Source organism: Drosophila novamexicana, unplaced genomic scaffold (assembly GCF_003285875.2).
Source record: "Drosophila novamexicana strain 15010-1031.04,08,12 unplaced genomic scaffold, DnovRS2.1 tig00000974-arrow-arrow-pilon, whole genome shotgun sequence".
Classification (NCBI taxonomy): domain Eukaryota; kingdom Metazoa; phylum Arthropoda; class Insecta; order Diptera; family Drosophilidae; genus Drosophila; species Drosophila novamexicana.
This window is the reverse complement of record NW_020824834.1, coordinates 1,328,594-1,450,489: the sequence shown is the minus strand read 5'-3', so window position 1 is coordinate 1,450,489 and position 121,896 is coordinate 1,328,594. Positions and strand designations below refer to the sequence as shown.

General features: G+C 41.3%; 9 protein-coding genes across 11 annotated transcripts; 4 read left to right on the top strand and 5 right to left on the bottom strand.

Moving 5' to 3' along the window:
• The first annotated feature begins 1,665 nt into the window (after positions 1 to 1,665).
• LOC115765536 (putative uncharacterized protein DDB_G0287265) lies at positions 1,666 to 21,095 on the top strand. Of its 2 annotated transcripts, XM_030709155.1 has the most exons (4): positions 1,826 to 2,381; positions 15,191 to 15,314; positions 19,995 to 20,460; positions 20,528 to 21,095. In XM_030709155.1, the coding sequence occupies exons 1-4, from the start codon at positions 1,893 to 1,895 to the stop codon at positions 20,622 to 20,624; spliced, it is 1,176 nt and encodes a 391-aa protein (XP_030565015.1). In that variant the 5' UTR covers positions 1,826 to 1,892; the 3' UTR covers positions 20,625 to 21,095. The 2 variants fall into 2 exon arrangements, with proteins under 2 accessions (XP_030565016.1, XP_030565015.1); XM_030709156.1 differs by lacking the exons at positions 19,995 to 20,460; positions 20,528 to 21,095 and adding an exon at positions 15,365 to 15,697 and having other exon boundaries at positions 1,666 to 2,381.
• A 676-nt stretch (positions 21,096 to 21,771) lies between these two features.
• Positions 21,772 to 23,658, bottom strand: LOC115765459 (UDP-glucuronosyltransferase 1-6). Its single transcript, XM_030709023.1, has 2 exons — positions 23,018 to 23,658; positions 21,772 to 22,630 (listed from the first exon to the last, which is right to left on the bottom strand). The coding sequence occupies exons 1-2, from the start codon at positions 23,656 to 23,658 to the stop codon at positions 21,772 to 21,774; spliced, it is 1,500 nt and encodes a 499-aa protein (XP_030564883.1).
• Positions 23,659 to 24,756: 1,098 nt separating this feature from the next.
• Positions 24,757 to 31,594, bottom strand: LOC115765558 (dynein heavy chain 2, axonemal). Its single transcript, XM_030709195.1, has 5 exons — positions 31,531 to 31,594; positions 30,768 to 31,475; positions 26,591 to 28,452; positions 25,850 to 26,531; positions 24,757 to 25,136 (listed from the first exon to the last, which is right to left on the bottom strand). Exons 1-5 carry the CDS (start codon positions 31,592 to 31,594, stop codon positions 24,757 to 24,759), a joined length of 3,696 nt encoding a protein of 1,231 aa, XP_030565055.1.
• Positions 31,595 to 31,780: 186 nt separating this feature from the next.
• LOC115765470 (chromosome partition protein Smc) lies at positions 31,781 to 33,185 on the top strand. The gene is made up of 3 exons (XM_030709050.1): positions 31,781 to 32,139; positions 32,201 to 32,594; positions 32,665 to 33,185. The coding sequence occupies exons 1-3, from the start codon at positions 31,836 to 31,838 to the stop codon at positions 33,164 to 33,166; spliced, it is 1,200 nt and encodes a 399-aa protein (XP_030564910.1). The 5' UTR covers positions 31,781 to 31,835; the 3' UTR covers positions 33,167 to 33,185.
• On the bottom strand, positions 33,164 to 33,631 carry LOC115765475 (probable 26S proteasome complex subunit sem1). The gene is made up of 2 exons (XM_030709055.1): positions 33,434 to 33,631; positions 33,164 to 33,373 (listed from the first exon to the last, which is right to left on the bottom strand). Exons 1-2 carry the CDS (start codon positions 33,543 to 33,545, stop codon positions 33,246 to 33,248), a joined length of 240 nt encoding a protein of 79 aa, XP_030564915.1. The 5' UTR covers positions 33,546 to 33,631; the 3' UTR covers positions 33,164 to 33,245.
• Positions 33,632 to 34,065: 434 nt separating this feature from the next.
• Positions 34,066 to 42,068, bottom strand: LOC115765468 (menin). Its single transcript, XM_030709047.1, has 3 exons — positions 40,680 to 42,068; positions 37,118 to 38,412; positions 34,066 to 36,589 (listed from the first exon to the last, which is right to left on the bottom strand). Exons 1-3 carry the CDS (start codon positions 40,915 to 40,917, stop codon positions 35,870 to 35,872), a joined length of 2,253 nt encoding a protein of 750 aa, XP_030564907.1. The 5' UTR covers positions 40,918 to 42,068; the 3' UTR covers positions 34,066 to 35,869.
• A 144-nt stretch (positions 42,069 to 42,212) lies between these two features.
• On the top strand, positions 42,213 to 43,651 carry LOC115765471 (WD repeat domain-containing protein 83). The gene is made up of 4 exons (XM_030709051.1): positions 42,213 to 42,487; positions 42,547 to 42,738; positions 42,800 to 43,330; positions 43,398 to 43,651. The coding sequence occupies exons 1-4, from the start codon at positions 42,280 to 42,282 to the stop codon at positions 43,520 to 43,522; spliced, it is 1,056 nt and encodes a 351-aa protein (XP_030564911.1). The 5' UTR covers positions 42,213 to 42,279; the 3' UTR covers positions 43,523 to 43,651.
• A 2,901-nt stretch (positions 43,652 to 46,552) lies between these two features.
• On the bottom strand, positions 46,553 to 66,913 carry LOC115765476 (longitudinals lacking protein, isoforms F/I/K/T). The gene is made up of 4 exons (XM_030709056.1): positions 66,538 to 66,913; positions 60,379 to 60,697; positions 47,329 to 48,493; positions 46,553 to 47,214 (listed from the first exon to the last, which is right to left on the bottom strand). The coding sequence occupies exons 1-4, from the start codon at positions 66,627 to 66,629 to the stop codon at positions 46,898 to 46,900; spliced, it is 1,893 nt and encodes a 630-aa protein (XP_030564916.1). The 5' UTR covers positions 66,630 to 66,913; the 3' UTR covers positions 46,553 to 46,897.
• A 1,245-nt stretch (positions 66,914 to 68,158) lies between these two features.
• Positions 68,159 to 75,519, top strand: LOC115765469 (transmembrane protein 214). 2 transcript variants are annotated; one of them, XM_030709048.1, is made up of 8 exons: positions 68,159 to 68,338; positions 68,405 to 68,724; positions 69,654 to 70,265; positions 70,907 to 71,108; positions 71,171 to 71,316; positions 73,229 to 73,642; positions 73,777 to 73,895; positions 74,667 to 75,519. In XM_030709048.1, exons 1-8 carry the CDS (start codon positions 68,209 to 68,211, stop codon positions 74,779 to 74,781), a joined length of 2,058 nt encoding a protein of 685 aa, XP_030564908.1. In that variant the 5' UTR covers positions 68,159 to 68,208; the 3' UTR covers positions 74,782 to 75,519. The 2 variants fall into 2 exon arrangements, with proteins under 2 accessions (XP_030564908.1, XP_030564909.1); XM_030709049.1 differs by lacking the exons at positions 68,159 to 68,338; positions 68,405 to 68,724; positions 69,654 to 70,265; positions 70,907 to 71,108; positions 71,171 to 71,316 and adding an exon at positions 72,705 to 73,102.
• Positions 75,520 to 121,896: the final 46,377 nt, after the last annotated feature.

The following is a 121,896-nucleotide window of genomic DNA, read 5'->3' as shown; positions in this document are numbered from 1 at the left end:
TTTTTAGACATAAAACAGTTTTATATAAATCATATTTTACTAGAAATTAGCCCAGGAAGTGCCAAGCAACTTTTTCATTTAAAGTTTTCATCCAATAATTTTTGATATCTTTGAAATTCCTTTAAATTGCCTGTATTTTGGGAAGTTTATCTCTTAGCACAGAGTACGCGGGTAATAAATAAGTCGCATAAATATAATTAACAAGTTGGTGACACGCATCTAGTTTATATTAATGCAAAAAGAAAAAAAAGCGTTCTCAATTGAATAGTTGAGTGTGGCAATAATGGATTCTCGTGTGCGCAAAGCATTCAAATGGCGTCTAAAGAGAGTGAGAGGAAGCGAGGGAAGAGAGGGAGAGTGCGCGTGTGTGTGTGTGTGTGTGTGTGTGGGACAGAGAGATAGCCGCAAGCACATGTCAAACAACGAAGGCTGCGCACAGAGCTTGCAGCGCAGATTTGTGACTTTTCTAGTTGTTGTTGTTGTTGCTGCCGCCTACCCCACATGCTAATCAGATTGCACAAATAAAAAGCAGCAGTGTTGCATGCGTATGCATGTGTGTGTCACGCATGTCGCCGGCGTTGCATATTTGCATAGCAAAATACTTGGAAGTCGTCGAAATAAATCACTTTAATTGTCGCCTTTAGATAAAGACAGCGGCTGCGCCAGTGCGTGCGCTTTTATTAGGTGAAATGTCAGCGAGAGTGAGGGAGAGAGAGAGGGAGAGCGGGAGAGATGAGATCAGCGTATCAATCACTATAAATAAATATGATGCACTGCACAATTCGGGCGCACGTGAGTCATGCGCATTTGAGCGCCTGTTCTGCATTTGCATACATTTACAAAAACAAGGCAAAGACCGAAAAAATGATTCAAGCACACACACACACACACACAGACACACTGGAAGACAGACTGGAAGAAAACGCAGCGCATGTCCTAAGCTGCACATTTGAGCGCCAGCTCTGCATTTGCATACAGTTAAAGAAGAAGACGAAACAGCACAAAGTAAAGCCGCAGTAGCCATAATTAACAATGATTCACGCACACAAAGACAGACCGACAGACAGACAGACAGACGGGAAGAGAGCGCGAGTCCTCCCACTCTCAGCTGGAGCGCACACCTACTGTCTACAAGCACAAGCGCACAAGCATGCTTGTGCTTAAACACACCGGCCCCCCACGCAACGCAGCGATCGTGTGTAGCGCCAGCGAGAGAGAGCCACAGCTCAAGAGCGCAAGAGAGCTTTTGCTGCCGACTGCCAACTGCCGACTTCGAATGCTGCCTGCGTCCGGCTGCGGCTGCTGCTGTCGTTTGGGTGCCCTCAGATAGAAGAGAACTGCCGGCGCGTTCACATCGTTCACATTGCGGCGCGCTTGTCCCCGACTAACAAGTCAATTCAATGAAATATTAATAAAAATCTCTATTAAATTCACATTATTCGAAAGTGAAGTCAAGTGTGCGAAACTCGAGTGAAAATCGCAGAAGCTGTGAAAAAGTGATTAAGAAAATGTGAAAAGATGCGATCGAGAAAATGAACGCATGGATCATAAAATATTTTTAGCATTTAGTTAAGTTTAACAAATGCCAAAAATTTGACAGCTGGTATAAATATAAATTAAAAGCAGACAGCAAATAAATTGCTTGTTTCAAAAATCATAATAAAAAAAACCACTTGGGAATTGCAAGATCTGACAAAAAGCGAGGCGTGCGCCAAAAAAATAATATATATACACAAATTACATCCCAAAATAAATAAAGCAACAAAATAAATGTGTTAAAAATTGGATAATTGAGATATTTGAAAAATGTTTTAGCCGAGCAACAGACACAAATAAAACATTGCCAGACTCCAGTCTAGAATTCCAGTTTAAAGATATACAAATATAAATTTATGAAAATGGCGAAAATGTGGCAACTCGTGCTGATCCTGCCCCAACTGCTGCTGCTGATGCTCCTGAGCAGCGAACTTTACGCGGCGGATCCAGAACTGGAGCACAGGCAATCTCTGGCCAACAGGCTGAGCCTGGGCATGGCCAAGCAGCTGTATGCGGACCGCGATAACAGAAACGTTAACAGAAACGATAACAGAAACGTTAACAGAAACGATAACGATAACGAGGACGATGACGATTACTACACCGATATCGATAACGATAACGATAACGCACACAATCGCGACTATTTCCGCAGCGATATCAATTTGATCGATTATGAAACGCCCAGGCCCAGCAACTGGCCGAGATTCCCATCATCGCGCTCAGCTTCCACGACAGCCACGCCCACGCACAGAGTGCGCGTGCCGCGCCATCCCCATGCCCATGCCCATTCCCGCTGCTTGGACTGCGATAATCACTTGGATGCCGGCGCCGCCTCTGATGAGGTGAGTTCCCATTTTGTCGCCGACAGCCGGCAGAGCGAGGTCGGCGAATTCTTTGTAGAACCCATAAAAAATCATCATGCTTATCTTTGGGTGCTCCCCTGTGTGTGTGTGTGTGTGTGTGTGTGTGTGTGCGTGTGTGTGTTTGGCTTTGTGTGTGGCTAAATATTTGCCAGAGTGCAGCATACGGTGCGTGGGTCGCTATTAAAATCTTTTGATTGCACTCAACACACGCATAGTTCCGACTCACGATAATTAATTCGATAACTGTGCCGCAGCGATTCCGCGGAACTAGTTCATGAGTAAACATGCATTTGGGGGAATTTTTTGTAAATAACAATCGGAAAAGATACAGCGCACAGATACACATAAAAACTGGAACATTTGATCCAGAAAATGTTTACTTCATATTATATCTGTAGTTGCTTTTCGCATCTCAAAGATACATTTGTATCTCATAAATATGCATCACAAAAATACATTTTTATCTCTAAGATACATTTATATCTTAATGATATCATTGCACCTCAAAGATACAAATGAGATACAAAGATACATTTGTTACTTAAGGATACTTTTTAAAACAAACGCAACTATTTCAAATATCTATAAACATATTTCACACTAAATGCAAAAATTGTTTGGTTGCGCTGTATATCTTAAAGATACATTTGTATCTCTTTTGAAACAAACGCAACAACTTCAAATATCTATAAACATATTTCACGCTAGATACAAAAATAGTTTAGTAAGCATTGTATCTCAAGTTGAAGTTTGTATCTCAAAGATACATTTGTATCTCAAAGATACTTTTTGAAACTTTACATATTTTTGAACACCGATAAATTCAGAAATTGTTTAGTCAGTATTGTGTCTCAAAAGATAAATTTGTATCTCAAAGATACTTCTTTCTTAAAATCACAAAAGTCTGAATTGAATATACATGCAGCATATATTTGATATAAATATCTCGTTGTCGCTCCATTAATTAATTGAGCAACCCACTTGAGGTAAGGACAGACGGGGGCGGGGGCGGGGACGGGGACAGGTTCCTCTCAGTTTCTGTGCGTTAGAAGTGAATGCCTCACCTTGAACCTCGGCAACTGGCATGAATGGGCGAATGAGCGAATGTGCGAATGAACGCTACGTTTGAGTGTTGTGAGTGCTGTGACTAACCCTGAGCCTGAAACGTGTTGATCTTAAGCAGAGATTCCACTCGAACGTGGCCCACCCAGCAGCAGCAGCAGCTGGAGCATCTGGAGAAGAGTCAGTTATTCAATGCTGGAACGCCTGGCAATTATGAAACGTGTTGCGGCAGCAGCCAATTTGGTTAACAAGCCAATTTGGCCCATAAATTGCCGCTCGATCGCCGCGCTCTGATCCTGCCTTAAAGATCGCCACTCGATCGGTTTCACTTTCTGGCCTGTAATTGGGCCAAGCGGCCCGACACAAAGCGAGAGAACACAAAAACGAACCTGAAACTGAAACTGACTTTGAACCTGTCTGAGCTCTGCTCTGCTCTGCTCCCGCTGCATAACTGACAAGCGTCGATCAGTGACCATTTAGGGCGACGCTCTTCACTTTCCGTTATGGTGGCCCTTTAATTGACTCCCCATTGACTTGGCCTGGGATCAATTGCCTGGCCATGTTGTCTCGCTTGTCGCCTCGATATGCAAATCAGCTTCAATCAAAACGAATTTGCAACTGAAGCTTTGTCTAATGATATGACTTCAATTTGTTATTAATCATTAGGCAAATGCTCAGATACATTTGTTGGATTAAGAATAACTCAAGCCTGAATAGTTCAAAGGACTTGAAGTTGAGGGAGCGCAGCTTGAATTTGAATTGGAAAATGTAGTACTTCCTTTAGTTACAAATAAACTTCTTCTTTTTAAATAATTTATATTTAACACAGTATTAATTTAACCTCTGCTGATCGATTCATTGATTTCAGGGTCCGCAAATATGACTCATTATGAGGAATACGTTAAGAGTTCTCTTTAAATTCCCGTTAATTCAGTTCACATCTATATATAGCAAATTAATAAAAAAGCCTACCTAATTATAATGCACTTCTTTATGGGGAAACTTTTTGCAACGCTTAAGCCTTTGAGTATGAGTCACATCTTGAAAAACAGTTTAAATATTAAATAATATATATTACTGGCCTGAATGAAGAGCCGAGTTTATGTGGCATACAAAGTATCTCAAGAATGAGACGAGCTGTAGACGCCGACTTATAAATGTAACAATTATAATATTATATAATCAAAACTGTAGAATTGTTTATAATCATATTTTATAATAATGACTAGAATTGCATAATAATTAATGATGAAACCTGAAGCTTAAAGGTTTCTATGCAAATTAGCTTGTGCCTTAGCAAGATTTTCTAATGCAATGGCAGAAGTTAGGTTCATATCCATAGGTTAATCTAATTGCCTTATTAATAATTTTGATTAAATCAAGCTGTTTCTGTTTTTGACAACGATAGGTAATAGAACTAATATTGGCCTAGTCTAGTGGAGAGCTATGTAAGCAAGCAGACATTGCCCAAACTAGCAAATGGCCGGACTGCAGGCCAATCTGGACGAGGTGAAGCCCAAGGTCGCGTGTCGGATCCTGGCCATATTTGAGTATATTTTATTTGCAAACCTAAAACAAGCAGAGATCACTAAGAGATCAGCTAGGCTTCTCTATCTGTCAAGAAATGAAAGCTTCAAGTTCTCAATACGCGCAGTTTGACGCGGGGATTTCCCTGAGAAATCGATTATTAACGCTGTCAGAGGATGAATGGGGGCCAAGTATCTGCTTATCACTTGAGGCAAGCCTCACAGATCCCAACCACCCCCCCCCCCCCCTCCTCCCCCACCACATAATATATATGCTGCCAAGGCCAGCTGCTTAAGTCAAGAACTTATGAATTCACCTGTCAGCCAAGTGAGTTATGCCTGCCCCCCCCCCCACAACCCCCCTCCGCATCCTTTGCTGACCCTTGGCAGGAATTTAATATGCGAGTCGTTGTCCTTGTTGTTGTCCTCGTTGGCATTCAATCAGAGCACTTGTTTCGTTCCGCCAGCTTTATTATTGCTGTTTACTTTGCACGCATTCCGTTTGCATAACTGCCACAGCGCCAGAGTGCAATAAGGCGCCAGGTCGAGACTGCACGACTAGCAGCTACCCTGTTGTAGGGTAAACATAAGCAAACACAATTTGATTTGCCTTGATAGAAACCAAGATAGATCCAATCAAGGATAAGCTAACATAAACTAACCCAACCCAATTTGACTTTAGCTAACATAACCTCCCTTAGCCTTACCTAAGCTAACCTAACTCTGCCGAACCTAACCTCATTTCTTTGAACAATATTTTTTCAAATATAATCCTGTTTTAAATTTTTAAGCATAGATCAAAAATAAGAAATAGTTTTTGAATAAAAGATAGGTCAGAACGGGAAGTTAAGTCAAATCTCATGAAAATGGCAAATGTGGCATACAAAAACCCCATCAAGAATATCCTACCTCTAGCTCCAAGAGTTGCTTAAATCAGAGATGCAGCTGGGCGCAATCTGTTGATCGGGTCTTCGACTGGCTGTCACATAGAAAGGCAACTCGTAAGCCTCTCCAAATTCAACCAATTGTAGGGTATACAATTGAGAGAAATGCGCGGCATGTAAAATGAAATATTTTTGCATTTCTCATAAAATATTATTTTGCTCGGAAATAATTGCACAATTCCTGGGATAATGCAAATATTGCCCCAATGAGCTATTAGTCAGAGGCTTTTATATCTTGGCCGCTGTTGTGATCCCTCCGTAGGGTCACGCGGGCTATCTGTGGACTTTATCACCTTTTTTTTTCAATGCCAAAGCGTCCGAGCTAATCGGCAGCTAGTCACAGTTAGTCGGGGCTTGTCTGGTGCCTCACGTAGAGCTCGTAGCTGGAAGCTTTTCGACTCGACGTAGATCTTATAATCTAATTCCGATTCCGCCAGTGGGTCAATAAAGAGATACACACAGATTCTCAGATGCCGCATAACTCATTTATAGTCAAGCACGCTTAATTAAACCAAATGGAAGCTGCTCTCCGAACGGGCTCATAAAATTAAAATGTTAATTACCTCGTTTAACATATTTATCATTTAAATTGACATAGCGACTGGCTCGTTTCTCTCTGTCTGCAGCCACATTTAATTGAAATCTATTGAAAATCTATTGATTTCCGATTTGCAATCCGATCTCTTTTGAGAAGATTATCTTTTATTAACTACGTTAAGAATTCTATTATATTAAATATTTGTATTATAGGGGCAATTAGTTTATTAGAGGGCATTAACATTGCTAAGCTCTGTCTAATAACCTAATTCCACTGTCAACATTTCTAACATTTTCTGCTAATGTGAAATACGTTGCCTCAAGTCAATAGAGCCAGCTTTAAATTGAGTCTAAGAAATATAAAACATAAACCAAATATAAATGTATTGCACGAGAAAGGTTTAAGTAGAACCACATCAAGAGAACTGGGCACATAAAAAGAATAAAATGCAGTTCAATTTAAACGAGAACTGCAAATAAATATTAATTGCATATGAGATATATTTATGAGGCCCTTAATGGAACAGTTAATCCCAGAAGAGAAGCTTGAACTGGAAAGAGAAGAATTACGGCCATGATATTGCATAACTTATTATGGGCTCAATTCTCAAGCGAGTCGCATTTGGCAAGCAAATGGCATCGATTGCGGCATCGATTTTTGTGATCTGTCTGCCCAATTCTTGGCAACCGACGAATGCCAGCGGACACTAATTGTAAGCTCTTAAGCTGAAGACACATTAAAGTTGGGCCACCGGCTGCTCCTCCTCCGGAGGCCAAAAATCTTTCAAAAAATATTACCTTGATTTATTGGCATTATTTATTTACTATTGCGCTAGGCCAGTGCCAGCCAGCTAGGCTAATGACAGCCAAATCGGCTTATGACATAATGGCACACACACACACACACACACAAATATATACACGTATATGTGTCTATATTTGGGCTATATGCAATCCGGGCGTGATTTATAGGCCAGCCGAAGAAAATGCGGAAGCCTTTAATTTATATGGCAAATCTATAAAGTTTTATATTATTAATAAATGCACGCCTTGTTTCGCGGCTAATGAACGAGGAAAACCCCGAAAAAAAAAAAACTAAATAATAAATATTAAAAAACAAAAACCAAATGAAGGGGAACTGAGGAAACGGCAACTGTCAAGCCAAAAAAAAAGTGTCTCTGGCACAATATAAATTAAGTGTTTGCCGTCGAAAGTTGTTGGCATTTTGGGAAAATCTTTTTCGACTGCTGCCGCTCCTAATTTACTGGCCCGGACTGTTTGCTGGCCGCAATTTGATTGATAGTCGCCTGGCTGGCCATTAAAACTGGTGCGCCAAGAGTCGCGCAATTAAAAAGCGCCCAGAAGCAAATGAGTTCAACAAATTAGACGATGACTGCATACACTACATTTACAGGGTATATATGTGTATAGAGTAAAATATCTGTTGAACTTTATGGAGAATTTCATCGATTTAGAGACTTTTCAGCCTCGCTTATTTCTTGATTGTATTGCTAATAATAATAATAAAAAAAATATTAATAATAATAATAATAATAATAATAATAATAATAATAATAATATTAATAATAATAATAACATTTTTTTTATTATTGTTATTATTGCTATTTTTATTCTAATTATTATTATTATTGCTATTAATATAATTATTATAATTATCAATATATTATTATTATAATTTATTCTATTGATATTATTTCTATTTTTATTATTTATATTAATTTCATTCTTATTATTACGATTGCCTTAATTGAGGTATCAATGATTGGGATACACAATTATAATAAAAATAAAGCATATTTTTCTACAAGCGTTACAAGCTGCTTTATATTGCTGTGCCACCCATTTTTCTACTCTCAAACAGAACAAATTCGAACAAATTGCAAAAGTCAATTTGCGCAAAGACCGTTTCCCAACACACACACACACACACAGAGACGCACATACAGTCAATCTCTTATGCAATCTCGATCGCGATCTCAGCGTGTTGCTGCGTGTTGTGTGGGCGTTGCAATTAGAAGAGCTGCGTCATGTTCTTCCACAGCATGGTTCGACGTTTCGACGGGGCAATCACTCAATTCGATCGCAATGTAACTGCATCAGAGTGTGTGCAAGTGTGTGTGTGTGTGTGTGTGCGTGTGTGTGTGTGTGTGCGTGTGTGCGTGTGTGTGTGTATCAGTTCATCAGCTGCGTGTGCTTTGGGGCCACATTTCCGGCATCTTTATAATGTTGCCCGGTGCAGCCCATCTACTCTAGCAACATGTTGCGGCAACATGTTCGTTTTGGCCTAATTGGATGCGCCTCAAGCGGTTCTCAGGCAGCCTGGCAACATGGGAACAGTTGTCATTATCGTCGTCATTCGCTGTCATTGACATTGGCCGCTGTTGCCATTTATGGCCCACAGGCGGCGCTTTTGTGCCAACGCTCGCTTTCTTCGACGCAACCCCCCCCCCCCCCCCCCCTCCACCGCCCCTCCTACATCCATCACCGCTTTCCGCTTTCGTTTTCGCCAAGGCAAAACAAATAAAATTGTCATAATAAACAGAGCAAAAGGAGCAGATGCACAGGGAGGGGGGGATGGACGGCATCCATTTCCATTCGCTCGTTAAAATTAAAAATGCATTTTTACGCACTCGCCCAAAGGCCGCGCTCGCAAAATTTTCCACAATTTTCCACGCACAGAGAGCAAAACTGTGTTCAAATTGTAATTTCTTGCAATTAAGTTATAAAAAAAAGTGTCCATATACATATGTAGATGAAAATGCAAAAATTGTTAAATTTTTACTTTTCTTTAATTACTTAAGTTTTATGGCGAGTGCCACAAAAGCAACAACAACAACAACAACAACAACAACAACAACTGCAACTGCAACAACAACTTTTTTCTGCTGCCAACCAGTCCACAGTCTAATTGGCACTTTTATGTCAAAAATGAAACAAGTTGCAAAAAAACAAAACAGAAACTGAAACAATTTATAAGCATTTCACATTACGCATTCGCCATGTGGCACGAACAGTCTCCCCCACCCCCTCTACCACTCTCCCACTCTCTCTCTCTCGTCTGGGCCATGTTTACAATTTCTAAATGAATATATTGAAGGCGAAATGTTTTCCAAAACGTTGCGCTTTTCTATGCCCAGCTTTTAGCCAGATTGCAAAATTTTTCCGTTTGGCACAAAGAAGTCGAAAACACAATTGAGGAACTCACGCAAAGAGCAAGAAGAAGACGAAGGAAGAAGAACGTAATCAACTGCGCCGCACTCTAAATGCTCTAGGAAAAAAAAAGTGCTCTAGAGTGGAGCCAAGCTGCGGCGACAAAAACATTCTAGCTAGCCTTTATACATGCACAGAAATATACATATATATATATACACATACACACACACACTTCTTCCCTTTGCCACACAGTATCTATAAGAAATGCATTCTTAATGAACTTCGTTGTTTGTCGTCCGATCTTGATGAAATTTTCAGCTCTCCAAATGTGGCATATAAATGGATGCATATACCTAAGCGCAACGTTAATGGAAAGGAAACTGCTTTTCATATATGTTTACTATCTCTCATATCTCTCATAATCCCCGAGCTATGCTCGATATTGAAAGACATTTTGAAATGATGAGGAGGTATCGAAGGAAGAGGTAGTGGAGAATATATATTGCAAGTTTTAAGACCCTCGCGTGAGCTTTTCGTGTCTCAAAGATTTTCAATATTTACAGGGTATCAAAAGCTTTCATATGCCTTGCGTACGGCTGCTCATAATTAGGAAAGTCTTTCGGGCTCGAAATATGCTCTGAATATATGTACAAAAAAAAACATGAATGTACCTAAGCACACACACACTCGCACACACACACACACATGCTGTTGGCCCGTTTGTTGTGCTCGCTTTCGTCTAAACAAATATTGGGCCGACTTTTGTGTTTATTTGCACAGTTGGCGGCGAATTTGCCGCTTTACTGACTCGCCCCTTGGCAGGAGGACGCAGGGGGCAGCTGCGAGGGGAGGCAGCTACTGTTTTTAGTCTGCAAGCCACGCCCCCCGCGCCCACAGCTTGACCAGAGGGCGCAGGCGAACTCCTGGCCGGAGCCGAGCAGGCTCATAAAAATGAGAACAATTCGAGGCTCGAGCTATTTGCATTTGGCTCATAACTCTTTTGATTGCAAATAAACCCAGGGACGGGCTTTTATTCAGGCCTGTTGTTGTTGTTGTTGTTGTTGTTATTGTTGTTTGTTACCTTCTGGCCGTGGCTCGTAAAAAGGCCAGACGCGAGTCACACCCACGCCAGGAATCCAGCTGAGGGCATCCTTCAAAGCGCGGGGGCACACACAGAATGATAGAGAGGCACAGGGTGGGCAGCGGGGGGCAGGGGGACTAGAGGGGAACCTTTGGCATATGCAAATGAAGTTTGTTTTTATTGTTTGGCAGCGAAGAATAAGAACTGCCTTTTTCGAACAGTGTCAACCGGCAGACACTTAATGGGTTTTTTCATCTGCCAGACGCGCTCGGACAAGCCGAGGGGGGGCAAAGGGGGCAAGCCGGGGGTTTCGGAATGGGCCTGTCATGGCTGAGCATGCGTAATGAAGCTTAAGTAGAACTGGTTATAAAAACAGCCGAAGCGCATAAAACAACATGAAAAGGTGTTGCACGATGAGCTCTGCTGCCAGAAGCTTAACGAACCGAAGGAGCTGCGACCACAAGAAATGAGCTGCAGCTGTAGCTGAAGCTGAAGCTGAAGCTGGAGATGAGCTAAGTACTCCAGTGTGCTCCACAATAGGTGTCCGGAATACAAAAGGTGTCCAAAACAGCCGCACAATGCGCGGCAAGTGTATGCTGAGCCAGCACGCCCTAGCCAGCCCGCCATGAGAATCGCAGAGAAAGGCTGTCAGAGCTAACAATTGCCAGAGAATGTTAGGTCAGCAACTGAGTGGGCATCATTTGTTGAGGCATCAATTGATGCACAGATAGGTTATGAATGTGAAGGTTTAAAAATACTTTTTTTAACTGGGACAAAATTGCCAGAACCTAGTTGTTGAGGTCTTTCAGATCAAAGGTTGAGCAGAGTTTTGTAATTCAATGAACTGAGCTGCTAATATAAATACGAAATATATTATAATATATATTAATAAATAGTTGAATTGTGTCAAAAAATGTTAAATGCATTGCTGAAAATATTTCCCACCCCACATTATATATATTCATTATATATATATGATATATGTCTGCTAAAGTTTTAAATCTTAGTCTTCTTATTTAAGTTCCTTACTGAATTCGTTTACCAAGAAGAGCATTTCGTCTCGCGAAATATCTTAAGTTCGAGAATTTTACAATTTTGTTTGCATGTCGAAGGTAAAAGCAAATGTTTGCGCCTCTGATAAAAATGGGTTTTCTTTCTTTCTTTCTTTACAAAAGTAAAATTCAGCATGTGAAAAGAGCTCAAAGAAAAACCGCGAACGGGCGTCTTCCGCGCAGGGTAAACTACCTATCCCCCCACACACACACACACATACTCGCACAATTGGGCACCTGTACACACACACACACACACTATACAGCCCTAGCATTACCATTTCCCAGGACGCTGACCATTTCAGTTAACGCCTTGCTGTGTGGCTTATGCTATACATGTCCTTGCCTCGAGCTCCATTTTTCTTACATGCACACTTCATTTATTACCCCAACTGGCACCCCTCTACGCCTCCCTCCCCCCTTTACAGACCCCTTTATTGCTTGGCATTATGTGTCAGTTATATGCATGTCGTTAGTTTTCATGAGACTCGGGTCCAGCTTGCAAGCAGCGTGTCCTTTGCTGAAAATCAATATCTGAGTGCAAAAATTGTTCCAGTTTCTGTTTCCTTTTTTTTTTTTGTTGTCGCCCATTTTTTATATATTTTGCTGCTCTTTGAGCTGTAAGTGATAGCATTTCGCCTGCTTACAGGTGTTGCATTTAAATGTTTACCTCTGACAAATACCCTGTAAGCCATTCTAAAACAAAAAGTGTCAAGTAAATAGAAGGAGCTTGTATTGTATTGCATATTAGCTAGTACTGTTTCACACTGTTGTACGCTGTCAAATACCCTGTAAGCCAATTCAAAATAGATAAGTGTCAAGTAGCTAGAGGAAACTTGTATCTGCGTGTTTGCATATCAGCTAGTATATACCCTGTAAAATGTACAACAAACGGTTGGTCATCACCAAAGTCCTCGCACTTCACAGCTGTTGTACGCTGTCAAATACCCTGTAAACCAATTCACACTAAATAGGGTCAAGTAAACGGAGGCAGACTTGTACCTGCTCGTATATAGAGTCTAGGGTATATACATGTTGGTATATTTTACATGTGGTATATACATATTGCATATAAGCTAGCATATACGCTGTAAATTGTAGAGCAATTGTTTGGTAAGCACCAAACGTACCGCTCTTCATAGCCGTTTACAGGGTAGCGCCACGTCGAGCAGCGGCAACAATCGATATGGTATTGTTTTCTGCGGCCTACCAATGCAATTTCGTACACCTTTGTGGCGCGTGTTAAAAATCTGTTAAATCACAAATTGTTGCGTAAAACATGCCGCACACTCTCACGCACACGCACACACACACACACACACACGCACACACACGCACACAGGCACACACATACGTACAAAATACACAGCATAAATCATATGCATAAATTCAATTAAATTTTTCTTCTCAACACATACACACACACTCTTACACACAGACGCACACACAGCGTGACGTTGTATATAATTTTTTGGGGCGTGTCAATCGCAGGATAAACGCTTTAAAAAAAAGGGAGGGGGGCGCACATATTGTAAATTATCTTTAAATTGCTTAAATTGTTAAAGTTGAAAATCGAACTGTTTCATCTTTAATAATATATTCCCAGCGGCTCGTAGCTGCATAAATAAATTTCGCATATCAAAACTTCAATGCAATTAGCCGAAAATATTGCAAAATTGAATATAAACAATTGAACAACAGCCTCAAAACATTTGAAACGGGCTGCAAAAGAGTGTGAACGGGCTTTCGATTATATTATATGTGCTCAAATTCAAATTTTTATACGAAAATTCAATTATGGAACGATTATTACAATGGGAAGCATTAAAAAGCAGAAATTGCCCGGCGTTGTCCGGTTTAAATGCTTAATATTGACATTGCAAGGGATTAAATGCAAAATGTAGAAATTCCCCGGCGTTGTCCTGTTTAAATGCTTAATATTCACATTGCAAAAGATGCCTACTTTATCTGTGCTTACACTCTCTTTATCACAGCTTACACTCTCTTTAGAAAATTTTACCTTTTCTTAATTAAAATGTGCACCATGAAAGAGTAGAAATTACCCGGCGTTGACCGGTTTAAATGCTTAAAGCTGGCATTGCAGTAGATGCTAAGATTGTCTACTTCAGGCAGATTCACAAGGTTCTCTCTCTTATCTTGCCCTTTACAAAATTATAGCTTTTATATTCAAGAGGGTTCGAACCCTAAATTTAGTGTGTCGAAATGTTACTGATTGTTCCTGGCCGAAGAAGAGCCGAAGAGCTTGCAGATAGGCATAATTATATGGACTCAGCGGTTAACTATGAAATTCTTTATATATCTATATAGATATCTTTAAGATCACTCTCCTGTTGATATCGTTTAAAATCTTTATATATAATCAATGGGGTCGCTCTACAAAAAATAACTAATAATTTAGATTAAAATTCCCAACTTAAATGTCTACCCACAACCCGCTCAACCTAACCTAGCCCAACTGAATAGCTATAAACAGTTGCACACTTTATAAATCTGCGTCTTTAGATGGCATTTTAAATGAGTTGTTTGCTTGGCTACAAATGAAATGAATAATACTTTTTGGCCAATATATCAACTCTTTGTGGGGCTGTGAATCCATTTGGAAATTACAGCACAAAGCAGTTTGATTTATTTCCCCGAATATATATATATATATATTTTGGTCTCTTGAGTGGCAAAGCATCATCGTCTGATCTATTGAATAACAAAATACTCTGGCATGTATTTCTGTTGCGGTTGCATTCAGTTTTTGCTCTATTCTTTTTATTGTGCCTCTTTGTTTTTTCTTTTCAATAAATATCCGCAAAATAGTAAATGTTTCATGTTGATTTCATGTTCCCAAACATATGGAAATAGTGAAATAATAATGAAAGCCGCGACCAGAAATCCAGTAAATCGAAAGAAAAAAATCGATTCAATGAGCAAAGTCGACTGCCAGATGCCCTGTAAAGCTGGCAGGGCTTGGGTTGAGAGGCAAGAAAGCTGACACCATTTTGTGTAAACTGAGGGTGATTGATTGATTGATTGACTGACTGATTGATTGACTGACTGACTATCTTTAGTTACCATGAGATGCGCTCTAAAATACTTTTCACATAAAGGCCCACCTTTATTTTCCCACTACAATGAATTGTATGAAAAGGGTAAAAGTGCACAAACCAATATAGCCCACCACAACACACTGTGTGTAGGGTATGACTTATATGAATGTACATGCTGTATAACTTTACGCGGTCAGACCATGGAAATTGCAAGAGGGAAACAAAACCAAGTGGGCTGGGAGGCAGCTGGATGGCAACCCTAAGTGGCATATGCAACATATTTCGATTCCAACTACTGTCAGAATCGCATTTCAATTTGAATTTTCATATTCTCACATATTCACACATTGCAGGCGAACTATCAATCGGATCAGGTGCCGGGCGTGCTGACCGCCCAGAAACAGAAGGAAGTGGGCAGCCCAGAAAGTGTGCACAACAGTCAGCTGCAATACATGCAGAAGAACGAAGAGAGGCTGAGTAAGTACACGATATATTCCTAGACGCCAGCCAACCAACTAACCATATAGACTCCATATATACATATCTATCGGAGAGTTGTAATTGTTCCGGAAATAGAGCAGGCGCCGCGGGCGCAAGATCATCACGTTCTGGCCATAAAAAATGTGCTTAACAGCATGCAAAAACTTTTCTGGCATTCCATTTGAGCTAAACACAATGTCGGAATCAGCATCTTCTTCTATTTTATGGCCAAGTCTGGGGCCTTCTGCTGGACTCTGTCTGGGTCTTGGCACGTGACTGGAGGAAGCTGTAGCTGATGAAAGACTGCCAGGCATTGCCTGGCATTGTAGGGCTGGCTGTCAAATCCAGTTAAGGCAGCAAAATAAATAAATAAATACAAAACGAGACACTTTCTAAATGGCCATTGGAACGCACCGAAAGAAGTCGAGCCGAGAAACTGGCTTCCTCTTTCTTACTTTGTTCATGCCTCAATCCCAAAAACCTAACCAAATGCCAGACATTTTCTCTGCCATCTCTCCCTCTCTCTCTCTCTCACACTCTATGCCCATCTCTTGCTCTGCACTTTCGTTGCAATTAAAGCGAGTTAACTTGTTAACGTTGTTTAGTTGTCTTTTTTTTTCTGCTACTCTACGCGATGCTCTTACTCTAACTATTTCCCAATAGAGTACATATTAATGGGTATCTCTTGCCCACAAAAATGTTCTTTTAACTTTTTTAAAGAGCTTTCATTTTGACATAAGTATTTGATAAACTATTTGCAGAAGTATTTGTAGAATAATTAACTTTTGGTCTTTACCTATTTGTCGCTTGATATATTGAGCATGACATTTTGGGAACGAGCTCCCGTAAAGATAAAATATGTTTTTAAGTCTTAGAATTGGTTTGAGGAGAATTTGTTTTAAACACAGACTTATTATACTTCCAACAGAACATGTTGCAGTTCCTTAATTCAACTAAATCTTATGCTTGTTTCGAGTTAGAATTTCAGACTTAAAAGGGCGAAGTAGAATAATTATATAATAATTATATAAATTTATAGAATAATATATTATAGATATAACATCCATAAACTAAGTTGGAAACCCTGAACTTCAATATTTATTTGTCAAGCTAGTTAATGTTGTAGAAATCTTTTAAAATGCAAAAAGTGTATTTAATATTCGTACTTCACTTGTTGCTGCTGTTGCGGCTGTGGTATTTTAGACTTGTGCTGATCTTACCAATTACTTCATTAAAAGCCCGTGACTATCGGGCATGCAAGCGCTGCTACAACAACAACAACAACAACAACAACTACTACAACAACAGCAACAACTTCTACAACAACAACATTTGCTCATTGACAATGAAATGTGAGCTCATCGCGTGTATCTTTTACGTTGCCACTTCCATTCGGCCGGAAAATTGCCGTTTAAAGCGCGTGAAAATTGTTTTTTGTTTTTTTTTGGTTTCTTGGTAAGACCTTATGCCCATTAAAAGTGTTTAAAAGCGAGTATATTAGGTTTGAGCGGGCAGTATAAATATAAGTCTAATATAAGAGAGGCTGTACTTACCCCATCCTACATATTCATAATGAATGAAACTTCCGCAGTTCTGAAAAGTCTAGTTCCAAGTCCATTTCTTTGTCTAAAACTGTTTGATTTTTGATACACGCTCTTCTTTGACTGCAATTTTTGTCATCTGAAAATTAACAACAATTGAGTGTTAAATAGAAAAGTCATTAAGAAATTCGATACTAGGTTGGGGTGGCAAGAATGGGAAAAGTCTAATTTACAGGGCATCTGCTAGTCGAGCATACCTGATTGATTTCTTTGCTGTTAACCGTTAAGCGCGTGTGGACAGCAGCAAATGAAAGTGTGTCACTAAGCCTGGGAAATTGTTAACTGATATGCCTCGATGTTGTTGTTGTTGCTGTTGCTGCTGTTGTTGCTGTTGTTGCTGTTGTTGCTGTTGTTGCTGTTGCTGTTGTTGCTGGGGCTGTGGCTGTGGCTGGACTTGCCGGCAACTCTTGTAAATGCGTAATGATGCAACAATTTTCTTATCACATTTTTGTTGTCATTGACAGCGAATAAGTTGAAAGTCAACTCCCGGCTTCGACGTTGGCCTCGACTCCGTCTCTGGGTCCCTCTCCGGCTACACCTCTTGCCCCGTCTCCGGCTCCGACTTTGGCTTTTGGCTGCCTCCGTTCGATTCCTATAAATTGACTCCTGTTTATTGGCATTTGCCAAGCGACATGTGTTTGTTTATAAACCGTTATCACAAATGTTTGCTCAATGTTGTTGTTGTTGTTGTTGTTGTTGGTTATTCAATTATTGTGCATGCAATTTTCATATGCTACTCCTTGGCATTGGCATGCCTTGGAATGCCAAGCCAAACTATCTATCCGGCCGGCTATCTATGTATCTATTCAGCTATCCATCTGCTTCTTTGATTTATGCTGTGTGACTTGTGGCAGATGCTTCATGGAATTAATACCAATTAAAAGTAATATAGGCAAAATATGTAGTCGTCGAACGGATTCCTCTCGCACTCCTCTTCTCTGAAAATGCAAAAAAAAGGTCTTCCTTTATAAAAAAGAATATTAATAATAATATTCTACACACAGCACCTCACAAATGCACATCTATTTGTACATATTTCACAGTAGGCAACAATTTATTGAATGTCACAGCCTTCAATAATCATATATTTTTTATTTACATTCAATTCAAAGTAGTTTTTAATTGACTTATCGCGCGCGTTTTTCGCGCGTTTTTTCCAGCAGTTCAGTCAACTTAATTAAAGCTCGCCGTTGCACTTCTCAATGCCATTTTGCGTATGTTTTTGTGTAAGTATGTATGTGTGTGTGTGTGTCAGGTAATCTATTTAATGAATCAGCGCGAATTCACAATGCTGGCGTTTTGCTGGCGTTTTCAATCGCACGCGTTTTTGCTCGCTGTCTTTAATTTTGTATACACTTGTCGCGAGCTTCTTAATTATGTCAGGCCATGTGTGACGCAATGATATGCACAGTGAAATTCCACTTAATTTAATCATTCTTTTTGCAGGCAATTTTTTAAAGTAAATAACAAATAAGTCAATCGGTGCAAACATTTTGTTTGTTCCGATGGAGTACAACATCCTGCTCGAAAGGCTCGAATTGAGCACATATTATTAAAGTTGTTTATATTCCCCTTAAAAAAAAATATCTCCGGACCCATAACATATATATTCTAGATCAGCATCAACAGCCGAGTTAATATAGCCTGTCCGTCTCAGTTTCAAATCTCTCAATTTTAAAGATATTACAAAATCGTATCTATCCATATTATACAGGTCTATGGCAAGAATCAGTCGAAATATTTGTTTGGCAAAATATATTCAAAAACTATTGAAAAACAGAATATCTGCCAGATATGTGGCAAAGCTGAGAAAACAATGCATTATTAGACTCACCTGGGATTCGAGCCGGAATCCTTTAGTCGTCTGTTCTGCTTCCTTGCCTTGATTTGTTACAGTGTCAGGGTATTTACTATTCGGTGCACGCAACTCCTTTCTTTTTTGTTTGTTGTAACTTTTTTATTGATCAGCAGCAGTTTTGCACCTTTATTGCCCGAACGTTGTTTACATTAAATGTTGCTGTTGTTGTCCCTTTGGTTGCTGTTGCTGCTGTCGCCAAAAACAATAAAAAAGAAAAAAAGAAAACGCAAAAATTTTAGCGTACGCAGTTTTTATGCCGCAGTCGTTATCAGAGTTGTCCCCGTTGTTGTTGTTGCTGCTGCTGCTGCTGTCTGTTGCAGATGCCGACAAAACTGCACCCAATAAAGTCATAAAGTTGCAAAAGCAAACAAATCAACCAGATGTAAACACAAAGTGAACCGCCCCCTGCGCCCACCCACGGAGCACAGAGGCAGAAGCCACTCTCTGAAATCCGGAATCACAATCAGAACGAGAATCAGATCGAGCAACTGCCATTTGGACACTCACTGGAATAAATGTGCATGTGTGTGCATATGTGTACGCATGCACACATGCAGACATGCACACATATAGACGTGCAGACAAGCAGACATGCACATATATGCATACATGCACACATGTTGACTTGCACTCATGCACACATGCAAGCATTCACACATGCAAGCATGCACACATGCAGACATGCACGCTTGCAGACATCCACATATACAGACATGCAGACATGCACACATGCGTATGTCATAAACGCCGCGCGATTGAATCATCAACTTGGCAGACAACATGGCAACAGTCTCAGTCTCAGCCCTGCCCCATCAAATGCCACTATGCCACCAAGCTCCATGAATTATTCAATGTGCCCAATTTGTTATTGCCCCACAGCTCCTCAGCAGCTGCTGCCTTTGAACTTACCTCCCTCCATTTGTTGTAGGTGAAGTCCCTCGCAAATTGTGGCAGTTAGCCGTGACCGTGGCATGTTGCATGCAACGCCCACATAAAGTCATTAGCCGGCCATAAAATGCGACTGCAACTGAATTCCGTATGCCTCCAAGTAGATATAGATACATACGCTGTGTATCAATCAGGATGTGGGGATATCAAATAATGGCGGCAACTGGACTTAATTAAATTAAGCCGCGAACAGGAGCTCAGATCGAGAGTCCTTTTAAATCCCTTCTCTTCCATTAATTAAGCACCGTTCCCATTTGGTCCTATTTGCAGGACGCTTGGCTTCGAAGAATTTGGAAAGCATCGCGAACGAACCGCTCTGCAAATTGCCGCAGCCGCGCATCATCAGGATGGACATCGAGACGTCGAAGACATATCGGCCGCATGTCGCGGTGCTGCATCGTTGCGATGAGAACAGCAGCTGCTGCCCCACCAAGACGGTGTGGACGGCCAAGAACACAACGATCGTCGAGAAGGTCTTCTGGGTGCGCTCCGTGGGCATTCCGAACTCGCATCCGAGGATAATATCGCTGACTAACCACACCGAATGCCATTGCATCAGTCAGGCCGCACAGCGGCGCAAGCGCAGTTCCCAGTGCCAGTGTCCCAAGCACTTCATCAACTTTGGCGTCCAACAGGGCGGCGCCCCAAGCAGCTGCCGCTGCGACTGCCACCTGAGCCACACGACCTGCCAACGCATGAAGAACGGCGACGAGGGATTCGCCGTCTCCGAGCTCAGGTCAGTGCCAGCGAATTACTTTTCAGCCAAGCAAAGTAACCAAAGCCTAATCCTGCCTCCACTTTAGATGCATCCGCAGCAACGCGTGCAGTCCGCCCGTCTGCAACTACGGCCTCTTCAACACAACAATTGGACGCTGTCCGCGCCAGCTGGGCTTCGGCTAAGCCACGCCCCGTTGGCAGCTGCTGTCCTTCAGTCCAGCAAACCAGAACTGTGTATACATTTAACTATTACCACGTACATACATATACTACATATACTTACCTAAATGCACAACAAACACAAGCATCATCCATAGTCGGCAGTTCATGCAACCAGAAGTAATACAAATCTCATAAAATGCATGGCACAAGGTGCTCCGATTCCGGTTTCCACATTCAATATCTTTCCAAAACTTTTGAAAACCTGCGACAAGATAAGAAAAAGTTAAACAAAATTAAATTGCTTGCGAACAAGTGAGAAAAGTTTTAAGCTTAAGTAAAATATTTTTCGAAATAGAGAAACTTTTTTTAAGGAGAATATTTTTTAAAAAAGAGAAATGTTTATTGGGAATGTACCTTTCATCTAAAGTCAAGTTAACTCCGGTTCACGGTTCAATTTAGTTATTATTTTCCAAAACTTTTGAAAATCTGCCAAAAGATAAAAAATTTACACAAAATTAGTTTGTTTTCGAAAAATGAAATATTTAAGAAGACGCATTTTTAAGATGAATATTTTGTTAAAAAAAGAAAAAACCTAACTTTCATCTGAAGTTGAGTTATAAAAATTAGTTTGCTTTTTAAAAATTGAATATTTAAGAAAAGTTTATATTTAAGTTGAATATTTTTTGAAAGAGGAGAAATGTATTTTGGGAACGTTCCTTTTATCTGAAGTCAAGTTAAAATATTAAAGACAAGTTTATATTTAAGGACAATATTTTTTGAAAAAGTGAAATATTTTTTGAGTATACACAAAATAGTTGTTCTATAAGATAAAAACATTTCTCTTTTTCTAAAAATATTGTGCTTAAATTTAAACTTTTCCTTTCTTTCAGCATACACTGTAAATTAAATTTTTAAAGCATTTTCTTAGGAGTTAAGCCCCTTTACAGTAGATGCTTCTGGGGGCATGAACTGCCATGGTAACGATATTTGAAAACATTTAAAAAAAGTTTCGGATTTGGAAATGCCGAGCAAAAAGTATTGAAACCAACTAACATTCAATTGTACTTAAGTTTCGCGTTTAAGCTTCAGCTCTAAACTTATATATTATAAATAATCTATATATTAATTACGATTAAACGATACAGCTAGTCAGCGATCGCAGATGTGTCTACTCTATGGCCCGATCCAGGCGTCTGTTCAGCCAAAGGGCCGCCGCGCCCAGCAAACCCAGGCTGCCATAGACGACGATCCGAACGTCGAGCAGTTGGCGTTGCCAGAAGTTCAGCTGGCGGGCGTTGCCAGCCAGGTGCTGAGCTCCTTTATGCCTGATCACATACTCCAGCCAGTAGGCAGTCAGCGCGCTGGCATTCAGAGGACGATCCCTATAGAGCTGGGACTTTCTGCGTATGCTCTGCCTGAAGCTGTCCTCAAAGAGCAGCCTTTTGATGGCGCCCAGCAGCTCCGCTTGGGTGACATTGGCCAGCTGCAGGGTCAGGCCCCAGCCCTTGGCCTGCATTTTTTGCAGATTCGGACGCTGATCTCCGAGCAGAGGCAGGCCCAGCAGAGGAACGCCATGGTAGAGCGCCTCGCTGAGGCTGCCCTTGCCGCCGTGCGTAATGAAGAGCCGGGCGTGTGGTTGAGCCAGCAGCTGCGCCTGTGGCCACCACCTGGCAAGCTTGATGTGCGGATGTGCCGAGCTAATCTCGCTGGCATGTGCTCCATCGTATGTCCAGTAGATATCATAGTCCGGCAGCTGAGCAAACGACTCCACAATGCTGTGCTCCACGTGCGCAGGCGAGGTGCGCCAGCTGAAACGCGTGCCCAGGCTAAAGAGAATGAAGGGCCTGTCAGCTTCCAGGTCCATTGCTCTGGTCGTCTGTTCCACCACAATACCGCCAATGTCCAGCATGCCGGGCAGCAGCGGCCCAATGGGACCCTCGCTGATCATATGATGGTTGTTCAGAGCGAGAACCACGCGACGACGCATTGCCTCAAAGGTGGGATAGCGGGGCGGGGGAAAGTGGGCGCTGGAAGGGCATTGATCGGTGAGTTAGTCAAATAAACAAGGAGATTATTTGAATTTAAGGCAGCAGCGCGACTGGAAACTACCCTGTAGGCAGTTTCTTTCTGAAATAACTTATTTGTTCCTTATCCGAACTGTATAAAATCCTGTTATATAAGTCCAGGAATTATGCATATCAAATAAGAGTGAGGTAACCGAGTAACCGTAATGAATTAAGTCTGAATCGATAATTATCGATATTTATCGATTTCATTGACAACTTGAAATAAACTGGTTCTGCATGGCTTATATCAGTTGATTTTTCTATTTCTTGGTAGAAACATTCTATCTATGCATAGCAAATCTCTTGAATATATTTTCAGAGCTCAGAACCTGAGTCAGTCGAGCTCACCTGTAAATCCTTTGCATGACGCGCCTGGCGAGCAGCTCCGATAACTTCTCCCATAGGCCAAAAATGCAGCCGGCGAGTCCAGTTCTTTGCTGACTGTCATAAGGTTGGGGCACATACGAACGTTCCTCGGGATTGCCCAGCAGGCTGTGGACAAAGCCAATAGGCTGCTGTGTACTTATTATGGCCACGGGACAGCCGAAATGTGCTGCCACGCCCAGCAGATGATCATTGAAATGGTAGCCGAGCAGCAGCAGTTCATAAGGCGTTGTGGGCGTGGCATGCATAAACTGCAACCAAGCAGGCTGTTCCAGCAGCTGACCGGAGAGCTCCAGGCGGGCGAGCGTCCATTGCAGGCGACTCACAAAATTGGGCTCGAGCAGCAGCTGCTGCTCCTTCGGCAACTCCCACGGCACCAGAAAGTGTGTAATGTTCGCAGCCAGCCAGTCATACTCATCCTCCAGTGGCAATGTGGTGACCAGGGTCAGCTGGTGACCACGCTGAAGGAGCACACGGGCCACCGCCAAATGGACGAGCAGCTGCGACCGATGTACGCCCACAAACACGCCCAGTATGTGGCTGCCGCCGACCCCAAGAGTCCAGCAGGCGAGCAGTGCGAGTGAATAGCCGACAGCCCAGTTCATAACTGACGGGGCCCACATCATTAAGCGCCCATTAGCCTAGGCCAGAGCCAATCCATCAAGCTGATAACATGCCAGCAATTTTCTTGCACAAACAAATCAGGGCAAAAGTCACAACAAAATGCCATATTAGAAGTCCATGAGTGAGTTTTATCAGACCAAAAAATAACATAACAAATAATGAGTAACAACATTTGGCTTCGATTCTCATTATTTGGGTAATCAAAATGCATTTACGTTCATTTCGCTGGGAAACATTAACAGCCGGCTGCTCATGTGCCTCTCAAGGTAGCAATTCAAATCAACATTAGTTTGTCAAGTTCTGTTAATTCAACAGCCTGGCAAAATTTAACAGCCAGTTTATTCAACTGCTTTATATTTTACCAGGCAACTTTAACATCCAGTTTGTCATGCGCCAATTAAAGTTTAAAAGCCAGTTTATCTACCTGCTTTATATTCTATCAGGGAGCTTTGACAGTCGCTTGTTCATTTTTGTCAACTTAACCGCCTGGCAAAATTTACCAGCCAGTTTATTCAATCCTTTTTTATATGTTATCAGGCAACTTTAACATCCGGTTTGTCAGGCGCCAATTAAAGTTTAAAAGCCAGTTTATCTACCTGCTTTATATTTTATCAGGGAACTTTGACAGCCGGTTGCTCATGCTCCAATATAAGTTTAAAAGTTTTATTACTTGAACCGCCTGGCACAAGTTAGCATCCAGTTTATCCATCTGCTTTAAATTTTACTGTAAATTTTAACAGTCGGTTTCTCATGCTCCAACTAAAGTTTAAATGTGTATAATTTAAGCCCCCTGGCATAATTTACCATCCAGTTTATCAACGTGCTTTATAGGCAGGCAACTTTAACAGCCGTTTTAAGCTTAAGTTTACAACTAAACTCAACTTCCGTTTTATCAACTTAACCTCCTAGCAAAATTTACCAGCCAGTTTATCCACCTCCTTTATAATTCGCATGGCACAATTTAACGATTTTAGAAATTCGTTTTTATCTGATTTTACTTTATGCTTAATTACTCATTTTAATCTCCTCCCTCCTTCTGTCTCTTTTATGTGTGTGAAGTATTCTGGGTGTTTGTAATATTATTTTTTGGGCATTTTTGAGAAAAAATCCTCATGAAATTCCCGCAAGATCAACTTGAACTTGTCCGCTTGCTGTGTTAGCATTATCTTATACTCATCCCCCTCGTTGTCAAGCATTTCGTCAGCATCTCTAAGGGTTTGGATATAGCGCAGCCAGTTTGGCTCCAGTTCGACGATCTGTTGACGCGTTTCTTCCGCCAGTGTAACCCGATACTTGTGCAACAGGACGAACAGCTCCAGCATGGGCGTGAACGTCGACTGTTTCAGGGGCAAGGCCTTCACCAGGCGCTCGAACAGCTGGTTGGCCAGAATCGTTTCACTGTGCGTGCGTGGCACCCGCATCACTTTGCGCTCATTGCGTTCCATATAGCGATAGACGGCTGTACGAGAGAGCACATAAAAATGTACAATAGCTTAACCTTGCATTCCAAAAAAAGTGTGTCGATTTTCCAAAGAACTTAAAACACGACTCCAATAAGAGATTTTCGTTAAAGAACCAAAAAGATTCCTTAAATAAAAAAATTGCAAATAGTTGCTGGATTTGAGCCGGCGATTTTGTATTGTTAGTTCGACGCTGCGTTACCTAAGCAGCTCAGGCGCACGACTTGACATTTACAGAGCACACAACAATGTATGACTCTCGTTTTCCACCAATTTTTCACCCATGCAGGTGGAGTTTTCCAAATCCTTGCTCTGGTGTTCACCTACATCACAAAGGATAACGACTTCCTAGCTTACACAATTTAAACTGCGCGCTGTTCATTAATCAGTCAATCAGTCAACATAAGTAATCAATCAGTCAGTTTGTCAAAACACTGAATCAATCAACATAATTAATCAATCAGTCAACGCAATAAATTAAACATATATATAGGTACACATATGCACATCAGTCAACATAATTAATCAATCAGTCAATCAGTCATTCAGTCAATCAGTCAACGCAATCACTTGAATATATATGTATGGTAAACATGTGCATTTACATACTCTGAATAAAGTCAATCAGTCAGTCAGTCAACAAATGTAATCAATCATTCAGTCAATCAGTCAATACAATAAAATAAAGGTATATATAGGTATACATACGTACATTGAATTAGTGCCGTTGCATGATCCAGCAGAATCTTAATGTTCAGTGCCTGCCACTTCTCGATCCAGTCCAGGAGGGTGCTCTTGATGGGATTCTGATTGATGAGCACAAAGTGCACATGGGCAATGGCATCCACGAAAGTAATGTCATCGGCCAGCGAGCTGTAGTGCTCGATGCCGCCCTCGAAGACACCCGCAGTCTTCGCGCTGGCCAGCACTCGCTGGGTAAATGCCTCCTCCGTCAGCTCCCAGAGCGCATAATGCTGCTGCCAATGGCTCACATACAAGTCCATCTGCTCCAGCTGCCGGGCAATCTCTGCCTCAATGCGGCGCACCAGCTCCGAGCATTCGGCATCCTCACGAAACTCTCTTGCAAAATTCGGACGTCGCTGCGCCTTCGGCAACTTCAACTTGTAGCCCAGCCGTGGAAACTGATCCACCAGGCTCTGGACGCGATCGACTGTGCCGCGCAGCACGGCGCCAATTGTCGGCATGTCGGGCGTGAGCACAATCCGAGAGTCCTTGACGTCGGATTCCATAACTAAAATGGGCGCAGGCGCCATGTCCTCATCGCAGTGCAGCGCAGCCAGCAGCAATTCCAGGGAGCTGCGCGCGCAGCTGACAAAAGAGCTGGCCAGCATATCGTCCAGGACATTCACATATCGATGCCAGTCGCTCGCCAGCTGCAAGCATTAAATGGGATGGATTATTGATCATCTTGGGTAACAAGAGACCTACCCACCTCGTCTTTAACCTCGTCGAACTCTAGGGACACGGCCAGCAAAAGCTCGACAATGGTGTTGTAGTACTTGCGCAACGCACTGTTGCCGCAACTCAGGCAGCTGCTGAGCTGCTGCTCGAAGGCGGAGATCTCCACGGCGCCAACAAAGTTCAGGCGCAACATGGACGTGTCGCAGATGCGCTCGCAAATTCTGACAATCTGTTGATTGGCGCGCTTGTAGATCTGGATAATCTGACGCAGCTGCTCCAGCTGCTGCACACAATCCTCCAGCCACTGGGCGTAACCGTCGCCCGGCTCCACAATGGCACCATAGGTTAGCTTGTAGATGCCCGGCGCCAGCTGGCGATCGAGGGCCTGGATCAGTGGGCGAAACAGCTTGCGCTCCCGCGCCGTCAACGAGTTCAGCAGGCGATTGTAGTCCAGGCACAAGTGCAGCACGCTGTACCACACCAGGCGCAGCGTCTCATGGCGCTCGTATAGCCTGCGCATGGCCAGAGGAACCGCAAAGGCCAGGCGCTCAAAGTGCTCGGCCTCCAGGCAGACGTGCAACGCGCTCGCGTCCATGTTGCATTGGAGCAAGGCCTGCGGCTGCCTGCTGCGCATCAGCAGATAACGCTCCAGTTTCTGGCAAAGATTGGGCCCGCAGTCGGCATACAGCTGCTGCCAGTTCTCGTAGGAAAGACGCATCTGCCGCTCGAACTCCGTGCGCAGCAGCTCGAACTTGGCGAGCACGGCGCTCGCCTCCGGCACAGGCGGCAGCCACGCGGCGCTGCTTGCGGCCAGGCGACTGTGCAGCCAGGTCAAGCGCTCCAGATTGATGCGATAGGCCAGGGCGTGGGAGACGTGGCGCGGCAGCCAGGACTCGTGCTGCTGGCGACGCAGCTGCAGCAGCTGGCGCGTTGTCTCGTCCATGTCCTCACCGAACAGCTGCCACACGTGGCCCACCTGGCGGAGATAGCATTTGCGTAGCGTGGCATGGTACGAGAAGTAGAGCAGTACGTTTAGCGCCTCCAGTGCCTCCTCCACGTTGCACACGCGCTGAAACACGTTCGCAATGAGACGCTGCTGCGTCTCCTCCAGGCGCTGCACCCCCCGCCGATAGCTGGCCATCTGGTCGTACCATTCGCCGCGATGCACATTTAACATGAGCTGCTGCGTCTTGCAGCTGCGCAATTGTTGCAGCGTCTCGAGAAATTGTTGCTGCACGCTGACCGCAATCTTCTCCAGCTCCTCGCCGCTGGTGCCGCCGAATTGGGTCTGCGTTTGGGTCTCCTGCTCGTCGAGGCGTCCAAATACAATCATCGCCTCGCATATGTCCTTCAGATCGCCGAGACGCTCCATAAAAGCATGCACATGATTGAATATGATGCCCAGGTCCAGTTGCCAGCCGCAGTTCTCCTGCAGCCGGCACGTGTGCTCCTTGTAGGCCAGGCAACAGTCCAGCGACAGATCGCACAGCTTGATGCCCAAGCGAGGCTGACCGGCCAATATATTATTGAGATCTATCTGCGCCGTGCAGTACTTTATGATCTGATTACTTAGATTCCGAAAGAGTATGGTGATGCGATCTGGGCTCCGGTAGTGTTCCGAGTTCAGCCAAATGAAGCGCAGCAGGTGAATGATATGCGGCAACAATTGCGACACGGTCGCCGGCGACGCGGACTCATCAATTTTGGCGCAAGGCTCCACAAGCAAATGCAGATATTTTATATTCGACATGGCCAAGTCCTGCTCCAGCTTGGCGGCCTCCAGCAGCTCCTCGATTTGGGGCATGTGCACAGATTGCCACTGGCGCAACACCTTAAGGATGCGCTGCACATCGAACTGTTCCAGCTGCGAATTCAAGCCCTGCAGCACCTCCACTGCAAGGGAAAACAAGTTAGACGGATTTCATCAGCAGCAGCAGCATACATTATGCATGTATGTATGCATGTTTGTTTATTTGAGCATATAAATATACATGCATACACACATGCATGCATCAATATACATAAATGCATATATACATACACAGACATAGATCAAAATTTCCCACCCCCATAACTCGATCAAAACTAAACCGAATTACATCAGGGTTGACTTTTTGTTTATGGTTTAACCTATAGATCAATTTTGCATCTAAATCTGGAAACATATTTTTTGATCCAAATTCATTTTAACATGGTATCAATTATCGTATATAGACAAAGATCAAAATTTCCCACACCTATAACTCGGTCAAATCGCATCCGATTTTCACGTGGTTTGTCTTTTTGTTCATGATTTGGCCTCTAGAGTAATTCTGCATCAAAATCTGGTAACACTATTTTTGGCCAAAATTCATGTAAAAATGATACCCTCAAATATCCTATATAGACATAGGTTGAAATTTCCCACCCCCATAACTCGGTCAAATCTCATCCGATTTACAAAAGGTTTGGCTCTTTGATCATGGATTGGCCTCATTATCAATTCTGCATCAAAATCTGGTAACACTATTTTTGGCCAAAATTCATGTAAAAATGATACCCTCAAATATCCTATATAGACATAGGTTGAAATTTCCCACCCCCATAACTCGGTCAAATCGCATCCGATTTTCAAAAGGTTTGACTTTTTGTTCATGGATTGGCCTCTAGAGTAATTCTGCATCAAAATCTGGTAACACTATTTTTGGTAAAAATTCATGTAAAAATGATACCCTCAAATATCCTATATAGACATAGGTTGAAATTTCCCACCCCCATAACTCGGTCAAATCTCATCCGATTTTCAAAAGGTTTGGCTTTTTGTTCATGGATTGGCCTCTAGAGTCTGGTAACACTATTTTTGGTCAAAATTCATGTGAAAATGGTACCCTCAAATATCCTATATAGATATAGGTTGAAATTTGCCACCCCCATAACTCGGTCAAATCTCATCCGATTTTCAAAAGGTTTGACTTTTTGTTTATGGATTGGCCTCTAGAGTAATTCTGCATCAAAATCTGGTAACACTATTTTTGGCCAAAATTCATGTGAAAATGGTACCCTCAAATATCCTATATAGACATAGGTTGAAATTTCCCACCCCCATAACTCGCTCAAAAATCATCCGATTTTCAAAAGGTTTGGCTTTTTGTTCATGGATTGGCCTCTAGAGTAATTCTGCATCAAAATCTAGTGACACTATTTTTGGCCAAAATTCATGTAAAAATGATACCCTCAAATATCCTATATAGACATAGGTTGAAATTTCCCACCCCCATAACTCGGTCAAATCGCATCCGATTTTCAAAAGGTTTGACTTTTTGTTCATGGATTGGCCTCTAGAGTAATTCTGCATCAAAATCTGGTAACACTATTTTTGGTCAAAATTCATGTGAAAATGGTACCCTCAAATATCCTATATAGACATAGGTTAAAATTTCCCACCCCTGTAACTCGCTCAAAAATCATCCGATTTACACGGGGCTTAGCTCTTTGATCATGGATTGACCTCATTATCAATTCTGCATCAAAATCTGGTAACACTATTTTTGGCCAAAATTCATGTAAAAATGATACCCTCAAATATCCTATATAGACATAGGTTGAAATTTCCCACCCCCATAACTCGCTCAAAAATCATCCGATTTTCAAAAGGTTTGGCTTTTTGTTCATGGATTGGCCTCTAGAGTAATTCTGCATCAAAATCTGGTAACACTATTTTTGGCCAAAATTCATGTAAAAATGGTACCCTCAAATATCCTATATAGACATAGGTTGAAATTTGCCACCCCCATAACTCGGTCAAATCTCATCCGATTTTCAAAAGGTTTGGCTTTTTGTTCATGGATTGGCCTCATTATCAATTCTGCATCAAAATCTGGTAACACTATTTTTGGCCAAAATTCATGTAAAATGATACCCTCAAATATCCTATATAGACATAGGTTGAAATTTCCCACCCCCATAACTCGGTCAAATCGCATCCGATTTTCAAAAGGTTTGACTTTTTGTTTATGGATTGGCCTCTAGAGTAATTCTGCATCAAAATCTGGTAACACTATTTTTGGCCAAAATTCATGTGAAAATGGTACCCTCAAATATCCTATATAGACATAGGTGGCATATAAATTTGTGAATTTTATTTTATACGTACCACGGGCAAGGCCCGGGGTATACCCGCCAATAGAATATACGTATATATATAAAAACGAAATAAATATTGTACTCACAGCGGTACAGCCAGAACTCGTACTCATCATTCATTGTGGCCAACTCGTTGGCTGCCATCAAAGTGCGATCGCCTATCACGGTGCGTATCTGGGTTGTCCAGTAGACGGCAATGCTTTCCAGGCTATTGAAGAGCGGCCTGTCGCAGACGATTTGCTCGCCGCCAATCTGATGCAGCACAAATGGCACATAGAGGGCCGTTATGCCGCCAATCTTGGAGTTCATGGCGAACAGAAAGGCCAACAGCTTGTCGAGGCTGGCGCAGAAGCGGGCGCGCACCGTCTGGTTCCAATCTTTGTAGTTGCGAAAGATGGGCGCATAGAAGCGCTCGAGCAGACGCATCCAACAGCCATCGACATCGCTGTGTATGGTGCCAAAGTGAATCTCGTCGTGGAAGCCATCAACGGTGAATATCTCGTTGGGCTCGCCGCGAAAAAAGTAGCTTATGTCATCCACCGGCTGGGTAGGAAAGCCCAGACAAGCGGTGAGTGTATTCTCGGCATAGAAAATGGTCAGCAGGGGTTCATTGACCTCGAGCAGCCAGCGGCGTATATTGTCCAGCGATTCTTCATGCCAATCCTGTTGATTTAGCGAGTACAGCGTGGTCATGCGCTGTATAGCCTCAAGCAATTGATTGAGATCCTCATCTGTATATGTTGGCCGCGGCGTTGGCGGACGAATCTCCTCCTGCTGTACCTCCACCTTGTGCTCTGTGCGGGATAATCGAAGTGAATACTAGCGTAAAGTGTTAATGTTAATAAATACCTTCATCATCGGATAAATCCGAGTCGGTTAGCCGTTCGTCTTCCACAGCGCTGGAGGATGTCATTTCGCACTTTTCACTTTAATATAAAACAACGCGTGGTTCACATGGTAACTGCACTTTTAAAAGCCGTTAGTTCAGCAGCTGACGCTCACGCGTGTTTTACAACACTTAAAAGTATTGCGGGAAATGCCTATCGATATATCGAGTAAATATTGTTTGCTTATCGAAGCCAGAGTCAATTCAAAGCGGCAAACTGACGCGTTTGCAGAAAATTTTGTAGCAATAAATAAAATTCAAACAAATTATGAATAATAATAACGAAGCCTTGGAGCTGATCTGCGCGACAGCCAATTCGTTATTTCCCGAGTTGAATGTGCGCCTCAATGAGGTATCGCACCCCACCGAAGCATTTCTCACCAAGGTCCTGATACACTATTTACGTTCGTTTGGATTTCGAATGGAGCCGCCGTATAATATCGAGAACGAGGCCAAGGATACGTCCAGAGAGAAGCGCCAGTTCCTGAGCAAGCTGTGCCGGCAAGTGGAGCGCATTGTGCAAATCTCGTTTCCCGGCAAAATGTTCACCTACATGGACATAATCGAGCCAAGTATGCATAAAGCTTGAATAGTAATTAAAACAATAATTAAATGCACCTTTAACAAATGCAGCTGCCAAGAAGACATCGAGTACCCTGGACGTGCTCTTCAATTACAGATGCTTCTACAAAATGCACAAAAAGGAGGTCCTCTCCCCCATTGTCGAGCAGCACAAGGAGCGGCAGTTCCTAATCGCCGCAATCACGTCCAAGCGCAACGAACTGGAGCAGAGCAAACAGAGAGCTGCCCAGATCAAGGTGGACATAGGCAAGGCGCAGGCCAACATAGCCAGGCTGCACGATCAGCTGCCCAAGGCGGAGGCGGAGCTGCACGAGCAGTCTAGAATCCTAAGACAGAAGCAAGCCGAATTTGCTCTGCAGGAGGAGCAGCTGGCGGAAATAACCAACCAAGTGCAGCATTTCAAGCAGCTGCTGGTCCAGGACAGCGATGTGGCCGATGTGGAAGCGTAAATCGACTTATAAGCAACAGGAACCAGGTGTCATTTGCCATTCTGATCCTCTTTTTCCATTCAACAGGCAGAACGCACAGATAGTTGCCCGTATCAAGAGCTGCAAGGAGGAAATGGCCAAGCAGGAGGAGCTCTACAAGGAGCGACGCGTTGAGATTGAAACAAATCAGCTGCTGAACGACGAAATCGAGAAGACCATGCAGATACTTCCGCCCGAGGTGCTCGACGAGTACAAGGAACAGCTCAAGCTGAAGGAACGCATGGAAAAGAAGCATGCTGCAGTGTTGTCCAAGCATCAGGGCTTCCTGGCCGTCAGGGAGAAACAGAAACAACAAATCGAGCTGTGTGAGAAGGAGCTGAAAGCGCTCAAGCTGCAATACGAGCAGGATGCACTCGCGCCAAAGCAGAAGCTCGCCGAACAGGAAGCGGAAATTAACCAGCAAACGGAGAGCGTGGAGGAGCTGGAGCAGGGCAAGATCAGGTTGCAGAATCAAATCGATGAGGAGCAGCGTACGGCCGAGCACATCAAACTGGTTTTCACCAAAATTGTTGACGAACGCACGTTGTAGACTTAATATATCCATTGTTTATTGCTAAAGTTTTAACTGTTTACGCTCATTGTGTGGTTAGGTACGAACGCGGGCCAAATCATGTATCCATTTTCTTGCTCTCCAAATGGGCCTTCAGCTGCTGGCTGAAGTCGTCCTCGACGTTGTCGTCGTCCCAGTTGTCCTCCCATACGTTGGGCTCCTCCACATCGTCGGCAACGCGAAAATCTGCAACGCAAAATGCCTGTAAAATGCCATTTTGAGCGAACAAATAAAACAAATTGTCACCTTCCGCGGGAAACTCTTCGAACTCGTCATCCTCCTCGAGCAGACCCAGGTCTTCGCTTTTCTGATTTGACTCCTCCTTATCTTTATCCTTCTCTTTGTCGGGCGCAGACATTTTTCGAATGTTTGTGTGTGACTTAAAGCTGAATTTTAATTGTTAAACAATTTTTTTTCTCTCTGACAATTTGACGCTCTGCCGAAATGATGCCGAGTCATTTGTCTAGAGATTTCTGTACAATACGATATATCGATTACATTAGTGTTGAGCAACGTTGGCAATCGTTCTGCTTACCGGCACTACATGCACAGCGCTGCCAGATTGTCAGATCGAATTGCGCGCGCTCTTTGGCTGCTATTTGAATTATGCATTTATTTATATATTTTTTTTATTTAACATTTTGACTTGTGGCTATTTGTATTTCAAGCTAATAGGGTTATTGAGCAGTTGAAATGTACGTAACGTTAACATTTATAATAAATAGTTTGCGGTATGCTTTTGATTTATTGCATTTTGTTTTTTTGCATAGGCTATTTTTTCATTTAGTTGGATTTTCGCTTGCCAAAACTGTTGTTTTTCTTTAAATGTTTTTGTTGTTGTTTGTTTTTTTTTTTTTTCCTTTTTTTGGTTTTCAGCTTATTTTATAAATTTTGTATGCCAAAATATATCTACATATGTATTATTATAGATTTATTTCTGTTTAAATATGCTACTTTTTATAAAGGAATAAAACACCATACATTTGAATATTGTTTATACCATTTTGAACTTATTGTTCGATTTGTGTTTGTTTTGTTTTTTGCTTTGTATTGGATTTAATTTTTTTTTTAAATGGGCTTCAACGCTCTTCTTCTACCGCTTCATTCTGTTTCTGCTCATATACATTATTCATCACAGACGCACAACGCACAAATAAAAATGCAATTATTATCATCATTTAACAATTTGTTTTTTTAAGCTCCATTTTGCTTGAAAACTTCTCACGCTGACCTCTTTAGAATGTCATGTCCTACGACCGCGCATAACTGATTATTACAGGATATTTCAAATAACATATTTTTGTTTTGTTTTTTAATACTAATAAGTGCTGCTTTTCGAAAGTTTTCAAAAAATAATATAGTATATAAGTTTTGCTTGCATCGCTGGTGCTGCTAATTTGATCAAGTATTTAAAAAGTGCATGCCGCGTCCCACGTCCCTTAAGTTGCACGGCCCTCGTGTGTGTGTGTGTGTATGTGTGTGTGTTAGTTAGTGTTTAAGTTGATAAATATATATATATATGTGTGTGTTTGTATGACTAAATACGTATCTAGTACATATAGTAGTTGAAAGCTTTCTAGAAAAAACAGTTTATCACATATAGAGAGGAAGTGTTAAATATGTTTTCTGTTGCGTTCAAAAATGTTCTATGTTGCGGTCGTGTTTTGATTTTAGATTTGTTTGTTTTTTTTTTTTTGGGCTTGAATAAAACTATTACGAACATGCATGTATACAATCTGTAAATTAAATTAATCAGCTTAGCCTCATAAAATGCATCATACATTCATACGTTATTTCCATTACATATACATATTTCAATTGTTTTTTTGTTTTTTGTTTTTTTCAAGAAGAGCACCAATAAAATTACGATTGAGCTTAAGCAAAAACAAGGTTTTTCTCGGGAATACGGCAAACAAGTTGCATTAATAAATAGACGCAAAAAAAAGTCAATTATTTTAACAGGTTTTACAATACGTTAAACGTTCTAGCACAAATGGCGAGTGGAGGACTCGCTGCATTCGTTTGCTCTCACCTTCAATCGCTACTTTCTGGAGCTTGACTCGCCAGGTGCGAACCTTTATAAATAGTTGAGAGCTATGTGTGTTTGTGTGTGTGTGTGTGTGGGTGTGTCTCTTTTTAAAACGCTAAGCGTTCTCTAACGGTTTTGTTTCGCGCTTACAAACTACATAAATACACATCGAACATCGAAAATATTGATAGTGCATATATATATGCATAATAATAAAGGATTAATATTATCGCATGTGTCAATCGAATGCCAACACACACACAGTTACAAGTCGCTGACAAGCCACAACGAGTAAACAATTCGCAACAATTACAGCGAGTGTTTTACTCGTTGCTGGTTTAAAGCACATTTGACACTGTATGCTTTGAGCCACAGCTAGTAAACAACTCGCTGTTAAGGTAAGCACTCGCTAACTTCAAGTGTAGCGAGTGTTTGACTCGTTGCTGGCTTAAAGCAAACTTTACAATATATGCCTTAGACCACAACGAGCAAACAACTCGCAGTAAGGACGAGCACTCGCCGGCAACAATTACAGCGAGTGTTTTACTCGCTGCCGGTTTGAAGCAAACTTTACAATATACGATATACATACACATAAATATATAATAATTACAAACAACAAATTACTACAGGTTCCTTCAATAGGTTATTTTTTACTCGCGTCTGGTACGCTTCGGCCGCGACGGTGCAATCGAATCCGTCGACGTGGCACTCGTCGCATTGCCAGCACCAGCCCCGCCACCAACAGCGCCGCCCTCTGTCGAGGCAATCGCTGTGATGGTAGCCGATATGGTCGCCGGCTGTCGACTGTCGGCGCCGCCGCCGCCGCGCACCTTGCGCGATGCCACCGACTGGGCGGTCACCTGCAGCGAGATGGCGTGCGTGTTGAGCTTCTCGGCGAGCAGCAGATCCTTCAGGCCCTTCATTTTCTGACTGTACAGCGTGATCACCGGACGTTTTAGCATTATTTCAAAGGGATCGTAATCATCGACAGCGGCCGGCTTGCTGCTCGCCAGCTCCAGCTGGCTGCTCTCCTCCAATTTAGCTTCTTTGTGCTGCGACTGCGACGGCGACTGCATCTGCGCCTCGGTGGACGGCGACTGCGCCATGTTGCTGCTGCCGCCGCCGCCGTTGCTTGTTGTTGTAGCCTCCTTGTCAGCCTCCTTGCTGCTGCTTGTGTTAATGTTGTTGTTGTTGATGTTGTTGTTGTTGTGCGACAGATCGCTGGACGTTGTCTGCTCTGCAGCCGCTTGTTGCTTTTGATCAGCGAACGGCTGTCCGCCGCCCTGCAGCAAAAAATCTGGATTCAGTATCTTCTCGCCACAGGCGGCTGTCAAATCCGCCAGAGTTGTCGGCAGCTCCGATTTGGGTTTCTGTGAATATGAATCAATGTTTGAGTGAGCTGTTCAGACTTATTTATATATTTATACTCTTGCAGAGGGTATGATAATTTTGTCTCGAAATGTTTAACGCATAGAAGGAGACATATTCGATCGACTTATATATACTTTATGTAATGTATTTTTCGTTCCGTCCGTCTGTCTGTTTCTATGCGAACTAGTCTCAAAATGAATGCCTGATATAAGGGAGAGAATATACATATATCTTACAATCCAAGTAGACTGACATGGCTGGATCAGCTCAGCTCGACCTCCCGGGAGCAAGGGTATATATAATTTATGGCATCGGAGATGCTTCCTTCTGCTGCCTGTTACATACGTTGCCACAAAAACATAACACCCTCTTTACCTATATACAAAGGGTATCAACATCCATTGAATATTTACAATACATGCAGCTTAAAGGCCAGCTTCCTTTATGATATGATGGTACATTAATCTCAAAGGCTAGCTTCCTTCATCACATTCAATTAATAATAGATCCGAGCAACTGCGTCTTACCTCATCCTTTTTGGCCAGCGTATTGTTGTTGTTGTTGTTATTGTTGCCCTCCAAATGCAGCGTCGCCTCCGCAGCTGCAGCTGCTGCAGTTGTTGCTGCTGCTGCTGCTGCAGCTGCCTTTTTAGCCTCCAAAGCGGCGGCCTGTTCGGCCTCCAGATCCTCGGGCAGTTTGATGACCACCTGGGAGCGTATATCATAGTCGAACTTGGTAATGTTGGTAACGAGCGGCTTGGCCCAGCCGATGTGGAGAATGGGCGTCAGGCTGTCCTCCTCCCACTGACAGATGCCGTCGTAGAAGCGCAACAGATTGGCAAAGACCTCCGCGTCGCGGAGAATGCTGCGCGCCGAGTGGCCGGAGCTTTCCGTTTTCATGACATAGGGTATCAGCTCGTTGGCAATGTCCAGCAGCTCCTTGTAGATCTCCTCGTCGTCGCGGCACTGATACGTGTACAGCCTGATGACATCGGCCGCATTGGCCCAGGCGGCGAACGCCTCGCGATACTTGAGCAGGCGATTGTAGTAGTTGCCCTGAAAGATGTGCGGATAGACATGATGGTTGTGGTAATAGTTGCGCGCAGAATCGATGGCCTCGCGGAACAGCTGCTCACAGCTGATGCTGCGATGCGTGCGATGGATCTCCTCCAGTTCGCCGAGCAGGCCCAGCGCCATTGGATAGCGCTTCAGATGGCCCAGATCGTACAGAAGCCAGAGCAGCTGCTGCTGCAGCTCGGCGACCTCGACACAATCGCTGTTCGCGCTCAGGGAGATGTTGAGGGCGACACAGATGGCGGCCACCTCCATGCCGCGCTCACAGACAACGGCCAGGCCGCCCAGATAGAGCCAGGAGCCGGATTCGATGCCGGCGCCAATGTCCTGGCCGCGCTTATCCTCGCTGCCCTTGCCGTGCCAGGTCACCTCGATGCTCTCCACATGCTTCTGCCCGAACACCACCCAGGCGTGATCCTCGGATATGGCCAGCCGGACATCGCGATAGCCGAGCAGCTGACAGCCGGCGGTGGTGGCCAGCGCAACGCCAAAGCAGTCCAGCTTGTTGCCCGACAAATAGCTGTAGAGGTTCTGCAGATGCGCTCGATCCTTGTAGCTGCTCCTTATCAGCGAGTTCCATATCACATCGGACACCTTCTTGATGATCTCGCGCGTCGCCTGGCGATGCGGCTTCGGTTTCTCCACCACCGACAAGATCGTCTGGAATTTCTTGTACAGCCCGGCGATCAGCTCGTGCGTGACCACCGGAAAGGGCACGCTGTTGCCCATGATGACGTCACTGCCGCCACCTAATTTCGCAATTTGAATCGAAACAAAAAAAAGCGATTAAATTCAACAATCCAAATATTTAGAGAGAAGCGCGTGTTCCGCATTTCAGATTTGCCCATTTTTAGCTTAAGCGCAAATCGAATTGAAATACATTTTAATGTGCACTCTAAAAAGTATGCTAAAACATTTTCGAATAATTTTTCAATCTTCTGAATACAGTGAAAACTCCTTAGGCTGCACAACTTTATTATTGCCCATCTTTAACCTGCACCTTGACCTTTTCAGTTACACAAAAACAGAGCGTAAATTATGAAATAATGTTCAAACATATTTTTCAAAAGAAACTACCTGTCCAGGTAGAATATAGGAACTGGAGCCGTTCAAACGAGCTTTCACTGTATCTATATGCTGTGACTGCTTATAGAAATATTCCTAATTTCTCAAATCAAGAAACTGTTAATGCTAACTAAATAAAAAAAATAGAAAAGCATTCGAAAACAGACGGAAATTAAATTTCAAATTTTTTTACATTTACCAACACTGAATAAAACACAGTTTCTGAGCACTTTTCTTTAGAGCATTAGAGGTTGATTCAATTTGGAAGGAATGTAGAATAACATTTTGATTATGTTTTAAACGGGTTCACGTTACTTCTGGTGTTCCTCAAGGTAGTCATCTTGGACCTTTACTCTTTACCCTTTTTATAAATGATCTCCCCTCTGTCATATCACATGCCCGTGTACTCATGTATGCGGACGATGTCAAACTTTTTCTATCATACACTAATCCCCTACATCATTCTCGTCTACAAGACGATTTGAACGCTATGCAACTATGGTGTTCGGCCAATCAATTGCATCTAAACTGTTCAAAGTGTATGTTTATGACTTTTAATCGTACTACACCTTATCTTGTCAGTTATACAATCGACAATATCCCTTTGCAACGTATACTAACAGTTAAGGATCTAGGCGTAATTTTTGATTCTAAACTCTGTTTCAATCTTCACATAGATACCATCGTTAATGAGGCAAAAGGTGTACTTGGATTCATTAAACGATGGTCTAAAGAGTTTAACGATCCTTTTATAACAAAACTTCTGTACATCTCTCTTGTTCGCCCTATCCTTGAATACTGCTCTTGCATTTGGTCTCCACAGTATAACAACAGCCAGGATCGTATTGAATCTGTTCAGAAGCAATTTCTGCTTTTTGCCTTACGAGGTTTAAATTGGGACCCTAATCTTCGGTTGCCATCCTACTCCAGCAGACTGCTTCTTCTCAACCTTCCGTCGTTAACCAACCGTAGGACAATTCTCGGTGTTGTCCTTCTACATAAGTTGATTATTGGCGACATAGATTCTCCTTTTCTGCTAGGGCGTCTTCAATTCAATCCGGACAGGCTGAAAAATTTTCCCCCACCGGGTCGGTGATTTCCCATTACTTTTCTCTCTGTCCTATCTACTTAACACTCTTTATCTAACTTACATTGCTTTACTTTATTAACAATTCTTCTTACTTTCATTTTTCCTATTTATTGTATTTTCTTTATTAATATAGCAAATTAAGATTATTTTAATGCTACTTGAAAACACTTTTTTCCTACTTACAACCTTCTGCTTAGATGTAGGCTCTAATAGCGTCACTGACAAAATTAGCTGTGAAAAGGGGCATAGCTGGCCGGACTGGCAAATAAAACACCTCCATCGGTCGGTGATGCTATTTAGAAAATTGTATCCTTTAACTAGGCTTTTAGCATAAAATTCTATTGTATATTCTATTGAATAATGAGGAAGACACTCGTTTTGTCGACCATTAATAAATAAATAAATAAAATAAAAAAAAAAAAAATAAATAAAATAATAAATGGAATCATATTTTCCTTACAAGAAAATTTAATATTAGCCGAATTTCAAAACTTTTTAAAATCAAAGACTTCTGTTTTTTGTTACAGCTCAATAAAAATTGAAAAAAAAAATTTTCTAGTAATTGAGAAAAATTTAAAAAATATTTTATGAAATTTTAAAATTAAAATTAAAATAAAAAAAAAACTTTAATTAGAGTAGGGAACAAAAAATAAAAAAAATCTCAACAAATAAAAAAAAATTCTCAAAAAAAAATCAACACGCTTTTTATGATGCAATTTTAAATAAAAAAAAATTAATTATAAAAAAATTTGAAATTAAAAAAAAAAACTATATGAAATAGACACAAATTTTCGGAGTTGTTGCTATGAAAGGGACGTAGGGGAGGGGGTAGGGGAGGGGAGAGGGTGTGTCAACACTCACCTAGCGCCGCTTGGGCTGCCTGCGCCGCTTGGGCCGCCTCGCCCGTGGTCAGCGAGAGCTCAATGTAGCCGACGACAATTGAGAGAAGCGTCAGGTCCGGCTCGATGGGGCTGGTGAGGGCGCGCCGAAAGAGATTGACCACATCCGATGTGGACTTGAGGGGAAAGAGGCTCGCGTCGATGATGCCATTGAGGGCCATGCAGGGGCTGGCGCTGGCGCTGCGTGTGACCGTTGACATGGCTGCCAAAGGATTTGCACCGTACTCTGCTGCTGCTGCTTGTTTCTGCTGCTGCTGCTGCTTGTTCTTCTTCTTGCTGCTGCGCTGCTGCTGTTGCTTAGCACTGGCCGCAGGCGCTGTTGCATGCACACTGGACTTGCATTTCCACTTGGTAGCAGTAGCAGTACAGCCAGACACTTTGTTGCTGCAACATTTGAGGGGCGCTGCGCGGGTGTTTCGCGGGGAATGTATGCGTCTGTGTCTGTGTGTGTGTGTGTGTCTGTGTGTGTGTGTGTGTGCAATGGACGCCAACAAGTTGACAAACAACTTTTTTACTTTCCACCTTGTTTGTGCGCACTGTGTTTGCCCTTTTTTTTCGGACTTATTTTTTTCTTCTTCTTGTTTTGCTTTGTCGCGCTTCTATGTGCGGCTCTCTAGTATGTGTGTGTGTGTGTGTGTGTGTGCACTTATTCTTGAGCAGGATTTTTATGCAATCTGCTGCGCTCTCCGTGGCGCTGCATTTTTTACAGCAATTTGTCTTTTCGTTAGCTTTTTATTGCTGTATGTGTATGTGTATGTATGTGTGTGTGCGTGTGTGTGTGTATGCGTGCGTCGTGTCGTTCAATTGCACTGACACTTCGTTAATTTTGTCGTGCAGTTGGTTTCTGCTCTTCTTCCTCTTGTTGTTGTTGTTGTTGTTGTTTTTGCCGTTAAATATCCTGTCGTCGCTTCGCACTCGTTTGCACACGTCAGCAGCAGCGTTAACGGCAGCGGCCGCAGCAGCGCTTCGGTTTTGGCAGGTGCGTAGCAGCAGCGGCCGCAGCAGCAGCAGCTGAAATTGCGTAGCGTTGCCTTATTGCGTAGCATCAAAAATAGCGCGCCTCGCCTCCCCCCGCCAACACACGTGCTTGCTGCGTATGCCAAGGAATTTGCGTCGTTTCTTTAACTTTGATTTAATTGAGGTAACAACAATATATTTTTTGCACGAATTTAACACAGTTTTAGTTAATACTTTTAACATTTATTTGATTTGTTTGTTGCGGAAAAAACCCGTGCGTTGCGTCGACTGTTTTGTTGTTGCCGCTGCTTTATTATTGTTGGCATTCTGCTTTGGCCAGCGCGACGCGTTTTGCCATTTTTCGGCGTCATTTTATTTGACCTGTGCGCGTTTGCTAGCACTGTTTCAGCGTTGCCACCAGCTTTGACTAGAACTGCGCAAAAGAGAGCGTGAACGTGACTGCGAATAACAATTTCTGGTCACACTTCACACTGCTCATTTACTTTTATTAATATTATTTAATGCACTATTTTATAATTTCGCAAGCTCCGTTTATGAATGTGTTAATATTCATTTATCGATAGGTCAGGCGTGCTGTGCTGGTGATGTGTCGTGCTCGTGTCGTGATGCGATCATCGCTCAACTACGATCATCGATTGCAACTAGTAACTTTTGCAGGCGATACTCGCCGAATGCTCATCTCTAAGTTTTGTGCATTTAGTTCATATAAACAAATGCCGACTTTTCTCGACTTTAACTGCAGCAAAACCATCGACTGCAAACAGGGAGCTGTGCGTGCGGTGCGTTACAATGGTAAGCCTTGAAAATGTTGGCCTTTCCCTAGACATATTTAGCTGTACTCTCGTTTTTAGTGGATGGCAGTTATTGCATGAGCTGTGGCTCGGACAAAAAGATAAAACTCTGGAATCCAGCCTCGGGCCTGCTGCTGAAGACCTATGGCGGGCATGCGGACGAGGTAACCGATGCGGCCGGCAGCTGTGACAGCAGCTACATTGTCTCCGCCAGCCTGGACAAGAGCATCATCTACTGGGATGTCTCCACAGGTGCGTTAAAACGGGATATTAACTCCTGGCATATATGAAATATCTATCTACTTCTCCCCAGGCACACCTGTGCGTCGTCTGCGCAGCCATGCCGGCGGCGTGCGTTGCGTGTGCTTTAACGAGGACTCCTCCATAGCGATATCCGGCGGGCGTGACAACGCGGTCATGTGCTGGGACATACGCACCCGCCGCCTGGATCCCGTGCAGGTGATGAAGGAGGCACGCGATTGCATCACTGCGGTGCTCACCAACGAGCACAAGATCTTTGCCGCCTCGCTGGACGGCTGTGTGCGCCACTATGACATACGCGTGGGCGAGCTGACCTGCGACAAGATTGGCCAGCCGATCACCTATTTGGCGCAGACGCGCGACGAGCAGTGCCTCCTGGCTGGCTGCCAGGACAGTGCGCTGCGCCTGCTCGACTGCGAGTCGGGCGGGCTGCTGTCCGAGTACAAGGGCCATCAGGCCGACGACTATCACATCGAGTGCGGCTTTCTGTCCAACGATGCGCACATTGTCGCCGGCTCCTGTGCCGGCGACGCCTACGTCTGGGATCTGCTCGAAGCGAAGGTCCTGCAGCGCATTCGCATAAGTAACCCGAATTTCATTGACACTCATAAGTAGCGTATCCCTTATTTAATTATTATATTCGCTTCCAGGTGACAATGGCGGCGTGGTGCATTCCCTGGCCACGCATCCCAAGCGGCAGGAGCTACTCTTTGCCCGACGCAGGGACATGCATGTCTTCTCAACTGACGTGCAAATTGAGGAGGAGCAGCTCTAGCACCGCAACTAACCCCAACTCTTTAGTTAACTTAGCTTAAGTTCATATTCGTATTGAGCTTGTGATAATTCCTATATTTATCTTATGTACCTAGGAACTACAAATTGTACACATATATATATGTTTATATTAAAGTGCATATATAATGCCAATCGCTTCTTTTATTTTTAGTTAATATATCTTCAATGAATTCACCTGTTTAGCCGCCGAACAGCTCCGATTCTTCTATTTCAATCGCTTTCCTGATCTGCCTTCCTATTTTCCTACACTCAATCCGATCCTCGGCTATTTCCATTTCCGTGTTTGAAGGAGGAACTTTTGATAATTTCGTAAATAGAGCTCGTCGAAATTCGTAAGCTCTATGAAATTTTCACTGAAGTTAACTTTTGTGATTAAGGTGTACGTTAGGATGCATTTACACACATAACATACGCACTGACATACATATGTACGTACCTACATACATAACATACGCACACAAATATATACATACACACATACATATGTACATATTATACATACAAATGTACATTCATACAAAAAAAAAAACAATAACAAGAAAAACACCGAAAAAAATACCAAAAAAAATACTACACAAACACTACACAAATAACTTAGTTGTACTAAGCAAAACATGAAAAACTGCCGGGCCTACTTGAATTCTTGAGAATCGAGGAGGAGAGCACTTGGCAGAAATTCGTTTTATTTACATTTGCGGTACAGAAAACAAACATGCATGCATACATACATAAGTGCAAGCATACACTAACACACACACATACATATACACACGCACATGTAAATTACTTATTTGCCTTCGTACAAAATACTTGTATACTTTCAGACACTAATACAAACATTCATACATATATATGTACATACACACACGTGTACACATACGTACACACATACACACACAAACACATTCACATACACATTATCATACGCACAGTAATAGATAAACACATACACGCACACGTAAATACATGCATACGCACATACATGCATACACATACATATGCACATACATGCATACACATACAAATGAATACATATTCATACACAATCAAGATAATGATATTTTTTAAAGGATTAATTATTCTAAGATGTCGCTTCCAAAAAAAAAGTTATATATATATCTAATTCTTAACTGAATGTACATACATATGTTACTTTACATTATTTGTGGACTTCCCAATTGGTTGATTAAAAGCACAAATTGCATTTCTTTGAGGGGAAAAGGAAAAACCATTTATTTGACATAATTTTTTTGTTATTTTCGTATTTTTTGTTTTTTTTTTTTTTGTTTTTTTTGTTTAATTATTTAATGTATTTTGTTTGTTGTTTATATAGAGCATGAATGTACGTAGTAATATGTTGTTTGTATGTATGATCTGGCTTATATAATGCATAAACATGTGGTTGTTGTTGTTCTTGTTGTTGTTTAGCTGTAAATCTAACGGCCGCGCTCTTCAATTGCCAAAAATGCCCGATGCATGTGCAAATGTGTGTGCCTGTGCGTGTGTGTGTGTGTGCGCGCGCGCGTGCATCGTGTGTGGGTGTGTTATATGTGTATGGGTGGAGCGCCGCTCTCTCCATCATTCTCAAACTCTCTCTCCATTGTGGGTGGTGGGGGGTGGCCAAAGCCGTTGCTACGCTGCGCTGCAGAGCAGAGCTGCTGCTGCCGCTGCCTCGCTTAGACACTTGGTGTCTTTGGGGCGCGGACAAAAGCTGACTGCTCTGCGTGCGCGCAGCGTTCCAGCGGCTAAGCAGAGAGCTGCAGGCAATCTACACTCTCTCTCTTGTCGTCTAAGCGCCAGCCACTCTCACACACACACACACACACACACACACATACGCGCACACACACTCACACATGCATGGGGCGTTCATTACTGTTTTTCTTTTTCTTCTGAGCTGCACTTGCAGCGGCCTCTCTCTTCTCTTCTCTACTCTTCTATACTTTGAAACTTTCAACTCTGCTGCTTGCACTTATGTACTAAAGCATATTTATTTACTTGACATACATATATATCTATGTGTGTATGTGTGTGTGTATTTATGGATTTATATATATATATATATATATGTTTAATGTACTCGTATTTAGTAGTAATATTATGTAATGTTGCGTTAGCTTATGTCGTATGTATGCATGTATTTATAATGTATATATATATATAAATACATATATATGTATATATTTATATGTATGTGTGTAGTTTATATAATAAACGATCCTCTCACTTCTTACCACGCGCTCTCTTATAATTAGATTATACACTCAACAAAAACTCGGATAAGTTCCAATCCAAAAAATTTTCGCATTTTCGTTTTCGCTTTTTTTTTTTTGGGAAAAAGGAAAAAATACAATTAAGTTGGTATTTTCTGTATGTGTGTGTGTGTGTGTGTATATGTAAATTTTAAAATTAATTAAATAATAGAAAATAATTTAAAAATGTAAAAATTAATGCGATGGTTTTTATAGAGTTCAACATGCTCATCATATATATATATATATATATTATACATACACATATGTGTATCTATATAGCATGTACCGTTTTTTTTTTTATATATATTTATATATATATATAATTTTTCGTTTTTGTTGCTTATTGAATACATTTTGAATTTTGCTTAATTTGCTGTATTTTTCTTTTTAGGTGTTTGTATGTATGCGTGCGTGTGTGTGTGTGTGTGTGTTGTAATAAACAGAAAATCATAAAATTTTATGTCTATTTTGTTTTTTTGTACTCTGTTTTGTTGTTACTGCCTGTTGTAGTTTTCTTTCGTTTTGTTTTTGTTTTTGTTTCTCACACATTGACTTAAACAATAAATGAACAAATTGTTGTTGTTTTGCTTTTTTTTTGTTAATTACAGTGGCTATTTAAAGTGAGTTTGTGGTTTTCTTTTTGCAAAATGGAAAAATTGTTTTGTTAAAAACACAAAATAATCAATTAATTAAACAAAAAATAACGAGTTCTCGACTGCACAAAATTCTTGCATTTTCTACTAATTTTATACAATTGCCGTTAATTTGTGTTTGTTTTTTTTTTGTTTTGTTTTGTTTTGTTTGTTTTTAGCAGCAGCTTAACAGAGCAGCGCGCAAGCTTTGCTCTAGTGAGGCCTAACAGCGCTGTTAAAGCGCAGCTGCTGCTGTTGCTTAACATAGCTGCGCCGCTTAGGAGTTGCTGCTGCTGTTAATGCTGCTGCTGCTGCTGCTGTTACAGTTATGTTATTGCGCGCGCCTTTAATACTAGCTCGTGGGGCGCTGCTGCTGCTGCTGCTGCTGTTAATGTTGCTGTTATTCCTGCTGCTGTTAATGTTGCTGTTACTCCTGCTGCTGCTGCTGCTGCTGCTGTTGTTGGGCAATCAGGACGACGGCAGCTGCTTGGCCACAATGACCCCGGGACGACACTGCTTGAGCGATGTTGTGATGGTCACCGGCTGATGATGACTCGCGCCGCCGGCACCGCCCACGCCCGCCGCCGTCGCGCTGCTGCTGGTCTGCACCTTGAATATCGCTGTAGGCGTGACGCTGCTAACAGTGCCGCCCACATCCTTGGCCGACTTGGCCGTAATGATCACCTGCTTGTTGCCCTTCAACTGCAGGAACGGACGCAGCTCGGCCAGCGCCGCATGCTGTTTGCCCGTGGTCAACGCCAGCGGCGCATCCTGCGCCAGACGATATCCGGCGGCAACAGTTGTGCTGATGATCTGATGATGCGACTGCTGCGGATGCAGTTCCTGCTGCGTATGATGCTGCTGCTGCGTATGCTGCTGCGCATGATGCGACTGCTGCTGATGCTGCGACTGCGGATGATGCTGCGACTGCGCCGGCTGCTGTTGATAATGCTGCTGCAGCTTGTGCTGCTGATCGCCGTCGGCGAACAGATGATCGCCCTCCAGATGCCGGATGGCCTCGACAATGGTCTCCAGATTCTGGCGGGAGCGTGTAAAGACGGCCGTGGCGCCCATTACCGTTGTTGTTGTCGTCGGCTGGTCCAGTTTCTCGGTCTTGACCTTGACAATCTTCTCGTTGATGCGCTCCACCTCGACCTTGGGCGTGGCCTTGATCGCCGCCTGGAGTATGGGCGTGCTCATGCCCTCGGCATAGGCTTTGGCAATGGCATTCACGTTCACCTCGTTCTCGGACTCCGTCGAGCTGTTCGACGAGAGTATCACCTCCTCGTGCACCTGATCCTCGCTAATTATTTCCGCTGCCGCATCCGACTCCAGCTCCTCGATGCTGGAGCAGACCACGACCTGCTGCTGGCCGGTCATCTCATCGATTTCCACATAGGAGACGGTGCCGCCGAGCTCCTCCAGCTCCTCGGCGCGCACAAAGTTGTCCGTGTGCTCGATCACCTCGCGTGGAATGTAGGCGCTGCTGCTACCGCTTCCGCTGCCGCTGCTGTTGGCCGCCGCCGCGGCGACCGCGGTGCCCGGCGGCGCCGTCGCCACGCTGTACAGCTGCCGCTTGATCATCTGCAGCTCGTCCTCGAGCAGGCGCCGCAGGCTGCGCTCCTTCTCCAGCTGCTTCTTCATCTCGAGCAGCTCCTTGGCCGCAATTATGCTCGCATTGTTCAGCTTTGCTCCGGCTGCTGCTGCTGCTGCCGCCGCTGCTGCGCCGCCTCCGGCGCCCGCGGAGAGCAGCGTCATGGGCTCCGGGGACATGGAGCCGAGTCCCTCGTCGGAGCTGTCGCTGATCGTCTGCATGTTGATCACGTTGTCCGTCAGTTTGCGCTTCTTGATGGCCACCGCACTCGCCCCGCCTCCTCCTCCTCCGCTCGTCTCGTTCGCATTGCTGTTGCTGTAATTGTCTCCAGAGGCGCCTCCAGAGGCGCCTCCTCCGTTGGCCTCGTGCTCGCCCACCTGTCGCTTCAGTTCGCTGTTCTGCGTCAGCAGCTGTGTCTTCTGGTTCTCCAGCTCCACAATATATTGGAAGGTCTGTTGCAATATGGCAGCCTGCAAAGAATTAACAGAAGCACATTAACATTTTGCTGTTACGATAACATTTGACATAACATAACATTTAATTAACATTTTTGTTAATATTGAGTGATCTCTTACTTAGGCTCAATCATAAGACTGACTGATTGATTGATTGATGGGCTGACAAACTGACTGATAATGTTTCATACTGACAGACTGATTGATTGATGAAATTACTGATAATCTGATGACTGACTTATTGAATTAAGTGACTGACTGATTGATTAAAAGAATGACAAACTGATTGACTGATAATGGTTCTTGTTGACTGACTGATTGATTAATTGAATGACACATGGACTGATAATTGTTTGTATTGACTTAATGATTGATTGCTAGATTGACTGATAATTGTTTATTTTGACTGACTGATTGATTAATGGACTGACAGATTGACTGATAATGGTTCATATTGACTGACCGATCGATGAAATGACTGACAATCACTGCAGTTATCTTTATATTACATTTAACGACTAAGAAAATATAAAAACATCTATAGTAGATGAAAAATTTGGTTTAAGTCTGTTGATTGATTGTCTTTCAAATGCCGCAATCAATCGATTTTAAGCTATTCCCATAATGTGAAAAAGTCATTAGAGAATTCAGGTTATTTAAGCTAACATTTTCCGAAACTGGATAGACAGACAACTGGTAGATTTTATGCTATATACAAATATATATATAAATATTTTAAATAAATTGTTTAAAGATAAACGTTTTTGCCAAAATTACAATCATTTTTGCAGCAACTAATATGTAAATAATAGAAACATTTGCAAAATTCGTGAATATCTCAATTTTGTGCATCGTGTAAACTTGGTTTCGAACACCCACACACATACAGGCATAAATCTGCATGCACATTCTACACACACACCAACAACAACAACAACGGCAACGTAGTCTGCGCTGTTTACAATGAAACTCATTCACAAGACGCCGCAGAGCGAAGTAGCACAGCATAATTGAAAGAGAGAGAGAGAGAGGGCGGGAGAGAGAGCGTGAGCTTTGATAATTACCGCAAATGAATGCACGCATACATACATGCACAAACACACAAATATCTATGTACATATAAAAATAAGTGCCGAGTGTTGTTGTTGTTGCTACCGTGCTGGAATTTGCATTGGTAGTGGAAGCGCGTTTATAGTAAATAGTGTAGTAAGCCCGTTGAGGTATGTAGTTGTTGTTTTCTTCGTTATGTTAGTGCTGTGTTGTGTTCTGTTGTGACTTGCCCAAAAGGTGAAGGAACTTGTGTCCTTCAAAATGCGCGCGTTCTCAGCACAAGCAAACACACACGCACACACACACACACACACGCATGTATTTATTACTCAGCATAGCTGCATTTGTGTGCGTCAAAGAGCGCATGCAAAAGCTGTTGATGCGCATTTTTGCGCTTGTTTCACAACACTGCAAATGTGCGTGGGCCACACGCATAACGGTGAAAACTGGCATAGAAAGCAGCCAACTGCGTAGGCGAATTGCATGAAAAACAAAATGGCAACAAAACAAAACAACAAACCATCTGGCAACACCCACAAGGAATGCAGCAAGCAGCCGCAGAGCAGATCTTGCTGCAGACGACGCTGCATCATGGCAATGGAATGCGAGAAGCTTTGTGGAAATTCTTTTGCTTTTGCATTTGCTTTGGCTTTGGCTTTGATTAAAAAATAATAAATCGCTGCTGCGGCTGCTGCAGCCATAAAACTCGTTTCACGATTTTACTGGACGTCGCCGCCGCTTGTTGTCGGAGGTCACAACTACAACAACAACAACAACAGCGACAGCGACATCATCAACTAGCGCACGACACCGGCTACACACAGCTGCTGCTGCTGCTCTCTCCTTCTCTCTCGCTCTCTCGCGCTCAATGCACAGCTGTCTGGGCTGTTACGTTGTTTTGATATGTTGCGCACATAGTAAATAGAGAGCGGCTGGCTGAGCGTGCGAGCGTGCGTGCGAGCGAGAGGCAGAGATTGAGTACAGTTTTCTTAGCTTTGGCTGTGATAAAAATCAGCACATTGCAATGTCGCGCGCATATTTTATTAAAACAAAATCAAATAAACAAAGCGCATTAAACATGCACTTTTTTTTCTATGTTAATTTATTCTATTCAGTTTTGTTGCTATTGCGGCTTCCAAAGGCCGTTCATTGACTTTAGCGTGCGCATTGTTGTTGTTGGATTGCATTGGAAACATATTGGAAGAATGCTGCTTAGCATTGGAAAGCTGCAGCACAGCTAGAATTAGCAAGAGCCGTGCTTTGCCTCATAATTAACTAGGCGAAAGTTAAGACGAGTTTGCATTAGAAGAAGAATCTACGAATAATTTTTCTTGCAAATGCTTTTTGATTTAAATCAAATTAATTAAAATATGTTTTTCTAATTTGTATGTTCAAAATATGCATTCCCAATTGAATCGGTATGTTAGAAACCAATCAGAAAGCGTTTTAGTCAGAAATCAAAGCTTAAACACTTATTGGAAGATAGTGTAAGTCTTAAACCCAATCAGAAAGCTTTAAGAATATGCTAGAATGTGTTTTGGTAGGAGAATCCAACTGAAAGATACATTGCCCTAATCTAATTCAGCTGTCCAGTATGTTCTTATTGGACTGCACTTTTCCAATTGCTAAATATCCCTATCGGAAAGCTCTTAGAATTAAACGAAACTTCTTATCGTTTTCTTATTGGAACAAGTTTGGCAAGGAATGCCACACATCATATGGCAGCTGCAGGGAGACCGGCAACTGAGGCCTTGGCTAATAAGAAAATGTCGTCGTCATATCTGCAACGCAGTCGGAAAATGCCGGCAAAAAGCTATAAAAAATTGCCTCAGGCGCAAACAAAAAAAGTTAAAACCACAGCTGTACAATGGCCACACACACACACATTCACACACATATATAGAGTAGGCTATGGGTGTGAGTGTAAACAAAAAGCCGCTCAAACGCGCGCGAGACACTCGTCGCTGTGTTCCAACAAGAATCCCAGCCAACGCGTTCGAGCAAGCAAGCAACCAACCAACCAACAAACCAAGCAACCAACCAGACAGACAGCCAACAAGCAGCTAAGCAGCAGAGCAGCAGAAACGGCTGCGCGCAGGCAGCGGCAGCGGCGTTTTTGCGGCGACTGTACTTTTTTCCAACACACACGGGTGGTGACGGCCGCTACGAAAACACACCACCAAAGCAAGCGCAGGCAGGCAGGCAGGCAAGCAGCAGCAGCAACAGTTCCAATACGAAAAGTTTTTCAATATTCGCCGGCGTTTCGTAGCCATCGTCATAAATGTTGCTAGCATGCTGGGCTCTCTTACACACACTCACACACACACTCGCATGCACACGAACCGTTTGTGAGAGCGGTAGAGTAAGAGAGCGTGGCTTCGTTAAGTTTCGTTGCCATCTCATTTCGTTTCGCTTGAAACGGAAATGGTACTGCAGCAGCGCGGCCGCAGCCGAGGCAGCGGCTGTAGCGAAACAAAAAAAACATGTGGACGGCTCAAGCTTTTGCCGACGCCACTTGCACTTGCTCTCTCGCTCTGGCGCTCACCGAATTAGGCGTGAACATAAACACGTGTGCCGTTCTCTTAATGCTTCCAGTTGCTTCCAATACGTATGGGAAGTGCCCAAGTGACTCGTTCTCTTTCGCGCAATACGAAACGTGTGTATGTACAGCGGCAGCAGCAGCAGCTGACTCGATGCTGCTGCGCTGTTTGCTGTCTGCTTCGTTTCTATAAATGGCGCGTCTGACGACGAGGCGGCCCCTGTTTCTGTTTCTTGCGGCCCTACACTACAATTTTTCTGTTATTTTGGTTGTTTGTTGATTGAATAAAATGCATAAAAATAGCCAAATACTTGCAATGAGCGCGCCAACTGCTGATTCGTCATCAGCTGAGTTGTCAGTTCTCTGTGTAAGCAGCACAAAACTACGCTATTTGTCTGCTTGTATACATGCACACATATACATGCATGTATATGCATGTGTGTGTGTGAGTAGTAAGTGGGCGCGCCCGGGCCACCCAAAAGCAACCACTGCAAATGCATGGAAATAAAAAAGCTATGCGCCATCCCCCTCACTCCCCCTCCCCACTTAGGCAGCTGTGTGGCCTACGTGCGTGCACGCATGCCCTACAACATAGAAACTTGTAGTAAAAACATCTTTGAATTATTGCAAAGTCCAAATATATACACACACACACACATGTGTGTGATTTATCGATATGTTGCTTATTTGCCAAAAATATGTATTTGAACAAAAAAAAAACCCATTTTAGCTTCTCTTATCAACAATTGCATTTGCTTTTGCTATTGCGTTTGCCTTTTTCGCTTCTATTGCGTCGCACGTTTTGTTGGCGGCAAACAATTAGCGCTGTGTTTGTTCTCTGCTGCTTATCTCTATTCGCTCTGCCGGCCGAACGACAGGTGTGAGTGCGAGTGCAAGAGTATGAGTGAGAAAGGCGTGTGTGTGTGTGTGTGCGATGCGAGCTAAAATTGCTCTGCTTCAAGGATAGAGGGGGGGGGGGGGGGGGGGGGGGAGGGAGGGTAACAAGGCAAAGAAAACAAGTCAGCTGACATTAAAATTGTAGTTAATGTTGCTCTTGATGCCGTTTTGTGGGTCTCTTCAGCTGCTGCTGTTGCTTCTTCTTCTTTTCTTTGGTCTTCTTTTCATTTTGGCAAACAAAAGCGCGTGTTTTGCGGCGCGGTTGCGGTTCATTAGCATTTTTCATAGCGCTTAGCTTTTGCATGCCGAATTTTTGCTAAAATTAGCAACACACACACATACAGTTACACATGCACATGTGAGCATGTTTGTATTTACAAACATAACGGAATTTGAGAAGGCCGCACACGTTGCAGCTTCGGCTCATTTTTGCAAAACTTTTTGGCAAAACACACACACACACACAGAGATGTATATATATGCATATGTATGTATGTGTGCAACAAAGTTATGAGCAAACCGAAAAAACAGCTGCGGCTAGCACAGCGCTGCCGGCATTGATGCTTACACACACACACACACACACACAGACACACATAGAGACGGACACCCACATGCCAGCGCAGAGGTCTTGGTTCGCTCGCACTCGCTCTTTCCCACTCAGCTGGTACGCGCCCACAACAATGGGCGCCAAACATGTGTTTTCTACACACTCACACTCACACTCACTCACACTCACACTCACACTTACATACGCAAACGATAATGGGTGACAACATCAGCAAAGAGCGGGAGCGAGCGCAAGAGAAGGAGAGCGAGGAGAGAGAGTGTGCTGAGCATGGTGGCTGCATTAATTCAACACTATTTTTAAATATACAATTTGTTTTTACATTTACAGTTAGCTTGCGGCACAGTTTGAAATTTAACAGAAATGCCGTCATCGAAAGTAAATCGTGGCAGAGAGATTACGCGGCGCGGCACCAGGCGAGGTCAGTTGGGGTCTCAACTGTGTGTGTGTGTGTGTGTGTGTGTGCATGAGTGTGCGGCCCAGCCTTGTTGCCAGTGCAAAACAGCTGTCGGGCCTGGCTGCGCGCTTACACAGTATATATTTAAATATAAACATTTCATGCTTCTTTTTTTATTGCTGCCAAATGTATTTTGCGTTTTTAGCTAATTTTTAACGAGTCGCCGGCGCCGCTGAGCAGAGCAGCTGCTTTTGCCCGGTTGACGGTTGACTCATACATAGACATGCTGTGTATATGCATGTACATATGTATGTATGTGTGTATGTATATGTTTCTATATATGTATATAGTTTATTTAATTACTGTTTGTTTACGCTAACCCAATTCATTGCGAACACGTGCTATGCTGTGCCGAAAAAAATACTCAAATTCTTTTTTCTTATACATAATTCTCAAGGCAACTGTTAAAAATCCGTCGCTTAACATTCCAGGCATAACGGCAAATGCAATTCTAGCTCTTCGTAATGTTGCATAGCGGCAGGCGAGCAAAGAGAAATGCGTTGCCAGACCAGCACAAATGTTGCTGCTGCTGTTGTTGTTGTTGTTGTTGTTGTTGTCGACACTCGCGCTTTCAGCTCCTCATTAAAATTCCATTACAAAGGGTCAATAAAACGTTGAGCCGACCAACGGACGGACAACAACAAGAACACACAAACAAAAGCTCATGGTCAACGAAAACGTTAAATTAGCATACAACAAAAAGCAGAAGAAAGAACAAAAAACTGTTATACGTAGCACACTTTGCTCACGCGAGAAAGGTTGAAAGTGTGTGTTCGTTCGCAAACGATTTGAATTTGAATAGAGCGAAGAAGAAGAAGCAGCAGCAGCAGCAGCAGGCAAAGCAATGCGACGAAAGCACGAAACAAACAACAACAACAAAAACAGCTAGAGCTGCTTTTTTGAATGCCGGCAAAGTTGCAACAATAACAACAAGAGCGGCAAAGAGCAGCGCGTCGCTGACCCTCAAATACACACACACACATTCACACACACACACACACACACACTGTAGATCAGCTGATCGAATTTCATGCCTACATATAAATAGACTTTTTTTTATCGTGTGTGTGTGTGTGTGTGTGTGACTTCACACACAAGACAGCTGTTTCAATTAACCCAAATAATATATAAAAAAAACAACAACAAAGAGTTATGAAAATTATCGAGAAAATGAAATATAAATAAGCGGGCGGCGACATATGACGCCAGACGACAGCCTCTCTGCAGTTGCACTCACTCTCCGCAGTTGCACTCAAACCGCGCGCTGCTCGCACACAATGGCTCGCTAACTGTGCTCGCTGCTGTTGTGGCTTGGCTTTGTTTTGTTGTGTCGCAACGACGCAATTGGGAAAGCTCAGCTTTTTGCCGGTCAACCTTGTTGTTATTGCCTGACCAGCTGAGCTGCTGCTGGCAGCGCTGTCAACGTCGCTGCCGCTACGTTCGTCTGTGTGTGTGTGTAAATTGCGCAGCAAAAATGCCGGTTGAGTTTTGGTATTAAATCAACCAAAATAACAATATTTGTAAAATATTTCTCTTGTTGTTTCTTTGCATTTCGCATTGTTGTGGTTGTGTGTGCTTGTGTGTGTGTGTCAGTGCTGCTAGTTTCGCTTTTTTCACGTCAATTTTGGCTTTTTATATTAGCGGAAAAAGTTTTAAAGCAGCTGGCTCTTTTTTTATATTTTAAATAGTTTTACTAAATTTACGTTTAGTTTAAAATAAAATGAAATTTAATAATTAAATAATGAAATTAACTATGTATATTATAATTTTTTTTGCTAGTAATTCTCTTCTCAGCACTGGCGCGTGTTTTTGTTATTCGAGCGAAATCAGCTGTTGCTGATTCATTGATTTCGCCGCAGTTTACAGTTGTTGCTTGATTCTCTGCAGGCGAAAACGGAACGGAACTAACATACAGATGAGCCACGCATAGACCGCCTTTCCCATTTGCTGCTGTTAATGACTTTTTCGCTGCACTTTGCAGTTGCAGTCGCTGCCATTGATAAAAAAAAAAGCAAACAAGCACCGTTACAACGCAACATACAGTCATTAAATCCGGCGAGACGACATTCCATGTAATCAACACAGCAACAACAACAACAACAACAACAACAACAACTAGCCAAAAGCTCAGCTCGAAAGCCTGCAATTGACAACGGCGACGATCTTTAAGCGCCGCAACAGACGACAGACTGCGCTGCCAACGACCGACCGACATTTTTGCAAGCACACACACACATACACACACACAGTTGCACTTGTCTGCCTGCTGTCTGTCTGTGAGTAAGTTTGTCTGTGTGTGTGTGTGTGAAGAAAACCCACAAAGTAATTGATCCATTGCACTTATGCTTTGCTAGGCTGCCGTTATTGTTGCTGTTGTTGCTGCTGTTAGTTGTTTTTGTTGCCTTGCAGCTTTCTCTGCGCACAGCGCACTCTCTGCTTTCCGCTATTACATTCTTTCTTGCGAAAGTGCCGCGCATTCGCTGCTCTCGATAAGTAATCGGTTTTTTTTTTATTTGTTGTTTGCCAACCCTGTGCATAATCGTTTTCCAACACCATCCACAAAAGCATTTAAGTGCAGCGCGCAGACATTTACATATATGTATGATATGATATTGTCATAGACATCAGATGGACAGCTCAAGTTGTTACAGTAAACACCCCTTGTGGGCGAACATTTTCGCTCAAAACATTATTAATCAGATCACACCTAAATACAAGAAACAATCTGTCAATTATTGAACTGCAAATAAACATTCTGTTCAGTGTTGCAAAATATGCGAACATCAACGAATCTCATCAACATCATCCGGATACTAAATCGCACCCATAGAAATAATTGGCCTTAAATTAAGATATTGTCTGAACATATTTAAAGAGGTTAGGCATATATATGGCACATCTGTAGCAAGGGTATATACATATATATGTATGTATGTATGTATGTATTGGGCACTCGGTTGTTTTTAATTAACCCCGAGGTTGGGGCATAAAATAATTTCAAATAAGCAACGCAGCTGCATTAATTGCATTTTGTGGCCAAAGATAATGCCGCACATTTGTAGCACGCACAGAATATGACACGGGAAAGGGGGAGGGGGACAGTGAGACAGTCGAGAGAGTGAGATGGCAAACGTTTTTACTACGAAATGCAGCTAGCTACAGTTACAGTTATAATGCGCCATATACCACGCACGTAAAGCATATAACAGTACATAGCTGACATAACGGCGCTTATGTACACACATACACATATATATATATGTATGTATGTATGTATAACGCTTGGGTGTTGGCGCATCCCGGACAGCTGCTGGGCTGCAATGCCGCGCCAAAGCAAAGGTTGCCCGATGCCAATGGCCTAGTGCACTGTTAACACCCCCCAACCCCCACACCCCGCCCACCGCCCACTGCTGACAAGTGTCGCCCACCTGCCACGCCTTTTTGGCCACAAACAGACGCGACGACGTCCAGTGCGCAGCTGCGGCAACAAAAAGCTGAACGCCCAATTCCCTGCTAAGAGTTTGAGGGCGGTATGGGGAAGGGGGCGGGGTGGTATCATCCCTTAACCATGCCTGCCGCCTGTCACTTTCCAGTCACAAATAATCGTCATCGCGCAAAACAGCTGCCTACCAGGCGCCAGGCAGGCGCCGATGTTTCATTTCGCCAACAAAATGGCAATGAAACAGGCCAAATCCAACCAACCCCCCACCCCACCCCATCCCGCACACACAGAGCTACAACCATGTGAGAGCGTTGCTCTCAGCTGTGCCAGCGGTGGGGGAGGGGGGGGTGGTGGTGGCAAAGCGCCAGGATAATTGGGCCTGGCCCTAGCCTCACGCAATGTTTTGGGTCTGGGCGCCGACTACAGTGAGCCCTAACTCAAGGGGCAACTCTGCAGTGCACTTTTTAAATTTTTGTCAGTGTTAAAAAACAACACAATTATTCAAAAATAATAACAGTAAAAACATGAGCTGCTTGCTCGCTTTATATGTCCTTTTCGTGTGCACGCTAAGCAATCTTCACTGTACCGGGCCTGTCATTATCATCCAGTGCTGCCCATGCCCTGACTTCGCCGCTGTTTCGAGTTGGGGAATGCTGCCAACTCGGGGGTTGTTGGCGCTTTTGGCGCGCACTGGAAAGCTGCTACGCGAGGCTGGATCGATATTTTTGGAGCTACAACGTAAACTGTAGTATAAAGAGAGGCGCGCACGCAGCGAAAAAAGAAGACAAGAAAAAAAAATAGAAGAATTCCAGTTGTGCGTCGGTTTTACAAACGTTGGATGAGAGGCTGGTGGGTGGTGGGTGGGGTTGGGGGCGAATTCCAAGTACAGCTCCAAATCGTGCAACACTTTAATGTAGGTTAGTTCAGCTGCAAAACACGCGCAGCAGGCAGCAGCGGGCAAACTGTACGCAATTGCGCTGCACTTTGCACTTTGGCGCCACCTAGCGAGCAAGTTCAATGACCCGCCTCAACGAGCGAGCAAATCACAGACTACTTGGCACAGTCGCCCACTCGCGTCTGCACATATGTCTACATAACTGTTATTTACATAGAGCTGTTATATGTACAAGTGTCTGTCTGTCTGTGTGTGTGTGTGTGTGTGCATAACTGTCAATGGCGCAGCGGCTGTCGTCGCCGTCAGCGTCGCTACTTTCTGCAGTATTGCAATTTTTTTTCACACTTTTGTGTCAACTAAAAGCTCTGCATGCGTGTGTGTGTGTGTGTATGTGCATGTGTGTGTGTGTGTGTGTGTGTGTGTGTGTGAGCTGCATTCGTCGTGCGACCTGATTCCGATTCCATTCGTTGTCGTCGTCAGTTTGTTTTCGTTTTAGGCCTAGTCTCAGCCTGACCAGCCCAATCCCCCCCCCCCCCCCCCCCCCCCTTCCACCACAACCATCAGCTTACTCCAAGTTGGTCAAGCTGAAGCGCAGTAATGCTAAGGCTATTGCCATCTCGCTTGCACACAAAAAACTACTACCTACTACAATGTTTACTATGTGTTATAAACGCTGGCGTTGCATAGAAGAAGAAGCAGCAGCAGCTATGACAGAGCGTAAAAAAAAAATCTATAAACTACTTGCAGCTGAGCACACGCTAAGCCACCCACCACACACACCCCCCCCCTCCTCTCATTTCTGCTTCTCTTTCTGGCACACGTCATGACTGTTATACGCCCATTATGTCATTCATCAAGGCACAGCGCTGCGCTGCGCTGTCAACGCCGCTGCTGGCGTCGCTGCTTTAGCCCTTTTTTTGCGCGCGCGTCGTCAAGTAACGTGATATTTACGCGATTTTCTTCCTGTTTACATTGTTTCACCCCTCCCCGCGCAAGTTAACTCTTTAGCTCCTTCTATTGACACACGAGCTGTCATGTTGTTGTTTATGCTGCGCGCTTTTTAGGACTTTTTCTGTTTTTTGCTGCGCTTTTTGTTTAGACTTTGATTTATGTTGGCGAGTTTTGTTTGACATTTTTCAATTTGCAATAAATAAAAGCACCAAAACAGTACTGAAAATCTGGCTAGCAGTGTTGCAAAATACGCCAATTTGGAGCACTCGAGCAAATCGTTGAAAGAGAATGTTGTCTAGCAGCAGAGTCATAAATTCAAAGTTAAAGAAAGTATGCGCATCAAATAAATCTTTCGCCGTTTAATATGACACGTTGTTGATTTACAGCCGTCTGCTGCCCCCCCCCCCCCCCCCCCCCCCCCACACACACACACACCAACACACAAACACATGCACACACAACTCACTCGAGATGTCGCCACAGCCGCCACAACAAATCGATGTTTGTCTCAAGGTGAAAAAAAAACACACACACACACAAATACATACACAACACGCGTGGGTACACAAAAAAAAAAAAAAATGATAGCCTAAAACGGTAGCGGCCGCAACAAGAACAACAATAACAACAACGACAACGACAAAAGGGTTGCCATATCAACGAGACTTGAAAAGGGACCTTCATGTGTCAAGTGGCGCTGCGCTGCGCTGCGCTGCGCTGCGCTGCTGACGTCGCCGCTGGCGTGCACACAAAAGGCACAACACACGCACACATACACACACGCACGCAGATTTTTGAGAAAGTTTTTAGCATGAAAGGCAGCCATTATTTGTATGTAGCAGGCAGCAATTTGTCAACATACGCAAAAGCTGCTTGTTATTGCTGTTGTTGTTGCTTCTGTACATGAAATTGAACGAGGCGTTGAAGCGTAAATGGATAACAAAACAATGCATGTGCATCGTACACACCCACACCAACGCATGCGTGCATGCATGCATGCACACATATGTAATCCAATTAGTGCACTGTTAACAGTGCAGCTCAAACTGTTGTTTTTTTTTTTCTTTTTTGGCTACGTCTTGTTGTGATTTGTGAACTTACCTTGCTCAACTTTTCGCCCTCGTGTCGTGGCAAGAGCGAACGTAAATTCTGAAAACCGGCATTGATGCTCTGCATGCGTCGTCGCTCGTTGCTGTTGGCTATTTCCCGTCTCATACGCTTCTCGGTATCCAATATGGGCTTGCCGCTTGGCGAGCTACCCCCATCGCCGCCGCCGCCGCCTCCCCCGCCATCTTTTGTTGTATTCGATGCGCTCATATTCGATTGGCGACGCTGCGAGCTGGTTGTAACCTGATGCGCCGGCTCGGTGGTGTACTCAATGTGATAGGTATTCTCGCCGCCTGAATCTTCCAGTTGTAATCTGTGAGGGGGAAAGAGAAAGAGAAAGAGTGTGTGTAAAAACTATTATAAAACATCATAATTATAATTGTGAGATGCGTTGAATATTTATGGCACCAAAACCAATTAACTTTTACACACACACTCTGAAAAACTCATTCATTCATTCATAAATTTACAATTCCATTCAATTCAGTTTTAGTTTAGCCGCACACACACACACACACGCACACAAAGCCAATGGGCAGCGCTGCCCAAAGCATCAATACAACGACAAAAAAAATATGTACATATAATCACAAATACAACAAGAACGAACGAAGCAGCAGCAGCAGCATAAAAAGCAACATGTCAGCGAGAGCGGCAGCGCGTGAGCGTGGGAGAGTAGGAGAGAGAGAGAGTGCGCTCACAGCTGTCAAATATGGCTTTTTGCCGTTGCTATTGTGTCTTCTGGTTTTAAGTCGAATTTATATGCTGTCGCCGCACAGCAATAGCATAAGAATTTCAAACAGGTTTTACAACAAGAGAAAAAAAAACAACACACGCACACATGTGCTCTTAAATTTTCAATTATGCGTCTAATGAAAAGCATTTTCACAAAGGTATGCACAGGCCACAAAACATATGAAAACGCGCCTATGTGTGTGTGTGCGTGTGTGTGTGTGCATGTGTGAGAGAAAGAGCACAATGCCTGCGCCTTTGTGTTAGTGTAAAGTTGCAGCACTGCATTCCAGCAGCAAGAGAACAACAGTAAGAAGAAGAAACGTCAGCCGCAGCCGCAGCAGCCACAGCAGAACGTTAAAGACAAGAAACGATAGAAAATCTTAGACGTCGTCGTCTGGGTTGCATTGGTTTATTTTTAGCAACATACCATTACCATCCATAACAAAGGTCGTTCGCAGCAGCAGCATATTTTGTGTTGTGGATTTAATACCCTGTTGGAGTGTGTAAAGAACTTAGTGGGTATGATGTGCCTGTGCATGAAGTTGATACGATTTTTCTATTATCAGAATACATATATTTTTATTTATGTTTAGATATATATTTAAATTCAAAAATATATATATTAGGTAAACATAGCTGCATTTATTTAAGAAAAATTTCCCTTAGCAACTTTTTTTCTTTTTATTTTACACGTAGAGCATCTGATAGTCGCATATGCCGCACTTTTCTGTGCATTCTTCAGTGAGAAGTTGCCAAACTTGGCCAAGCGGATGTTGCTGCACTTGCTGTGGCGGCGGCTGCTGCTGCTGCTGCTGTTATTGTTGCGGCAATTGTTGTTATTGTTATTGCAGTTGTTGTTGCTGCTCTGGAATTTGTGTTTGCTAACAGCAAAAGCCACAAAAGCGACAGCTTCTGCACTTTTGTTGCATGCAAACTATTTTGAATGAAGCTGCATATTTGTTATTTAGCACGCGTTGACAAGTACACACATGCTAATATGCACTTATACATGTGCATATGTTATTACAGTTTGTTGTTGTTGTTGTCGTGCAGACACGCAAGCAACAGCTGTTGCGCTTAATTAACATGCACAGCAGCTAAAAATAGCGATCATGTTAAATTAACAGCGTCGAATTCGCTGGGGCTGTTAAGTGCTTCCATGTGTGCAACTTAACAGCTGTTAACCGCCAAAAATTGCATTCATTTAAAAAGTGCCCTAATTAAGAATACCCTATAGAAATATGAGCTAATTTTTCAGCTCTTTTTCATATATTCGCTTTGCGCTACAATAAAAAACATCTGTTGACTGTTTTTTTTTCTCTTTTTTTGTTGACATTTGAAATAGCAAATTGCAATTTACGCATTTTCTGCATTTCACCAGCTGCATTTGCAACAACAACAACAACAACATATGATATTTAACAGCTGCGGCTGCTGCTGCTGCTGCCCGGGGGCCGACTCTGCTGCTGTCCCAAAGTTCAATGTAGTTCATTGGCCACTTTTCGCCAACCAACCAACACACACACACACACACACACACACACACGTACATGCACAGCTAAACGGAACAGACAAAGCCGAAGTCACGAGTGCCGCCGACTTGTTGTTGTTGTTGCTGCTGCAGCAGTGCACATAAATCGTATGCATGTATATGTTTATGTACGCTTGTATGTGTGTGTGTGTGTTTTTGTAACTATGTACGTTTATTGGGTCAACGCTTACGTCATCATTTTTGCCTGGAATTTGTCGGCTGCAAATAATGCCAATTGGCAATTGCCAATTGCTGATTGCAGGTGAAAAGGCAACGCACAAAATGCATTTTTAATTCATAAAGATAAACTTGAATTAAATATTAACCAGATGCATAAACAAATGAGTGTGTCTAAAGTAAATTGACCTCATTCAGCTGAACAATTAGCATAAATAATGGGAAATGTTCAATGAATGTGGGGGAATGTAAACTTTATCCGCCGGTATATTCACATTTTATCACTGATCAAATCCACCCGTTCAGTGCTTAAATCCGCAAAGGCATCTAATTTCGAAGCCTCATTTTATATGGTCACACTTTTATGATTGAGGACAGAGAGAGAGAGGAAATGCCAAGCATCTGTTGCACTAACAGGCAATCATTGTTTTATGCCCAGTCACGTACACACGCACACTCACACACACACACGCATACATATGTACATCTGTAGTAAATGCTAAAGAGTTGAGGGAAGAAGAAGAAGCAGCAGCAGCAGCAATTGGCGAAATGCGCAGTAAAACGCAATAAACTTTGCCACTTGCGTAATGTGCAGCAAAGGCAACAAAGTAGCATAAACAAATGAAAAAGTTTAGAATAACAGCCCACCTTTACCCCCCCCCCCCCCCCCCCCCCTCCACAGTCACACACACGCCCACACTTAGTCGGCCTTTTGGCGCCACAATTGCAATAAAAAAAAAACAATATAAACAGAGAACGCAGACTGCAAAAGTGCCGTTGCAATTCGATAAGAGAGCGGGCGACATATAACGGTTACATAAGCACACACACACACACACACATGCATAAACAGACGCTCTCACATGAGGTAATCCGAGATGAATATGTGCCAGGTGCAAGGTGCCAGAGGGAGAGGGGGCGAGCGAAATGATATCTTTGCATGTTGCGTATGTGACAAAAACAACAGCTGTTGAGCGAATTAACAGTGAAACAAACTGTCGCCGCATAGAAGAGCGCACACACACGCACGCATACATACAGACGTACGTACGTACAGCCACAGCTGACGCTAGCGTTAATCTTTAATAAAATTTGCAAGTCAAACTATGTGCGGTAAACACACACACACACACACACGCGCACACACAAAAAACAATCATGTGTTTTTCATCAACAATTCAAGCAAACGAATTGATGCCGCTTCTTTCACTCTTTCCTTCGCTCTCGCCCTCGCCCTCTCTCTCTCTCTCACCCTCTCCCTCTCTCACCGTCTTGCTCGCTCATGCACCCACTCTCACTCTCAGGCAGACGACGCGCAGGTTGCCCATTATAAAAATGCCGCATGCAAAAACGCAATGGCAATTGAAACAGCAAGGCGAAACGCCTGACACATGAAACAGCCATCGCCCAAAAATTTGCGCAGCAGCTTTTATCTTTGCGCTTGTATGTGTGTATGTGTCTGTATATATTGTTTTCTTATTGGCAATTTTTTTTTTCTTTTTTCGCAAATTCGCGACGCTTTGCAGTCGTGTTGGCGTTGGCAGCGACAGCGGCAGCGGCTTTTTGTGTATACGTTTATTCAATGAAATGCCGTGTAGTAGTAGTAAAAAGCGCTGTGCTGTGTGGCGGCATCTGTACTTTTGCGAAAATTCCCCTTTATAAAATGCATACACACACCCATACACATACACACGCGCCCACTCTCACTCACTCTCTCCCTCTGCGACACATTGTCGAAGGAGCAACAAGCTTTTGAGTGCAATGCCAGCAGACTCACTCACTCACAGCTTATGTACGCCAGGCAAGACTGCATGCAGAAACACAACACACACATACATACACACACACACATGTGTGCTCCCCTATGAGCGAATTTACAAGCGTGGCGCTGGCAGCTGACGCCGCGCAGTTGCGGCGACTTCCAGTGTGTGGGGAAAACGGAAATGACGCCACACGCATACATATACACTGACAAACCATGCGAGAGCATGTGCAACGCTTTGGAGACTTTTAGCCAAGGCACTTGCCGGGCAGCTGTTGTTGCAATGGACATTTCGAAATGCCTTCAGCTAGCGTTTTTGGCATAAAATCCTAAGAATTTACTGCTGTCCCAAAATTACATGTCCACTCACCGAAGTGCGTTAGTTTACAATAAAGCTAAATGAAAATAAAGCAAAAATAAGAAGAAAAATAAACCTGTCAGCTGTTTTGCAGCATTGCTCGATTTACAGTGTTGATAAAGTGAGTTGGAACCCAACCGCATGCAGTTATACAATACAAACATATGGGCAAATGCCTGCCTTATTGATAAGTCCGACGCACACACACGCACACACGCATACACGCCAAACCTTGAGCCACACAGCTGCCATTGGGCGAGAGGGAGAGAGCAGGCGTTTGGATTCTTTTACGTCAGAGTCGCTGCGTGTGCGTGCGTGTGTGTGAGTGCGAACATATGCTGTGCCGCTGTTAAAAGCAGAAAGGCGGCTGCTGATAACAGACATTTGTCGACCAAAACCATATGATTTTGATAAAATACAAAAAAGGGCCGGCACAACTTTCGCCGCAAGCAGCAAAGCAAAATTCGCTAATAACAACAAATAGAAAAAACTGTACATTTCGATGCTCTCCAGTTCACACATACACACACACACACATGCATGTTTACATTCTCTTTCTTTCATCATTTGCTGCTCATTTGTAGCTATTGCGTGTGTGTGTGTGTGTGAGTGCGTCGCTCGCTCAGGTAGCCGCCGCCGCAGCCCATATGATGATTATAGAAATATACCGGTACAGCTGATTTGGCCGCAACTAATATAAACGCGCCGTTGATTAGACAGCGTGTCACGATAAGCAGCAGCGGCAGCAGCAGCAGCCAGCGTTGGCAGCGCAGCTGTTTCGCACAAGCAGCTGAGAGAGCGAGCGAGAGAGCACAACAGCAGATCGCAAGCCGCGTGCACGAGTATAATTTGACACATGTATTTTACTTATAATTAAGTGTGCACACTATTCTGGCCGGCAGTGTAGCGTGCTGGAATCAATGCGAGAAAACAGCCGTTTTTCAAATATGGCGAGTGTAAAACGTAAAAACAACAAGACAACAAGCAGCAGGGCAGAGCAAACAAAAAAAAGAAGAAACAGAAAAGGAAAAGGGAAAAAAAAGTAGCGTCACCTTTTTCCAGCGAGACGCTGGCACAAAACGAAACGGGCAGAATAAGCGGGAATGCTATGGAAATGGAATGGAATGTCTGTTCAAACCGAGCGCCATACGTTTTCCATACATGTGTGCGTGAGAGTGTGTGAGTGTGTATGTGTGCGCCGCTGCTAGCGTGCATTGGTGGTGGTGTTTTTATGCCGCGTTTGTTTTGTGCGGCAAAACAGGCGGCAAAATTATACGTCTGCCGCGTGCGAGCGCAAGCGAGAGACAGAGAGAGAGGGAGAACAGGCGAGAAGGAAGGAGCGCTCTGAGAAATAATCAATAATTTGCGTGATAAAAAAGGAGGAAAACTAAAGTGCAAGCGCGCAGTTTGTTTATTTCATGTTTATTCCATGAGAATCAAGTAAACAACACAATTCATAACGGTAATGCGATACGCGTTACGCGCGTGTAGAATTATTATTTGCGTTTACTTTTTTGTTATTACTTCTGCTGCTACTTCTTCTTCTTGTGCTTCTTCTGCCTTTGCTGTTGTCCCTTGATCTAAACTTACTGTAACTCTTCATCCAATTCCTCAGCGCTATTGTATTCGGCGTTTTCCAAAATGACTTCCTCCGTTTTAATGGCCAGCGGTACCGAAGACATTTTTTATTTGATGTCTGTGTGTTTGTTGCTGTTGTTTGTTGTCGCGCGTTGCGAATGTAACTGTTATTGGAGCAGGACACACGTGCTTCACTATTTATTTTTATATATTCGTTTGGTTTGTTGCTGTTCTGCTTCTTTCTCTTCTTCGCTTTCTGTTTTTCACCTGGTCCGCTGCTCACACACACACAAGCAAACACACGCATGCACACATGCACATATACGCGCAATCGATCGTTGACTTTTTGCTATGTGTGTGTGTGTGTGTGTGTATTGTCGACGTCGTCGTCGTCGTCGTCAGCTGGTCTTCTGTCTGCTTCTTCTCGCTGCCTTCAGCTGGCTTTTGTGTTTAGCGGCAAATTGTTAGGCAGACACAACACACACAGACAGCGCACTCACACTCGCACGCTCATGTAAACCGCACTCGCACTCACACACACGCACTTCGAAACAGCAGGCGGCGCGCCGTAAAAAATTGAGCGCGACGGCGTCGATGTTGTTGTTGTCGCACAAACACTAGAAGTTTTCACAAGCTTGTGCAAAATATATTTCTTCTTCTTGGCGTTGTTGATGTTGTTTTTGCAATTTTTATTTTGCTACACCACTTTGGCATATACACATACACACATATACATCGATAGATATATATATATAAGCAAAATGGTTGCACTGTACGTAGACCGCGTTTTTATACAAAGCGTCCGCGACGTACGTCTGCTCGGTTCAAAAATTCAACGCAAAATAACAGCTGTTAAGTTGTGCCAGTGTGGCCGAATTGACCAAGCCGAAATATACCAATCATACAGACTGCAAATACCAAATCGACAAGGGTTGAACACAATGCAAATGCACTTGGCGCATGCAAAGACTTGTTTGATTGAGCAAACAATATTGTGCAGCAGTTAATATTCATATGATTACAAAATGTATGTTGTTTGGTTTTAAATCCTAATTTATATGTTAGCATCTGTGACCAGTATTTTTAAAAATGTAACGCTTTAATACTGGTGTGCGGCGAAAATTGTGCTGTTAATGAACATGCGTTCTCTTAGTCTGTTAACTTAACAGACGCGAAGAGACTAACAGTTTGCAAGTGGGAAACTATCGCTGGCTACGTATAATCAAAATTTGATATAAATTTGCCAAATAAACGCTATTTTGGGTTAAATGCAATGATTTGTATATATTTTACTACACTTTTTAATTGGCAAATGCAGGCATGAAAAAGCAACAGTCCGTTGACAAAAATTCAAAATGCGGATATTGTACTTAGTGTGACCAAAGTGGCTTATATTACAAATACTGAACATTGAAATAAAAATGAGCGCCAATTATGGCCGCTCTTAGTCTGTTAAGATAACAGAATGAGAGTGACGCTGTGAGCGGCTGCTGTTAACTAAAGTACTCGCTCACCAAGTGAGAGCGCTCTAAAGAGCGCAATAGCAGTGTTGGCAAGCGTTTACTGAAATTAGTATGCAGCTTGCGGCTTCGAGTATTTATTTGTTTTCCCACACAGCCGGTCGGACATAGCTTCGTTGCACTCGTTAATTAGCGCATTAATTGAATTAAATACAACACGAAAATGTCCGCTGCGTCAAATCAATGGGAAGTCGTGTCCAAATCGCGCAAACAAAAGAATCTGGAGAAGAAGGTCAGCGCCCATACGGAACAGAAGCGCATTGCCGCCCAGCTGCCCAAGCTGGAGGAGCTCAGTAAGCGATTAGATTAGCCTAGAACAAAAGCAACAATTAACACAGATAAATGCTGTACTTTTCCAGTGCCAACGCAGCAATATCGCAACTTATTCGGCAGCAGCAGCAACAACAACAACAACAACAACAAATCGAATTCACCGGCAAAATCCACATCAAGCGTTGCATCTGCTTCTTCCAAGGGCAAATCGCAATCGCCACGCAAAACAAATCCAAATGCGGCGAAATCAACTGCAGCCGACACGGCGAAAAAGCAACCGAAGCCGGCGGCGAAAGCGAAATCCCTCGAACAGGCCATGAAACAGATCACGATTGACGATTTCGCCGCACAGGTGGCACAGGTGAAAATCAGCTGCCCCGGCTCCGAGCTGCGCTGGCTGAGCAATGTAAGTGTATTGACCGGCGTTGCACGGTTGAAATTAGCAATGAGAGATCAGAGATATACGCGCTTCTATGTAAAGCTCAAATTATGGAGAACCTTGTTTCAGTTGCTTTTTATCAATATGAAAATTTGAAATTTTGAGCGAAATTAGACAAAGATATTGATGCCAAAGAGAATTATTCTTGTTTCCACCTATATTCCACTGCGTGAATCTTTCCAATCTTCAATATTTGCTTTTTCCGCTCCATAATATCATACTTTTTATCGTTCTTCTATATCTTTCTCTTGTTTAACGATTCTAGTTAGATTATTTTCGTTTTTATTTATAATTCGTTTTTTTTAGTAAAATATTGTAAATCCATTTTCGAATCGGTTCAGTTACAGCCTTGATATAAACTATTTCGACTCTCTTCTCTCTCAAGAGTTTCTTCAAGATCAACACGATCTTCCATTTGGTCTCCATTTAACAACTGCTCTATCTTCTTGTGGTTCCATTATTTCCGACTGCAATCTTGTTTCCACCTATATTCCACTGCGTGAATCTGTTGAATCTCCTAAATTCTCTTTTCCCTTTATCGTTATTCTTCTCCTGTTTGATTTACCTTCACATGGTTCCATTATTTCCGACTGTATTCTTGTTTCCACCTAGTTTCCACTGCGTGAATCTGTTGAATCTCCCAAATTCTCTTTTCCCTTTATCCTTATTCATTTGTTTCCACCTATATTCCACTGCGTGAATCTTGTGAATATGGAAGATTCTCATTTCCCTTTATTCTTATTCTTCTCCCGTTTGGTTTACTTTCACATAATTCCATTATTTCCGACTGTATTCTTGTTTCCACCTATATTCCACTACGTGAATTTGGTGAATATGGAAGAATCTCCTTTCTTTATCGTTATTCTTCTCTTATTTGTAACATTTCGCCCTTGCAGATTGCCAGCTATCTGAATGGCGTCCTGTCCTACGACTGTGATCCGACATTCTCCGGACGGAGTGCGCAATATCCGAGCAATTTGGCCAGCTCCGGACTGAAGCAGGCAATATTGGAGTTTCTGCGCAGCGTGGGCGAAACGAATCTAGAGTATTTCTTCTACTCGCTGCTGGACAGCATGGCCACAGAACTGAACAGCGGCCAGACCGTGGCCGGCTACAAGTTTGTGCTGCAGCTAATTGGCCAGAACTGGCCCAGCATTTGCGCCCACAACATGGCCAAGACGGCGCTGTTGCGCAATTCCTATCAGAATCGCAGCAACATCTGCCTCAGCATACTGTGGGCCATCGGCCAGGGCGGGCATCAATCGCTGACCGAGGGCGTCAAGGTCTGGCAGAACCTGATGCTGCCCAATCTCGAGATGAAGAGCTTCACCAGATTTGTCGTCGAGCATATCGAGCGTGTGCTCCTTGCGGCTGCAGCACGCAAATCCGAGATCCTGCAGCTCAATCAGCAGGAGTTCTTCGCCTGTTACAATGCTTTGAATGCCAACTACAACAACTTTGGCAAGGAGCTGCAGCAGAGCCTCAAGCGGAGCGCCACCCAGCTGCTGGTGAGTAGCCATAACGATAACGATAACGATAACAATGGGCGATAACGATAACAATGTCGATAACGTTAGGCCTAACTTCAACCTTTTGAAGGTTTTTGGTATAGCTTAACTTATTTTTCGGGTTATTTTAGGGGTTTCTGTGTTAAATTTAAGCTTTGATAATTCCCCCTTCGATAGACATTACGATATCGATAACAATATCGATAACGTTTAGCCTAACTTCAACCTTTTGAAGGTTTTGGGTTCAGTTCAAATTTATATTCGATTAATTTGTTGGTTAATTTGTTAAATTGAAGCTTTTATAATTTCCCCTTCGATAGACACTACGATAACGATAACAATTTCGATAACGTTTAGCCTAACTTCGATCAGGGATGCAAACTTTGTTATAAAGCACAGTTTTCTTTTTAATAGTAAGCTTTTAAAAGGTTTTTGGTTTAGTTTTTAGTTTCAGCTTAGTTAATATCCCCTCGATAACAGTTACGATAACGATAGATTTAACGATCAGAGCAAACACACAAGATTTGCTTCTTAATAGTCAATCTTAAAGGTTTCTCGTTCTGTTTAACATTTATGTGCGCTTAATTCCCTTACGTAATTCCCCCTCGATAACGATAACGATAACGATTGTCTGGCCGCAGCAACTGTACATTGCCAGCCCCGTGAAGCAGGCGAACATTTTCCTAACGCTGCTGCGCGAGATCGAGTCGAAGAAGCAGCGCACGGAGATCGAGGGCTGCATCAGCTGTTTGCTGAGCAGCGGGGCGGAGGATTGCTTCAAGGTGTGGCGCATGAACTATAAGAAACAGCAGCTCTCCAGCTTGGTGCTCTTGCAGACAATTGGTGGGTTTATTTTTGTTGTACAACTCTTTTCTGGCATAGATTTCAATTATTCTATTTGACAGATAACGATTGGACGGAGTCCACGAAGCAGCTGGCGCAGTCGCCGGCATATCACACATTTCTGCAGGATGTGAAAAATCTAAACACCGAGCTGCAAACGGGCAAACGCAAAGATTTGTACGTAAACGAGCTGACAACGGTTTTGAAGGTAAGTTCGCGTTACGTTTTTGCCAATTTGAATTTTAACAGTCGGCATTCGCCTAACGTCAAAACTCCACCGGGTTACGTTATCGAACACAGCTGGTCACACCGACAGCTGTTTGCTTGCGTGCGCAGCGTGTGAATGGCCCAGACGCCATTGTGTGCACGTTGCGTGCTGAGTGTCAGTTTATTGCAAGTAGCTACACAACAAAAAAGTATTTTCCAGCATAATTCTGGCTTAAATATTGAAAATCAAAATAATTCCAATTGGAATTTGAACTCTAGTGTTAAAAGTAATTCGCGCCATTTACAAGTCTGTTGCATTAAACGCGTAAAGCAAAGCAAAGCAAAGCAATAAGAAAAAGCTGACGTCGCCGCCGCCTTTGCTGCCTCTGCTGCTGCGGCTGCTTGCGTCGCATTTGCCGGGCGTTCAATAATTTCTCTTTGCAGCCCAAACTGCGCTTAATTATACGCGTGTGCGTGCGTGCATGTGTGTGTGTGACTCTGTGTAACTGTGTATGCATGGCGTTGCCATGCGGCCCGACCACTTTTTGCCGCTAATTTATGTGTGCGTGTGTGCACTGCGCTTATCGCAGCCAGCAGCTACATATATTTATGATCATCTAGCGTCGCTTTCTGTTTGGCTGATGTGTTATAGCTGCGATTGGCTGTTCCGCAGCAACCCCCCCTCCTCTTCTGCTCCTGCACACCCTTGTTGATTGTGCGCAGCTTGTGCCATTCCATATTCATTTTTTTCGGCTCGAGATAACGATGCTCGCGCGATGCTGCTGCTGCTGCTGCTGTCATGCCTGACCACTGCCCACGTCACAAATGCCAGCGCAGAGGTAGAAGTAGAAGAAGAAGAAGCAGCACAGTCTAACAAGTTTTTTTTTTTTTTTTGATTTACGGAACATGCCTGGCCATTTTCTTGCACGTGGCGTCGCTGTGATTTTATGTTTATCTTTTTTGCTTTTCAACCTGCTTCGTTGTCATTTTCCGTTTGGCTTTTTCTTTACATCAGCAAATATATACACTTTTTTTGACAGCCACTTTTCACCGCTGCAAAGTCGGGAAAAAAAAGGTTCGCGGTGTGCACAGTTCATTCAACTTGTTTGATTATCAACAGTTGTTGTTGTCCCGTTGGCCTCTTTTACATGCACACATGTAAATGTGTGTGCGTGTGTATGTAAATACATATTTAAAAGTATTCGCTTATGTTGTCTGTTATAACAGTAACAAAGCTTATCAAATTTGCTCTCTCGCTCGCGCTCAGCTGATGACGCGTCATCATATTTTTGTGTGTGCCCTTGTGACGTATGCAGCAGCCCGCCGTTGCGGTCGGCGTCGCTGTCGCTGCCGACGCTGACGCTTTGCGCGCCTTTTGCCTAACCCGCATTCGTGTTTGTGTCAAGCTGCGCGCCGCTTGCTACGTGCGAATTGTTTCTGCATTTTTTTCGTTCGTTTTTTTTTCCGTTTTCTTTAATTGCGACTTTCGCTGACCGTTTGACTTGTCCAAGCTCTTCTTTAATTGCGACGCGTTGACAACAGACTTGAAGCTTTTGCGAGCTTAATTGTGCATTTTAATTACTTTTAACTTTTAACAGAAGCAACAACAACAAAAGAAAAAAAAACAACCAAACTCATTAACATATATTGCAAATTTTGAACAACAGCAGTTATTCAAATACTCGCAGCTGCAAGAAGTTTAATTGAAATTTAAAATATATACAATTATGGCTCAGGTTAAACCGAAACAAAGCAAACAGGGCAAGCAAACGCCTGCCGCTAAGAAGGTAACAGCTCCCCTCCCCCCCTCCCTCACATTCCACTCAGCCCTAACAGCAGCTGTTAAAGCTTTAAGCTATGACTTAACATGCTCTCTCTCCATCTCGCTCTCTCTATCTCTCTCTCTACCGTAGAACGTACAGGAGAAGAGCAGCGCACAACAGAAAAAGAACAAACAGAACGCGGCGCAGAAAAAGAAATGCGGCTGCTGCAAATGGACGCTGGGCAGCATTTTGATTGTGGCTCTAATTGCCGGCGCCCTCTACTATGACACCGAGGCGAACGGCAAAGGTCTGTTTGAGAAATCCGCCACCGGCAAAGTGTTGAAAAACGCCGGCATTTTGCCCCAGGTGCAGCGCGGCTGGTATGTCACAATGGGCGCCAGCGCCCGCGGCTACAAATGGGCCGAGCAGCACGTTCCGCCCTATGCCGAGCCGGCGATCAAGACCAGCTGCGACGTCTGGAAGGTGGCCCGCAATGCCTGCTGCAATGCGTACACGAACGGCCTGAACTATTGGCGCTCCAAATGGCCCGCGATCGCCAAGTTTGTGAGTAGCTGACATCATACTTTTAACTGTTTTTCGATTTTGGAAAGTTATCTCAACTGCCAATCTCTTTTTCTCTTGACCGAACCGGTTTGTCGCGCTCTCTCTCTCTCTCTCTCGACCTTTCGGCCGCACAGATTGATCAATATGTGCCCAATTTCTCGCACAAACTGGAGGCCTTTGCTGCGGGCGCCAAGGACCTGGCCCTCAACAGTTACGACAAATCTGCCACGCTCATCAAGGAGAAGGTGCTGGTGTAAGTGCTTCGCTATCAATCTTATCGGGCAACTAGTCAGAGACGTCTACCATATCGTAACGAAAGAGCAGGTGTTTCTTCGGCACGCCGAAGATTTGATACCCTTGCAGACCGTATCTTTGCCTGTATTAGGGAATATAGTTAATGTCGAATATGGTTTAGATATCTAGAAAAACAACTAGAAAGTTGTTCATGCAAGTATCTCATTATCGACCAATTGTACCTATGACAGCTATACGATATAGTGCTCCGATATTGATAGGATTTTGCATAAATGTAGAGAGCATAGTGAAACCTTTAAATGTCGAGTTTGATTCAGATATCTAGAAGAACAAACAACTTTTCTATGCAACAACTTAATTTTCGACCAATTGTACCTATGACAGCTATATGATATAGTCGTCCGATCCAGTTGGTTTTGACATATGTAAAAGTAAAAGGGACGATTGCAAGGTTTCACAAAGATAGCTTCAAAACTGACAGACTATATAGACTCAGCTGTTGATCAAGAATATATATATACTTTGTGGGATCAGAGATGCTTCCATCTGTGTGTTACACGTTTCAAGATACAATTATAATACCCGCTGTATAGGGTGTCGAGTGCTATCTATATACAAGATATTTAAACGAGGTCAAATGATTTCTTGGCAAGTTCATGAAGAGAAACACCTTTTCTCTTAAGACGAAGCTCCGCTCTGACAGTTGCCTCTCTATATATTGCCATTCCCTAGCAACTTAACTGTTATTAATCGTGTTCAATTGTTGCAGTGGACGCTTCTCACCGGAGAACATTAACCAGGCGCTGAACCAGACCCGCAATGCTGCGCTCGAGTACTACAATCAGTTTCACAAAAAGGTGGACGCCTATGCCAAGTTCAAATGATTCTAAGCGTCCGGCACGTTTAGCAACAAACACTTAAACAACAACAACAACAACAACAACAACATCAGCAACAACAACAACAACAACAACAACTCAAACAACGCGTCATAGTCAAAGCAATTTATAAGCGAAAACCCATTTAAATGCAATCTTTTTCGGAAAAAACACAAACAAAATATCTATATATATATAAATTGATATTTATATTGTAAGCCACAGCAAATGTAATACCCGCCCAACAAAAATCCCTCCCCTCCCCACCCGCCACCCCACTCATTATGGGCGGGGTGGGTTTGCGGGCGGTTTGCTGTGCTTATCTCAAATTATAATTATACAAACATTTACAATTAGTAAATTAAACACATAATCAGCATTTAGTTGTAAAGTGAGAAAAGGCAAAAACTAACTAACTAAAAAAAAACAACATTTGTATATCTTGTAAATGAGCTCGCGAGCATTTTTTGTACAATTTTTTGCAAAAATAATAATAATTGAGTTCTTTGTGTTTGGAAAAAAAACGCGTCGCGAGCTACGTTCCACGCAATAAACAAATAATTTTGTGCATTTTTAAATTGTTTTTTAAAGCAAAACATTTTTCAAAAATTCTCCAATTGCATTTTTTTGGGCGCGCAACGAAATTAAATTAAGCAACTAAACAACTAAACATTTCCAATTGCATTTGAAAGCAACAAAAAAACGAGGAGCATATAAATAAATAAATAAATAAATTTAAAAGAATTTAGCTACTTAGTTATTTAAAGGTTTCTTTTTTAATATTTATCGTATGTAGTTATTGTGTGCATGGGAATTTTAAGCGTTTTCTCAGTAAAAGACTTTCAATGTGCTTAGTCATCAGTTACATATATATATATATATAAATCAATTTTTCAATTGCGACTCATTCTTTAATTCCATTTGTAAGTTTAACATATTGAAGGATTTTTGCATAAATAAACAAAGTTGAAGTGAAACAAATTGCGAAGTTATAAATAACATGATATGTAAATGTTAACTGTTTACAGTCTGCTATTAATTTAGCAGGCACTGTAATTTAACAGTGAACAAGTTGGGACATTTTAGTACGCTGTAGGGTTAAGTGTATCAGTTTCAGGGGATGCTAACAGCGCATGTTAAATATACTAAGACGGGGCAGTCTAACAGTACCTTAATTTCCCTTTGGGTATGCGGCAAACAGAGGTACTTTTTACATTTGATGGTACACTGTATTTCCTTTTTAGCGAATGGTACAGTTTAATGCTTTTCCCAATTGTCTATATACTTAGTTTCAACAGTAAAAAACATTTGAGATTAACACTTAAAAACTGGTAAAAAATAGAAATGTATTTCAATTCCTGCTATTAAAAACGGAACAATATTATAGAAAACACAAGCGGGTGTATCCCTGCGCCGCTCAGATTTAACCAAGTCATGGGGATGGGAAATTTTTACCTATGTCTATATAGGCTATTTGAGGCATTTTCCTATGAATTTTGTCACAGAATGATGTTACTAGATTTGGATTCCAAATTGATCTAGAGATCGAACCATAAATAAAAAGGCAAAGCTTATGAAAATCTGATGATATTTGAACAAGTCATGGGGGTGAGAAATTTTGACTTCTGTCTATATAGGATATTTGAGGGTACCATGTTTACATGAATTTTGACCAAAAATAGTGTTACCAGATTTTGATGCAGAATTGATAATGAGGCCAATACATGAACAAAAAGTCAAACCTTTTGAAAATCGGATGCGATTTGACCGAGTTATGGGGGTGGGAAATTTCAACCTATGTCTATATAGGATATTTGAGGGTATCATTTTTACATGAATTTCGACCAAAAATAATGTTGTGAGATTTAGATGCCAAATTGACAATGAGGCCAAACCATAAAGAAGAAGTCAAACCTCATGCAAATCGGAAGAGATTTGACCAACTTATGGGGGTTGGAAAATTCGACCTATGTCTATCATGAAAATCGGATGAGATCTGACCAAGTTATGGGTGTGGGACATTTTGACCCATGCCTATATAGGAATCTAGGGGTAAGATTTTGACATGAAATTCGACTAAAAAACATGTGTTCAGATTTGAATGCCAGATTAGTTGGGAGGGAAAACCATGAAGAAAAAGCCAAACCTCATGAAAATCGGATGAGATTTGACCAAGTTATGGGTGTGGGAAATTTTGACCCATGCCTATATAGAATCTTGGGGTAAGATTTTGACATGAAATTCGACTAAAAAACATGTGTTCAGATTTGAATGCCAGGTTAATCTGGAGGGAAAACCATGAAGAAAAAGCCAAACCTCATGAACATCGGATGAGATTTGACCAAGTTATGGGGGTGGGAAATTTTGACCCATGTCTATATAGGAATCTTGGGGTAAGATTTTGACATGAAATTCGACTAAAAAACATGTGTTCAGATTTGAATGGCAGATTAGTTGGGAGGGAAAACCATGAAGAAAAAGCCAAACCTCGTTAAAATCGGATGAGATTTGACCAAGTTATGGGTGTGGGAAATTTTGACCCATGTCTATATAAGTAGGAATCTTGGGGTAAGATTTTGACATGAAATTCGACTAAAAAACATGTGTTCAGATTTGAATGCCAGATTAGTTGGGAGGGAAAACCATGAAGAAAAAGCCAAACCTAATGAAAATCGGATGAGATTTGACCAAGTTATGGGGGTGGGAAATTTTGACCCATGTCTATATAGGAATCTTGGGTTAAGATTTTGACATGAAATTCGACTAAAAAACATGTGTTCAGATTTGAATGCCAGATTAGTTGGGAGGGAAAACCATGAAGAAAAAGCCAAACCTCATGAAAATCGGATTAGATTTGACCAAGTTATGGGGATGGGAAATTTTGACCCATGTCTATATAAGTAGGAATCTTGGGGTAAGATTTTGACATGAAATTCGACTAAAAAACATGTGTTCAGATTTGAATGCCAGATTAATCTGGAGGGAAAACCATGAAGAAAAAGCCAAACCTCGTGAAAATCGGATGAGATTTGACCAAGTTATGGGTGTGGGAAATTTTGACCCATGCCTATATAGGAATCTTGGGGTAAGATTTTGACATGAAATTCGACTAAAAAACATGTGTTCAGATTTGAATGCCAGATTAATCTGGAGGGAAAACCATGAAGAAAAAGCCAAACCTCGTGAAAATCGGATGAGATTTGACCAAGTTATGGGTGTGGGACATTTTGACCCATGCCTATATAGGAATCTTGGGGTAAGATTTTGACATGAAATTCGACTAAAAAACATGTGTTCAGATTTGAATGCCAGATTAGTTGGGAGGGAAAACCATGAAGAAAAAGCCAAACCTCATGAAAATCGGATGAGATTTGACCAAGTTATGGGTGTGGGAAATTTTGACCCATGCCTATATAGGAATCTTGGGGTAAGATTTTGACATGAAATTCGACTAAAAAACATGTGTTCAGATTTGAATGCCAGATTAATCTGGAGGGAAAACCATGAAGAAAACGCCAAACCTCATGAAAATCGGATAAGATTTGACCAAGTTATGGGGGTGGGAAATTTTGACCCATGTATATATAGGAATCTTGGGGTAAGATTTTGACATGAAATTCGACTAAAAAACATGTGTTCAGATTTGAATGCCAGATTAGTTGGGAGGGAAAACCATGAAGAAAAAGCCAAACCTCATGAAAATCGGATGAGATCTGACCAAGTTATGGGTGTGGGACATTTTGACCCATGCCTATATAGGAATCTTGGGGTAAGATTTTGACATGAAATTCGACTAAAAAACATGTGTTCAGATTTGAATGCCAGATTAGTTGGGAGGGAAAACCATGAAGAAAAAGCCAAACCTCATGAAAATCGGATGAGATTTGACCAAGTTATGGGGATGGGAAATTTTGACCCATGTCTATATAAGTAGGAATCTTGGGGTAAGATTTTGACATGAAATTCGACTAAAAAACATGTGTTCAGATTTGAATGCCAGATTAATCTGGAGGGAAAACCATGAAGAAAAAGCCAAACCTCGTGAAAATCGGATGAGATTTGACCAAGTTATGGGTGTGGGAAATTTTAACCCATGCCTATATAGGAATCTTGGGGTAAGATTTTGACATGAAATTCGACTACAAAACATCTATTCAGATTTGAATGCCAGATTAGTTGGGAGGGAAAACCATGAAGAAAAAGCCAAACCTCATGAAAATCGGATGAGATTTGACCAAGTTATGGGGATGGGAAATTTTGACCCATGTTTATATAAATAGGAATCTTGGGGTAAGATTTTGACATGAAATTCGACTAAAAAACATGTGTTCAGATTTGAATGCCAGATTAGTTGGGAGGGAAAACCATGAAGAAAAAGCCAAACCTCGTGAAAATCGGATGAGATTTGACCAAGTTATGGGTGTGGGAAATTTTGACCCATGCCTATATAGAATCTTGGGGTAAGATTTTGACATGAAATTCGACTAAAAAACATGTGTTCAGATTTGAATGCCAGATTAATCTGGAGGGAAAACCATGAAGAAAAAGCCAAACCTCATGAAAATCGGATGAGATTTGACCAAGTTATGGGTGTGGGAAATTTTGACCCATGTCTATATAAGTAGGAATCTTGGGGTAAGATTTTGACATGAAATTCGACTAAAAAACATGTGTTCAGATTTGAATGCCAGATTAGTTGGGAGGGAAAACCATGAAGAAAAAGCCAAACCTCATGAAAATCGGAGGAGATTTGACCAAGTTATGGGGGTGGGAAATTTTGACCCATGTCTATATAGGAATCTTGGGGTAAGATTTTGACATGAAATTCGACTAAAAAACATGTGTTCAGATTTGAATGCCAGATTAGTTGGGAGGGAAAACCATGAAGAAAAAGCCAAACCTCGTGAAAATCGGATGAGATTTGACCAAGTTATGGGTGTGGGAAATTTTGACCCATGCCTATATAGAATCTTGGGGTAAGATTTTGACATGAAATTCGACTAAAAAACATGTGTTCAGATTTGAATGCCAGATTAATCTGGAGGGAAAACCATGAAGAAAAAGCCAAACCTCGTGAAAATCGGATGAGATTTGACCAAGTTATGGGGGTGGGAAATTTTGACCCATGTCTATATAGGAATCTTGGGGTAAGATTTTGACATGAAATTCGACTAAAAAACATGTGTTCAGATTTGAATGCCAGATTAATCTGGAGGGAAAACCATGAAGAAAAAGCCAAACCTCGTGAAAATCGGATGAGATTTGACCAAGTTATGGGTGTGGGAAATTTTGACCCATGTCTATATAAGTAGGAATCTTGGGGTAAGATTTTGACATGAAATTCGACTAAAAAACATGTGTTCAGATTTGAATGTCAGATTAGTTGGGAGGGAAAACCATGAAGAAAAAGCCAAACCTCATGAAAATCGGATGAGATTTGACCAAGTTATGGGTGTGGGAAATTTTGACCCATGTCTATATAGGAATCTTGGGGTAAGATTTTGACATGAAATTCGACTAAAAAACATGTGTTCAGATTTGAATGCCAGATTAGTTGGGAGGGAAAACCATGAAGAAAAAGCCAAACCTCATGAAAATCGGATGAGATTTGACCAAGTTATGGGGATGGGAAATTTTGACCCATGTCTATATAAGTAGGAATCTTGGGGTAAGATTTTGACATGAAATTCGACTAAAAAACATGTGTTCAGATTTGAATGCCAGATTAGTTGGGAGGGAAAACCATGAAGAAAAAGCCAAACCTCGTGAAAATCGGATGAGATTTGACCAAGTTATGGGTGTGGGAAATTTTGACCCATGCCTATATAGAATCTTGGGGTAAGATTTTGACATGAAATTCGACTAAAAAACATGTGTTCAGATTTGAATGCCAGATTAATCTGGAGGGAAAACCATGAAGAAAAAGCCAAACCTCATGAAAATCGGATGAGATTTGACAAAGTTATGGGTGTGGGAAATTTTGATCCATGTCTATATAAGTAGGAATCTTGGGGTAAGATTTTGACATGAAATTCGACTAAAAAACATGTGTTCAGATTTGAATGCCAGATTAGTTGGGAGGGAAAACCATGAAGAAAAAGCCAAACCTCGTGAAAATCGGATGAGATTTGACCAAGTTATGGGTGTGGGAAATTTTGACCCATGCCTATATAGAATCTTGGGGTAAGATTTTGACATGAAATTCGACTAAAAAACATGTGTTCAGATTTGAATGCCAGATTAGTTGGGAGGGAAAACCATGAAGAAAAAGCCAAACCTCATGAAAATCGGATGAGATTTGACCAAGTTATGGGGATGGGAAATTTTGACCCATGTCTATATAAGTAGGAATCTTGGGGTAAGATTTTGACATGACATTCGACTAAAAAACATGTGTTCAGATTTGAATGCCAGATTAGTTGGGAGGGAAAACCATGAAGAAAAGGCCAAACCTCGTGAAAATCGGATGAGATTTGACCAAGTTATGGGTGTGGGAAATTTTGACCCATGCCTATATAGAATCTTGGGGTAAGATTTTGACATGAAATTCGACTAAAAAACATGTGTTCAGATTTGAATGCCAGATTAGTTGGGAGGGAAAACCATGAAGAAAAAGCCAAACCTCATGAAAATCGGATGAGATTTGACCAAGTTATGGGGATGGGAAATTTTGACCCATGTCTATATAAGTAGGAATCTTGGGGTAAGATTTTGACATGAAATTCGACTAAAAAACATGTGTTCAGATTTGAATGCCAGATTAGTTGGGAGGGAAAACCATGAAGAAAAAGCCAAACCTCGTGAAAATCGGATGAGATTTGACCAAGTTATGGGTGTGGGAAATTTTGACCCATGCCTATATAGAATCTTGGGGTAAGATTTTGACATGAAATTCGACTAAAAAACATGTGTTCAGATTTGAATGCCAGATTAATCTGGAGGGAAAACCATGAAGAAAAAGCCAAACCTCATGAAAATCGGATGAGATTTGACCAAGTTATGGGTGTGGGAAATTTTGATCCATGTCTATATAAGTAGGAATCTTGGGGTAAGATTTTGACATGAAATTCGACTAAAAAACATGTGTTCAGATTTGAATGCCAGATTAGTTGGGAGGGAAAACCATGAAGAAAAAGCCAAACCTCGTGAAAATCGGATGAGATTTGACCAAGTTATGGGTGTGGGAAATTTTGACCCATGCCTATATAGAATCTTGGGGTAAGATTTTGACATGAAATTCGACTAAAAAACATGTGTTCAGATTTGAATGCCAGATTAGTTGGGAGGGAAAACCATGAAGAAAAAGCCAAACCTCATGAAAATCGGATGAGATTTGACCAAGTTATGGGGATGGGAAATTTTGACCCATGTCTATATAAGTAGGAATCTTGGGGTAAGATTTTGACATGACATTCGACTAAAAAACATGTGTTCAGATTTGAATGCCAGATTAGTTGGGAGGGAAAACCATGAAGAAAAAGCCAAACCTCGTGAAAATCGGATGAGATTTGACCAAGTTATGGGTGTGGGAAATTTTGACCCATGCCTATATAGAATCTTGGGGTAAGATTTTGACATGAAATTCGACTAAAAAACATGTGTTCAGATTTGAATGCCAGATTAATCTGGAGGGAAAACCATGAAGAAAAAGCCAAACCTCATGAAAATCGGATGAGATTTGACCAAGTTATGGGTGTGGGAAATTTTGACCCATGTCTATATAGGAATCTTGGGGTAAGATTTTGACATGAAATTCGACTAAAAAACATGTGTTCAGATTTGAATGCCAGATTAGTTGGGAGGGAAAACCATGAAGAAAAAGCCAAACCTCATGAAAATCGGATGAGATTTGACCAAGTTATGGGGATGGGAAATTTTGACCCATGTCTATATAAGTAGGAATCTTGGGGTAAGATTTTGACATGAAATTCGACTAAAAAACATGTGTTCAGATTTGAATGCCAGATTAGTTGGGAGGGAAAACCATGAAGAAAAAGCCAAACCTCGTGAAAATCGGATGAGATTTGACCAAGTTATGGGTGTGGGAAATTTTGACCCATGCCTATATAGAATCTTGGGGTAAGATTTTGACATGAAATTCGACTAAAAAACATGTGTTCAGATTTGAATGCCAGATTAATCTGGAGGGAAAACCATGAAGAAAAAGCCAAACCTCATGAAAATCGGATGAGATTTGACCAAGTTATGGCGGTGTGAAATTTTGTCCCATGTCTATATAGGAATCTTGGGGTAAGATTTTGACATGAAATTCGACTAAAAAACATGTGTTCAGATTTGAATGCCAGATTAGTTGGGAGGGAAAACCATGAAGAAAAAGCCAAACCTCGTGAAAATCGGATGAGATTTGACCAAGTTATGGGTGTGGGAAATTTTGACCCATGCCTATATAGAATCTTGGGGTAAGATTTTGACATGAAATTCGACTAAAAAACATGTGTTCAGATTTGAATGCCAGATTAATCTGGAGGGAAAACCATGAAGAAAAAGCCAAACCTCATGAAAATCGGATGAGATTTGACCAAGTTATGGGTGTGGGAAATTTTGATCCATGTCTATATAAGTAGGAATCTTGGGGTAAGATTTTGACATGAAATTCGACTAAAAAACATGTGTTCAGATTTGAATGCCAGATTAGTTGGGAGGGAAAACCATGAAGAAAAAGCCAAACCTCGTGAAAATCGGATGAGATTTGACCAAGTTATGGGTGTGGGAAATTTTGACCCATGCCTATATAGAATCTTGGGGTAAGATTTTGACATGAAATTCGACTAAAAAACATGTGTTCAGATTTGAATGCCAGATTAGTTGGGAGGGAAAACCATGAAGAAAAAGCCAAACCTCATGAAAATCGGATGAGATTTGACCAAGTTATGGGTATGGGAAATTTTGACCCATGTCTATATAAGTAGGAATCTTGGGGTAAGATTTTGACATGACATTCGACTAAAAAACATGTGTTCAGATTTGAATGCCAGATTAGTTGGGAGGGAAAACCATGAAGAAAAAGCCAAACCTCGTGAAAATCGGATGAGATTTGACCAAGTTATGGGTGTGGGAAATTTTGACCCATGCCTATATAGAATCTTGGGGTAAGATTTTGACATGAAATTCGACTAAAAAACATGTGTTCAGATTTGAATGCCAGATTAATCTGGAGGGAAAACCATGAAGAAAAAGCCAAACCTCATGAAAATCGGATGAGATTTGACCAAGTTATGGGTGTGGGAAATTTTGACCCATGTCTATATAGGAATCTTGGGGTAAGATTTTGACATGAAATTCGACTAAAAAACATGTGTTCAGATTTGAATGCCAGATTAGTTGGGAGGGAAAACCATGAAGAAAACGCCAAACCTCGTGAAAATCGGATGAGATTTGACCAAGGTTTGGGTGTGGGAAATTTTGATCCATGTCTATATAAGTAGGAATCTTGGGGTAAGATTTTGACATGAAATTCGACTAAAAAACATGTGTTCAGATTTGAATGCCAGATTAGTTGGGAGGGAAAACCATGAAGAAAAAGCCAAACCTCGTGAAAATCGGATGAGATTTGACCAAGTTATGGGTGTGGGAAATTTTGGCCCATGTCTATATAGGAATCTTGGGGTAAGATTTTGACATGAAATTCGACTAAAAAACATGTGTTCAGATTTGAATGCCAGATTAATCTGGAGGGAAAACCATGAAGAAAAAGCCAAACCTCGTGAAAATCGGATGAGATTTGACCAAGTTATGGGTGTGGGAAATTTTAACCCATGCCTATATAGGAATCTTGGGGTAAGATTTTGACATGAAATTCGACTACAAAACATCTATTCAGATTTGAATGCCAGATTAGTTGGGAGGGAAAACCATGAAGAAAAAGCCAAACCTCATGAAAATCGGATGAGATTTGACCAAGTTATGGGGATGGGAAATTTTGACCCATGTTTATATAAATAGGAATCTTGGGGTAAGATTTTGACATGAAATTCGACTAAAAAACATGTGTTCAGATTTGAATGCCAGATTAGTTGGGAGGGAAAACCATGAAGAAAAAGCCAAACCTCGTGAAAATCGGATGAGATTTGACCAAGTTATGGGTGTGGGAAATTTTGACCCATGCCTATATAGAATCTTGGGGTGAGATTTTGACATGAAATTCGACTAAAAAACATGTGTTCAGATTTGAATGCCAGATTAGTTGGGAGGGAAAACCATGAAGAAAAAGCCAAACCTCATGAAAATCGGATGAGATTTGACCAAGTTATGGGTGTGGGAAATTTTGACCCATGTCTATATAGGAATCTTGGGGTAAGATTTTGACATGAAATTCGACTAAAAAACATGTGTTCAGATTTGAATGCCAGATTAGTTGGGAGGGAAAACCATGAAGAAAAAGCCAAACCTCGTGAAAATCGGATGAGATTTGACCAAGTTATGGGTGTGGGAAATTTTGACCCATGCCTATATAGAATCTTGGGGTAAGATTTTGACATGAAATTCGACTAAAAAACATGTGTTCAGATTTGAATGCCAGATTAATCTGGAGGGAAAACCATGAAGAAAAAGCCAAACCTCATGAAAATCGGATGAGATTTGACCAAGTAATGGGGGTGGGAAATTTTGACCCATGTCTATATAGGAATCTTGGGGTAAGATTTTGACATGAAATTCGACTAAAAAACATGTGTTCAGATTTGAATGACAGATTAGTTGGGAGGGAAAACCATGAAGAAAAAGCCAAACCTCGTGAAAATCGGATGAGATTTGACCAAGCTATGGGTGTGGGAAATTTTGACCCATGTCTATATAAGTAGGAATCTTGGGGTAAGATTTTGACATGAAATTCGACTAAAAAACATGTGTTCAGATTTGAATGCCAGATTAGTTGGGAGGGAAAACCATGAAGAAAAAGCCAAACCTCATGAAAATCGGATGAGATTTGACCAAGTTATGGGGATGGGAAATTTTGACCCATGTCTATATAAGTAGGAATCTTGGGGTAAGATTTTGACATGAAATTCGACTAAAAAACATGTGTTCAGATTTGAATGCCAGATTAGTTGGGAGGGAAAACCATGAAGAAAAAGCCAAACCTCGTGAAAATCGGATGAGATTTGACCAAGTTATGGGTGTGGGAAATTTTGACCCATGCCTATATAGAATCTTGGGGTGAGATTTTGACATGAAATTCGACTAAAAAACATGTGTTCAGATTTGAATGCCAGATTAATCTGGAGGGAAAACCATGAAGAAAAAGCCAAGCCTCGTGAAAATCGGATGAGATTTGACCAAGTTATGGGTGTGGGAAATTTTGACCCATGCCTATATAGAATCTTGGGGTAAGATTTTGACATGAAATTCGACTAAAAAACATGTGTTCAGATTTGAATGCCAGATTAATCTGGAGGGAAAACCATGAAGAAAAAGCCAAGCCTCATGAAAATCGGATGAGATTTGACCAAGTTATGGGTGTGGGAAATTTTGACCCATGCCTATATAGAATCTTGGGGTAAGATTTTGACATGAAATTCGACTAAAAAACATGTGTTCAGATTTGAATGCCAGATTAGTTGGGAGGGAAAACCATGAAGAAAAGGCCAAACCTCATGAAAATCGGATGAGATTTGACCAAGTTATGGGGATGGGAAATTTTGACCCATGTCTATATAAGTAGGAATCTTGGGGTAAGATTTTGAAATGAAATTTGACTAAAAAACATGTGTTCAGATTTGAATGCCAGATTAATCTGGAGGGAAAACCATGAAGAAAAAGCCAAACCTCGTGAAAATCGGATGAGATTTGACCAAGTTATGGGTGTGGGAAATTTTAACCCATGCCTATATAGGAATCTTGGGGTAAGATTTTGACATGAAATTCGACTACAAAACATGTATTCAGATTTGAATGCCAGATTAGTTGGGAGGGAAAACCATGAAGAAAAAGCCAAACCTCGTGAAAATCGGATGAGATTTGACCAAGTTATGGGGGTGGGAAATTTTGACCCATGTCTATATAGGAATCTTGGGGTAAGATTTTGACATGAAATTCGACTAAAAAACATGTGTTCAGATTTGAATGCCAGATTAGTTGGGAGGGAAAACCATGAAGAAAAAGCCAAACCTCGTGAAAATCGGATGAGATTTGACCAAGTTATGGGTGTGGGAAATTTTGACCCATGCCTATATAGAATCTTGGGGTAAGATTTTGACATGAAATTCGACTAAAAAACATGTGTTCAGATTTGAATGCCAGATTAGTTGGGAGGGAAAACCATGAAGAAAAAGCCAAACCTCATGAAAATCGGATGAGATTTGACCAAGTTATGGGGGTGGGAAATTTTTACCTACATATATATAGGATATTTGGGGGTACCATTTTAACATGAATGTTAATGTACTACAAATGTTGAAATATTAACAGCAGCTCATTATTTAACGGCTACTAAGAAGCGGACTATAGACTCTTAATATTAGCACAATAAAAGCATTCCTGCTAGAGTTCACAGAAAGGTACTTTCTTACACAGAGTACTTTCTTTAACATAATGCTACAGGCATGTGTTAACAGCGGCAGCCCAGTAGTTACATTTAAACAACATAACAGGCTAAATAACAGACAACCCGCTGTTATTAGCATAATCTAGTGCGGACACCAACCAACAGTTACCGAAGGCAATTTTAACAGCAGCTGCTCTGCAGTCAACATACATGTTATGTCTACCCCTGTTGCAATTCGACGCAAGCGATTTTTTCGGAGTTGCCGAACGCTGCTCCTGCTTTGGGCGGTCGCCTGCCGACTTCGGGTTGGTTGAAACATGAATTCGGCAAGAAACGTGGAAAAGCTTTGGGCTTTCGTGCAGTCTGAAACGAATGTTAATTCGCGTCGCACGTGTTTCGGATGCAGCGCGTCTCGTTGTGGTTCGCAGTCTCGTCTCGGTACGCCGTGCGCTACGTCCTTTCGCGGCGAGCCTGAGACTGAATCCATTTTTGATCAGCAGCAGCCACCGCCGCCGCTTCCGTCGTCGTCGTCGTCGCTGTCAGCGTCGCTGCCAACGCAAAAGGCCAAGCGAAAGTGCAAGCAAAGCGTTCAAATTGATGCCAAGTGAAAGTTGTATATTAAATTGTTAGTTGTGCAACACGTACAAAACGTGTCGCCAAACAGTGTGACCAACTGCGCTTGTGAGTGTTCAATTAAAAAAAAAAGCGCCCAAAACAGCTGTTTCGACAAGGCGCTGCAGCTCGCTGCCACAACAATGGACATTTAAGGCTACTCGGGATCTCTAAGTAAATTCCATGTAAGTGCAGTAAAGCTCTCTAATAACGAACAGCTGCTATTGGCTTTTAGGCCGAATGCTATTTTATTTCTTTTTTTTGCTAGGCAAACATTTTTTTATGAGGTCTTTAAAATCTCTACTAAAAGGGTTATCAGGCATATTTGAATTTATGTTTTCCTGGCTTTTCGTTTGCTTTGAAGCACACTTAATTGAATGTAACTGTGTCTGTGTCCGCTTAAGAGAGTTTTCTTTGTATATAACATGGGCAACACTTGACTATGTTTACTCGATTTCTAACCATTGCAATTGCTCTAGAGAAAGAGAGAGAGAGAGAGAACCAGTTTAAATTGCAACTATCCAACATAGAAAAAGTGCTTCTGTGTTTCGGCCTTCTATGCGATTCTCATGAATTCAAATAAGCCCTAAAGGCTTGCTAGCAACTGACTATTGTAACTCGATTCGTACGCATTGCAATTGGTCTAGCTTCGCCTCCTCAGAGAGAGAGAGGGAGAGTGAGAGAAAGTGGGAGCAGGAGGAAGTGAGTGAATGAGTGAGAACCACAGCACGTACACGGCTCATTTGACTTGCAACTATGCAAGTCCCTCCCCCCCCATTTGCTCTATATTCCGCAGACACCTGACCTACCTCCATTTTCACATATAAATCAAAGTAAAATATTTATTTCACATCGGAAATGAAGTCAGACAAGCGACGTGATTTAATGCTAATCGAAAATGCATTTGTTACAACTTTGGTTTTTGCAATTTTATATATATATGTGTATGTATATATATTCCTTGAGTTGGGTTGTTTGCGTGGATCTTTTGGCAACTTTGTCTCAAATGCACGACAGCTGAAAAGTTAAAGGGGCAGGGGAAGGGGGAGTGGGGAGGGCATCAACATTTCTCAGTCTGCTTCCGTTTTGGTTTCTTGTTGGCTTTTTTGCGCATCGAACTTCACGTTGGAATTGAAAGTTTCCTCAAGTTACTTTTAACTTATCTGCTTTTGATTTCGTTCGGTGTTTGCCTTTAGAGCCAATCGCCAGTATCCTTGATGAGCACGTGTTCATGTCCTTCGCCTGGACAAGTGAGCAGGAGCTGTTCGCTGAGTGATTTGTTGATACTGTCGAGACTCTTTCGGCGAGTGACAAATGATGTTTAACATTCGTGTTAAGGGTGTTTTTGTTTTTTTTTTTTTGTATCCACGAACTGACTGACATTTTTTTACCCACTTTTCTGACAGCCAATCTCGGTTTTGAGAACTAATCTAAATAGCTGCGGCAAAGATAGAAAGATGCGAGCATTTCCATGGAATACTTTAAAGAAGCCTTTTCTATGAATGTAGAAAATTTGGGGCTGTCCTTAAACTACGATTTAAGTTTAGGAAATTACTATAGGGTTTGAACCTGCGTTCTCCGGATTGCTAGTTCAAAGCTCAGACATCTGTTAGCCTGTTTCCAAAACGAATTACCAATATTTTTTGTAAATATGAAAAATGGGAAAACGTAAAGGCAACATATTCCACATTCGCAAAAAATGTAAGAAATGTTGACCGTGGAATTAGGCTTTATCTTTATTACTAGACGAGATAACTTATGATTTGAACTGGCGATCTTCCGATTGCCAGTTCAACGCTCTGACATCCAAGTCGCACAGGCTCATGAGGTCACGTTTAATGAAGCATTCTTTAAGGGTTTTTCTCAAATGACCCCACTTGGAGAATTCTCTATAATTCAAAACGCTGTCATGAAGTTCAATTTCGACGCAAGGAATAAAGGAAGCTTTAGTTAATGTTTCAGCTTCCCATTCAAATTATCATCAATATAATTTATCTGTTATATTATCATTTCCCCTTTCCCTTCACACAACTCTCGCCATGTGAGCTAGAAGAAAAACCTACCGAAATTGTAGTTAATAATTAAAAGTGCTTGGCCAACAATTTGAGCTCTATTAGACCCAAATTAAGTTTCGAGCACAAACGCAATCGCTTTGTGTGGCAAAGTGAAACGAATCGAGTGCCTCAATCAATATGCTCGACACACACTTGACCTGGCTGAACTGCTCCGAGTGCTGGTTCTTATTGTACAGTGCCTCGGATTGTATGCATACACTCGCCAGCTAAGCCGCACTCGAACAATAATCATCTGGGATTTGCGATTGTTGTTATTGCCTATGAAAATGCAAAAAGGAAATCGTTTTGCGTTTTTCCTACAGGAATTTTCCGCGCACCATATAGATTTTCCATTGATGTGCGCTACATAATGTGATGTACATATTGTAATTGATTTCTATAGAGTGCTGGCTATTTTGTGGGCGTGGCAAGGGCGAAATTGGCCAAGAAAATCAGAAATCAATGGAATTTCAACTAGCAACAATTTTCATTGGGCTAAAATGTCTCGTGGAATGCGAAGGCGAAGCAAGGCAAGGTTCAAGTGAAAACATTTGGCAAGCCGCTGGCATTATTGTTGTAAAGGATGCGGGGCCTGTGTCCCGTTGCCAGGACGAGAGAGAGGGAGAGGGAGAGGGAGGTATCGAGTGAGGAGGCTAGCAATTAATTAGGCGCCGCTGAAAACAATAACAAAAGATGAGCTTGTCGCTCATTAATCTTATGACCTCATAAACACCACAAAGGACACATGTCACGGGCCCAGCGAGTGGTTCGACAGGATGGCAAGGACAAGGCACATCACAACTCAACGGACTTGCCGCTCGTCACCTCTCACGTGCCTTGAATTCAATTCTGGTTTTATTTCACTTTTGTTCGCTTTCTAATACCCTGCATTAATTGAAAATGCCCGAGCAGGGCATATACAGCCAGTCGATCAAGCTCTATAAAAACTGGTTAATTACTGAGAACAGGGTATCTACGAGTCGTGCACGCTCAGCAACAGCAACTGAGTAGCTTAGAATAAAACATTGGGACAATAGAAACAAAACCTATATGTTGCAATTGGTTACAGGGCTTTCTACTGGGTATCTGACTTTCTACAGGGTATCTGCCAGCCGTGCGTTGAGCTTGATACAGCAGCTAAAAACCGTTTTAGAATACAGCATTGTGGCAATAGATGGAACACTTGTTAGGAACGCATTTGCTTATATTTGCAACTGGCTACAGGGTATCTGCCAGTCGTGCAAGCTCAACTATATTAACTGAAAATTGTTTATGGCAACAACTATAGAAGTTATTTAAGAAAGCAGTGACTTATATGTTGGAACTGGTTACAGGGTATGTGCCAGTCGTGCCAGCTCAATTACCGCAACTTAACATGAATTTTTTTGCTGGTTAGCTTTTGTGGCTACCTGGCGCCAGACCGTTGTCCAGGTGATTAATGTGCAGACGTGGCTTGTTTAATTAACTTGTATTTACACACACACTCACACACACACACACACACACACACTTACACAAGCAATCAGTTGCACCCACACTCACACACACACAGTCATTTCTGATACCCTAATGGCCAACACTTGTTAGCTGGAAGCGAAGAGATTTGAGCTGGGCTCGTCTGGGCTTTTGCTTATGTCAAATGAATAAAGGTCAGGGGATTGCGGATTGAAATGAGTGTAAATGAATACACTCACTTGACAGCCAGCAGGCATGTGTGAGTGCCTCACGTGCTAAGCAACTAATTAAATAAAGTGATTACAACTAAAATGAGTTGCTGCAATTATTAAAGCAGAAAGAAAGGATTGACAATGGCGAAATGAATCAGTATGAATATGTATGAATAGCGAGGTATTCACTTGACAAATATTCGTTAGCTAAAACATCTATAGCCAGAAGCCAAATTTACAGATTAAAGAGCTACCACACCCAAGGGCACAATTTTCACACGGCGCGCATTTATAATTCCCAACTGGTTCACGAACGAACGAGAAACAACACTCGTTAAATAAATCATGTGCCAAATATCGACAATCGCTTTACCTAAAAATATTCGCACATAAAGTTGACGACTGAACCGAAAACCCCAAAAACTGTTGTGCAAAATTTGCATATTGATGAGACGCTCTTTGGAGGTCCTTTTACTTTGTTATAATTAAACCAAAGTTTGTTTCAACTTAATTTGGCTGCAACTTTTCGAAAATTTCATTAAATTAGCATCGAGCCGGGTCTAGCATAATTGAAGCCAACTTTAATGGGGAGCTAACAGTCGAGAGAGATGCCCAACTGGAAGATTGGGCATTAGGTTATGGCCAAGTATAATATTATATTTAATATGTCGACATATATACAAATTTAAGGAAAAAAAGTTAAGGAATTTGCAATTAAAAAATATTTTACTCATGCTTATATTTAATTTATTTAATTATTTTTTATTTATTTTCTATTGATGTCAAAGTAAATATTCTTGTTTTTTGTTTATATATTTTTGACTGATTTTAATGAGCATTTTTGTATTTCTTTTGATGCCCTATTTGGATTAAAAGTAATGGCATATCTGTTCGCATAAACACGTTGGAATTGGGAATAAAATCGCTTCAAACGAAGCTCAGTTATCAAGAGACACAGTTTGACAGTCACCGCATAAGCACTACAGTTTTAGAGTCGCATCGAATTAGCTCTCTTTGCTTTAGGCTTTTGACTTTGCAGTATGTTAAAGTGTAATTTATGTAAAGCTTGCTTTGAGATCATCAGGAAAGTGGTTTTGTTTTTCTTCTTCACAATTACAGTTAACTGCAACTCTGCGTTGTAGCTGTTACGTACATTTTATGTTAATTGCAACTCTGTTAACTGTTATGTTAGACTTGCTGTTAAGTAGTTGTCAGCGAAACGACTGTAGATAATAATAAATGAAGTTTTGTTTAACTCTCAAATTATGAGACCTGAAAATATCGAATGCCTATCTATTTATAATATACGAAATTAGAATATGACATGAGCCTAAACATTATCAGTTTAACTATCCGATATATGTTAAATGCTGTCTGCATAAACTTAGAAGCTCTAACAATTGTCTGTAGTATTTCTGGCATATTTGTACTTGGTCTAGGGTATTGCTTAGTCGAGCAACGCTTGCTTGCTGTTGGTTCAATGTTTATGCTGCCCACATATTTTCGGCATGAAGGTCTGAACAAACATATATTTGTTCTCTGTTAAATAATGATGTATTTCTTTACTTTCGACCGTTATCTGGTTTCTGTAAAATGCCAACGACAACAACTGCATAAATATTAACAAAACACACACACGGTTAGTTTTTCCGAAATATGCCAGAGTAGGCGAGTGTGTGTGTGTGTGTGTGCTGGGTGCAAAGTTCGTGTCTGGGTTCAAAGGGATTTACACACACACAAATAAAATGTTAATTTTTGCATAAACAATAACAAACAATGAACATTTTCTGCTAGCTGCATTAATTTACAGCATCAACACAAGAGCGCAAATCCGGGCCAAACTACAAGCTGACCAAACCGTATCCGATTATACACACACACACGGAGACAATCACGGCTTTTAAATGCTTACATATAACCAATTGCGGCTCACTCCCTCGCTCTCCCTCTCTCTCTCTCTCTCTCTCTCTCTCTCGCTGGGCTGTTATAATTGTTGTTGTTATTGTTTAATGAGCTGTTTGGGCATTGGCCGCCAATCAAACAATGCGCCAAGTGGATATGAAATTAACACGAGCCAGCTGCGGCAATGCCAAACGGTTAATTGTTATTTGAGCAGTAACGGTAATTTGTAATCGGTAATCGGTAATCGGTAATCGGTTAACGGTAAACGAGACAAGAGCTCAGCAAGTTAAAAATGCAAAAAAGTTTACATTGCATTGCACGCAGATTTTTATTGTTAATGCTATTAGTAATACAATTATAATGAGTTGCTTTTATTATACTTTATTACTGATATTATTGTTAATTCATTTCATAAATATTATTTATTGTTGATAAATAAAGAGAGATGTAGAGAAACAGAGAGCAGGCGATATTATGGATATTATTATGTTTTATTATTATTCTCGGTATTATCATTCAAGTAAGAAATGGAAGGCAGTCGACTCCAATGAGTCGCAAACAGCCTCTCATCAATGCATGCAAGCCTGTGGGGCCTAATTGAATTCATGAGAAGCGCATAGTAGGGCGCAATACAACAATACTTTTTGTGTTCATAGGCAAGCAATCAAAAAGGGAAGTAAGCTAAATATTGGAACTAATTTTTATAAAAAACCAGAATTATGTTAAGCTTTGAATAATGACTATAGTTGTGATTTTAATCTTTCAATTCATATCATTAATTATATTTCATTTGTTAAAGCTTTCATTATTGGATGTAATTAAATTTCATTAGTTGAAACTTCCATCAATGAGTATAATTAATTTTAAGATATTCAACTTAATTTTCATTGGGACAGGCGTATATCATTAGATTAAATTTTCATCAAACAATTGTTTAAGTCGAGAGCTAAGAAATATTTATTTAAGTATTTGTGGAATTAATTAAGCGCAACAATGATTAGTTAAACGGACAGCAAATATCACAGAAAATGTCAACTTTTGACAAATTTATGTGCGTACAATTAACTGTTTGGTCAAGTTTTCTTGTTAAAATAATTAAAATGAAAATGAACATGACGGCGGAAACTTTTGTGCTGTACAATTTGTGAATGCTGAGATGCATTGCAACTAGATGTGTTGAATTAATTAGATAAATTGATTGTTTATTTTTGGGCTTCTCTCCAATTGCAGTGCTCAACTGGCAGCTGGCAAATCATGCGTAACTAAACCAGTGCAAATCGAGAAACGTAGCCAGGACCAGAGCATTAGACTAATTCATCAAATGCCTCTAATCAAGCGCCAGTGAAACAATAAGGACATATAATTAAACCAAACAAGTGCCGGCCGCATTTGCAGCTAGTATCATGGCCAGGCTGGCCAAGTGTGTTAAGCTGCTGCTGTTGCTGCTGCTGTTGGCCATGATAAATGCAACAACGATGAAGGCAACTTTAATTGCAGTTGCAACGGCCACTGCAACGGCAACTGCAACTGCAACAGCCACAGCGACTGCAACTGAGCCCGAGGCGAGTGCACAGCAGCCAGAACAACGCATTAAGTCAATATGTAAGTACACAGCCGCACATATCCTTTATATATGCATCCTTTTATATATACACATTTTATGCATATATATACATATATATATGTATTTGACTTTCGTTTGTCCTATGTTTGCAATTGTCTGCAGGTTCTTGCGTTTATTTCCATGTTGTGGCAGCTGCCTGATTAATCCTTTAACTACTTGCAACCGCCTGCAGGCATCCATAATGGAAATGATCAACATTAGTTTGGCCTGTTGTTTGATTAAATTACTTATGCATTGCATTCAAATGCATTTGTAACTCTTAAGAGTATCTCATAGATGCAAAAGTATCTCAAAGATGCAAAAGTATCTCGAAGATGCAAAAGTATCTTTTAGCTCGCATTCCTGTAATAAATGCAGCTTAAGAATTAACATTAGAAACTAGCTTGATTTATGAACTTGATTTTGAATGTTTAGGCGCATGAAAATGAAACAACGATTAGTTTGAAATATGAATTATTAGAATTGAGAGCTTAATACTTAAATTTAAACCTTCTCGGAGCAAAAATCCCTATTAAATGTAGAAGAAGTCGAGAAGTCAAACCTGGACTAAAATGTTAATCGTAAAGAAAACTCGTTCGTCTTTCACATAGTCTTAAGAATTGGAAATCTAGTCAAGGCATTTCGTTAGAAGCTTGTTTATTATTATATATTATGATAATTCCAGCTTGCAGAATTTTGAGATCCTCTTAGGCTCTTAGACAAGCACTATAGAATAATAATCAGAGTTTGCAGCTTTTGGGCTTGCAATTTGGTTTTGTTAATGGATTTTGTCCGGGGCTAACATTAAATCAAATCAAATATGAATGACGGGCACACATTTCACATTTCAGATGGGTGTCAATGGCACAAAAAGTTTGCTTACATGAAATCAGGCATTCACTTTGCTTATCACATCAGACAGATAGACAGACAGAGAGAGAGAGAGGGAGGGAGAGAGGGAGGGAGCCAAAAGTGCAGGCTCATGCTAGGCTCAGACTGAACAGGAACAATATGAACAATATTGTGTTATCATGGCAAAAATGTAATGCAATGTACATTTTTCTACTATATTAAGCTGTGTACATTGTAATGAAGTTGAGTCTGTGTAGGGTGCCAGGGGGCGGGGTCGAAGGCGGAGGCGGGGGCTGGTTTTTTGCTAAATCAAATATAATTCATACGCAGCGTTGGACGCTTTGTTAATTTATGGCCAAGTTTTTGCTGCCAGCCATTTAATGCAGTAAACGGCTAAATCAATTATGGACTGAAGGCAAAGAAAGGCAAGTAAGGCAAAGCAAGTGTATCGGGTATGTACGACTATGATTTGCCCTGTGCACAGCTTTTATTATGCTTAAGAAATACGATATAAGGATGGGCAGAGATATTGCAAGATAAACTCGTTTTGGGTAGGTTAAGGAGAAGGGGGCACCTCTCATAGACGGACAGACAAACAGACAAACGGACATGAATAGATTGACTCAGCTATCAAAGCCTTTAGGAGTCACACATGCCCTGCCCATAAACAAGATACCCCTTTTAGGCATATTCAATGCGTACAGGGCATAAAAGAGAGGCAGAAAAATAGCGAAAGCGAAAGCAAATAAGTAGGCAAAAGAATAAAATCTACTTAGCACATGTAGGACCTTAATTAAATCATGTTACAGGCAGGCCAACCCAGGCCAGGCCAGGCATTACGAACAAGCCGAGCTAGAGAACGACGCCTGCGTCCTTCATGTCTGTGGCATCAGCATAACTCAGAGGCGGCCGCAGAGGCGCGCCTTCTGGTTTTGCGGGCCGGCGGTGGGCTGTGCCTGTGGTTGTGGTTGTGGCTGTGGCTGCGGCATTGGCGGCTTTAACGCTCGAAGAGCCAAAGCCGACGCGCGACAAGGACTCGCTTTTATGATTATTATCATTATTACAGTACACACACACTCGTTGTTCTTGTACTCACTCTCATTCAGATTCTCATTCCGATTCACAGTCTGGTTCTGGTTGCCGTTCCCATCTCTGTTTCTCGTTCGCAATTGTTGTTGCAGCTCGTTGTGCGCTTATTGTTATGCTCCACAATTTGCCAGGCGCTAAAATACAACAAAAAATTGTACATAAAAAATAAAACGAAACTCAAAGTACAACAAAAATCTGACGGCAAGTGTCGAACACGTGCCCACACACACAAACAACTGCCTGGGCAAATACTTTTTTAAACAAACAGCAAAAACAACATGAAGCGAAAATATAAAAAAAATAAAATGTATATACAAATCTGAAATGTGTCCCAAGTCTTTAATTCAACTCGCGGCTTAATTGAATTTTTATTATTTTTGCAATTCTGCGACAATTGTTTTGCATTCTTCTTAGTTCGCTCTCGCAATATACCAAAAATATGTAAAAATGCAAAGCACATAATATAAAAAAAAACAAACTTAAATTTGTAGTAAATGTTTTTGCTCATTTAGTTACATTTTTTTTTTGTAGCTCAGCGCAATTTGTTTTTATTTTTATGCTGCCGTTCGTTTAGAATTTTTATAGGGCATCACGTTGCCAGCAAGTTTTCAGTTTGTCGGAAAAACTGTTTGGACTCGATTAAAGCAAATCAAATTACGACTTAAAATGCAAGGAAATTCATTTAGAGAGAGAGGGACAGAGTGAGAGAGAGCCAGAGAGATAGCTTTTTTGCCTTGTACTTATTATTCAGATCGATATACCAAGTCTTTTGGTCGTTCTCATCAACCCGCCCCTTTGACATAGGTTTGGCGACCTTATCTATTGACTTTTCCTTTAGCTCATTCTGTGAAAATTTAAATATAACTTGGCTGCGAGTCTCAAATAAAGTTGCGATAAATATTTCGATAAATATTTCGGTTAATTTCCAGAGCCACAATCAATTTGATGGCCACATTTTTGGCCAACTCTTAAATTTGTACAATGCAACGAAGAAGATTTTATAATATCCCATAAAATATAGAACGGTTTGACTCGATTGACTGATTGACTGATGAATATGCATGTTTAGACGGGTTTTCGGGATATTTTCAACCGCATGTGTGGAAAAATCGCGAAATACGTTGGTATGAAGCTATTTTGTTTACCATCTAATCGGCCTGAAACTCATTTTGAAAGATATTTTTTAAGACTGTTTTTAAGTTGGCATATATATGTTATTGCCTGCATACATACATGTGTACATGCATACATACTTGCATACATACATGTGTACATGCATACATGTGTACATGCATACACATATATACATGCATGTATGCATTTTATTTTTTATATTTGTGTGCATGTGTCCATGTAGGCATGTTTGTTGCATATGTAGCTAAACATAAAAAACTGCAGAGCCTACTTGAACTCTTGAGAATTGAGAAGAAAAGCACTTGGTGGAAATTGGTTTTTTTTTGTAATTTGCAGCACAGTGACAAATAAACTTGCCCTGCGTATGGTAGACAACAAACATGCATGCATACACATATGCATAAATGCATGCATATGTGCATGCATGCACTAACATGCATGCATACAAGCAATACATATATTGCTAGCATATTTATATTTACATGCTGGCATTGGGCTAAGAATCGACAGATTTTTGTGCAACTGGATAGTTCAATGTTGGGTTCAAAGCAAAAAAAATTGATAATTCGGGGAAAGAGCCTGTGAAGCATAGGGTATTTACTAGTCGAGAGCTCATAACTAGATCTTTTTAGCTTTAATTTAATCTAATCTTTAACCAAGCCTTTAACAACTTAGGTTGGCATATTGAGCACAAAATGTATGGATCGAACTCCCGTTTTATTTTTAATCGAATAGAATATCATTATTCGAGAGTAAATATTCACAGACATTCATTAACCTGTCGTAATGCGCATTAAGTCCACAAATAAGTTAATTAAATTTGTATGCACGTCGCAAAATGTTGAAGAACTTTATTAATGTCTGCGTCTGATGTCCGCGCGCCTTGAACTCGGCGCAAAGGTTGCACAGCCTCTCGGGGCTGACTAGGGGGGTTAGGGTTGGGGGGGGTGGCAAGGATTTAGCTAGTATCCAGAATGCTTGCTGTCATATTAATTTACAGTTGTCGCGAGCAGAAAGAATGCCAAGGCTGCGGCTGCCGCTGTTAAAGCCGCTGTTAAATTTGACATTTGCGTTGTTTGTGCATCTGTTTGTGGCACGGTTGCCATAGACATGTTGCCTGCCACAAGGGTTATCAGCTTCAAGCCGAAAGACACTCAGACACAACCGCACACGCACTCGAATAGCTGGCAAGTAGTCTTACTTGAGATGCGTGTAAATTTGAAGCAGGCAACACGGCAAATTCCCTTAGCACAAATCCTGTAAAAGTTTTCCACTCAAAGTCGGTATCTACAACATTTTTATGCGCTGATTTATTTCGTAGCTCGCCCGTTGCATATTGTTAACAAACAATTTTTATGGCCATGAGTTGAAATTAACTTGTTGACTGCAACTAAATTCTATACACAAATGCGCATAAATCACTTTTCGGGCCGCCTTCACAAGCCCTTGAGCATTACGTATACGCAGCGTGTTGTTAATTTTTATGCTGCTTTAAGTAGCTGACATATTTTATGGCCAGATTGAAAATGAGCAGCAGAGCTGCGCATGGCGCTTGACTTAACTCATTTAAAGGCGGCTAATTTGCTTGCATGTGGTTTACGCTTGGCCAACTTTCCATTGGCATTGAATTGAACGTAATGTTTGAGTTGCAGTTGAAGTGCGCACTCGAAAGAGATTTAACATTTGTGCTGAATAAAATGTGGCAGCTTGTTGAAAGTTGAACTAGAATTGAAAGCTGTCCTGCGAAAATAATTGAAGGTCAGCTAAAATTGAAAAGGCAAAAAAATTGATGTGACTTATTTTTCTATAAAATATATATCATATTAAATGTTACCTAGGAACGGGCAAGTAGGGATATCTTTGGCATGCCGAAACTTTAATACCCTTGTAGATATTTGTCTAAGGGCTTTGTATTTATGTGAGAAAAGTGATGCTTGTAAATGTCTGGCTTTGCTGAAAATATCTTAGAGTAGAGAATACTTTGCTATACAAAAAGCTAGTTTTGCAGTCTATTCTTCCTATAGAGCTTTATAATATAGAACTGCAATTTAGATAAGACAATCAGACGGGACGTGGACAAACATATATTTACTCGGCTGTTGATGTTGAACATCCTGAATATATGTACTTTGTGCCTTACAAATTTCATTAAAAACAAGTAAGAGGTTCTAGTCGGGAGCTTCCGACTAGGGGATACCCTGAACCCTCTTCTTCCAACATCAAATGCATATATATATATTCTATTTTAGAAGCTATATGTCAAGTTTGGTGACTCTAGCTCTTATTATTTACCAATATTGCCCAAAAAACGGGATGTCGATATCGATTTTTATCGATTGCTTGGAGTAAGTTATCGATAATCGGAAACAAACTCGATCTGCGCGGGAACTAGGAGCACCTAGCTCTTATAGGTTCTAAGATCCTTGCGTTCATACTTACGGACGGACGGACAGACGGACATGGCTAGATCGACTCGGCTATTGATGCTGATCAAGAATATATATACTTTATGGGTCAGGGTATAAAAATGTTACCCTCTAGAAAAAAAATAAAAGCACATATATGCGATAAAAGCTTTAAGACAAATTTAAATTGAGCTGACAACCGGAGTCGTCTTTTCAGAGATGTCTCCTTCGGAACGTTACATACTTGATAACAACACTAAACGACCCCACTGTGAGGGTATACAAAACTGAAATGGCAACTGCAATTGAAATATGTTGCATGTAACATCTAAATCAAGATTGAGTTTGTGCACAAATTAAAGTTGATTGAATCAATTTCAAATTAAATTCAAGTCGATCTTGAGCTCAATTTGAACGTTTCATTTAATTGCCAAGTCTCTTAAAATGTTTATATATATAATTTGTACATGATTTTTAATATGGTATCTGTCGACATTGGCCACATTGAGAGAGTATTTATTTAAGCTGCAAAATGCATTTGAAGCGGATGCTCGACTGGCGCTTGAGTTGGTTTGCTTGAAAGCCCGTTTGCACTTTGACTTTTGGCCCACTCGGTCAACACCTTTTGACTCCTATATATGTATTGACACTCTTGTCAGCTGGCAGCTTGATGAGGGCAAGGTCTTTGCCAAAAAGCTGCCAGCATGCAGGCGCGTATATGGCACTTAGCCAGGCGCTGTTTGTCTCCAGGAGGAGGAGGAGGAGGAGGCAGGACCAGAAACAGAGAAACAGCTGCCAGTCGAAAAGTCAACAACAATGCAGTCCTGCTCCAGTCACATGCTATATTAAGGCTGTGCCTCTGTGCGCACTTCGGGCTAAGTCCTGGCCAAAGTCGCAGGCACTGACAATGAGCCACGCCCAGCGAAGCGTTGCGTAAATGAACTCAAACTTAAGCTTTGGATGCGCTGCCAAGCGGGCGGAAGGCCGGCTCCAGGTTGCGGGTGGAGTGGTGAGGGGAGAGTGGGTTGGGGGTTGAACAGGAAAACAAGATCGTAAAATAATTTTATTACCCGCCAGCCTGGCCGCACAATTAAACTTGCCAAAAGGCCCCGCCCCACCCTCCTCCACCCGCACGCCACGAGTTCAGCGACTTTTGCAGGCAATTTTTTATATTATCTAAAAGAAAACAAATATAGGAAATACCTGACTAGCAGATACCCTGTGCTGCTTCTTTGCCATGTACTGAATGATTAAATAACTTTTGATTTGCCTGAAGAAAGAGAGGGTAATATTCCCTGTCTGTATATTCTTTATATTCCAGAATTGACTTATCAAACGTAATTAAAGTTTTTCTAAGTTACGATAAATGTAAGCAGCTGCTGAAAATCGATATATATCGATTTTGTGGAAATCGAAGATGTTATCAAAATGATAATCCTGTTTTAGCATGCACATAGCCAGACAGACGGACAGCTCATCAACTCATATATACACCCAAAAGGATTTATATACCCAAAGGAGCTAACCACTCCCACTTGGCAGCAGGGTATACACATTAAACAGCGCGGGCAAAATAAAACACGAATGCTAAAACGTGTGCGCGGCCATTTGTCGTGGCAATTAAAAAGTTTAGATTATTTTGTAACAATATAAGGGGGCGTGGTCTTGGCGCTGTGGGCGTGGCCATTATAACGACTCGATGACAAGGTAGAAAGCCCCCGCAATTCATAAATTGCATAAAAATGACTCGAGTCCATGAGCGGCCCATTAAAACCGGAAGCCGTTCGAGTGAGTTGAGCGTTGAGTGTTGGCAGAAAAAGGGTTATATCAAAATTTTAATGATATTTAATTCTTATTAATGAAGACAAAGTGCTCGGCAGCAGCTGGCTCAGTTCGCGCAGTTGGCCCGGCTGCTTGCCAGCACAGTTTCAAACCACGATGCGGCCAATTAAAAATTGCACCAAAATTAATGAGCTAACTAACGTGGCTTAAATTGTCATTATTGTTGCTGCCGACGCTGCCGTCGCTGCTTTTGATGAAGTTTTTGTGTTCGTTCACAAAGCGCTCAATCATTGGAAAATTTTAAATCTGCTCTTTAAGTGCTTTTCATATTAAAATGGCAAATCATTAAAATTATATGTATTATATATTTATATATATTTTAATGCACGACGCAAATGTGTGTGGAGGGCGGAGGAAGGCATATTCGAATACATTAAGTGTATTTATTCTTGCTTTCGGCATTCGTTTGAATGGTTGAGGCGATCTTAAAGACTTTAAGAGCTAATCGTATGAATACTTTATTCTATTTCCGAATACTCTATTGACCATATAAGTACTCTACTCTATTTCCGAATACTCTATTCACCTTATGAATACTCTATTCTATTTCCGAATACTCCATTCACTTTATGAATACTCTATTCTTTTTTCGAATACTCCATTCACTTTATGAATACTCTACTCTATTTCCGAATACTCAATTCACTTTATGAATACTCTACTCTATTTCCGAATACTCAATTCACTTTATGAGTACTCTATTCGATTTCCGAATAATCTATTCACTTTACGAGTACTCTATTCTATTTCCGAATACTCCATTCACTTTATGAATACTCTATTTCCGAATACTCTATTCACCTTATTAATAAAGCTTCTACAAACTACTCGACCCATCAATACTCTTCATTTCAATATACATTTCTAAGCTATTAGGCTCTTCTCCTAGTTTCATGATATAAAGTCTTTATTTATTCGATTATTCGTTATTTCCTTTCGCTGCGTCTGTAAAGGATCTATGTATTACTCCATTATTTGTTATACATGCCTCGCACATGGTCGTTACATATAATTGCACAACTTTTAACCCTACTTTCGAACCATTATTTGGGCACAGGATATAAAAGTCCTCGAAGGCGTATGAAAATTGTGCCAGCCCTACTGACTCTACTGTCTGTTGGCCAGGCTCGGCGGATAAAGCCAATGGCCGCTGCTCGGGACACTTTTCGGGCTGTCGCAATTTAATAAACATAAATTTCATTTAAACAATACAAAACACGAACAACAACAATTACATGTGTGTGTGTGTGTGTGTGTGTGTGTATACTATGCATATGGGCACGTAATTTAACTTCATATTGTTGCTCACATTTTGGGCTGGTCCAACTTTTTGTCGCCAGCACGTCCTGGCCCAGGACTCGGCGAGACGCGCTCCGCTGTGTGTGCGCGTGTGTGTGTGTGTCGGTGTGGGGACCCCTTTAAAAGGATATAAGGAAATCATATAAATACAAGCTCATAAAAATCATGGCCGCATGTCCTTTGCCTGGCTCTACACACAGACACAGACACAAACACAGACACAGCGGTTATTGTCCCCTGCATATGCTGGCCTACTCTCTACATTTATATATATTTTATTTCATAAATGTTCGCTGGGCTTTTTGCTCTTCTACCAATATATTTTTTTGTATTTTCCCGGCCGGGGTGTTATGAATTGTTTTACATATACTTTAAATATGCGGCATATGTTTTTGGCGGTCGCCGCTTTGAATATTTACATGCATTTCCCCGTACATTCTGCGGCAGTTTCATTGTCTGCCACAAATTACTTTTGCACTGCGGCAGCTGCCTTCAAATGCGACCAAGTTCGTGGGAATTACCCGGCACTTGTAGGGCTTTTGCCGGACACAAAAGTGTCCAGTCGAAAATTATTAATATTTATTTTATAAGGATCCACGTGAAATATCAAGAGCGTGAAAGTTGCTAAGACTTAGACTTGAGCCGATTAAAGCCTGAAGCTTCCTTCTAACAATTAAGCACATTAATTACAAGAATTAATCAAAACACGATAAACTTTTCCACTTCGAGCAGCATTTACTATGATTTTGCATCTTTTAAATATTTAGCATGCTTTTTAATTGCATAAACAAATCAAAAGTTTGCTTGAAAACTTATATTGAATTATGTTTATGTGAAATTAGTTCAATGCGAATCATTTTAAATGATGTTTGTCACTTAAATTTTGGTGAGTTAATAAAACATTTAAGCAATTACCAGAGATTCGTGTAATTGGATCACTTTATTTTGTGTGCAGGTCACTTTTGGCCGCAACGGAAAAATATATATGCAAAGCAGAGCACAGCACAAAAATATGTAAGGGAATGCAATCAAAAATGTTCGGGCAAATGAAACGTGTGCAACTAGAATATATGGGAAATGCACATGCGGCAGCTCTGAGGCTCTGAGGATAACTCCGATATGATTGGATGTACGAATGTGTGTGTGTGTGTGCTGTGTGTGCGTGTGCTGTGGCAGCTGCTGCCGCCTTTGGGTAATGCGGCACGTGCTTCCTTGTCAGCTGCGCCGCAAAGTATGCAAACATTTTTAATTAGTTGAGCCAAAGTTGCCCACAGCTGTATATGCATATGCACGCATATTACGCATACGCAGCATTGCACGCCGATAATTTGTTAATTGAGTTTGAATTACAATTTGATTTTGTGTTTATTGTGTGGTGAGCGACGAGAGGAAGGGAAAGGGGGGAGGGGGCTTGGGCTGGCTGCTAAATCAACCACATCGATGTGATTTATGCCAAAATGCGTTTTCAATGATGTTGGCGAAACAAGAGCAAAAACAAATATCGTTAGAAAAGTTACGCTTCAATGTACAAATAATGATTAGGGTTGGCTTCACAGAGTTGGAGTGGTAAGGCAGGGGAAGGGGGGGGGGGGGTGGAGAGGGGGGTAATGTGTGCGCTCAACTGAAATAATAGTAAGACATAAATTTTGCGCGCTGCGACTAAATTTAATTTTAGCTTAGCCGCAGTCGCAGCCGCATTGCCAACTCCCGGCGACCCAACTTCCCAATCACCGTTCGTAAACTTTTCTCTTGTTTTATGTTTTTATTTTGTTATTGTTTTTGTTTTTTTTTTACCCCCATTTGTAGGTAAGAGCCAGAAATGTTGTTGTTGTTGTTGTTGTGTGTGCTTTATGTGCGGCAAGCATAATCTGTAACAAATCTTTCGTCTGCAAAAACATTAGCCTTACGACGCATAAAACCTGACACACATATGCTATACAAATACACACACGCACACACACACACACATATAGAGAAAACTGCAGGCCAGCCAAAGCAAAGCAAATACATGTGCACATAAATAAATATGTGAATAAAGCGTTGCGAGGGTCGTATTTGAGTTATGGCTGATCATCTGCTGCATAAGTAGAAGATTGTGACTGATTGACTGACTAGTGATTGATGATGATGATTGATATTGATTGATGATCAACGTTCTAAAAAGTCACACCTGGACACCTTAAATTTACTGACTGTTCCAAAAATGAGCACCACGATGGGATTTTGTTGAATGCGACCTTTAAAGTGAAGGAAAATGGTCGTCAAAGTTTCTATGTATAACAACCAACTAAGCAGGCTATGGGAAAAGTCGCTGGCTCAAATTCGGAAACAAGTTATTATGCTTTTGAATTGGAGATGTCTTTGGCTTAGATGCAGTAACATTTTAAAGCTATTATGTATTTTTTTTTTTTAATTTAATTTTGCGAATGTGATGTCACGTGCATATGGGAAAGGTCGCTGGCTCAAACTTAGAAACATTTTAAAGCTATTATGTATTTTTACTTTATTTAATTTTGCAAAAGTGATTTCTTGAGCCTATGAACAGGGTCGCTGGCCCAAATTCAGCTACACTTATTAATTTTTATTAAATTTTGTATCTTGAGAAAACAAAGAAACGAAAAATGAAAGAAAAAGTAATTGATATTCTGCGGGTAGCGCGAAGTTCCTTAGGAGTTTAGAGTTCAAATCCCCGTGAACTTTAAAATCGTTGTTTTATTAAATCACAACCTAAACACAATCTTAGAACAAGAAGACAGATGGAAAAGTGTGGTAATCGAATCGACCAGACATTAAAAACTCACTGATAATAGAAGCCTGTTAGAGTTCTTATCTAGGCCATGCAATGTTGGCCAATTCCAAGCGCAATCATTGTTGATAAGCCACAAATGCTGTGTAAATGTCAAGTTGTGTATCGACCCTCGTATGTCAATGTGAAAATAAGCGCAACACAAACAAAATGCTCTGGCGCTTATATAATTTTTGGGGCTGGCGAGAGACAGACAGGGGGAGAGCGGGAGAGCGAGAGAGGGAGAGAGATGCAGCGTGTAAGCTACAAAGCCTTTTTGTTAGATTTATTTCCGTTTTCGCCACTTTTGTTTGCAACTTTTTCTGTGATTTTATACTGTTGTTGTTGTTGTTGTTGTTGTTGTTGTTGTTGCTGTTTGTTTGTTTGTTTGTGTGTTCGCCTGTTTGTTGGTTCGTTTGTAGTTTGATATGTAATGCTATGCATTGCCCCTGGGATCTCGAACGGAGTCCTGACATTTCTATATGCATGCGGGCAATGTTCGAGCTGTTGTTGGCGCTTCATGAACTATTCAATTTTTCATTGGCAACTGCGTGCGATTGTCGCCGACTGTGTAAATGGAAGCGACTGAATAAATAAATTAAAATTGAGTTTTGTTGAAACTTTTCATTCGCCCAAAAACGGAGCAAGGGAATTGAGAGAAAAATAGCAGAAAGTTGGGTAATATATGAAGAAATGTGATCAGAAAGGAGTTAAAGCAGGGGAAATCAATGGAAAAGGGCGGCAATAAGAGAAAGCATAAAGGAGATAATAGCATATCAATAAAAGGTGTAAATAACTTAGAGATTTCGAGCAGGTGACGAGAGAAAAGGTTGAGTAAAGTGTACTAATTTGAGTCAGAGAAATGACTCACAGTGAAACAATTATATAAAGTTCCCAATTGAACAGCAAAAGAATATGCTTATATTCAGAGGATCGGAGACAATATAACCTGGCTGACATATTTATACCCTAACCGCAAAAAAAAAGATTCCTTTTTGGTTTGGACGAATTGCCCATCAATATTTCTTATAATAGAACAGGTAGGGACAATACAGAAGCCATGCCTTGTCAAATGGACAAAACTTAAGGAAAAGATTTTCAGATTTTCAGATTTTCAGAAAAATGTCTTCTCATTCGAAAACTTGCAGCTAAGCTAAACACTTTTAGCGAATATTTCTGAACAAATCGAAAATTCTTAGTCATGGTTAATTTGGCAGTTTGTAACCAAAACTTAATACCGATTATTTTCGTTTGAGCTGGCAAGCAAGAAAAACAAAAAACTTTGTCTAGCGAAACTTTGCACAGATAGTTTCAATGACAAGCACGTGATATATGAAGTTGGTTTAGCAAAAGTCGAGCTCTTGGCAAAGTTTCATCAAGATCAAGAGACATGCGAGAGACAGGCGAGTCATGGAGAAAGCCGGACGTCTACCAATTATTTGCAGCATCAATTTAATAGTCAAGTGCCAGTTCGAGTCCACATAAAGTCCACATAAACTTATATTTGTCTTGGTGAAAAATAACACTCAACGCGTAATAAACGAATTTAATAATTAATTTTCTTTGTTTTTTTTGTGCTTTCTGCAGTTTCTTAGTGCTCACAATTTACTTGAAATTTACACCCCGAACTTTTCTACTCGTAAATCCACGCCTTTATTCCGCAATATTACAGCATAATTAAGCTGCACTTGCTTGCTGCCTCGGCTGCCTCGGCTGCTATTTGCAGAACACATGACCTTACCCTAAAAAACAGAGCGTAAAAAAATAATGCTTGCGGCAGTGCTGTAGTCGACCAGACAATACCCTAGCTATAATAATAATTTTAACAATAAATGTTGTTAAATGTTAAAAGGTTTTAAGTTTCATTTTCTGTTGAATCAGCTACGAGATTATTTCAATATATTTTAGATATTATTTATTTAGATAGCTTTAGCTGTTGCGTCAAGAGAATTCTCTGGATCCAAGTCTCGTTAAGAAAAGATATTTATTTCATGTGCGGACCGTTGAAAGACTTTTGCCCGGACGGGAAAATAAATAAACCTTCATCGTCTCGTTGACGATATTAGAAAATTGTGTGTACTAATAAGGCTTAAAGCATTTAATTTTTCATAATGTAATGTACACCTTGTACATTTGAAAGTTGTCAGCTGAGCAACTTTGTAGACATTTTATGGCTACAGGGTATAAAAATGGCTGCAAGTGGTAATTAAAAATTCGCTTGCCAGCCAAAAGTCGCAACGAAAAAAATTAAGCAAAAATAGGAAAAAAAAAAATAGAGATTGTTATTATGCCGTAGTGCTGCTATGTCAAGACGAGCTCTAATAAGCTACATACACACACACACACACACAGACACACACACAGCGCACATTGCCTTGCACATTACGTATACGCAACGTTTTACAAATGAAGCTGCCAGCCGAGAGCCAGATGAGTAGCGCGATAAAATGAGCAAGGCGAGCAAGTAAGACAGATATATAATATATAAAACAACACACACACAAACACACATATTAACTAGCTGACTGTCAACGATATTACACACGCACACACAGAGACACACACACGCATGCAGAGGGAGTACAACTCGTATAAACTAACACGAACTTCTGCTCCCGTGATTGCTGCCAGCTGATAAACAAAAGGGTGTGGGTGACAGGAAGCGCAGAGTAGTTCGCTTCGCTAAATTACAAACAATGCTTATTTGTTATTTATCTGTGTAAAGTATCTCTATGCTCTTATACTCTCTCTTCCCTTCCTCCCTCACACTCTCTTTCTGCCCTTTCTTCCTCTGGGGGCAGGTGACGCTGCCTTGGCGTAATTGAGTTGATAAAACGCTCGGGCGCATTGTTGTAATTTGGGTAATGCATGCAAAGTTAATTACCTTGGGGAAACTTGGTAATTAGAATTGTGATTGAACGCGCCCAGCCCCATTCCAACACACTTTGCAACACTGCGCTCTGGCAACTGTATGACATTAATCAACACGCCATCTGACATGGCCAACTGTCAGCTACTGTAGTCATTCGTAATTTTTCTATTTGACAAATCGTTCGGGGCGTCTAAAACACATTAGGCACAATTATTATTGCTGCCTCAGACTTTGCAGACATTTTCAATTAGCAGCCAAAAAGTTGTCTAAACCGTTGACATTTCAACATTGTCGGGACATTTACCCAACCGTTTCCATTCGCAATCGTAAATTGAATTTCAATCAACGAAACTTTGCAGACAACAATAATGTATTTTGTTTATCGGGGGCGTGTCTAGCCAGCTCATAAAGAACCTGCTGCTGCAGTATTGCCGACATTTATTGCTATTTAGCCAAGAAGCTATACACAACAAATACCTACAGTTACAGTTGTTGGCCATAAACTGAAAGTCTGAAGTACAATATGTATAGTTATAGAACAGCGGGCTAAACAAACTGAATACAGCCCCAATTTTAAATCTGTACTTTTACAAATTAGAACATATTTAAAACAAGAGGTTCTAGTCGGGAGCTCCCGACTAGGGATACCCTGAACCCTCTTCTTCCAACATCAAATGCATATATATATTCTATTTTAGAAGCTATATGTCAAGTTTGGTCACTCTAGCTCGTATTATTTACCAAAATTGCCTAAAAAACAGAATATCGATATCGATTTTTATCGATTGCTTGAAAACGGAGTAAGTTATCGATTATCGGAAACAAACTCGATCTGCGCAGGCACTTCAAGTCTCTAGCTCTTATAGGTTCTGAGATCCTTGCGTTCATACATACGGACAGACGGAAGGACGGACGGACAGACGGTCAGACGGACGGACGGACATGGCTAGATCGACTCGGCTATTGGTGCTGATCAAGAATATATATACTTTATGGGGTCGGAGATGCTTCCTTCTGCCTGTTACACACATTTGGATTTTGCACAAATACAATATACCCTTATACCCATTTTTAATGGGTTCAGAGTATAAAATCGAATGAATATTATATTGAAAAACTTGTCAAAATATTTAAACATATTTTGACATAATGAGAGTCTAAAGGTAAACTTCAGAGCGAAAAGGAGATAAATATTATCCTGAAGAACTTGCCATAATTCTCTTTCGTTTAATGGGTTAAAGGGTATATGCTAGTTGAGCAATTGTTGTCTGTGTCTTAAATTCAAAAATGTGTTTATTATCTCAATTTGCAAGCTCGTCTGATATTTGCATTAAATTAACTAATTATTCAGACTCGAAGACATAAACGCATTTCCATTTATATTATTATTTTGTTTGTCAATTATTTTTGTCAATGTTAATAATGAAATTCAGCAGCAAAACAATTTCTATTTAAATTTATTGAAGCATTATGCAGTCGACACCAATTTGGCAGGAAATTGTTTATTAAAAACTGTGTGCCACATTTGCATACACATGTCGAAAATTGTTTATACATGAATTGATTCTTTTATTTTTTGCCATTTCCGGCTAGGCAAATAAATGAATCTATTTAATTTCTGCTACTATTTTTATTTTCATTTTCATTTTGGTTTCGCACATTTATTTTTGGTTAGGCTAGGCAGCATATTTTGTAGCTTGCTGAAAGAATTGTCCGACCCAATTTGCAAGAAATTTTCTACACTCATCAGCATGAAACATATTTGAATATTTGGACGCTTTTAGGCATTTCAGCACTTAGTCAAATCCCAGCTTGGATTTATGTGTGCATATGCATTTCCTGACCGCAAACAACTTTACCGAAAGCACTTGGGCACACGCCCTTAGACCCACCCCCTCCCGGCCACGCCCTTTCTACACAATTGCTCTAGCAAAACCCAAGCGAATGCATTTGAAAACTTTTGGGTTATATTGTACAACCGTAAAAGGCAATAACTTTTCCAATTGTATATCGTTTTTTTTTCCCCCAACTTTTTCTATGTTGAAACTCGCAAAGAATTTGTAAGTGTTGCACAATTCGAGAGTGCGCTTTTTACATTTCGCACCTCGCCAACTTTAAGTGCTTACAGGTGCGATATGATAAGATCTCCAAAAGAAAGCGAGACAAGTTTAAGCGTAAACATTTTATACACCAAAAGAAAGTGTACAAGTAGATAGATAAGAATAATTTACTAGCGGATATATTCAGGTCTTGCTCGTGATACGTATGAAGTAAATTCTCTCAAAAACAGAGGTTAAACCATGAACAACAACCCAAGTTTCGTGAAAATCGGATGAGATTTGACCAAGTTATGGGGGTGGGAAATTTTGACCCACGTCTATATAGGAATCTTGGGGTAAGCTTTTGACATGAAATTCGACTAAAAAACATGTGGTCAGATTTAAATGCCAGATTAATCTGGAGGGAAAACCATGAAGAAAAAGCCAAGCCTCGTGAAAATCGGATGAGATTTGACCAAGTTATGGGGGTGGGAAATTTTGACCCATGTCTATATAGGAATCTTGGGGTAAGATTTTGACATGAAATTCGACCAAAAAATATGTGTTCAGATTTGAATGCCAGATTAATCTGGTGGGAAAACTATTAAGAAAAAGCCAAGCCTCGTGAAAATCGGATGAGATTTGACCAAGTTATGGGGGTGGGAAATTTTGACCCATGTTTATATAGGAATCTTGGGGTAAGATTTTGGCATGAAATTCGACCAAAAAATATGTGTTCAGATTTGAATGCCAGATTAATCTGGTGGGAAAACTATTAAGAAAAAGCCAAGCCTCGTGAAAATCGGATGAGATTTGACCAAGTTATGGGGGTGGGAAATTTTGACCAACGTCTATATAGGAATCTTGGGGTAAGTTTTTGGCATGAAATTCGACCACAAAATATGTGTTCAGATTTGAATGCCAGATTAATCTGGTGGGAAAACTATTAAGAAAAAGCCAAGCCTCGTGAAAATCGGATGAGATTTGACCGAGTTATGGGTGTGGGACATTTTGACCCATGTTTATATAGGAATCTTGGGGTAAGATTTTGGCATGAAATTCGACAAAAAAATATGTGTTCAGATTTGAATGCCAGATAAATCTGGAGGGAAAACCATGAAGAAAAAGCCAAACCTCGTGAAAATCGGATGAGATTTGACCAAGTTATGGGGGTGGGAAATTTTGACCCATGTTTATATAGGAATCTTGGGGAAAGATTTTGGCATGAAATTCGACCAAAAAATATGTGTTCAGATTTGAATGCCAGATTAATCTGGAGGGAAAACTATTAAGAAAAAACCAAAGCTCGTGAAAAGCGGATGAGATTTGACCAAGTTATGGGGGTGGGAAATTTTGACCAACGTCTATATAGGAATCTTGGGGTACGATTTTGACATGAAATTCGACTAAAAAACATGTGGTCAGATTTGAATGCCAGATTAATCTGGAGGGAAAACTATTAAGAAAAAGCCAAAGCTCGTGAAAAGCGGATGAGATTTGACCAAGTTATGGGGGTGGGAAATTTTGACCCACGTCTATATAGGAATCTTGGGGTAAGTTTTTGACATGAAATTCGACCAAAAAATATGTGTTCAGATTTGAATGCCAGATTAATCTGGAGGGAAAACTATTAAGAAAAAACCAAAGCTCGTGAAAAGCGGATGAGATTTGACCAAGTTATGGGGGTGGGAAATTTTGACCAACGTCTATATAGGAATCTTGGGGTACGATTTTGACATGAAATTCGACTAAAAAACATGTGGTCAGATTTGAATGCCAGATTAATCTGGAGGGAAAACCATGAAGAAAAAGCCAAACCTCGTGAAAATCGGATGAGATTTGACCAAGTTATGGGAGTGGGAAATTTTGACTAGCGGGTATACTGCGGCCTCGCCCGTGGCTCGTTTAATGTTAAAACCGGCGACCTTTCGTTCAACGCTTAAACTTTGAATTAAGTCATTTTAATCCAGTTCCAGTTTCAGTTAAAATGATTGGAGTTTTTTTGTTCAGATATGTTAACCTAGATCTCAAAAATGGTATGTTGGATTATATTATTATAAATAATACATTTTATAATAACGGAAGGATTTTGTAGGGTATGTCATGCGTCAGTCTTGTATAGCTTTTGATACTAGCCCTACTCATTAGTTGCAATATATTTTTAGCTTATTTACACAACTATGCGAAGCATAGTTATTATTGTTTTACTATTGTTATTTCTCTTAAAATGCAAGCATAATTATATCAAAAATATTACTGCAAATAAACAAACCAGAAACCAGTTGAAAAGTTCAACAAATTTTCATGCTGCACTCACAAACCAACATTGTTTTATCGCAATTTATAACATGTATTTGTAAATAGTTGGTGGCCGGGTTGTCAGAGATTACGCATTCAGTAGGTAAAGGGAGCGGGGAGGGGGGGGGTACTGAGGGGGGGCATGTAGGCTATCGGGGGCGCATCGGGTCAATGAGAATATGCAGACAGAATGTGACGCCAAAAGTTTTTCGATAGCCGAAACTTAAGTGCCGGCGACTGGCAACGAGTTGGCAGCCCTGCTATCTACCTAGCCACCCCTCTATCCCCTATCTCCCTCACTCTCCCTATCTCCCTCTCGCTCTCTTTCTCTTTCTTTCGTGTTGTTTGAGCTCTGCGCGCCTGCAAGCCAAAAACTTTTGGGGACCGGCCATAAATTTACTGCAGGTCCTTTTTCTTTCATGCTCTGAATGCTTTGTATGTCTTCCGTTCTTTCCCCTCAGCGCTACTTTATGATAATTATTTGCTTTAACTACATATATATATATATATATATATATATATATATATATGTATTTATATAGGTATATCGTCTAGGTTTGTGTAATGTTAGCCAGCACTTGAATTTAATTAGGGCGAACGCCTTAAAGTATGCCATCTAATTAGAAAATTGCAACAAACTTGCAACTTGCAACGGAATTGTGTTTAAGTTATGTGTCACGTTGCCGCTTGATTTTCGTTTGTGCCACTTTTTGCGCCTGCTGCCTCATGTGGTTGTTACCCTGCCGCCTGCTTCTTGCCTCCTGGCTGCCTGTCGCTTGTGGATTGTGGCATGTCTTGCCTTTTGATTGACGTTGACGCTTTCTGCCAATTTTTACACAAAAACCACGCCTGCCGCCATTCGCCTTTGTGCCTTTCGGCGCAATCAATTAAGAACGATTTTCCTTTGTTTTTCTTTTCTTTTGTTTTTTTTTTTTTGGAAAAATGTTGTAAGAGGTATGTATGTTGTATGCTTTGAGGCGGGCGTGACATGGCTCACACAAGAGTGAAGCCGCTTTTTGGGGCATTGTAAATTGGGCCTGTTATACAAGCTGTAAAACATGTGTTGTTTTAATAAACGATGCCTTAAGAGCTTAGACTGTATTAGATGTCAGCTCGTATAGCGGTTCAATTATGGCCTCTTCTATAAACTGCTATAGACAAACTTTAATATAAACGAAAATTTCGTAGGTCACAAAGCAGAAATCAACATTAACTGTTATACAAATGGGAATACCTATTGTTATACAAAAGGGAATACCCACTGTTATACAAAGCCGAATAAATACTGTTAAATTAATGGGCATACCAACTGTTCTACAAGGTTTTATACAAACTCTTATACAAACTGTTATATAAAGAGTTATACAAACTGTTATAAGAACTTATACATTCTAATTCAACGAAATTGACATATTTAAAAAAACCTTTTATACGACTTTGGTTATGCAAACTGTTATACAAACTGTTATATAAAATGTTAGTAAAACTGTTATACACAAAAGAAAAGATTTTATACGACTTTTGTCTGTGATATTTGCCTGATAAAAGCTTGTCTAGCAGTTACGCTTTAATGCTTGTGCATATATGTAAAGGGATACCTATCTATCATCAGATAAGTTTCGTTAACGCTTAAGGCTGCCGAAATGTTTCCCAACTGCAGTCAAAGGCATTTGGGGCCAGCCGGCAGAACCAGCTACATTCAATTTGCTGGCAAAGCAAGCGCTTGCTTTGGAAAATGTTCACGTCTTGCGCACACCGGAAAAGTTTTTGCATATTTTCTTGCTGCTGCTGTTGCTGCTGCTGCATGCCATGGCCTTGAATGCGGCTGTAAATTATCTGCAAGACTGCAATTGTTTGCCAAATAGTTTAGTTTAGTTGTTTCAGTTGGCAGCAAATGCCACAAAGCATTTGTCATAACAGGTAGCAAAAGGGGGAAGAGGGTGTGTGGCTGGGGGCGGCTGCGGAAGCGGAAGCGGGTGCAGGAGCGTTGTCTCACAAGACTCTCAGCTCTTGAGCACCGAAGCTCAAGCACTCAGTGTAATTGAGCGGCACTTAGAAAATATGCGCCTCATTAGCTGCAGGCCCAAAGGTGTTTGGGAGCCCGATGGGTTCGACAGTCAGAAAGACAGCTGGCTGTGTGTGTGTATGCGTGTGTAGTTTGAGTAAACATACGACTGCACACACACACACACACACACACACACACACACACACATACACACTCACCTATAAGCTGAGTGAGCTTAACGCTTGACTGATTTCTTTGGCCTCAAACAAGAAACGCTCAGCCTTCGATGTGGCGGGGGGAGGGGGGGCGAAAAATAAAAATGATTTCCAGCAACATGTTTTTCTGCTGCTGGTCCTTGCTCCTGTTGCCGCACACTTAGACCATCCATCTACTGTTTATATGTGGTTACGTGCCGCTGCTTGTTGCCCGTTTTCTGCACATCATATGCCACGCCCCCGCCGCCTACTTTACCAGCTTGTCAGTGTTTGTGTTTGGGCTTTGGTGTGGGCTCAAGTTTTGTTACGTGCCTGGCTTAATTTTGAGCCAACACGCCTTCAGCTGACAGGCTCAACTCATTGGGTACCGATTACAGGGCGTATACGTAATATAGACAAAGTTTTGCCGCTGCACATCAAGTTGGCTCAGCCCCCCTACAATTTGGCAAGCTGCAACAAGTTGTGTGGCAAGGCCGAATGCTGAAGCTGCACACACGAACGCACACGCACACGCACACACACGCCAAGTAAACAACTTTAAGCTCAAGTTACGCTTCGCTTGGTTGCGCATACGCAACGTTAGCCAGCTTCATAATTTCACTTTTGGCGCCTGGCATTTCAATGCCACATCGCTGCATTGTAGGCGTTTTCACTTATCATCGATAGCCAACCATTTTCATATGTGTGTGTGTGTGTGTGTGTGTGTGTGTGTATGGGCATCATGCCAAAAATTCAAACGTGGAATTTGTGCAAGAGCAACATTCTATTGTTTCCCTCATTTCTAGTTGCAAATTTTGAGATTTTCCATTTGCGAAATGCATTCCGCAGGCATATTCATGACGCATTTGCCAAACCATTTGCTCTCCAGTTTCACACACACACACATACACACAATGCTGGCTATTAAAGCTATATGCCTGAATAAAGCTTCGACAATTTTTGCAGCCCATTAGCATAGTTTTAAGCGCCTTACCACCTGCCTGCTTAGTGCTTTAAGGCATGCAGTTTACCATTTTTTAGCTTAAATATGTTTTTATGTAAATGTTGTTGCATTTGTGTGGGAATGTGTGTTAAGAGAGCGCAGAATTGGAGACAGAGATACTCACAATTATATCTTTGTTTCTTAGCTTCTTTCTTTTACGCTTGATACAAAATAACTCTTTGAATAAAATGTTCAGGCATATATATTATAATAAAGTTTGCTTGAGAGTTACAAGAAAAAACAGATATGATCTGAGTAACTCCATTATTTATCTTATTAGTTTATTTATCTTCCCTTTTAGTCAACTTTAGGTTATCTTTTCTGTTTAAAAAAGACATGTTAGCTTTCTTTCATTAGGTACCATCTTTTATATTTAATTATTTAATTAAATTATTTAATATTTACTATTTAAAAAAACACCAAACACTTAAATGGAGTACTCTAATATGAAACTAATGTGCATTTAATGCGACCTTTTGGGTGGAGCTTAATTTTGCTGTTCCCTTTAAAAATATAGCGTCCAGCTTATTCTCACTGCCTCCCTCTCTCCCAGTTCTCGCTGTCTCTCTCTCTCTCTCGCCCTCGCCTCATCTTTTTATTCACATTCTGCTGCCAGCATCAATTTGGTAAACTCACCAGCCACAATCTGCAGCGCATAAAACGCGCATTAGCAAACTATTAGTCAAATCCCCAAGGTGCCATTTACCATGTCCAGCGCTGTCGTTCTCGCCTCAACCCCGCCCCCCACTCTCTCTTCGTCCACTCTGGCAGATTCGTGCAGCGTGTGGCATTTGCAATGTAATTTGTGACGCCTAATAAAATGCCAAAATACTCAGTAAAAATAAATAAACAAAAATAATGTGCATAAATTATAAGACAGCAGCAGTCGCAGTCGCAGTCGCAAAAGTGTGAAAAATTACGCATACGCCCCCCTAGCTGCTGGCGATTCCCACACCCACACCTCCGCGACGATGGGAGCGCAGTGAATCAACACTTAAACTGCGGAGCACCACAAAGTACCAAAGCGACCGCAAACCACCAGCAAAAACAACGAGCGAACATTTTTCCATTCCGCAAGCTACAAAATACGACAGACGACAGTCGACAGTCGAGGGCGATGGCGAATAATTTAATTTGCTTTTAATTTTCGCTTACAAACTTTTAGGCGCAGTTGCTTAATCTTCTTCTTGCTCTGTGCATCCAACTGTATTCGTGTGTGTGTGTGTGTGTGTATCTGTGTGGCCAGGCCAAGCTGGTGCGCATTTAATTGTGCGCTATTTCTTTTGGCCGGCAAATTAAGAAAAATGCCTTTAATTCAATATAAGCTTTTAAGGGACAGAGTGAGAGAGAGAGACGGAGGGAGAGAGAGAGAGAGAGAGGGAAAGAGAAGGCAAAACAGAATGCGCGTAAAAAACTCATCAGCAAACGGGTATATCCAGTTCATAGAAAACTATAACTTCTTATTTTTCAAAAATGTTATTTATTGACCTATTTATATTTTATTTATTTATTTAATTTTTTTTTCATATTCATTCTATTGATTCATGTATTCTTTATTTATTCATTTTTTGTTATTCCAATTTTTAAGTTATTTTTTTATTTAATTCATTTTTATTTATTCTATTTATTTGCATATTTATTTTAGGAGTTCTTTACTTTTAATTGTTTAATTTTATTATTTAATTTATTTTATTTATCTGGCTTATTTTATTTAGTTTCTTCACTTTTATTCAATTCATCGAAAACTGCATTGTCATTGTTTAAATAATTTACATATTAAAATTCCATTTTGCGATTCGTTAAACAACACAAAATTAGTTTTGCTTAAAAACACTTTCAGAACAATATTTATTTATTGAATGAATAACTTCTTTAGAAACAAAATGCATTTCAATTGTGCACGCTTCGCTGCATTACGTTGCACTAAAAACGGGTCGTCTGGTTTTGTCATGCAATTTGTATAAATATTTTAAATGGAAATAATATATTTTCTAATGTGAAATTTATTCTGAGAATTCGTCAAGTCATTAAGGCAACTGAACAATTAGTATGCCTTACTGAGTGTATCTACCAAAGCGTAGGGTTCTACCTTCAGAAATGATTTTCTTTTTATACCCTGAACCCATTAAAAATGGGGTATATTGTATTTGTGCAAAATCCAAATGTATGTAACAGGCAGAAGGAAGCATCTCCGACCCCATAGAGTATATATATTCTTGATCGGCACCAATAACCGAGTCGATCTAGCCATGTCCGTCTGTCTGTCCGTCCGTCCGTCTGTCCGTATGTATGAACGCAAGGATCTCAGATATAAGAGCTAGAGACTTGAAATAGGTTAGATGTAGGTGCTCCTAGTGCCTGCGCAGATCGAGTTTGTTTCCGATAACTTACTCCGTTTCCAAGCAATCGATAGAAATCGATATCGATATCCTGTAGATACATATAGGGCATATTTAGTTTGTATAATTTCTGAGATCGACAGACGATCGAGGACTTAGAACTGCCAATATATAGTTTCCAAAAGAAAATGCCCATGTTTATGTTTACACAAATATGTGCAAGGGTATTCAAACTTCTTGATCCCAACAAGAAAGTGCTTCCAACAGTTTTTGTTATTTGCGTCATAACTTTGACTGTTTTGTGTGGTTCGCTTCAGTTCAGTTCAGTTCAGTTGGATTTAGTTTTATTTAGTTCTCTTGTGCCATTTGTTTGCTTAGCGGCTTGGCTTGGTGTTTATTTTGTCATGAAAACTGTTTTTAGCCAGGCTTTGTTTCTGTGCCGCGCTCTGATTGAAATTAAGCGCATTTCCAAAATTTGGCCACAGCTCAAGTGGCTGCTGCTGCTGCTGCTGCTCGCATTGTTTTTAATACGACAAGTTTGAAGTGACACAAATGATTTCGTATTTCGTACTAAGTTGTTTTGTCCGGGCTTTGTGCTAATTTGTACAAACATTTTGTGAGCTGTCAAGCAGCCATAAATATGAGGAAATCGTTATAATTATGGCAAGTGCTCTGTGCAAAGTGGGCAACATTTGCTTTCATTATCCTTCGGCTATTAAATGTTGCCATTTCCATGTTATAAGCCCAGTTGTTGCCACAGTTGATGCCGCACATCGAATTGCGGGCTAATTTCTATGCCCACAACATTAACGTTGTCCGGCTATAAAAATACCCCGAGGCATATTTACCCGTACCACGGCTCAAATGTATAATTTCGAAAATTAAACTTGTAATGAAATAAACCAGCATTTGCCCCATTAGGAGGTCGAGCATCCCAATAAGCCCACTTAGCGATTACTTTCGACCCGATAGGAAGCTTCAGTAAAAATTCCAAAAATTCCTGAACAAACTTTTTTTGTGCCCAATGTTAACCCTGCAATATATTTATATATATTTACTTATCATTTGTGTAAAAGTAATCAAACACTCGAAGTACTTGAAAACTGTATCAGTTATCAAATTTAAGGGTACCAGGCGTCCAAATATGCATACGAGCTGCTGTAAACGGGATTTGAACGTTGCCCAAATTCAAATGTAACCAAATATTGCCCTGACACAATGACAATAGGCCCCTAAAAACTGAACTCTAGAGCCGGGCTGCGAACTGCTAGCCGAACGGACAATAATTAAATGCAAACTAACGCGTTTCAATGGAGTTTTTGTTGTACTGCAGCTGCCCCGTGCAGTAAATCGAATATTTTGGCTGGGATATATGCGCGCCGTGATGAACTGTCCGCTAATGGACGGCGCCAGATAATGGCCCAATATGTATTACGATTACCATACCAAATGGCCATTAAGCAGATGCAGTTGCAGTTGCAGCTGCACGAGAACGAGCTCGAGTTGCGAACCACAGCCAGCTCCTGGCCAGAGCCGGGACTCATCCAGGCGGCATTGTTGCCACGACTGATGCGTGATGTGAGCACACATGGCAGCTGCAGCTCCAGCCAGGCGTTCTTATTAGTTTATGCCGCCATTCAGGCTGTTCGTGCAGACAATGCAAAGTTACGGCAGCTTTTCGAACAATGTATAACCCAAAGTTGAAGTTTTCATAGGTGGAGAGCAGCGGCACTCGCACATGTGAGCGCAATCCACAATAGAAATCTGAAAGAGATCTGGCTGGCACATGGAACTGAAATCTGAAAGCTGTTGCCTGTTCTCGTCGTTTACATGTCTGCGGAGTACAAACATGGGCGTTCGTATGTGTGCATAATGCTATATATAAAACTCTACCAAAATTTGAAAAATTTTATAAAAATGTAGATGCTCGGAAACCATTGAATATGGATAATACTGGGGCATAGTAAACTTGTGCTAATGTAAGAGTGTGTATTCGCCCCGAATTATTCGTGTTTGTTGCGATGATTTATCGAATTTCGTATCGATTTATCGATCAGCTGTTTATTTACCGATAACGGACACTCGCCAATGGAACCGCAAAATGTCAAGTGTAAAAATGCAACATTTTTGGAGCATAGTGAAATTAGTCTATTACATACGCACAGCAAGTCTATCGATAGCTACAAAAGAAGAATCGATAAATATCGATATACAGGCGACATTTATTTCACCGAAACACATTTGAATGTCATCCATTGAACCTGAAAGTTATACAACGATCTAGCAATGAATGCAAATTTTATTTTGGAATGAATTTCCCATAGTCCAGGTTAAATTCAAGAAGAAGCATAGCCTCTGTAACGTATGCAGGTGTAACAGCATGTTCCAGTGTGTGTTGCGGCATTTTAAGAGTTGGGTATCTCTTACTCGGACCTTATATACTCTTGCTTTTACAACATACTACATATAAAATATCCAGTTTAAATAATATTCATATTGTTATTTCTGTGCCTCTATCACCTATATGTGTTTTGTTTTATTTTAAATGCTCCCTTGAAAAAGCTAGCTAAAGCTCTCTAAACATATGTCCTATATCACTTTACATGGTCTGCTCGAATCATT

Coding starts and splice junctions, on each gene's coding strand:
- LOC115765536 (XM_030709155.1), top strand. CDS start 1,893: ATGAAAATGGCGAAAATGTGGCAACTCGTGCTGATCCTGCCCCAACTG. Junction 2,382..15,190: donor CCGGCGCCGCCTCTGATGAG/GTGAGTTCCCAT, acceptor CACACATTGCAG/GCGAACTATCAATCGGATCA. Junction 15,315..19,994: donor GAAGAACGAAGAGAGGCTGA/GTAAGTACACGA, acceptor TCCTATTTGCAG/GACGCTTGGCTTCGAAGAAT.
- LOC115765459 (XM_030709023.1), bottom strand. CDS start 23,658: ATGAACTGGGCTGTCGGCTATTCACTCGCACTGCTCGCCTGCTGGACT. Junction 22,631..23,017: donor GTCATGCAAAGGATTTACAG/GTGAGCTCGACT, acceptor ATGCCCTTCCAG/CGCCCACTTTCCCCCGCCCC.
- LOC115765558 (XM_030709195.1), bottom strand. CDS start 31,594: ATGACATCCTCCAGCGCTGTGGAAGACGAACGGCTAACCGACTCGGAT. Junction 28,453..30,767: donor CGAGTTCTGGCTGTACCGCT/GTGAGTACAATA, acceptor TTTCCCTTGCAG/TGGAGGTGCTGCAGGGCTTG. Junction 25,137..25,849: donor TGCAACGGCACTAATTCAAT/GTACGTATGTAT, acceptor TCTCTCGTACAG/CCGTCTATCGCTATATGGAA.
- LOC115765470 (XM_030709050.1), top strand. CDS start 31,836: ATGAATAATAATAACGAAGCCTTGGAGCTGATCTGCGCGACAGCCAAT. Junction 32,140..32,200: donor CATGGACATAATCGAGCCAA/GTATGCATAAAG, acceptor TAACAAATGCAG/CTGCCAAGAAGACATCGAGT. Junction 32,595..32,664: donor GATGTGGCCGATGTGGAAGC/GTAAATCGACTT, acceptor TCCATTCAACAG/GCAGAACGCACAGATAGTTG.
- LOC115765475 (XM_030709055.1), bottom strand. CDS start 33,545: ATGTCTGCGCCCGACAAAGAGAAGGATAAAGATAAGGAGGAGTCAAAT. Junction 33,374..33,433: donor CGAAGAGTTTCCCGCGGAAG/GTGACAATTTGT, acceptor TTTGCGTTGCAG/ATTTTCGCGTTGCCGACGAT.
- LOC115765468 (XM_030709047.1), bottom strand. CDS start 40,917: ATGTCAACGGTCACACGCAGCGCCAGCGCCAGCCCCTGCATGGCCCTC. Junction 38,413..40,679: donor GGCAGCCCAAGCGGCGCTAG/GTGAGTGTTGAC, acceptor TTGCGAAATTAG/GTGGCGGCAGTGACGTCATC. Junction 36,590..37,117: donor CGCTGGCCAAAAAGGATGAG/GTAAGACGCAGT, acceptor TCATATTCACAG/AAACCCAAATCGGAGCTGCC.
- LOC115765471 (XM_030709051.1), top strand. CDS start 42,280: ATGTGTCGTGCTCGTGTCGTGATGCGATCATCGCTCAACTACGATCAT. Junction 42,488..42,546: donor GCGTGCGGTGCGTTACAATG/GTAAGCCTTGAA, acceptor TCTCGTTTTTAG/TGGATGGCAGTTATTGCATG. Junction 43,331..43,397: donor CCTGCAGCGCATTCGCATAA/GTAACCCGAATT, acceptor ATTCGCTTCCAG/GTGACAATGGCGGCGTGGTG.
- LOC115765476 (XM_030709056.1), bottom strand. CDS start 66,629: ATGTCTTCGGTACCGCTGGCCATTAAAACGGAGGAAGTCATTTTGGAA. Junction 48,494..60,378: donor AGGGCGAAAAGTTGAGCAAG/GTAAGTTCACAA, acceptor AATTCTTTGCAG/GCTGCCATATTGCAACAGAC. Junction 47,215..47,328: donor TCATCCGCAGTCGCAGCATC/AGCAGCAGTCGC, acceptor TTGCCGCCGGAT/ATCGTCTGGCGCAGGATGCG.
- LOC115765469 (XM_030709048.1), top strand. CDS start 68,209: ATGTCCGCTGCGTCAAATCAATGGGAAGTCGTGTCCAAATCGCGCAAA. Junction 71,317..73,228: donor AGCTGACAACGGTTTTGAAG/GTAAGTTCGCGT, acceptor TCTCTACCGTAG/AACGTACAGGAGAAGAGCAG. Junction 73,643..73,776: donor GGCCCGCGATCGCCAAGTTT/GTGAGTAGCTGA, acceptor TCGGCCGCACAG/ATTGATCAATATGTGCCCAA.